This window comes from Prionailurus viverrinus, chromosome C1, assembly GCF_022837055.1.
Source record: "Prionailurus viverrinus isolate Anna chromosome C1, UM_Priviv_1.0, whole genome shotgun sequence".
NCBI classification, from domain to species: Eukaryota; Metazoa; Chordata; class Mammalia; order Carnivora; family Felidae; genus Prionailurus; species Prionailurus viverrinus.
In genome coordinates this window covers 10,182,594-10,298,295 of record NC_062568.1, presented here as the reverse complement: position 1 = coordinate 10,298,295, position 115,702 = coordinate 10,182,594, and the positions used below count along the sequence as shown (strand labels likewise).

The following is a 115,702-nucleotide window of genomic DNA, read 5'->3' as shown; positions in this document are numbered from 1 at the left end:
CAACCAACTGAGCTACCCCCTTAATTTTTTTCTTAACAGTAGTTGTCTTTAGATGGTGACATTATTTCCTTCACTGTACCCTTTGTATTTAACAGAACTGTAATTGGCAAGTATATTTTTGTTATGAGGGGAAAAACTACAAGGTTCCTATAGAACACAGTCACGTGCAGTTCCTCTGCCTCCTCAGACATGTGTAGACAATCCAGTTCTTCCATTGCTACATGACAGGAGAGCCTGCGTAGATCTGGGCGAGCATGATTGTTTTTGCCTGTAAAATGTGTAACACCCAGTGAAAGTTTCTGAAATGATTGTGCCACTTTCCTGTTAGACTTATGGGTTGAGCAGCAACTGAGAAAGAGAAGCTATGAGGTCTGCAATCCTTCCCGCACTTAAAAATGCAGTATTATGCCTATGACATTTCACACTACAACAGCAGATAGTTTCAAGTGGTATGCCCAAAACAAACATTTGTCCATTCCCAGCCCTCAGTTTCCTCATCCATAAATTGGAGACAGAACCTCAGCGGATGGCTGTGAGGACAACGTATTTGGAAACAATTTGAAACCCGCCAAGCACCCTGTGAATATTAGATGTTTATACTCAAGGTAACAGCCCAGTGATCTGAGACTATAAATTTGCCCTGGCATTAAGCTTAGTAAAACTCAAGCTGATGCCTCCAGTAGGATGAGACAGCGCTGTAAGCTCAGGTTGTAGATGATACAATTTACCATAAGGGGCCTTGTTTTAATTGTGGTGCATCCCAAACTGGTTCTGTTCTGGCTAAAACCTTGTATGTCTTTCCTGTAAATTTCCAGGACACTAACCCCTTTGTAGGTTACCCTGAAACTTTTAGGACAAGATCAAAGCCCATCTTTCTTCTTGGGTTTCTACTGACAGATCTATCTAGAACCAAGAAGGCCTGCTAGACCTGCCCAGTCTAGCAGTTGATTGGCACTGACTTCCCAGCTGTCAAACCAGTGGTCATCTTAAATTGTATTTTAGAAACAAACTTGATAGACACTTTATATTATTGACCATCCCCTCATTCTAGAAATTCTCCTTTCTTAGTTTTCCTGACTCCAGATGCCTCTGTTTAGCTCCCTGGATTTTTCTACTAGCTCTCTGTGAGAGACAATACACTGTACTGGTGAGAGTTCTATAATAACAGATGCAAACCTTGCATTTACTGCTCACTGAGACCTTGAACCAAGTACTGATTATTGATGAGCCTCCGTTCCTTATAAAATGAAGGTGACAATAATGTGTCCATCACTGGCATACCATAGGATGGTTATGCAAATTTTTTTTTTAAATTTTTTTTTTTTCAACGTTTATTTATTTTTGGGACAGAGAGAGACAGAGCATGAACGGGGGAGGGGCAGAGAGAGAGGGAGACACAGAATCGGAAACAGGCTCCAGGCTCTGAGCCATCAGCCCAGAGCCCGACGCGGGGCTCGAACTCACAGACCGCGAGATCGTGACCTGGCTGAAGTCGGACGCTTAACCGACTGTGCCACCCAGGCGCCCCATGGTTATGCAAATTTTAAGAGCAGTAGTTCATGGTAGGGTTTAGCATGTGATAAATATTAACTCTCATGGCCTCCTGTACCTCGCACACTCCCCTTTCCCTTTCTTCAGTATAGGATTCCTTCCAGAGTTATGTCTGGTGATCTTCTCCCCAAACAGTCTCATTTCCACTACTATCTAAACACAGATGGCCCCCATTCTAACCTCCAGCCCATCTCTCTCTTCTGTGCACATTTCTTACCAACTTCTGAACATCTGCACCTGGGTGGCCAACAGGCTGGCATGTCATACTCAAAAACGGAACTTTCTCCTTACCCCTAAACTCTTCCTTCATGTGTTTCCTATCCTTTTCAAAGTCACCACCATCCACCAAGTTACCCAGGCCCAAAATACTTAAATTGACCTAAACTCCTTCATTTCTCTCTTCTAACTCATTATGATTGAGGAAACTTGGGTGAATCTGCCTAGGATGCCTTATTTCTCACAGCACAAGGTTAAACCTTTGTGTCACCATGTTAAAGCAACGGAACCCTGTATCTCATGCCAGTCTACCAGGGATAAGCACCTGATCCTACCTGGATCTTGGACTTGGGACCACAGGGAACCTGAGGAGGTCCATTTTATTTAATGGTGGAAGCAGCTAAGGTACGAGTCTGGAGCCATTGGTGGCCATGTTTCCCACCATTCAGAGAAAATAATCTGCAATGAGATAAAATGATACTGACACCAAGAGAACAGATAGTGGAGAGAAACCTAGAAGCATTTAAATGGTTGTTCTCAAGCCCCAGGTGTCTCCCTCCTCTTCCTGAAATTTGGTTGTTTAACTGCATGAAGTTCAGATGGCTTAAAGCATGAACGGTAGAGGGTTACACCTGAGACTCAAGAGGTCAGTAGATGCCCTATAATGCAGGGCCCAAAACTACATCAAAGAGTTTGGACTTTATCTTCAGAACAATGAGAGGAAACTCCAAGACTTTAAGCAGAGAAATAACACGATCAATGAAGTCTTCTGGAAAGACCACTTTGAGAACATTGTGTACACGGAATTAGGAGTGTTAGAGGGCAAAACTCAAGGCAGGGAGGTCAGGTAAGAGGCTGCAATAATCCAGGGGACCAATGATAGCAGCTAAGACTAGGGCAATTGCATGTGTTTGAAGAAAAAAAGTAATAACAATAGGCCAGCATAATCAACAGGTCATATACGAGTAGCCATAAACAACTAGAAAGATACAAACGTGAGTGCAAGACCATCCATTGGATTGGCCCTTCTTGGAACTGGAAGTCGTGGGCTGTGCTGTGCCACAACTCCAAATACATTGCTTTTGGACCCTGCCGACGGCCTCTTTCAAGACCTGACCCTGGCCCCAGGTGGGTAGCAGATCATTCCAGTCTCTTTCTCCTCATTCCTCCCTCACTTGGGTTGCTGGAACCTCATAGGTTTCCAGGCCAAGTGCAAACAGAAAGTGTGGGTGAGGGTCATGAGAAGAGAAATCACAATGGCTATAGAGCCTCACTATCTCAGGCAAGACTCCTGCATCTCTGCCCAGAGCACTGGGCAGATTGCTCAGATTAGTTGAGAGGGCGATAAGAATACAGAGAGTCTGGGGTGCCTGGGTGGTGCAGTCAGTTAAGCGTCCGACTTCAGCCAGGTCACCATCTCGCGGTCCGGGAGTTCGAGCCCCGCATCAGGCTCTGGGCTGATGGCTTGGAGCCTGGAGCCTGTTTCTGATTCTGTGTCTCCCTCTCTCTCTGCCCCTCCCCCGTTCATGCTCTGTCTCTCTCTGTCCCAAAAATAAATAAAAACGTTGAAAAAAAAAATTTTAGAATACAGAGGGTCCATAACAAATTTCTTTAACTTAGTTCAAAAGAGTGTTAAAAAACAGAACTTCCTGAAGAACATTCGACTGAAACTACCATAATGATGGCCTTCTATCAACTTTAACCAGATCTGGTCACTCCCAATGAATTATGGTAACCAGGATGTTTGAGTTTCATGGGTGTGTAGAGAGAGAGAGCGAGAGAGAGAGTGAGAGAGAGAATATTTACCTTTATGATGAATGCACCTTATGAAAACTGGAAAAGTGACCTTTCTCCTAAACTATCCCCTCTGAGAACTCTCAATCCAGGAAGAATACTATTTCCTTTTCAACTTAAAAACAGGAACATATTAACTTAGGTTACGGTAGAATGTCGTGTTATGGAAAAACATCATTCTCTTCCTGTTAGTAGAGATTAGCTGTCATGAAATGCACAGGAAAAAAAATAGAACAAGGAAGTGATGTTTAAGTTATTCATTTCCACGAGTAGGCTTTTGTAACCTATGAGGCAATCGGAACTATCATCTTCTTTTTTTTTTTTTAATTTTTTTTTCAACGTTTATTTATTTTTGGGACAGAGAGAGACAGAGCATGAACGGGGGAGGGGCAGAGAGAGAGGGAGACACAGAATCGGAAACAGGCTCCAGGTTCTGAGCCATCAGCCCAGAGCCTGATGCGGGGCTCGAACTCCCGGACCGCGAGATCGTGACCTGGCTGAAGTCGGACGCCTAACCGACTGCACCACCCAGGCGCCCCAGAACTGTCATCTTCTTAACTAGAGTTGAGGACTAGAAAGGGGAACCATCCTTGGTTGGTGGAATCAGATCTCCAAGCAGGACAGTGTTGATTTCTATTCACATGATCTCATCAAGACTTGCCACAGCAGAGGTGTCTGATATATTTTTGTTGAATTTTTAAAATTTTACGTATGTTTTATTCACTCGCATATACCCAATGCCAGGCCTACAGAATGTGGTTGATAAATATTTGTTGATCGAATAACTAATCCCAACCTAAACTATGACACACTTTGTCCTCTAATTCTTCTGCTCATTGTTCCATGACTTCTCTATTTCAATGACATTCCCTTCCTTCCTTGCAATATCATTTAAGGAACAGCTCAGGGGAGCCTGGGTGGCTCAGTTGGTTAGCGTCAGACTCTTGATGTAGGCTCAGATCATGATCCCAGGGTCAGGGGACTGAGCCCTACTTCGGGCTCCATGCTGAATGTGGAGCCTGCTTGGGATCTTCTCTCTCTCTATCCCTCTCCCATGCACTCTCTCTCTCTCTCTCTCTCTCTAAAATGAATAAAATTAGAAAAGAAAAAGCTCAGTATGGCAGTTATGTGCTCAGGCTCTGGAATCAGACAAACCTATTTTCTTTTCAGTGTTTTATTTATTCTTGAGAGAGAGACAGAGGGAGGGAGACACGGAATCCAAAGCAGAGTCCAGGCTCTGAGTTGTCAGCACAGAGCTCGACGACGGGCTCAAACTCACGAGCCGTGAGATCATGACCTGAACCGAAGTTGGACGCTCAACGGACTGAGCCACCCAGGCACCCCCAAGCCTATTTTCAAAACACAGCAACTTGGTTTTCTACTGCTTACTAGATGACCAATTAGTTTCACCTGTAGTCTCAGTTGGCACAGTGGTAAAAGACAATCGTACCTAAACCGGAGCGCTATTATTATGAGGTTTAAATCACACAACACCAAAAAGTATGGACACACTAGTTGCTAGGTGCTAACCACCCAGTAATGTTGACATTATATGGTTTTTTAAACTGCAACCCCATTCAAACTCTGTATTTTTCCGGATATTAAGATGCCCACCCCCCCCACACACACACAAATAGCCAAACAATCAGTAGTTTCCAACCTGGGTTTTGCAAACCCTCAGAGCTTCTGTAACTGTTTAATGTCAATTTCATTTTGCTAAAAATACAGCCACTTCGGGAAGGAGGGAGATGCTGAGAAGGTCACTTCTTTTCCACTTAGAGCAGATTCACTTGGATCTCTTCTGGAAGTCAGAGTTCTTTGAAGATTGAAAAAAACCTCCCCTGCTAAACTACAAGTTTGCAACCATTATCTCATACCACCTTGCTTCTCCTCCTCTGTTTTAGTATGGCTATGAAGAGAGCTGGGTCTATCCCTTGTCAGTAACTGGCTGGGTTATCCTGGGCAAATCCCTTAATTTCTCTGCTCTCAGCTCCCCATTCCATGAAACATGGGGTTAAGAAAGACAATGCTTACGGTTGGTGTTTTCATGTCAACTTCAGTTCCAGAAATCAACAAAACTCATAGAGAAGCATTGTTTTGAATAGCTCGATAAATGAAAACTTTCTCACCATTTAATTCCAGTAATCATTTGGCTACAATAACCTGGGGCATAATATATACACAAAGGAACGTGCTGAATACTGAATGAGTGATCTAATAGTTGCTTAAAATGGTGAGAGGCTGTTACACCAACTGAGCCCTGGTGGGGCCATGCTTTGCTGCAGTGTGTCGTGCTAGGCTACGACGGCTGTTTTCTACTAGCTGAGGGCCTGGGAAGGTGACAAAAACTCGACTCAGTACAGCTGATTAGGAGGACTTGTAGTAGCTGATTAGGACTACTTGATTAGCAGGAGTCTGGAGGCCTTGCGCTTCTCATTTACGAGGAAACTGTGAATTCAACTAATCAACCAATCCTACCATTTATTTTATCTTATTTAAATTTTTAATGTTTACTTATTTTTGAGAGAGAGAGAGAGAGCGCGCGAGCGCGCGTGAGCACAGGCGGGGGAGGGGCAGAGAGACAGGGAGTCAACAGAATCCGAAGCAGGCTCCAGGCTCCGCCCTGTCAGCACAGAGCCCAACGCGGGGCTCGAACCCACAGACCGCGAGATCTAGCCCGTACTTATTTTCAACCTTGTGCCTGGCAGAAGCCTTTTCATAAATAGCCAATGACAGAATGCTCTAATGCTCAGAGACCATGTCTTCGTTTACTTTGGTCATCAACACCAGGGCAAAGCAAGCACTCAGCAATCCTTTGTTCTATGTGACATTCATTTACTGAAGGGTTGGCTCTTCTCTCTAGGTTTGAGACAAAACTGTATTTGAAGCTGCTCCACTCTGCCAGCTGGGTGACATTGGGCCTGGATTTCCTTGAAATTCTTGAAAATGCTTCCCTTGAAAAGCTAATGCTTCTTTCACAGGATTGCTCTAGGATGCGTGAAGGGCTCCCCACAACGTCGGAGAGTGTTCTCATAGTATCCCCACTAGCACCGGGGGGAAGGTTCAGGGAAGAAGTCTAAATGAGAAGAAAGTGATTCCTCAACTAGGAGAAAAACAAAAACAAAAAACCCAAACCAGCAAGTTTTGTATTCATAAAGTCACAAACAACTCTGCACTACTTTGTAGTATTTGTTTCTTACCCAACTTTCCAGTAAAATGTTGATGGAGGAAGGGTCATGGTGGGGATGGCGAGTCAACTTTGTTGATTTGTCCTGTTGCAGATCTGTTCTAGCAATGACTGGACAGCCACTTGCCACTTGGAGTTGTCCCACTACACATTAACTAATATTTATAAAGAAAAGGGAGGGAGGGAGAGGGGGGTGGGTGATGGGCATTGAGGAGGGCACCTGTTGAGATGAGCACTGGGTGTTGTATGGAAACCAATTTGGCAATACATTTCATATAAATTTCAGATCCTCACAAGGATTAGGCAATTATTGAGAACCTATCCATTTAATGCATCGAACTGAAACCCTTCAGCGGCAAGTTTCAGCGGCAAGACTTGAACCCTAAACACAGCCTTGGAAGGATCTGGCCTTTGGCTGCCATTTTTGCCTCATTCCACCCTAATCTCCCTGTTACCTGAGCTTCCACTATATTAGTTTTGAGTTTCAGCTCCAGGACCTTTGCACATGCTTCTTCGCCTGGACGACCCCCTCAGTTAACTAGATCCACCTTTATAGCTCCAGTCAAGGTCACTTGTTCAGTGACTTCCCTGACCTCCAGTCTAAGTCCTAGAACCTTCCTTCAGTCATTCGCAGTAGGGTTTCACTTTGCAGTTGTACACTCAATTGTGTGGTTATTTTGCTTAATGTTTGTCTCTGCCCATAATCCATGCTCTCTGAGAGCAGAATGAATGCGCGACTGGGTTACCAGGTGTATACGCAGGGACACAATGGTTCCTGGCATGTGGTAGATATTCAGTCAATATCTGTTGAATAAATGATTAAGCGAAAGGTTTCCAGGACTAGTGTAGAGATCTGAGTACCCAAGTGAGGAGACCAAATCCCTGTTCCCTTCTCCCCGCCCCCCCCCCTTTCCTCGGGGCTTATGGGGGTGGTGGAGGGGATACAGACCAGTAAACACAAGAGTACCCTGCGACCACAGAAGCTACGTCCCGCACCTTCTTCCTTGAACCAACACTTCCCCAGCCTCAGAGAGTTCGGAGGAAGGGGTGGGTTTAAGGGCGGATGCTGAAGGTGATCGATCAGCCGAACAATAGATCCCGGTGGAGATCCCAGGTCCTCCGCAAGGCTGCCGGAGCCCACGCTGCCGAGCTCCGATGGGCGGCCAGCTGACCCCTCTGGCCACCCCTAGTGCCCAAAGCGGCGCGCTGTCCCCAGCGCCGCTGCGCGCCAGCCAATGCGCCCCGGGCGCGCCAGCTGCACTGGGGCCCGGGCGCGCGCGATTGGCAGCCCCCAGCCTCAGCCCTCGCGCCCCACCCCCGGACGAAGTTCTGCCCACGCCTGCTCCGCGGCCTCCGCCCGTCCCCCTCTTTCCGCCCCCGGGGGTGTCCGGCGCGGGGCCCGGATCCGGCCGCACGCTCCTCCCACGCGCCGCGGAGCCACCAGGTTCGAAGCGCCCGCGGTCGGCGCAGTCCCCTCCCGCGCGGGACCATGAAGGTCGAGTTTGCGCCGCTGAACATCCCGCTGGCGCGGCGGCTGCAGACGGCCGCGGTGCTGCAGTGGGTCCTGTCCTTCCTCCTGCTCGGTAAGGACCCCGCGCGCCCCCGGCCGCGCGAGACCCAGGCCAGACGCCGCAGTGCGGGGGGCTCCGTTTCCTCCCTCGCTGCCAGTCCTTGGCCAAGGACGGAGCTGAGATTGCAGCCCTTCTTCCGCCTGAGCCAGAGCAAACAGGTCAAGGAGGGAGTTCGAGCTAACTTGGGACTCTCCTTTTTAGTTTCTCTCCCCGTGTGAACCTCGTAGCGAACGAACGACTATTTGCCAACTGTTTTAACCTGTGCTTTTTTTGTCTTTTTGATTGAGGCGTAGCTTACCTACCATAAAAGGCAAAGATGATAGGCATACAGATGAATTTTGGCAAATGGACATACCCAAATATAACCAGGACCCAATCCAGCCATGGAACATTGCACTGTAGCCCCTCAGAAGTTGCTCAACTCTTTTCTGGAACTGTCGATTCGTAAAAGGAAAACCAGTGCCCGATTATTTACAGCCTGATTCCTTCCTCTTCCCACCCTCGTGACCAACTGCCTTGTTGACTTTTCTGTGTTTAAGGTCATCCGGGTGCAGAAAGGCACCTTTCTACTAGATAGACTGGGTTGAGTTGGGTTGGGTGGCTTTTGTATGTAAATAACTCGACCCAAGGGGTTCTAGTGGGTTCCCAAGTTGATCCCATCTGGAAAGGGCACGTGAGGCAGTCGCTAGATAGAGCAGGGTGGCTTACCTGAGCCCCTTTTTCTCCCCTGGATGTTTGTCCAGCGATTGGAGTAGATGGGGGCTGGTATGAGAGGAGGGAGGAATTATGGAGAACGTGCGCTCTTCTGAAGGCTAACGTCACTTGTGTGCTGTAAGGAGCTGACAGGCTGTACGTTGAGGCCGCAGTACGATCAGTAATAATAAGCCCACTGCACTGTTGACGTCTACACTTTTGAAATGGTTTCACAGTTTTGAATGCCTAGCTCAGTGGTTCTCGACCCTGGTTGCACCCGAGAAACACTGGAAGAGCTTGTAAAAAAAAAAAAACCGCAGACACCCAGGCTCTATCCCCAGAACGTCTTAATTCATTTGTTACAGAACGGAGCCCACGCGGCAGTATGTGTGTGTCTCTGTAAATATGTAACCGTGTGTGCGCATATACGCACACAGATGCTCCACGTGACTCTGCTGTACAGCTAGGGTTTCCTGAAAAAGGAACTTCAAAACATTAGCTCATGAAGTCCTCGCAGGCCAAACGGAGACAGGGGTGGTAGCATGATACTCCATTTTGCGCTGAACCATCGAGGTAACAACAAACACATTAGGGCATAGTACGTTCCAGATCCCGTTCTAAGCACCCTACACTATTAACCGTTCGGCCTTCACCACGACCCTGTGAGGTAAAGGACTGTTCATTTCTGCCCTCGTTGGACAGATGAGGAAACGAAGAGGTGAAGTAAATTGTTCAAGGTCACGCACAGTGGGAGGTGGAGGAGCTGGATGGAAACCTAAGTGTTCTACCCAGAGTCCCTGCCTTAACCACTCTGCTGCCCACATGTATGGCTTGAACTTGGAGACGATCTTCCCTGCTGGTCAGTCAGCTCCTCTCTGGTAGCCCGTTGTCCTTTTCTCGTGTTTGTCATTGCTCGTGTCTGTGTATGTCTGCGGTTACTCGAGAAAGGTCCGCATTGTCATCCTTGTCCACCGGCTCAGTGCGGGAGCACTCAGCACGTGCTGAGCCCACGGAAGGCATGAAACAAATACTTGTTGAATGACTGTCTCACTCTGTCACCCAGAAGGGAAGCTATCCGCCCCATGGGTCGCTAGTTGTATTAACCCATGTCACCCTCACAGCAGCCCTGCGAGGTAGGAGCTACCCCTGCACTCATCTTACAGAGGAAGGAGCTCAGAGGTGAAGTTGCTCAAGGTCACATGGCTCCACATAGCGGGCGGAGCCACAGGTGTTAAATGTGCGTGGACTAGTGACTTAGGCATGACCAATGATTCCTAATCTGAGTCGGACTGGACTGACTTGCAGACCATTTAAATGTCTGCATAGACAGACCATAAAAAGTCATTGCGCGCATTTGACTTCTGTGTTATGTATTTTGATAATTTTATTTGGAAAAATTTCAAACATACAAAAAATAGAAGTGTGTGAACTCTCATTTACCCATTACCTGGATTTATGATTATTTTGACAATTTGCTGTATTCGTTTCGTCAATTGTTTTGCAAAAACGTTTTAAGACAAAGCACGTTGTTACATTTTAATCCTAAATATTTTAGTACGGAGATATAGAATTAAGTATCTTTTTTACATAATCAGAGTACATACGTGGCATAATAATTGTTTAAAATCATTTAAAAATTTTTTCAGTTTATTTATTTATTTTGAGAGAGACAGAAACAGGATGAGTAGGGGAGGGGCAGAGAGAGAGGGAGAGAGAGAGAACCCTGAGCAGGCTCCACACTGCCAGTGCAGAGCCCGATGAGGGGCTTGAACTCATGAACCGTGAGATCGTGACTTGAGGCGAAACTGAGAGATGCTTAACCGACTGAGTCACCCAGGCAATCCTGCTTAAAATCATTTAAACTAAGTTCATATTTTCTGAACTGTGTCAAAAATACACTTTGGTGATATATCTGAACAAGGTTCTCAACAAGACCTTTGTATTGCATTTGGTTTTGCTTTTTGTTTTTTTATTTTTTTTTCTTTAATGTTTATTTATTTTTGAGAGAGAGAGAGAGTGTGAGTAGGGGAGGGTCAGACAGAGGGAGACACAGACCGCAAAGAGGGCTCCAGGCTCCGATCTGTCAGCACAGAGCCTGATGCGGGGCCTGAACCCACGAACTGCAAGACCGTGACCTGAGCCGAAGTTGAACGCTTAACTGGCTGAGCCACCCAGATGCTCCTGCATTTGGTTTTTACATGTCGTTTAATTTAGAACAGTGTTCCCTATTTGTTTTCTTGTCGTGAAGCACTAAGGAAACCAGGTTATCTGTCCTGCAAGATGTAGCCCTGACTGCTTTTTTGTGGTGGTAACTTGTTCCTCAGTCTCCTATATTTCTTCGACAGTGAGAGTTAGAGCTAAAGCTTGATTAGATGTAGATGAAACCTTTGTGTCAAGGCCTCTTCCCAGGTACTGCTCTGTGCTTCACATTCCGTCAGGATGCACAGAATGTCTAGTTGTCCCATTAGTTGTGTCTAAGAGTGGTCAGTGGGTCCAAATAGGAAGTCATCTGAGGGCTGACCGGTCATTGACATGTGCAAATGAAAGTTCTCTGTTGATCATTGCCATGCCACCTAGTGACATAAGTCTCCATTAATGATGCTCGCTTGAATGAACTGTTCTATGGGGGACTGCAAAATGGCGGTGTTTTTATTCTGTCATTTATTCATCATAGCTAGAATTCATGCAACGAATAATTTCACCCCATCAGCTAGGGCTGTTTGACTACCCTACAATTCAATTCTTACTGGAAAAGGTAGGGTAAGAGCTTACTTATTTCCTTCCATTTAATTGTCAATTTTGAAGTAAGGAGTTGATGTTGTAGGTACTTTCAGTGTTGGCGAGAGTTTTTTTTTTTTTAACGTTTTATTTAGTTTTGAGAGACAGAGACAGAGCGTGAGTGGGGGAGGAACAGAGAGAGAGGGAGACACAGAATCTGAAGCAGACTCCAGGCTCTGAGCTGTTAGCACAAAGCCCGACGCGGGGCTTGAACCTATGGACCAGATCATGACCTGAGCCGAAGATGGATGCTTAATCGACTGAATCACCCAGGCACCCCAACAAGAGGGTTTTTATTAGGTATATCTTCAGCTCTCTAAATCAAAGTCTTGGAAGGCATTTTTCTTTCCAGGAAATGAGTTTAAGCTATTAGCCCTTGAAATATGAAATCATGAAATCAAACATCTTTTCCTTGAGATAAATGTTAAACACCTGTCATCCAATCTTACAACATTGTATTAGGTTTTGGTGTATGACATAATGATTTGATGCATGTATACATTGCAAAATGATTACCGTAATAAGTTTAGTTAACATCTGTCACCACCCATAGTTACAAATAATTTTCCTTGTGATGAGAACCTTTAAGACTTACCCTCTTAGCAGCTTTCAAATACAATACAATATTGTTGATTCTAGTCACCAGGCTGTGCATTACATCCCCCGGATTTATTTATCTTCTAACTGGAAGTTTGTATCTTTTGACCCCCTTTGTTCATTTTGCCCACCCCTCCACCCCCCTGCCTCTGGCAACCGCCAATCTGTTCTCTGTACCTATGAATTAGGTGCTTTTGGTTTGTTTTCTTTTTAAGATACACACACAAGTGAGGTCATATAGTATTGATCTTTCTGTCACTTAGTCCACATAGCATAATACCCTCAAGGTCCATCACAATGGCAGTATTTCCTTCTTCTTTTTTTAATTTTTAAAGTTTACTTATTTATTTTGAGAGAGAGAGGGAGAGAGTGAGCAGAGGAGGGGCAGAGGAGGGACCGAGGGGGACAGCGGATCTGAAGTGGGCTCCATGACAACAGCAGAGAGAAACCTGATGTGGGGCTTGAACTCATGAACTGTGAGATCATGACCTGAGCCGAAGTCGGACACTTAACTGACTGAGCCACCCAGGCTCCCCTCATTTGTCTATCTTCATGCCAGTACAATGCTGTTGTGATTACTGTGGCTTTATAATACTTTGTGGAGTCTGATCTCGTTAGCCCTGAAACCTTGGTCCTTTTTTGAAAGAGTTGTTTTGATTATCATAGATTCTTTGTGTTTCCATATGCACCTGAGAATCAGCTTGTCAGTTTCCACACACACACACACACACACACACACACACACACACACACACACCTTCTGCGATTTTCATTGGGATTGATTTTTGATTGAGATTAGTCTATAGGTTAATTTGGAGAGAATTGATATCTCAAAAGTATTGAGTCCTCCACTGTGTGATATTATTTATATCAGAAGTTTTTAAACTTTAGACCGTATTTTTTGAATATTTATTTATTTTGAGAGGAAGAGAGAGAGAGAGAGAGAGAGAGAGAGAGAGCATGAGCGGAAGAGGGACAGAGAGAGAGAGAGGGAATTCCAAGCAGGCTCCTTGCTGTCAGCATGAAGCCTGACGTGGGGCTTAATCCCATAAACTGCAAGATCCTGACCTGAGCAGAAATCAAGAGTCAGACACTCAACCAACTGAGCCACCCAGGTGCCCCTAAACTTTAGAGCATATTTAAGATTCCCTTGGGCATTTTTGTTAAAATGCAGATTACTCAGAGACTTTGATTCTGTAGGTCTCAGGAAGGGCCATTCACTTTTTAAAACTTTGTATTTTGAGGTAATTCCAGAAATAATAATTCTAGAAAATAAAAATTCTAGAAAGTTATAAAAATTCCAATATTCCTTTATCCCATTCCCCAATGTAACATTTTACCATGTTTTTTTCTTTCTCTGTCCCTATCTCTCTTTCTACACACACACACACACACACACACACACACACACACACACACACACACACACATACACAGACACAGTTATTATTTTTTTTAACTATTTAAGGGTAAGCTACAGATATGCTTTCTCTTTATCCTTGAGTCCTTTAGTGTACATTTTCTAAAACCAAAGACATTCTCTTACATAACCGCAGTACAATTATCCAAATGAGAAGAATTAACAGTGATGCAGTTCAATGATCTAATCCATACATAGACGCTATTCACCTTCCAGTAGCTGCCCCACAAATGTCCTTTATAGCAAAGGAACCCACATGTTGTATTTAGTTATGCCTCTCTTTTCTTACAGTTTTCAGTTTGTGGCTATGCAAAGTAGTTCTGTTTATTTTGTCCTTTAGCTTGTAAACATTTCAGAAATATTAAGAACATGGGACTAATTGTACCTGGATCCTTGTAATTTATTTGCCTTTATTAAATGAAGAAGTAGGTCCAATAATGAATGAATTTACTTAGAAATTTTTTTTAACGTTTATTCAGTTTTGAGAGGCAGAAACAGAGTGTGAGCTGGGGAGGGGCAGAGAGAGAGGGAGACACAGAATCCGAAGCAGGTTCCAGGCTCCGAGCTGTCAGCACGGGGCCCAATGCGGGGCTTGAACTCACGGACTGCGAGATTGTGACCTGAGCCAAAGTCGGCCGCTTAACCGACTGAGCCACCCAGGCGCCCCTGAATTTGCTTTTAAATAAGAAAAATGCAGTTTCCTCTCCATAAAACTTTTTAAAAGCATTGGGGAGCGGACCCACATTCGAGGAATACTGAGCTGCAAAATTCTGCAGAGGGGTCTGAGATTTGTCTTTTAGTATCACCCTAAGAAACTCTGGGGGGTAAGTGCTCTTAAAATAGGAATTTTAAAAATCAGAAGAATGTTATGCTTCCATTCTTATAATCAACAGATGACTCTGATTGTGTTTTGAAATACAATGCCTCGGGAACAGGAAAAGAAAAGAATGTGCCCGCTGGACTCTGAATTCCATTTTCGTTCCCCATCCTCTGTTACATGGTTAAAATAAGTATGGAAACAATTTCCATAGGGGAAAAATGAAAACTTCTTGGATACAAATAGGAAGGCTACATATACAAATTAAATATTTTCAATTATTTCTTAATACTGGTCACTATTAAAACCCAAGTAAACCAACCTCAATAGTTTTTGTAATATTTTTCTGATGCTGTTTGCTCATGGAAATTTAATAGAATCATGTTCACGATGAGACTATTGTTACTTAAGTAGATTTGTTCTTCAGTTTTGTGTAGTTTTTTTTTTCTTTTCTTTCTAGTGGAGCCGTTTTATTTCTTTTTTTTTCTTTTAACTTTTTTTAATGTTTATTCATTTTTGAAAGAGACAGAGCACAAGCAGGGGTGGGGCGGAGAGAGAGGGCGGGACACAGAATCTGAAGCAGGCCCCAGGCTCTGAGCCGTCAGCACAGAGCCCGACGTGGGGCTCGAACTCACGGACCGCGAGATCGTGACCTGAGCTGAAGTCGGATGCTCAACCGACTGAGCCACCCAGGCGCCCCTATATTTCTTTTTTTTAAAAAAAACTGGGGCGCCTGGGTGGCGCAGTCGGTTAAGCGTCCGACTTCAGCCAGGTCACGATCTCGCAGTCCGTGAGTTCGAGCCCCGCGTCGGGCTCTGGGCTGATGGCTCAGAGCCTGGAGGCTATTTCTGATTCTGTGTCTCCCGCTCTCTCTGCCCCTCCCCCGTTCATGCTCTGTCTCTCTCTGTCCCAAAAATAAATAAAAAACGTTGAAAAAAAAAATTAAAAAAAAAAAAATAATCTTTTGGGGCGCCTGGGTGGCTCAGTTGGTTGAGGGTCCGACTCTTGATTTCAGCTCAGGTCATGATCCCAGGGTTGTGGGATCGAGTCCCGTGTCGGGCTCCGTGCCGAGCATGGAGCCTGTTTGAGATTCTCTGTTAACATTTTGGCATATTTTCTCTTGCTGTTTACCTTTTTTAGATTTATTTTTACTGAAGTAATATATGCGCTGGAGAACAAATCAACTAGCATTTTGGATTGAGCCCTGTGACATTGGTGTTTCCGAAGGTCCCAAGCGGTCAGTGGTGGCTGATAGCATTTGTTGAGTGTTTCCTATACACCATCACTATTCTTTACGCTTTTCGTGGTATCTGTATGTTTCATTAACCAGTTATTTTTCCATGTTACAAATATTACTTTCTTAAATGTTGAAAAACTGATAAAGTTAAACCTAGAATGTAAAGGAAGTTATGTACGTCAGGTCTTTGAAGAAGTGCCTATAGACAAAGCACGTTTTTAGGATTCACTGATTTATCAAATTCGGCTACCACTGTTGGAGCATTGGCCCTGGATGAGACATTGTACAGTGCCCTTGTTCAGCACCATTTCACTGATGGAGGCACAGGTGAGCCCACTGGAGTCAGAAATGGGGGGGGGGGGCAGGGATGGCAGAGGAAGATCATTGCTAAATGCTGCAGAGAAGGCAGCCTTTTGTAACATTGATATTTTCTAAACAGCCCTCGGTAATTATCTTCTAGAATGTCCCAAAGTCTGGAATTGCCTAATTATGTTCTTACGATTGGAGTCAGGTTCAGCATTTTTGGCAAAAAGTCGGCAAAGGTGATGGGGTGTATTTCCCATCAGATCCCATCAAGAGGCATCATGTCATTTTGTCCCTTTATCGGTGATGCTGAATTTAATGACCACGCTACACATTTTGACTGAGTCTTATTTGTTTCTGATGTTTAGCCCTCTTGAAGCGGGTAGGACATTGCAGCCCTCTTCACGGGAGCCAAAAGGTGGAAACAACCCAGATGTTGAATGATGAATGTTTTCTTTTCCTTTTTCTTTTACATTTACTACAAATGAGATTTTGTTTTCATTTAGACTGCAATGTACCATTGTATCCGATATATCTATCTTGATTTCGTTTCTTTTCTTTCCTTTTTTTTAGGAAGTGAAAAAATTTATTTATTTATTTTTTAAAAATTTATATCCAAGTTAGTTAGTGTACCGTGCAGTAATGATTTCAGGAGTAGAATCCAGTGATGTAGCCCCTACATATAACACCCAGTGCTCATCCCAACAAGTGTCTTCCTTAATGCTCCTTGCCCATTTAGCCCACCCCCCGACCCACAGCCCCTTCAGCAACCCTTAGTTTGTTCTCTTAAGAGTCTCTTATGTTTTGTCCCCCTCCCTGTTTTTATATTATTTTTGCTTCCCTTCCCTTATGTTCATCTGTTTTGTCTCTTAAAGTCCTCATACGAGCGAAGCCATATGATACTTGTCTTTCTCTGACTAATTTCGCTTAGCATAGTACCCTCCAGTTCCATTCATGTACTTGCACATGGCAAGATTTCATTCTTTTTGATTGCAGAGTAATACTCCATTGTGTATATATATATATATATCACATGTTCTTTATCCATTCATCCATTGATGGCCATTGGGCTCTTTCCATACTTTGGTTATTGTCGATAGTGCTGCTATAATAAACGTTGGACTGCATGTGCTCCTTTGAAACAGCACACCTGTATTCCTTGGATAAATGCCTAGTAGTACAATTGCTGGGTCGTAGGGTAGTTCTATTTTTAACTTTTTGAGGAACCTCCATCCTGTTTTCCATAGTGGCTGTACCAGTTTGCATTCCCACCAACAACGCAAAAGTGATCCTCTTTCTCTGCATCCTCGCCAACATCTGTTGTCTGAGTTGTTAATTTTAGCCCTTGAATGATGAATGTTGAACAGATGAATGGATAAACGAATTATGATATATCCCTATATATGGGAATATTATTCAGTCCTAAAAAGGAATGAAGTCCTGATACATGTTTCAGGATGGACGAGCCTCGAAAACTTGATGTTAAGTGAAAGTCTACAGAAGGTTACATATTGGATCATTCCATTTTTATGAAATATCCTGAGTAGGTAAATCCACAGAAATAGAATGTACATTGGTGGTTGCCAGGGGCAGAGGAGAAGGAAATGGGGAATAACTGCCTAATGGGTTCAGGGTTTTATTTTCGGGTGATCTAAGTATTTTGCAACTCAGTGGAATTGGTAGTTGCGCAACATCGTGAATGTGCTGAGTGTCCCTGGATTAATTTCCTTAAAGTGGTTGATTTATATTAATGTGAATTTCACCTTGGGAAAAAAAGTGAAGGGGGGGAAGCTTCCTAATGATGTAGAGGAAGTAGAATCTATGGGAATGAAATCATAAGAGAGTACGAACGACAGAGGCTGGCTTGTACAGCCTGCACCCCCCAGTCAAAGCAACTGAAGTTCAGGCCTCCGTGCAACTTGGAATGTGGATCAAGGCAGTTTTAAGAGATGTCAACCTCAGTTTTGAGAACTGCACCATGGGTTGGAGTAGACTTTTGTATCTTTTCTCTTTGACCTCCAATTCGGAAGAGTCATGTTACGTTGGATCGCTTAATGAGATAAAAATAGAAAATAGAGGTGATCCAGTCACCTAGTTTTCTTAGTGTTTTCTTCTTTCAGTCCAATTTAGGATCACGGGATTTAAAAAGCTATTTTGGTGCTATATTTGTGATACGAAATATTAAAGAATGTGTGCCATGTGTGGAGTGGGGGGGGGGGTGTTAAATTAGGACAGCTCCTTTGGATCGTAAGCTCTCAAAGTATATCAAGTGACAAAGGCGTTTCTGCTCAGTGGTGTAGTGTTTTACTAATTGTCCTATGGAAGTAAATTAAAATGTGGGGAAATGTGATGCCGGATTATGTGTATAGAGAAAATTTGTTAGAAGCCCACATTTTCAAAATGAGAAGAATGATTGACGTAGTATTGACATTCAATGGAATGTTCATCAGTTCTCAAAAATACCATTTATGAAGGTTTTAAGGCCACATCGGTGTTATAAAACAGCTAATGTGAGATAATCATAAGCGATAAAATACAAAAATAAAAAAAAAATGTGATCAGCCATGTTTAGGAAACATAACCTGTTCATAGGAACAGAAAAGGCCACAAGGAAAAATTTGAACAGTACTTGTTGTGGAGTGACAGGAACATGAGCAATATTTTATCTGCTTTTATTTTTTGTGTTCTCCAAGCGTGTAATAGTGAACACAGTTACCCTAACAATGGCTCCCATTGTCAAGTGCTTGCTTGGTGCCAGGCACGGTGGCCTCTCTGCATCTCCTTCCCCACGGTCCGTGGAGGCAGGTGCTGGTATCAGCCCATCTCACAGGTAAAGGAATTGAGGCTCAAGGAGCTAAAGAACTTTGCCCCCTGTTCGGCAGCTAGTCGGTGGCAGATTCCAACATAAGCAGTCAGATTCCAGATCTGTGTCTTAACCATCGTACGTGCAGAACATCTAGTGGCTGTTAAAGACATATGCAATATGTATTCAATTAGTGCGTATGTGGTTGGGTTAGTGAAACACTGAATTGATGGCCGGGGGATTTTATTTCTGGACCTGCTCTTGACTCCCTCTGTGGTTCAAATTGAGTCAGTATGCTTTTGGTCTCAGTCTCTCCATCATTATAGTAAGGAAAACAGAACCTCCCATTTACCTGATTTTTTATGCCTATGAGCCTGCTTATCCGCTTGTAATAAGTCCTTGTAAGTTTATGGTGCCATTGCCATAAGCTAAGAATAGTTTGGTTTTGTTAAAAAAGAAAAAAGTGGGTGGGTTTAAAAATTTAGGCAGATCCAGGTTCAAATCCTTTGGACCCTCAAAATCCCTGAGCCTCAGTTTCCACAACTGCAAACTGGGTACAGTAATGTGTACCTGGAGGGTCGTGAGGAGGAGAAAATGACACTGCCTGTGGGAGATGGTCACCCCTCATGAACTGTTCTCTCCCCTGTCTGTCTTAGCTCACCTGATCTCCCATAGAGTACAGAGTAATGAGATCTACCTAAGTTTTCTTGTACACTTTTTTTTTTTTTTTTTACACATTTTAGTAAAATAAAGAGAAGATTAACCAACAGTGGTAAATTGTCAGCACTCAGACCTGGGTAGAGGCAAGCAGGTGAAGCAAGATGAAATGATCCTGGTAGGAGTGAGAGCAAAGGACACCCTTTTGGCTGTGCCCCCGGAGTCATGGAAACTTCGCTGGCTGTTCCAAAATGCGACAAAACACCCCACGGAGGGTTAGAGGGCACATCCTTCCTTAACTCTTCATGCACCTTTTCGTAAATAAACCTTACCCTGGAGAAAGCAGGTCAGTTCTCTTACTGGGGTCCATTTAGCGTAAATCTATGCTGGGATATGTATGGATTTATATATCTCCAGAAATATAAATACTTGTTCTGTTTTTAGCCAAAACAGACAAACAAACAAGACAAATTGTATCTAGCCAACTGTCATAGTTCAAGGTGCTGTTAATCCGATCATGATCGTTTGGGAACAAAACTGTAGCAAAGCTGATAGAGAGTAGACAGGAGTTTGGGGGACTGAAGCCGGCTCTAGAACAGAGAGTATAGCACATAACAGAAATCAAGAGGCAAGGACACTTCCTAAAGTAGTGGTAGTTGCTGGCATTTATTGTGTCGAGCTTTATGACTTTATGCTCCTCTCTTTCTATTTCTATGTATTTCTCTCTCTATAAATATTTTTTTAGCATGATAGCACGCACATAAAATGTCTGTCTTAGCTTAATGTATTACTTTAAGGCAAACGGTCTTGTCACTACTACTTAGGTCGAGTTTTGTCTGTCCTTGCTTCACATACTTTGAAGCTGTGTCATGAGGTGTGTAAACCATTTGGGTTTTGCTTTGTCGTTGTGAAATGTCGCAAGTAGTGATAGGTAAAGGAAGATGTCAGGAGTTCCTCCTATACTACCTCTGACTCTCGCAACAGAGTTCCTGAAAACAGAGTTTGTCGCTGGAATGTTCTCTCTTTGTGGGCACATAAATAATGGCTGCTTAAGCAAGGTAGACATCTGTAGTAGGGAACTCTTCTGCATCCTTTCAGCCCTGATTCCTCCGTATATCGTGCCAGGGAGGTGGTGTAGACCATGGACTTTGAGAGTGGACTGTGAATTAATTAATTAATTAATTTAATGTGTATTTTTGGAGCGAGAGAGAGACTGCGAGTGGGGAAGGGGCAGAGAGAGAGGGAGACACAGAATCCGAAGCAGGCTCCAGGCTCTGAGCGGTCAGCACAGAGCCCGATGTGGGGCTTGAACTCACGGACCATGAGATCATGACCAGAGCTGAATCCAGGTGCGCAATCCACTGAGCCACTCAGGTGCCCCGAGAGTGGGCTATGAACTTAGATCAACCGCCTCCATTCTGTGGGACTTGGGCAATTCATTTAACCTCATCTGCTGTCTTGTTATATTACCTCACTTGAACTGAGGCTCAGGTTTTGTTTTTTGTTTTTGTCTTTTTAGAGAGAGAGTGCGCGTGAGCAGGGGAAAGGGGCAGAGCCCGACGTAGGGCTCGATCCCATGATTCTGGGATCATGACCTGAGCCGAAATCAAGGGTTGGATGCTCAACTGACTGAGCCATGTAGGCGCCCCGAAATGAGGCTCAGTTTAACACACTTTGTGTGTATTCAATTCCCCTGCCATGGGCCGATGGTGATATAGTACAGTGAGCAGATGCTAACTGACCCTGACTCCTGAGGTCTTTCCCTTTCTTACAGCACAGGTGTGCATTGGGATCATTGTGATACTGATCATACACAACTATTGGTTCCTCTATGTCCCTTATATGACATGGCTTTACTTTGACTGGCGTACCCCAGAGCAGGGGGGCAGGAGATCCAACTGGGTCAGAAGCTGGACCGTGTGGAGGTATTTTAAGGACTATTTTCCAATTCATGTGAGTAGAATTGTTTTGTGTAGTACTATTTTGAGTTGGGAGAAGAATGGAAATTTGTTTTTATCACACACAGTTTAAGCTTTTCCCTTTTCAGAGGGAGAAAGCCAGCAGATCAGCCCAGACTAAACGGGATCTAGAAGGCTGTGTGTGAGGGGCCCTGGGCTTAGGAAATAGTTTAAAAATTGGGAAACATCACTAACCCAGAGAACTACATGAGTCATGTTCTCTATTTCCTTTTGACAGAGGAACTAATCATGAGGGGGTTTCTTTGTTTCTTATTGGAAACTGATCAGGGAACTTTTTTTTTTTTTTTTTTTTAACCTCAATACATACTGTAGCTCATCAAAACTTGGGATTTGGATCCAAGTCACAACTACATATTTGGGTTTCATCCCCATGGAGTGCTCGTTGCTGGAGCCTTTGGAAATTTTTGTACGAATTATTCGGACTTCGAACAGCTGTTTCCTGGATTCACTGCGTATCTCCACGTGCTCCCATTTTGGTTCCGGTGTCCTCTCTTTCGAGAATATCTGATGAGTAGTGGTAAGTGAAGGCAGATCACTATTTCTACCATGTTCTAGGGAGGCAGGACCACACAGAATGTTCCCTCCCAAACACAGGTTTACAGTTTTGTAGTAAAACCCTTCGCTTTTTTCCCTTTCTGACACTTCACATGCTGCTTGGATGATTCTTGCCTCTGCCACTGGACTGAAAGTCCCAGGAAGACACAGACTGTGTCTTTTTTAACACACCTAGTGTCTAGCCTTGTGCCTGGGATATAGGAAAGTTCAATAGATGTTAATTCAATGAATAAATCGATGAGTGCATTTGGTGTATTGAGATGTGGAAGAAAGAATCTCGGGTCAAACAAGTGATAGACAGTGCCTTTGGAGAGGCACTTTGCATGTTTTTATAAACATTAGAGATGGAAAATGTGCTCCAATCTGTCTTGAAGCAATGGCGGTATGTAAACTAAGCATACTTAATCTGCCTTTTTCTTCCCGGATTAAATATCATTTGGCTCAGAAATGAGTTCATTCTACTCTGCTACTCTGAACTACTGGAAAACTCTTTGGTTAATGAAACCATAATTCTACCAACTCCAAGAATAAAATTTAACTGGAATGCTGGAGACACTATATTAATGTGCACAGAGGCTAAGCTTGTGTTTACAGCTCTCACTGTAATTTGAGGGGTTCAGTTTGTTTGGTTTTCTGACTGGACCGGCTTATTGACTCCACATGAACTGCAGTAACTCACAAAGCGCTTTATATTTATGGTTGCTGTGTAGGTTAACTTTACTGTCTTGCGTTTCTTAGATATAAAGGAAAGCGGATAGTCTCTATGTGAACACTTACAATTTCAGGATCAGTAAGTGGCATATTCAGAGACAGAATTTTCCAGGGTCTTCCAGGTTTTCATTACTTCCTATTAATTTCTCAAGTCTCTGTTGTCATTATATACCTGATAGGAAATCACTAAGCACCGGAGGATCAGGATCCCTGGCTGGGTTTTTGGGTTCTGTCTACGGACCTTCACCCGCAAAGCCCTGGGCTCTCTGTTCAGTCTGGGCTGCCACTGTATCTGGCCTCTAGAGGGCGCACCAAACCTCCAAACTACCACAGAGGCAAAAAAAAAAAAAAAAAAAAAAAAAATCCCATCACTTCCCTGTTTTGGAGACACTGATTGGGTTCGTTTTATAAAAGGAAAAAAAATTAAAGGGAAATTTTTTGAATTGCAAAAAAAAAAAAAAGCACAGAAATGTATTTACAGTACACAGTTGTGGTTCCAAGCCACAAGTGCGTTTGAGTGGCATAACTGAGAGCAGGTGTGGCAATTCATGGCCCGAGAGATGTAGATACACCCCTCTCCGTGGCCATGGCAGATACATATAATCAACCTGAGAGTCTTTCTCCAAGTAGTGCCCTCACACTCGCTGCCATTTACTCGAGCCGGCATTTGAGATTAAACTTGTCTGTTCACTCAGGCTTATGACATTATGAGATCTTTTCCTTTTTCCTATGACCTGAGATCTCCTAAAGGCTAAATAAAAATATCCACACTTGAAGCTCTAGGGTGTCCTTGTCTTAAAGTTTAGAGAGTTCTTGATTTTTCCTGGAACCGGCTTCCTAGGACAGCCCCTTCTACTCTGTGCCTGCCTTGGCAGCCGTCCGTCTGGGCATGAGAGACAGACGGACATGTGTACTGAACCCCCGGTAATAAAGAACCAGTAGGGTTTCAGAGGTCCTTTGCTGACCAGTGCCTGTTTTGCTCTTACCCAATAGATTTCTGTTGCTGTAAGTCCCTGTAGGTCCCGCCTCCAAACCATTCCTCTTGGTCCATTTTCATGAATCTGTACTCACCAGGTGTCAGGCGGGACACATTCCGTGTTTCAAGACTCCTGTTCCTTCCTGTGTACCGAGTAAGGCTGGGCAGGTAGCAGAGATCAGCTCACAACAGCCTTATATACTACACAGAGGAGGTCAGTAGGAAAAGCAACCGATAGATTCACCGAGACTTATTGATTGCTGCGGGCTCGTGAAGGTAGCAAGCAATGTATATGTCATCATATCATCAGCCTCTAGCGCAGTGTCTGCCTTGTAGCAGGTGCTCAGTACGTGTTCTGAATGAAGGAATGACTGATGTGTCGACATGATTGCTAAGAAGGGGGAATATATATGGGAGGAGCCTATACTTTTGACTTGGGTGACAGAGTAGATGATGGCCCCATTCCCCCTGAGAGGAAATGTTGCCAGAAGGACAACCTTGAGGAAGAATACAGCGCACTGGGTTTGGCAACATGGAACCCGAGGTGTCTTTGAGTTGTCAAGGTAGAAATGTCCACTGGGCCATTGGAAGTGTGGGTGTAGGGCCTCAGGAGGAAGATGTCCCAGGAGAGAACGTTTGGGAGAACTCAGCAATTGTAAGTGGTAGTTGAATCCATGTGTGTAGATAACGTTAAAAGGTGTTAGAAACGAGGAAGGAGCCTGTCATAGACCAACCTGCTGTAACGAAATACCATAGACTGGGTGGCTGAAATAATAGACGTTTATTGTTCACTGTTCTGGAGGCTGGATGTCCAAGATCAAGGCACTGGCAGATCCAGTGTCTGGTGAGAGCCCCATTGCTGGCTTGCACACAGCCAGCCATCTTGTTATGTCTTCACATAACATAACCCCTCTCTCTTCCTCTTTTGATAAGAACACCGATCTCATCTTGGGGCTGCATTCTCATGACCTCATTCTTTTTTTCTTTCCAGAGGTCCTACTTCTTAATACCATTCTATTGGGGATTAGGGTTTATAGAAATTTTGGAGGGATACAAATATTCAGGTCTTAGAGCCCTAAGACATAGCAGCAGTTACAGAGATCCTGTGAAGGGAGCCTAGAAAGGGACACCGAGATGTGCCCGGAGGAGAGTCGGTATCTGGAAATCTAAAAGGCCCGGAAGCTATGCCTCCAGTCTCCACTTAGGGCACCTGGGGCACAATGGCCGTGCCTTGAACTCAGAGGAAGTTCAAACCCATTGAGGCTCAGGGTTCTTTGCCCTCTAACCCACCACTCTCTGCTTCTCTCTTTTTTTAATCTTTATTGATTTATTTATTTTGAGAGAGAGAGAGCAAGCAAGCACAGGTGGGGGAGGGGCAGAGAGGGAGAGAGAGAGTCCCAAGCAGGCTCTATGCTCAGCACAGAGCCCGGTACGGGACTCCATCCGACAACCGTGAGATCACGATCTGAGCCGAAATCAAGAGTCGGACGCTTGCTTAACTGACTGAGCCACCCAGGCTCCTGCCTCTTCTCTTAAGAAAGTGGTTGGTCACTCAGAATCCTGCATTATTCTATATTCCCCCAGTAATAGGAGCTCACAGAAAAATAAGCATATAATTTTCCTTTGAGAGATGAGGTGTGTTGTGTCTTAATAAAACGTGTCCGACATATTCTTTTATGACCAAAAACAACGGATGAAGCCAAGAATGGGAGGAAACAATAAGACATTAAAAAGGAATTATCTCTGAAATACAGGTCATGAATGGCTTGTGTTTTCCTCTTTTTTCTTTTCCTGTAAGAGTTCATGATGTTTTCCTCCAAGAGGACATAGTACATTCGAAATCTGAAAAGGAATCTTTAAAGTTATTTTTATGTGGGAAAGCCTGGTACAAAGACCGAACAATTACATCACGGTCTTAAGTAAACATTTTACCAAAGTCAGACTAGGCATTTTGGAACCATGTAAAGATCTGGTTATTTGTTAAACGTCTGAACTTTTAAAACCATTTACAATATAAACGTAGGTTTGGGAAACAAGAATCCATGTAGAATATCTGACAACAGGCCCTTGTGTGTTCAGAAGATCTGTTGCAGCCTCTTGAAAAGGATATGCTTTTTGGTTCTGAGCCAGGATTCAGCAGGCTACTGATCAAGGCCACCAAATACAGCCATGCAGGTTGTGACTGAACAATTGCAGGGGGCCCTTTTACTTATAATGCAGTATGAATAGAGTCCATAGATACAATTGAGCAGTGCACAACCTATCCAAATAAGCGGTAGATTTAACAAGTGACATCTTAAAAAATTTCTTTGGATAAAATTTTAATGTTTATTTGTTTTTGAGAGACAGTGTGAGTGGGCGAGGGGCAGAGAGAGAGGGAGACACAGAATCCGAAGCAGGCTCCGGGCTCCGAGCTGTCGGCACAGAGGCCGACACGGGGCTCGAACCCACAAATGGTGAGACCATGACCTGAGCCGAATCGGACACCTAACTGACTGAGCCACCCAGGCGTCCCAATAACAAGTGACATTTTAAAGATGCAGCCCATCAGCTGCCAAAACGTTAGATATAATTAATGGAATACGTTACCAAAGATCTGGCTGTGTCAAAATTATAAACTACAAGTTGTTCCATATGTTAGCAGGGTAGGGAATTTTGTTAAGTGTTCGCAGATGCCACAGAGTATTATGATAAAAATGCTGTAATTTTTTTGTAATTTTTTTTTTCAACGTTTATTTATTTTTGGGACAGAGAGAGACAGGGCATGAACGGGGGAGGGGCAGAGAGAGAGGGAGACACAGAATCGGAAACAGGCTCCAGGCTCTGAGCCATCCGCCCAGAGCCTGACGCGGGGCTCGAACTCCCGGACCGCGAGATCGTGACCTGGCTGAAGTCGGACGCTCAACCGGCTGCGCCACCCAGGTGCCCCAATGCTGTAATTTTTAAAACACAATAAGTACTTAACCTTTTTGTTTTATTCACGAAGGACCAGTCTCAGTTTCTAAGAAGAGTGTGTCCCATGTGCTGAGCAAGGAGGGAGGTGGAAACATTTCAGTCATAGTTCTCGGGGGCGCGGAAGAATCGCTGGATGCCCATCCTGGAAAATTCACTCTGTTCATCCGCCAGCGGAAAGGATTTGTTAAAATCGCTTTGACCCATGGGTAAGTAGTTTCTCATTTCAGGTACCTGGGTCAGAGAAGTTAAGACATTATTTAAAAAAAAAAAAATTTTTTTTAACGTTTATTAATTTTGGAGAAACAGACATGGTGTGAGTGGGGGAGGGGCAGAGAGAGAGAGAGAGGGTGACACAGAATCCGAAGCAGGCTCCAGCTCTGATCTGTCAGCGCAAAGCCCGACGTGGGGCTCGAACTCACGAACTGTGAGATCATGACCTGAGCCGAAGTCGGACGCTCAACCGACTGAGCCACCCAGGCGCCCCTAGAAATTAAGACGTTATTAAATGAACACAGAGAAATAAAGTATTGTTTCTTGTCCTTAAAGGCAGACCTCCTCTTAGTTGACCTGACACTAAAAGTAAATGTTGGTGTTCATGGGGACTGGAATCCGACCTTCCCAGTAAGGTAGTTCAGTGTCACGGCATCCAGCACCTACACTCACCTTGCAAAGCAAAGCAAACAAGAAAGGTACAAAATTGTATATTCGCAGTACAGATTTCCAGTCAAATGAACAAATGAACCATGGCCCAAACTATAGGTGGGAAAGAAGTTTCCCGGAGCTTTGATTGGCTCTCGAATAAACTTCCATAAATTGCTAGGCTGCTGAAGTCCCTTCTCAAACGATTTCAAGTAGAAGTTTCATGGTGTGGAACATGAAATTAGCAGGATAGGGAGGCAGAGGAACATTGAAAAAATTGTCAGGAATAGGTTGCAAAAGCCAGCTGGACAGAATAAAATACTTAAATCCCTTCCATTGAAAATCTGTACTCTTCCCCTTTGTTATTTGTAGCGCCTCCTTGGTCCCAGTGTTTTCTTTTGGAGAAAATGAGCTGTTCAAACAAGTTAACAACCCTGAAGGCTCGTGGCTTCGAACCGTGCAAGAGAGGCTACAGAAGATCATGGGGTTTGCTTTGCCTCTTTTCCATGCCAGAGGGATTTTTCAATACAATTTTGGCCTGATGCCATACAGGAAACCGATCCACACTGTTGGTATGTACCTCAAGGACCAAACGCTTGTTAGAATAAGTAAAAGGATTACCTAACTTTGAGCCATGTTACTGTTATTGATTGTGGTGTTAGTGCGAGAGAAGTGGCTTCAAGTAAGAACTTCCTAAAATAAGAATCCTATAGATGTTATTTGAGCTTTATTTATGATACATCTTTAGCTAAGAAATGACTATTTTTCACTTGGGAATTGAATACTTTCAAGAATACTGCTATTGAACTACAGGGAGAATCCAATTTAGACATAGAGTTTCTTCCTTTTTTCCTTTTTTTTTTTTTTTAATTTTTATTTATTTATTTTTAAGAGGGAGAGAGTGAGCAGGCTAGGGGCAGAGAGAGGGAGAGAGAGAATCCCAAGCAGGCTTTGTATTGTCAGTGCACAGCCCGATGCGGGGCTCAAACCTATGAACTGCAAGATCGTGACCTGAGCCGAAATCAAGAGCCGGATGCTTAACTGCCTGAGCCACCCAGGCTCCCCTAGACATAAAATTTCTAGTACTGTATATGAATCCACTTCTCTGTTCGAGCAGATCGTAACGTAGCAGTCCTTTGATGAATGCATTACATCACAGTCTATTAATGTATGCAGATTTCTGTGTAATGAATATCCTCATCATATTCAGTTCACATAGGCATCAGTCTGTAGCAAAAACGATTTTGGGAGGCCACTCACTGTACCTGTATGTATTCTAATATAGACTGATCTTATTTTTAAAAAGTTGCATATTGGGCAGACTTGAGATGGGGGAGGAGGGTGACAGACCATGTTGACAGAAGGACTGAGGAGCAGAGTAATTAGCTCTTCACATCGAAAGTGACCTGGACCGCCCAGCAGGAGAAAGGGCAGAGCCAGACCCTCGTAGCACAATTAACCAAACTATATATACTTCATCTGAAACTGGAAGTAATAGTTTCACCAGAGACAGTCCATTAAATGCCATTCAAAATGTTTTTAGGTCTGTTTCCTTAGAACAGGATTTTACTGCTTTCAGTTTCTGAGAGCATTGCATTTCACGTGCAGTCACATGACACTATTTTTAACTGTGTATTTAACTCACATGGAATGTTAGCAGACTGTTGATTAGTTACTGTAATGGTAACACAGAGATAAGTTTGCCGTTGTGTTTTTCCAAGAGAAGCTGGTTACATTTCTTTGGCTATATATATAAATATATATAAATAGGTTGCAAAATATATATATATATATATAAATATATATTTCGCAACCTATATATATATATATATATATATATATTGCAACCTATATATATATAAATATATATAGATATATTTATATATATATATTTAAGCAGGTAATCAACATGTTTCAGAGCATGATTTTTCTATGTCCTGATACTGGTTTTGGTCCCTTATGTGCAAAGTACTATAGTTGGCATTTGGGGGGATATAAGGAAAATTGAAAGACATTATTTTTAGGAACTGAAGTTTAAGTGTAACTCATACACGTGTGAAATAGGTTGCCAATGTTGAAAGCCAAGTGTATTTTGTTGGATTAAGTGATTACAGTTATCACCCAGTGGGGTTAAACTTTAGTTTTAAGTGGTTATCACTTGACACAGCCTAGTTTTAACTCTGCTGACAAATAATTATTTGGGTCAGGGGTCAGATAGAAATGACCAGATCTGAATTCGTTGTTGAGACTAGCAAACAGAGCTCTGGTTTTTCGCTCATGCCTGTCTAATGTGCTTCTCTTTAACATTTAGAATAAGGGAAATTTGCTTCAGTCCATCCTTTCTGCTTACCTCCCAAACAATTATATCGGAAATACCACGTCTTATCTCTGGCATCTTCAGTGTCCTGCCAGTATTTGAAACCTTTTTAAAAAGCAAGCTGAGAATATGAACATTTACATAACACCTCAGCCGCCACGAGATTCATTTTATCATCAGCCAGATGACTGAGGCCAGCCTGATTTGAGTGAACCAGACCCGCACAGACCATGTGCATTTAAGGACTTTTATTTGAAATAACCCAAGTAAGGATAGAATATGGACCATTCCTTAGACAAAAGCAGAGCTATGTATCAACCCAATGCAATGTGATATTGCAACAGAGACCTAAGTTGCTGTGTTCATTTCCGTTTTAAAATTTTTTTTTTTCAACGTTTATTTATTTTTGGGACAGAGAGAGACAGAGCATGAACGGGGGAGGGGTAGAGAGAGAGGGAGACACAGAATCGGAAACAGGCTCCAGGCTCTGAGCCATCAGCCCAGAGCCTGACGCGGGGCTCGAACCCACGGACCGCGAGATCGTGACCTGGCTGAGGTCGGACGCTTAACCGACTGCGCCACCCAGGCGCCCCTTCATTTCCGTTTTAAATTAATGCACTTCAAACCCAGAGTTGTTTCTTTGCTGACTCCCTGACAGAGCCCAGGCAGGTCAGGTAGCATCCAGACCAGCAACTTATTTTGTGATCTGTCTGCTCCCCTTCTACTTAATTAAGAGTTTATATTTAAAAAAATAAAATAAATGGGGCACCTGGGTGGCTCAGTCGGTTAAGCATTTGACTTTGGCTCAGGTCGTGATCTCACCATTCGTGGGTTCAAGCCCCACATTGGGCTCTGTGCTGGCAGCTCAGAGCCTGGAGCCTGCTTCGGATTCTGTGTCTCCCTCTCTCTCTGCCCCTGTCCTGCTCACGTGCGCTCTCTCTCCCTCTCAAAACTAAACAAACGTTTAAAAAAAAAGTGATTAAAATAAAAGAGTTTGTGAACTTAACTCTACCTTGCATCGTAAAGACTCAGCAAATATTAGTTCAGTTCATCCTCAATCATCACTTCATCTTTAATTCTCTCACTGACAGCTGTCTGGAGATGCTCAGATTATCCATCCTACACATGTGCACGCATCTGTGGGACTTCACTTCCTCATCGACGTTAGAGCATTCATTTCAGCGTTAACGATTCTCTAATACTAGCGAGAATTACTAACACTGCAAGGCTGTGTCTGTTAATATCCTACTAATTAAATCCTTTTAGAAGAAATACGTTCTCATTAAACCCAAAGTGCCATCATCAGGTCACAGTTACCCTCCGTGTATTTCTTACACCAAACCTTGCTAAACCACCAGGTTTCTCTGTGTCCTCCATCAAAACCCTCTTTCCTCTTTGCTGAGGGTCATTCAATGCTTACGATAGGGCAGTTGGTGGTGGAATGAGTGAAATAGGTGATGAGGATTAAGGAGTTTACTTGCTGCGATGAGCACCGGGTGATATATCGAAGTGTTGAATCACTATATTGTACACCCGAAACTAATATTACGCTGTAGGTTAACTAATATTATAGTGTAGGTTACACGGGACTAGAATTAAAATGAAAAAAAGTAATATAAGAAGCTACCATAGGGGCGCCTGGGTGGCTTGGTCGGTTAAGCGTCCAGCTTCGGCTCAGGTCATGATCTCGCGGTCCGTGAGTTCGAGCCCCGCGTCGGGCTCTGTGCGGACCGCTCAGAGCCTGGAGCCTGTTTTGAATTCTGTGTCTCCCTCTCTCTCTGCCCCTGCCCTGTTCATGCTCTGTCTCTCTCTCTCTCTCTCAAAAATAAATAAACGTTAAAAAAAAATTTTTTTTAAAAAGAAGCTACCATATATTTCCTGTATACATTTCAAAAATTGTTTATAATTTACGTATTTTATGTTATTGTTGGTTTATCAAAATACAATAAAGCGTTCACAAAATCGTGATTCGTTACATAAATAATGGAGAGAAACTGATTTAACTATCGCGTGCATCATAATAATCAGGAGGGATAATTGAAAGAAGTTTAGAGTAAACACAAGTAAACAATGTGTAAAGGAGTGCAGTTCCTGGGAATTGTCTCTTTCCACAGTATAGAGCTCCAGGAGGCCCGCCGGGATTTTGTCTTACTGCTCCCTGCTGTATTCCCAGGGCCCACAGAGTAGGAGCTCAAGACCCCTTTGTAAAGAAATCATTCTTCAGTTATGCCTGTCTGATGATACTTCTTAAGTTTTTAAATACCTAACACGTAGACATTAAAAATTTTAAGGCAGGCTACTATTAAATTCACGTTGTAGAGCCCGTGCGCGTAGTATGATGGGAAGTTGCATGTTTGGGCAAGAAAGCAAGAGACAAGGGAGGCTTGCCGTTTAAAGGGGGAAATCTCATGTACCGTTGTATGTGTTGATTTTAATTTCTGTAAGTTTATGTTGAAAAATTTCACAGGTTCAGAAAAGTTTCATGAGCAGTAAAATGAACTCCTGTGTGCCTTTCTCCCACACTTGTAACATTTTGCTACAGTGTTTCTCCCGCTAGTGGTCTAATACAGCACTGAACTTTCTGATAGGAGCTGAAATCATGACATCTGCTTCTGTGTGTCTCTTAAGAGCAAGATGATTCTCTTCTCTGATGTCAGTGCAATTTAGGAAATTGAACGTTGATCAAGGACCGTTAACCAGTGTACAGCCTATATTTCAAATTTCACCAATGGCCACAATCGTTGCCTTGTTAGCTGTGCTTTTTGGGGAATGGGGTGGGTCACGTGTCTTTCCCCCCAAACAGAATCATACGTCGCATTGAATTTTCGCATCTCTTTAGCCTGCTTTAGGCTGGGATCATTTTTCAACTTGCCTTTGTCTTTATGACAGGAGCGATTTGGGGGAGTATAGGCCAGTGGTTTCTAGAATGTTCCTCACTGTGGGTTGGTATGGTCCGTCGTGGTTATATTCCAGTTACGCGTCTGTGGCAAGAATTCCACAGGAATGCTGGTGCGTCTTCCTCAGGACCTCGTGTATCAGGAAGCTGTTGATGTCAGTTTGTCCCACTGTTGGTGATACTCACTTTGATCACTTGAGTGGGGTGTTTGCCAGGTTTCTCTACCATAAAGATAAATTACAGAGATTTGTCTACAGAAACCTTTATATGTTTACGTACGTAGATATATCATGTATCTTAGATTTATATTTACAAATACAAAGACTTTTTCCTTTTCATTAACAAGTAACCTGGGGATAGTGTTACTTAGACACTGTAATTGTCCTGTTCATCAGACTTACTTGGTGGCTTTACTATCCATTGATAATTCTTGCCTGAATCAATTATTGCAATCATGATTGCAGACTGGTGATTTTCCAGCTCTAGCATTCCTTCTATATTAATTAGTTGGCATTTACCATAAGGAAAAGTCCTCCTTCCTCCCAGTGTTAGATTATTTGAATTCTGGATACCCAGAGAGGCTTATCAGCTGTGTTTGCATGGGTCATGGGAAAGGCTCCCTTCCCATCTTGTCCAGCCCCATAACTTCCCCTGACTTTCTAGTTCACCCATTCCTCAGCCTAAATTTTATTATGGATGTGATAGAAGTGTTTGTTTCACTTTTTTAAAATTCATTAATTTTTAAATTTGCATCCAAGTTAGTATATAGTGCAACAATGATTTCAGGAGTACATTCCTTAATGCCCCTTACCCATTTAGCCCATCCCTCCTCCCACAACCCTTTCAGCAACCCTCTGTTTGTTCTCTATATTTAAGAGTCTCTTATGTTTTGTCCCCCTCCCTGGTTTTAAATTATGTTTGCTTCCCTTCCCTTATGTTCATCTGCTTAGTATCTTCAAGTCCTCATATGAGGACTTTGAAGTCATATGATTTTTGTCTCTCTCTGACTGACCAACTTCACTTCGCATAATACCCTCTAGTTCCATCCACATAGTTGCAAAAGGCAGGATTTCATTCTTTTTGATTGCCGAGTAATACTCCATTGTGTGTGTGTGTGTGTGTGTGTGTGTGTGTGTGTGTGTGTGTGTGTGTATACACCACATCCTCTTTATCCATTCATCCGTCGATGGACATTTGGGCTCTTTCCATACTTTGGCTATTGTCGTTTGCGCTGCTACAAACATTGGGGTGCATGTGCCCCTTTGAAACAGCACACCTGTATCCCTTGGATAAATACCTAGCAGAGTGCAATTGCTGGGTCATAGGGTAGTTCTATTTTTAATTTTTTGAGGAGCCTCCATAATGTTTTCCAGAGTGGCTGCACCAGTTTGCATTCCCACTAGCAGTGCAAGAGGGTTCCTCTTTCTCCACATCCTCGCCAACGTCTGTCGTTGCCTGAGTTGTTAACGTTAGCCGTTTTGACAGGTGTGAGGTGGTATCTCATTGTGGTTTTGATTTCTATTTCCCTGGTGATGAGTGATGTTGAGCATGTTTTCGTGTGTCTATTCACATCTGGATGTCTTCTTTGGAGAAGTGCCTATTCGTGTCTTTTGCCCATTTCTTCACCGGATTGTTTGTTTTATAGGTGTTGTGTTTGATAAGTTCTTTATAGATTTTGAATAGTGACCCTTTATCTGATACGTCATTTGCAAATATCTTCTATTCTGTCGGTTGCCTTTTAGTTTTGCTGGTTGTTTCCTTAGCTGTGCAGAAGCTTTTTATTTTGATGAGGTCCCAATACTTCATTTTTGCTTGCTTCCCTTGCCTCCAGAGATGATTTGAGTGAAAAGTTGCTGTGGCTGAGGTCAAAGGGGTTTTTACCTGCTTTCTCCTCTAGGATTTTGATGGCTTCCTGTTTTACGTTTGAGTCTTTCATCCATTTTGAGTTTATTTTTGTGTATGATGTAAGAAAGTGGTCGGGTTCATTTTTCTGCATGTCACTGTCCAGTTTTCCCAGCACCAGTTGCTGAAGAGAGTGTCTTTATTCCATTGGATATTCTTTCCTGCTTTGTCAAAGATTAGTTGGCCATACGTTCGTGGGTCCATTTCTGGGTTTTCTATTCTGTTCCATTGATCCGAGTGTCTGTTTTGGTACCAGTACCATACTGTCTTGGTGATTACAGCTTTGAGGTATAGCTTGAAGTCTGGGGTTGTGATGCCTCCTGCTTTGGTTTTCTTTTTCAAGATTGCTTTGGCTATTCGGGGTCTTTTCTGGTTCCATACAAATTTTAGGATTGTTTGTTCTAGCTCTTTGGAGAATGCTGGTGCTATTTTGATAGGGATTGCTGTTTCACTTTTATATTTATGGCAAAATGAAAAAAATATAATCACTGCCATTAAGAAATTGCTTCTTTCCATTGTGGGCCCAGTGTGATGGCAGGCCCCAGCCACACAAAGAAATCAAAATGGACATTAAGAAGCCATTTGTCGTGCCTCAGCCACATGTACAGAAGCAAGTGATACGGTCTTGGGGTCTGATTCAGAGGGACTTAGGTGGTTTCATTTGTCTTCCCTGAGCCTCAGATTTTACGACTCTAAAGAGGAAACTGTTACAATTGTCCTGTCTTCTCCAAGGGTTATTCTGTGGATCAGATGACATTGTACGTGAGAAAGCACTTTGTGCACCCCCAGAATAGGAGAGTAGGGGCTGATGTACAGCCCGGGGGGCTTCCTGACCAGACTGTTGAGCGCTCTTAAACGTGTTTCCATCTCTCTGTGTAAGTGTCCTTGCCGAAGTGTTCGTCGAAATCAAATCATGAGGAAATTGACAAATTCAGATGGGACATTCGGATTGTGTTAAACAACTGGCCTAGACTCTTCAAAAATATTAATTTCCTGAAAGACCAAAAAGAGAGAGTACTCAAAGACACAGCAGCTGTCATGGATGGTTGTGGGGGGTAGGGGGTGGCAATCAGCTGTAAGGATATCATGGAGACAGTTCATCAAGTTTGAATGTGAACTAAGTACAAAATAATTGTGTAGAGGTTAGATGCCTTGGGTATGAGAATGGTGTATTTAAAAAGGACAGCGTTCTTGGGGCGCCTGGGTGGCCCAGTCAGTTAAGCGTCCGACTTCGGCCCAGGTCATCGTCTCACGGTTCGTGAGTTCGAGCTCCGCGTCAGGCTCTGTGCTGACAGCTCAGAGACTGGAGTCTGCTTCGGATTCTTTGTCTCTTCTCTCTCTCTGCCCCTCCCTAGCTTATGCTTGCTCTCTGTGTCAAAAATAAATAAACTTAAAAATAAAATAAAATAAAATAAAATAAAATAAAATGGACAGTGTTCTTGAGGCGCCTGGGTGGTTGAGTCTGTGAAACGTCTGGCTCTTGATTTCAGCTCAGGTTATGATCTCACGGTTTGTGGGATCGAGCCCTGCATCAGGCTGTGTGCTGACAGCACAGAGCCTTTTTGGGATTCTCTGTCTCCCTCTTTCTTTCTACCCTTCCCGCTCACTCTCTCCCTCACTCTCAAAAATAAATAATAAACATTAAAAAAGAAGGACAGTGTTGTTGTACTTAAGAACCACAAGCCAAAATGTTTAGGGACGATAATACAATCGGACCATTGATGTCTACAACTTACTTTCAAAATGGGTCTACAATAATAAAAACAATACACGTGTATATCTGCGCATGCACACGTGGGTACCCGCGCTTGTGCGCAAAATGTTCAAAGCTGATGAGTCTAGAAGAGTACTCAGGTGTTTATTGTATCATTCTTGCTATAGATGCGGAAAGGAATGTACTTTAATAAAATGAAACTGGTTTGAACCCACTTGACAAAAGTAGTGCATTATGTTTCATGTCATGATTATATCCTGATGAGGAAAAAAAAAAAAAGCACATAAGGGATTCTCTGAAATACAAAGAAAGGAAGGGGAGCCTAATTTAAATTTAAATGTCAAGCAGGGGTTTAAAGAGATAATGTTAAGGGGATTAGTGTGGTGCCCAGTGTAACACAGTAAGTGTTTAATGAATGTTCTTGAGTGTGTGTGTGTGTGTGTGTGTGTGTGTATGGAAGCACACACACACACACACACACACACACGCATGCTCTTTCCTCACGTCAGGCATATTATTTGAGCCTCCACCATAAGCCAGAGTTTCAATAAACCCAGGTTTCGTGGGCACCCACATGTTGACCCTTTCCAACGCCCTCTGCCAACAGCCTAGCCTTTCTCTAGGGTCCAGCTGTGTAGCAGCCCGAGAAAGAGCAATTCCTGTGTGAGATCAGTCGAGAGATCAACTCTGTGGAATTTTCAGCATTCAAGAAAAACAGCAAAGATTTCTTGTGGCCAAAGACCTACTCTTGGTCTCGGTGAGAAGAAAATAATGCCCATTTCCAAACTCCTCTCCAGCTGCCTATGCAACGGCTCATGAAGCCATTCCCCATCTGAGGTCAATACGACACGACACCACAGAAACGAGGCAAGGCTACTTGCTGTGTGAGGCCGTGAGCGCGTAGCTCAGCTCGAATTGCTGGATGGGACTGGGAAATGGAACACACAAGCGGCCAGCTCTAAAAAGCACCAGAACGTGAACAGGAGCAATGATTCCCGACTCTACCACCAGGAGAGATGTTGGCTGATTTTTTCCAGGGCAAGGAGTTTCATGTCTGAGGGCAGCCATTTTTTTTCCCCTTTGTGTTGTCAAAAGAGAGTAACAGGGCAGTTTGCAGCTGACATAGGCTTAGCTTTGTTTTCTTCCTCTGAGTGATAAAAATCTCCTTTTTTGTGGAGACCGAGGATTCTGGTCTTCCGGGGCTCTGGGGACTCTTCTCAGATTTGCATGTTTTTGTTTTGTCACCTCTGTCTTTACCCCTCAAGAAGTAATTGAGAGGGGGCGCCTCAATCAGTTGAGCGTCCGACTTCAGTTCAGGTCATGATCTCGCAGTCCGCAAGTTCGAGCCCCACGTTGGGCTCTGTGCTGACGGCTCAGAGCCTGGAGCGTGTTTCGGATTCTGTGCGTGTGTCTCTCTCTCTGACCCTCCCCCATTCATGCTCTGTCTCTCTCTGTCTCAAAAATAAATAAACGTTAAAAAAATTAAAAAAAGTAATTGAGAAAGATTTCTTGCTCCCCGGTCCAATTTTGGTAATGAGGGACAGGGGCACCAGCTTTATATTTTTAATTCCTGTTTTGTTGTTTTTTTTTTTAAATATAGTTTTGAAATTTCCAGTACCTCAGTTTCCCTACGCATAAACAAGAGAAAGGCAAGGAGGAAGCTGTCCATCTCACACTTTAAAAGGGGAAAGTCTTATCATGAATTTAATATCTATGGGCATGTTTGAGCTTTCTGGAAGAGCCACCTGAAATATACAAACAACCATGAATAAGAAAAGAACAGGATTGAAATTATCTGTAGGAAAACTCGTAGGAAATAAGACTTGATTAATAATTCAGAATCTATGAGTCTTTTTTTAATGTTTGTTTATTTTTGAGAGAGAGTGGGGGAGGGACAAAAAGAGGAGAGAGAGTCCCAAGCAGGCTCCATGCTGTCAGTGTGGACCCTGACGTGGGGCTCGATCTTACAACCATGAGATCATGACCTGAGCCAAAATCTAGAGTCAGATGCTCAATCGACTGAGCCACCCAGGTGCCCAGAATTCATGAATTAAAAAAAAAAAAATTTTTTTATAAACTTTTTTTTAACATTTTTATCCATTTTTGAGAGACAGAGACAGGCTGTGAGCGGGGGAGAGGCAGAGAGAGAGAGAGGGAGACACAGAATCTGAAGCAGGCTCCGGACTCCGAGCTGTCAGCACAGAGCCTGATGCGGGGCCCGAACTCATAAACTGTGAGATCATGACTTGAGCTGAAGTCGGATGCTCAACCGACTGAGCCACCCAGGTGCCCCTAAATTTTTTTTAATGTTTATTTATTTTTGAGAGAGAGAGAGAGAGACAGAGTGCAAGCAGGGGTGGGGCAGAGAGGGAGGGCGACACAGAATCCGAAGAAGGCTCCAGGCTCTGAGCTGTCAGCGCAGAGCCTGATGTGGGGCCTGAACTCATGAACCGTGAGATCATGACCTGAGCCGACATTGGGCGCTTCACTGACTGAGCCACCCGGGTGCCTCAGAATTCATGAATTTTATTTAAAGTAATCTGGGAACAACATCTTCTTAGATCACTGTGCCTCTTTCTGAGTCCCCGGCCTTCCGACTTCCACCTCGAATAATCGTGCATACTTGACCTCTCTTGGGATTAATTTCACTTAACAGAAGCTATTTCTATAAAACTGTACATTTGCTAGTAGATTGGCAACGGCTAGTAGATTCTCAAGTCACCTGCAGATTTCTCAATTTTTTCCTGAAACAAAAAGGTCAGAGTTAGAAGGAAGTTTCAAGATCATTGAGTTCTACTTTTTTATCCCATACATGTGAAAATTCCGGCCAGGGAGGAAGTTACTCGGTAGCTCGGTGCGCTTGGTAGTCTAGTGTTTTCTGTGCAGCCCCAGCTCCTCTTCCACCCCACTACCACATTAGCCTTCTCCTCAGCCGTATTTCCAACCACAACTGACAGTAAGAGAGTTCCAGTCTGTGGAATGACAAAGGACTGATGTCTACTCTATGTAAATTTGACATCCAGGCTCTCAGAACTGTATGTGAGATTCCTGAGGCTATATCTGCTTAAAAACTTAGCAATGTAAGAATATTAATACTGCAGTAAGGTGATATGATATGTATCTACTATATATGTCTCCTTATTGCATCATTAGATAGATAGATGATAGATTGGTAGGTAGCTAGATAGCTAGATAGCTAGAGAGATAGATAAAGTGATAGAGGTATCTTCTTAATAATACATTTCGTCCTATGTGTGTGTGTATCACTACCTTCTCTGCACCTCCTTACCTCCCATACTGATTTTATTCCTTCCTTCTTTCTCTGTGACTTAACATTTGCTTGGTTTTCTCTTAACTCACCCACCACCTGTTACTGACATGGGTTTGAACCTTGGGTGTACCACGGAATGACTTAGGGTAGACCAAAGGAAACCTCCTGTGTCCCCTCTGGGTTCCTTTCTATTACCCATGGCCCCACTTGACCTCATGCCCAAGTTGCTCCTGGGTCATAAGAACCTCTTTGCCGCGGGTCACGGAACACCCTGTAGGTTTTCAACTCTTGGCATCAGTAAGCTGCATTAGGCCAGCAGGGGGAGCAGTGAGCAGCAGGGAAAGACCCAGGAAAGCAGGTGCCAAAGCCATGTGTATCTTGTAGTTTCTAAAAATCTGAGACAACTCTAGACACCTTTTGAAATATGTAGAGAAGTTGACAGGTTAAAAAAATAATTAGTTCATTTTTAATTACAGGTGAAACAACTGCATTCTCATTGTAGAAAATTCCTTTCAAGTGAAAACTACCCCATCTCTACCTTCTTCCCAGTCTCTCTTTCTAGACTCTTTTAAAGTTTATTTTTATTTATTGTGAGAGAGAGAGAGAGAGAGAGAATACGAGAGAGAGAGAGAGAGAGAGAGAGAGAGAGAGAGAGAATACTAGAGAGGGAGAGAGAGAATCCCAAGCGGTGCTTGAACCCACAAACTGAATTCATGACCTGAGCCAAAAATCAAGAGTCAGACACTTAACCAACTGAGCCACCAGGCACCCCTCGATTTTTTAATACACTAAAGCTTATAATACACCTAGAAATGTAAATGTTTTTTCATAAATGGGATCATACTGTATTATTTTACAATTCTTTTCCCACTTCATACGTTTTAGACCTCAGTGTGTGTGTGTGCGCGTGTGTGTGTGTGCGTGTGCATACACATATAATTTCATTTTGTTTAAAGATTGCTGCCTAGGATTCTGTTGAGGGACTGTTCTGTGGCTTATTTAATAATTTTTCTACTGAGACTTCGGGTTGGTTTTGTTTTCTACTCTTAACAAACAGTGAGAGTCTTGTGATGATGGGTGTTTTCTAGTACAGATTCTTGGCTCTGAAGATATACATTCTTCAGATTTTTTAGGATGACATTAAAAAGAGAGTAAAGAGCGGATGCCTCATGACTCAAGACTTCACCATCGGTCACAATAGGGTCCTGTGGCCTGGCTGTCAGCTGTACCAGAGGGAGAATGCTAGTGACATACACACACAGCTATGTCCTCTTACTTCACAGCTGTGGTCAGCACAGTGGCTCATTTGACTCAGAGTCAAAGCCACCAGGGTACCTAACACTCCAGCAATCGCTGAGAAGGAAAGTTCTTTATTTGTCATCGAATAGGATGGTGTGACCACTGTAGGCAGCCAGTAAAATGAACAAGCGATTGGAGTGAGCACGCCTGACAGATTCTGATTGGCAGATCTTTCCAGAGCCATCCTTTAGAGGCAGCGGTTTGTGACGGAGTGGTTTTGGTCTCTCTTGTCTGATACGTTCTCTGTTTTTGTAGTTGGCCGTCCAATCCCCGTTCATCAGACTCTGCACCCAACCACGGAACAGATTGAGGAGTTACATCACACCTATATGGAGGAGCTAAAGAAATTATTTGAGGCGCACAAGAGGAAGTATGGTATTCCAGAGCACGAAACTCTCACTTTTAAATAACTGTACGCTTAGAAGGCACACCAGAGGATGCGAGAACATCCCATGGGAGAATACATATTTTAAATAAGGATGTTCTTCTTTGACTATGGAGTCCAATGTGCAACTGGAAAATATTATTTATGGTGACAGATGTTGGTGAGTGTCCATGGGCAATAAAAATACAGCAGGTGACCCACCAGGAGAAGGGTGGAGAAGACTATAACCCTTCTAATCATCCTCCTCGTTTAGGAAGGGCCAGTCATTTTGCAGGTGAAGAAAAGGTTTAGAATTATTCGTGTGCTCAAGAAAAAAATACGACAGCTTCAAAAAACAATTAGACCCTTTTACTAAACATCACAATAATTTAAGGTAGTGTTTTCACTAAGTATGACAGCTGTTGTTTACCACAGCTGGAGCAGTTAGGAGACCATGTGTGAAATAATTTTCCATACAGAGCTAGAGGAGATCTTTTTTTTTTTTTTTTCTGCTCGAACAGACCATTTTTGGGTGAATAATGTTGCTTTTCAGGCTTAGATAATTTGATCCCTTTAGGTCATGTCAACCAACCCGTTCTTATACAATAGTGCAGAATTTTTATGCGGTGGGTGAGAGCGTGTCTCTTCATTTCTATTCATGCTTGGAAACATTCATGCTTGTCGTTTGCTTCGAAGCATGTGCATTTGCGGTGGACAAGGAGGTCTTTTGGGACACATGCTTTACAGAACATTGAAATTCCGAAAGGTTTTCGTGGTCGTAGAAATGATCTGAATTTTCTTCCCAAATAGCCTCTTTGAGGAAGACCAGCTATGAAAGAAAGCGCCCTCTCTGGTTGTCGTGTGTCCAGTTACAACCGTCTGGTCCGGAAGAGAGGCAACCCTGTGCCTCCTGTTCACTGATACCTCCCTAGTGCCTGGGCCGGGCACAAAATAAGTACTTGTTTAGTGAATATATTTACGGATGAGCCCACAAAGGTGAAGAGTTTTTACAGCTGCACCGTAGGATGAACCTATTTTAAGAAAAGACCCAGTTTCAGAAGGAGAGAATGTGCGGGGTCTGATTGTCTCGTGCCAGTAACGGAAGAGACCGCAGGCTGGTTTATAAGATGCAAGTGAAAAGGAGGTTTCTGATCATTAGGCACTAAAAGTTAAGTAAAGGATTCGGTAAATAAATGAGAAGAATGTCTAGTTTCCAAATGATCTCCGTTGCTATATGTTGCTTCTTTACCCCTTGTGCTCTGGGTATTTGGGGGCAACTTTTTGGAGTTGTTCTAACTTACTAGTAATATATCTTCAGGCCTCTAATTTTTCAAACATGAAGCCTGGGCTGGAGCCTGGACTGAGGTCAGCATCAGCCAAACAAAATCATGCTGGGTAATGTCTTGACTAGGAAAGCATTTCACACAGGAAAAAATGAACATGCCTCTGGCTTCATACTGGTTGAACAATCCAGGAGTCCACTGACCCATGGCCTTGAACTTAGATCAATTTTTTGTCAAAGCAGGGAATAGGGCACAACCTATTTTTAACAGATGCACAAAACTCGACTATAAATCCTTTTTGGTATTACTCGACACCAACAAAGTATAAAAGGAGCACCATTTACAGAAAATGACACCCCAGCTGGTCATGGGTCGGTCTTTCAGAATGCCACGACGACTAGAGACCTTTATTATAAAGTCTGTGAATTTCATCCCTTTAGAGAAGTTCATTAAAGTCTCTGTGATTTCACAAAACTATGACTTTTAATCTCATACTTGGTCCTGGGAGGCCAAGCTGACCCTGACATCAGCTGGATCATCTAATAAAGCAAAGTTAAAGCCCATAGGTAGTGAAGCAAAGGCACTGAAAAATGAGCAAAGTTCCCCTCTGACGAATTTGCTAGAATTTTGCCATTTCAAAACCCTAGGCATCAGCAAACTTCCATTCTGGCGTCCGTAAAATCTTATTTTTAGATACATTTTAGGAGTTTTATCTCTTTCTTCCTTTCTTTCTTTCTTTCTTTCTTTCTTTCTTTCCTTCCTTCCTTCCTTCCTTCCTTCCTTCCTTCCTTCCTTCTTTCTCTAGAGGTCATAATCTAGCCAGAAGTCCGTTCATAAACCCAAAGCATAGTTGTAAGCCCCATATAGTCCTACAGATTGCAAGTGAAGGTTTGGACACGAACTTTTGCTACAGCACAATTGTGGGCTATATCTTGTACTCCCTAATATGGTTTGACACAGAGTGCCTCTATTTTAAAGATTCTCGTCTACTCTGCAACTGTACCTAATGTTTAAACAGCAAAGCAAAAAATAACAACAACAAAGATAACCCCAGGACCCAGTAAGAGAAACTGACCTAATTGCCTTGAGAAAATGTACGTTTGTGCTATTTGACTTAGACATTTCTTTGTCCTGTTTCTCTTGCACACTGGGCACCAGCTGAATCATTTGCTTTGTCTTACGGTTAGAACTGTTGAAATTATCTAGATCTGGTTAAGTCTGTTATGCTCACATTGAAGATTACAGCTCCAGTGCTTAGAAAGGCCAGCCAGTTTTGCTGTGTCCCAAGGGGAACCAGGACAAGGGAGGCTACATGATTTATGAAAACCCTTCACTAGAACCCTGGAAACAATCAAAGTATATATACTTCAGGGATGAAGGGTGAGCCTTTATTGTACGCATAGCATTTTTAAAAAATACTTTTTAACGTTTATTCATTTTTGAGAGACAGAAAGAGTGCAATCAGGGGAGGGGCAGAGAGAGAGGGAGACACAGAATGGGAAGCAGGCTCCAGGCTCCGAGCTGTCAGCACAGAGCCCCACGTGGGGCTTGAACTCAGGAACTGTGAGATCATGACCTGAGCTGAAGTCAGACGCTTACCCGACTGAGTTGCCCAGGTGCCCCATATGCATAGCGTTAAAAGCAGAAGCCCTGTTTTCAGTAGAAGGTACGCTTTGGTCACGGGAAATACAGGAAGATGTAACCTCACATCTCTTCCAAACTACCTCACCCACGATACAAATGGCCAAAGTACATGATAAATCTGAAAACAAGTTTGGGGTCTATTTACTCTGTCTCCTTTTCCTTTGACAGGAAACAGTATTGATGGGATTTGTTGATTGTTTTTGTTTTTGTTTTTTTCCCCAGTAGCCCAAGGATAAGCCAGTTCTTAAACTGTATTTGTATATATATTTTTTTAAGCTAAGCGATAAGATGTCTATTTCTGGGGCTGGGAGAGTTACCTCAAATAGAATTTGTGTATCTTATGAAAGGAAAAAAACAAGGCAACTTCTACATAGCCAATCACTCGGTCCAGTCTCTCTGGGCTGGCAAATACAGAAGCAGTTTTTTATATTTAAAAAAAACCAAGGGATTTGTCTAAAACCTTATATTTCAGTAATGTTCATTAATCCCTCCCAGACACCCATTGCTTAGTGCCTTAATACCGCATATGAAGGAGAAGGTCTGTCCCAAACCCTAGTTTACTCATGGAATGATGGGGTCCTCAGTAGCAGAGTCTGTGTCCTGTGAGTGTCGTGATCCTGGCACCCACAGAGCAGGCTGGCCACACTTTCTCGAATGCTTGTGGTGCCACCTATGTCATAGGAGCCAGGCTTTGGAGCTAGAAGGGGCTTTGCAGTCTGCGGGTTATTCCTTCTACAGATGAAGCAGCTGAACCCCAGTGGCTTCGTGCATGTTGGAACCATGTTCGTGTTACTCTTCTCTGGTGGAACGGGAGGTAGCACTCGTCCGTCATTGTTGATGAATAAACCCGTGCACCCTCTTGTAGAACAGAGGTGTCAAAACATAGAGTTGGGATGAAAAATACTCGTAAAGCAAGGGATTTAGCCACTCCGAAGCGAGCTCTGTCTTATTGGGACCTAGAGCATGTTTCTTTTGTGAGACCGGCACACCGCATTGTTGATTTTTCCCTTTCTGCGAGAGCTATTTTGGTGATGTGCTCTGGGTGACATCCAAGTTTTCAACGACAAGCTGAGCCACAAGAGCCTTCGGTAGTGAGCAGCAGGCTAAGGCAAGGGGCTTTATGCCCAGGATGAGTGACAGACCCCACGAAGGATCCTCTCTCTTGGTCATGTTGTGACCGTTAAGACAGGTCGGAGCAGAAGTGGAAGAGGACTGTGGTCACCTCAGTGACAGCCTCAGAGCCCCAAGCCCGTTCTGGCTGTGGCTTCATCCAGCTGGGTTGTTAGAGCTGCCTTTTTTCTTTCTTTCTTTCTTTCTTTTTCTTTCTTTCTTTCTTTCTTTCTTTCTTTCTTTCTTTCTTTCTTCTTTCCTTCTTTCTTTCTTTCTTTCTTTCTTTCTTTCTTTCTTTCTTTCTTTCTTTTAAGGCTCTTAGATTCTGATTAAGAATTTTCTTAGGCCCTCTTGAGAATAAAGATAAATCTGACCGTCTTGTATTCCCAAGGGCTGTACAATTCTCCCCCTGTCTATTTCTAGACCAACGTGGAGCTTCCTGGTCGGGTTCCATCTGTCCAGTCTGGGGAATGGTCACGTGGAAACAACCAGCAAACACAACTGTGCTATTCTTTTTTACCTTCCAGACTTCGATTTCAAATAACCCTTTAGCCCCTGGGTCTCCACTAACTGGCGGGGTGACCTGGGCCCCTTCCTTCCTGTTAGGAGTGAATGATCTCCAAGGCTCCCTCTGGCTCTGTCTCTATGGTGGGTGTCTGCCTGTTCTGTCATGGTAATGACATCTGGTGGGAGGTGCAGACTTATCTGTAGACTTCTTTTTCCTCTGCCATCGTCACTCTGGACATGCAGAGAGTTCAAATGACGGTCTCCTTTCGTAGTATACGTAAAACATAAATTGCTACGGAAGTTTCTCCAGCATCACAGTGACCTTCAGTCATGGTGTTTCCACAAAACAGTTGAGTTCTCTAAATAAAAATCGGAGACATTTTTCTAAGAGATTTCCTCCTTTACACACTTCAAAACTGTGAAATAACAGTTTATTCCGTGTTAAAATCTTTATAGGAGATGGTGGGCTTTTAGATTTTCTACACCGTACGTGTTTGCTGTGTGCTTTTTAAAAGCTCTTGGTTGATAAAGTTGTGACCAATAAATGTGTTTTATGCCCAAGTTGTAAATGTGTGGGTGTGGTGTTTTATCTGAGTAGAATGGATTCTCTTTCTACGCCTTGCCAACGCTGAATTCACTTGGACTTGAGGACGGATACAGGCAAGGGAACTGCAGCAGAATCGTGAGCATTGCAGATTCTCATACTGAAGAGCCCGGCCTTTTAGATGCCCTGCATGAGAGACAAGACAAAACAGAAGGCAGGGGCAGAGCTGAACGAAAAGCACAGATGTGCCGGATGAAATAAGAGCAGAGAACAGGAAGAGGAAACAAGACAGGAAGCTGCCGTGGTCAAAATAAGAGTGAAACGTGTTAGTTACAGAAATGTTCAAAAACTCGTAGAAAAATTGGTAGATTCCAAATCAAAGGAATCATTGCTATGGGTACGGGGTTTCTTTTTGGGTGATGAAATGTTTTAAAATTCGACTATGGTGATGGCCACACAACTCTGCAGATACACTAAAAACTCCTACACGCCTCTCTTCAAGTGGGTGGATTTTACGATATGTGAGTTATACCTCAATAAAGCTCTTTTATACACTCGAGTCGGTCATCCGCTTGGCAAAATAAGGGAAGAAGCAAAAAACTAAATTCCTTTTTTTGTGTGTGTCAGCAGTAAAATCGCCTCCCTTTGATGTCAGCATTTTGGATGACAGAGTTTTCGCCTTGATTTTTGAGACCTGGTGGTGTGTCCGGTGTTATCAAAACAGGTGTTTTCAATACTCTTAAAATATTTTATCGGATAAAGAACATGCTGGTTTATTATTGTGTAAAAACACTGCTTGACTTTAACTTTTCCCAGTATTTTATTAATACTGTGGCTAATAATAAATACTGTCATATAAAACCCATCAACATTTATTGACCACCTACAATGTACCAGATACAGAGCTAGGAGAGTTTATGTACATTAGGACATTTAACTCTTAAAATAGCCGTGTGAGATCAGTACTATTTTTATCCCATAAAAAAATTGGGGTTAAGAGGGGCTAAGAACTTTGCTTGAGGAACCCTCATGTTGGGGGTGGAGCTCAGATAGGATGCCGGGTCCTCTGGCCAGAGCCCATGCTTTGGATGTAGGGCTCAGGAGCCCTGGGGCGTCCACCATCCCCATCACTAACTTGTGTGACTTTGGGTAAGTGACCTTATACTCTTCACCTATGGAATGAAAAGGTGGGACATGATTACTAAGATTCTTGGTGGGTCCCTCTACCGGCGATTCTTTTTGCAAGCCGTCTACATTTCTGAATGCCGCGCCCCCACACCCCCACCACAATCCACCCACACATAGACCCAATAGACACAGGGGCCATTCTCAGCACTGAAACAGTCGTGAGCACCAATTGTGAGATGGCAAAATGTTGTGGCCGCCATTAGCAGGGCAGAGTAAGAAAGTTTCATTAAGTGGACCAATATTTGTGGTCCAAGTTAAACATTAAAATGTTATATTAAGAACACCTATTTAGCTGAAAGGCTTGATTTTTTTCTTTTTTTTTTTTTTTGGTAGCTGTGACTGCATGGGGCACTAGTTGGGGGAAAGGTCGTTTCTCCCAACCATGTATTTTTTTAGGTTCATTTTATTTCTCACATGTGTATATGTATATGTGTGTTTGCAGGCACCTTTTAAAATTTTTCGTCATGAAATTGCCACGTGTTCCAAATTTAAGAAGAAATGTCTCCGGTTTGATGTCTCCTTCCCTGCCTTCTCCAGTCCATCAGCAACATCTTTAAAAACTCTAGAGAGAAAGGCAATTTGATCTTTAGTTTGGCCTGGCATTGACATTTTGTGTGTGATGCTAAAATAATGGGAGGCTGTCATCTATCTTATATTGGTTGACTCTATAAGAGTGGGATCATATGATTTGTCATCTCAAATTCACTTAATTTTAAAATAACATTGAATTCCTAAACATAGAATGTTAAGTCATATTAAATAATTTTAGTGGGATTTGCAGAAGGGTTTATATATTACGTACATAAATAGAGACATTGATGGGGAGATACATAGTCATTACTGTTATTGAAATAATACCCAAATCAAGGGAGATTGAAATCACAGGGAATAAAAGCAAATGTGATTCATTTGGGAACTGGCTATACTTTTACGGACGAGTTTGGTTTATATTTTGAATAGTAGGTAGGTGATTGAACTCAGTGCCATCATTATGACAAATAAACGCAGGAGACGGGACACACGTTTCTGTAGCAAGCCGCCTACCGTGTCAAACTGAGACACGAGCATAGCCAGGCCTTCAAAGCAGTTCCAAAGGAAGCAGAGGGCAAAGTTAAATTGCAAGAAGCAACTAAGGACCTCTTGCTGTCTGTCAGAGGTAAGGTCAAGGACAACAGTAGTAGGGAAACGTTGAAAAGGAAGGGAGGACGCTGGGAGGAGGAACAGCCCCAGGGAAGAGACAGACGTCTTACCATCATGCGCTTCCCGTTAAGGGAACGTTCACATTCTACTCCACGGGATGTCCCTGTCCCAGAGGGTCTTCTTCTCAGTAACAGATGACAGGAACGCATCTGGTGCTGCCGAAGAGAGGTGTTATCTCGGAAATGGTATTCCTTGGGAGGAAGGTCACGTCCCCTCGTTGGCCCCTGGCTGGTGATGTGAAGGACTGATTCCTGCGTGAACAGCCCACACGTTCTTAGCCCTACCTGGCCACTATGATTAGGACCTTTGCTATTGCCTGATTACTGTCATGACTCCACTCTGACCTAGTCAGCTAGACAGTTGCAGATCTTAGCTGAAAATCATGGGAGACCCTGAAAGCCCTCTCTGTCCCCATCGCTGTGCCAAGTTGACAGATGATACGATAGCAATGACTCCAAAGATCAAATAGGCAAATGAAAACAGAATGGTAAAGTCGCGTTTGTTCAAATCTCCACAGGCATTGGGATCTTTACAACTGTCTGTTTCCACTATTACTGTTGAGAGTTCCGTGAACCAAACCATCAGGATGATTTGGCCACAGAGCTGAGTTTAGATGTTTAGATGACAGAGTCTATGCAAAGCAGCGTGCCCTACTGGTCAATTGTGGCCAGAGAAAATGCTTTTCATAAGGAACTGTTGACATTGAACTTTTGAATCGCTCTGAAGCTGTTACCACATCCTTTTGGCCTGGCTCTACTGCAGGGTTTATTTCCTTTTCCACATCTTGATAGGCTTAGAAACCGCCCCGGGGCCATTATTTCAAAGGAGAAATTTCTCTTCCATCCTGCCCGTGATTTCGCTTTGCTCTGGGCTCTAGTTTTTGTGAAGCCGGGATGCAGTGGCTTCAGTCTGATCCTCTATCTGGGGTATGTAATGTGTTTTCTGCTAATTCACAGAGTTCCATCAGGGATAGTCTCTGCCAGGATTATTTGGCAAGAGTCCACTGAAGAATTACTTTCAGCTTTGTTTGTGGTTACTAGATTCCATTGGAATTTCCTGCATTTCCCAGCGATTCAAAGATTCTCATGGAGGGGTGGAGGCTGGGGCTGCAAGGTGTGTTTCTGCCAGTAAATGCAAGAAGCCCGGGTGCTGCGTGGAGGTAGAGGTTCAGGGCCCGGTTCTTCTGAACATCTTCCCAGTTAATTGGACGATCTTGACCAAGCACTGACTTGGTGAAAAGCACCAAGGCGCGGGACCCGTGTGCTCCCCTCTCTGGGCCCATAATTAGAGAGCTATCTCATTGGAGAGAGAGGGAAGCAAGTGTCTCCAGAGCAGCACCAGTCCGGAGCTTTGGCCCCGGACTTGCCTGGCTTTAGCAGTGAAAGCTCCCGTCCTCGGAAGCCCCCCTCAGTCACAGGCAAAGTGGGACACCGTGGGCGGGAAGGCAGAATACTTCATGGCCCTGGTGTTGAGGGCACAGCTAGCCGTTCTGTCCACCTTTGGGAGGGACAACAGGGAGGCATTTTATTTAAAAAATGCTCCAGGGCCACCTGGGGCTCAGTCAGTTAAGCGTCTGACTTCGACTCGGGTCGTGATCTCATGGTTCGTGAGTTCGAGCCTCACATCGGGCTCTCTGCTGTCAGTACAGAGCCTGCTTTGGATCCTTTGTCCCCGCTCTCTCTCTCTGCCCTTCCCCCACTCTCTCTTTCTCTCTCAAAAATAAACATTTAAAAAAATGTTTTAAATGCTTCAGAGATTAGCTTTTAAACTAATTTTTGGAAAATGAATCTCCAATTTAGCTGTGTATCCTATGATACTCTGAAATTTCTCAGTCTCTGTATGTTCAATGTGAATGATGGTCTTAAAGGTTCTGGAAGGTCTCCGTACCTTTGAGTGGGATTTTGTTGTGAGTTCTTCTTAATGCACTGTCTTGTTTGAGTGGCCTCAAAACTAACGACAGTGAATATTCCCGAAGAGCCTGGGTCCTGTGGAGAGTGTTATGTGTATATGTGACTGTGACTGTCTTTTCTGGGCTTCAGTTTCTCTTTCTTCAAGGAGAAATTATTTTCTTCTATAATTGATTTCTAAAATACTTTTAATGAAGGGGTGCTTAGAGACTGGAACTTTTGGAACTGAAGTTATACTTAGAAATCTGAAATGTTATAAGGGAAGGGAAGCAAAAATAATATAAAAACAGGGAGGGGAACAAAACAGAAGAGACTCTTCAATTTAGAGAACAAACAGAGGGTTGCTGGAGGGGTTGTGAGAGGGGGGGATGGGCTAAATGGGGAAGGGGCGTTAAGGAATCTACTCCTGAAATCATTGTTGCACTATATGCTAACTAACTTTGATGTAAATTAGTAAATAAAGGGGCGCCTGGGTGGCGCAGTCGGTTAAGCGTCCGACTTCGGCCAGGTCACGATCTCGCGGTCCGGGAGTTCGAGCCCCGCGTCGGGCTCTGGGCTGATGGCTCAGAGCCTGGAGCCTGTTTCCGATTCTGTGTCTCCCTCTCTCTCTGCCCCTCCCCTGTTCATGCTCTGTCTCTCTCTGTCCCAAAAATAAATAAAAAACGTTGAAAAAAAAAATTAAAAAAAAAATCAGTAAATAAATAATTTAAAAAAAAGAAATCTGAAATGTCAGGAAATACCCTAAACTTTACATAAACTTTACTGTAGGTTTTTTTTTTTTTACTTTTCATCATTCTTTATTTTTTTTCAATATATGAAGTTTATTGTCAAATTGGTTTCCATTTTACTGTAGGTTTTTACTTTGTTTTTTCTGCCCTTTACTTGTTAAATATATGTTTTATATATAAACAATAACGTAATAATTAACATAATACTTATATTAGTATAAATATATAAACATAGCTATATAAATAATATAATTATTAATAACTATATATATATTCAAATCTTATTTTTTATGCCTTATTCCCAAAAGAACCATATGTGGAATAGCTCTCTGAGAGATTTGAGACTCTTAATTGTCACATGAAACTTAATAAAAATGAGAACTGAATGTAAGAATATAAAATTTTGAGTATTCACTTACAATAATAAAATTATCTCTCCTACACAGAAGTTCCACCGAGTGGTAGAAACTAGCAATCGTTGATACTTTCACATCTTTGCCACCGTTAAATGAGCACATTGAATCTTAAGACACAGGTTTTAAACTTGTTTTTTTACCCTCCCCACCCCAAGACCCTTGGCAGGTTTAACTTAGACTGAAGTTGAACTCCCCTCAATTGGAGTCTGGGGTTACATGACCACGATCAAATTGCTAAAGAAAACAGAAAGTTTCCCATGACAAGCATCTAACTTATTCTTTCCACAGTGACCATTCTTGAGACTAGGTTTAGAAAACCTCGAGACTGCTTGAAATCAATTCCTACTCCAGAGACTCGAGAAAGCCTTAGCTCGTCCACCAATATAGCCAATAATATAGCAAATAGAAATGTCAACCTCATGCTTGTTTTATTGTGGAGGCAAAAAACATCACACCTCCAGATACCACAGGCATGTTTAGGGCAGGAAGAAGAAGAAAGGTGTCCATTTTCTTCCTTTACTTTGCTAGAAATCTTGCTGTCTTTCCCAGGATCCCTCTTGCAAACCTTACTTGACATCTCATTGGTCGAAACTGGGTCCCATGGGTCACCCCCAGGTACAGATATGGCTGGGAAAATGACTATTGACTTCCCATTCTCTCCAGCATTGTCTCTCAGTGGACTTTTTCGGGAAAGATTAGGATAGTAAATAGCTTAGTCAATAACTACTCAACTCCGTCGCGGTTGTGCAAAAGTAGCCGTAGATAATTATAAATGAGTGAATGTGGCAGTGCTCCGATGAAACTTTATTATGGACGTGGAGTTTCAAATTTCGTGTACTTTTCATGAAACCTTCTTTTGATCTTTCTTGAGCCATTCGAAGGTGTGAAAATCATTTTTAGTTCGCAGGCTATATAAAAACAGGAGGCCGACCTGACTTGATTTGCGGACCCCAGGGGAGGGTGAGAACAGTTTGTGGGGGACACCGTATAGCTGCTGCAAATAGGCTCCGTACCTTGAATATAGAATATAGGAAAGTGATGACAAGCTCAACCTATCAAGCCTACCTTAATTTTCCTGATGTCAGCAAGCAAATTCTGCTTCCGAATCATGGTCTTTGTCATGAACACATTAAAGTCTACCAGATGCCTTTAACTCAGAAAGTCTGTATCGCTGATATTCTAGGTCAGGAGATCTTTATATATGTTTACATATTTTGTTTTAAATTGCCCTATAGTGACTGCAAAACTGGATCAGACCTACAGAGAAAACTCTAGAACGCAGTGTAGAACTGGAACCAGATAATTATTAACACTGTAGCCCAGACATTTGCATAATTGCTCAAAGGTCTGTTTGTATGAGCTTCATGAAAATTCAGAAATAATGCTACCCTAGATAGTGGTTAAAACACAAGAATGGTATATTAGATATGTTGATCTAATGATTATTCTTTTTGAAACTATTTATAACATGTTACCTGTTCGTTCCCTTAGAAACTCTCTGTCCTCTTTTGAACTTTACAGCTAATTTTATAATAGTGTTGTGTGTATGTATTTGTATGTAAGTATAAAAGTATTATATATGTACATATGTAGACATATATACATATGATATAACCTAGGCATGATATGTTATATATACTACATGTAATATATGCATATAATTATACATATATAATATGTACATACATATACATAATAAGCAGCACTCTCTCCCTCCCTCATAAAAGAAATTTGAGTCACATAGCTGAAGGGTCTAGGGATTCAGGCGTGGATCCAGATGCTCACGTGATATCATCAGAACTCAGTCTGTCTCCATCTATCTTCTCTCCCTTGTGTTGACTTCTCTGTCAGACTCCCTTCATGGTCATAAGACAGGCACCAACAACAGCAGGCACACATCCTACAAGATCAGCACTCCCAAAGGAGAAAGAACTCTTTTTCCTAGAACTGGGTCTCAGTTGAACTGATTTGGCTCATGTGTCCATCCCTGAACGCATCATTGTGGTCAAGGGTGGGGGGGATATACTGACTTGCCTGGGCTCTGTGGTTGAGTGTCCCTTCCCTAGAGATGGGGACATTGTGGGGCTGGCTGGATTTCTAAACCACGTGGACAGGGAATAAAGGAAAGTGGGTCCCCAAAGGAAATCAGGGTGAATAGATTCTGGAAAGGCAAAAATAAGGGTCCACTATGGTGACATTAACATTTGATATTTAGGGGTGCCTTGGTGGTTCAGTCGCTTGAGCGTCCGACTTAGGCTCAGGTCATGATCTCATGGTTCATGAGTTCGAGCCCTGTGTTGGGCTCACTGATGTCAGCACGGAGCCCACTTGGATCCTCTGTCCCGCTCTCTCTCTTCCTGCCCCACCCCCCTCACGCTCTCTCTGTCTCTCTCTCAGAAATAAATAAACATTAAACAATTTTTTGACTTTTAACAAAGGAATTGGGAAGAGAATACGGAGACTTCCAGAAAATGAATGAGGAATGGGAAAAACCATAGGAATGTGAGGAAAATGTTTTATAGGAAACTGGGCGCGGTCAGTGGTTCATCATCTTGGCAATGTATCAGAGAAATCTAGGTAGTTAAAAAACAAACAAAAGATTTCTGTAACTTACCCCAGACTGACCGAAGCAGAATCTGGGAAGGTGGGGTCCGGGACTCTGTATCTTTTTAAATCTCCACAGGCAATAGATGTGCAGCTTATTCATAGACTTGTTTCGGGCACTACTGAATAGGGTCGTAGAGTATGGGCTAAGCTGCTGTAACAGAGAGACCGCATACTACAGACGCCTGAAGACATTAATCTCTTTCTCATGTAATAGCTTGAAGGTGAACAGTCCAGGATGGTGGGTGGGTTTATTCAAAAACAAAGTTCCGGGGTGCCTGGGTGGCTCAGTCAGTTAAGCGACCAACTCTTGGTTTCAGCTCAGGTCATGATCTCATGGTTTCGTGAGTTCGAGCCCCGAATGGGCTCCGAGCTGGCAGCACGGAGCCTGCTTGGGATTCTCTCTCTCCCTCTCTCCCTGCCCCTCCCCTACTCATGCTGTTTCTGTCTCTCTCAAAATAAATAAATAAACTTAATTTAAAAAAATTAAAAAAAAAAACCAACAAAGTGCCTTCCATTTGTTTCTCCACCGTCCCCTCGGGTGTTGTCCTTGTCTGTACAGTTGACACTGGCTGCCACCCCGTTCACATTCTAGCCCACGGGGAAAACAGAGAGAGGGCGGAGAAGTGCCAGGTTGTCAAGGCCAAGGTTCAGAAGTGCACACATCACTGCCACTTTCATGATATTGGTCTGAACTTAGTCCACATCGCACAGCAAGAGCAAGGGAAGCTGGAAAGTATAGTTTTTCTCTTGCTTGAGATATAAATATGTATTTTTTTTCTTGTTTTCAAAAACAGACCCTCACATATATACATAAGTAGACAGGTGGATGTCTGCCCAGCTAAAATTGGACCCCTAAAAATTAAACATTTATTACTTTCAGTTAAACGTGACAAATTGAATGGCATGAGTCTTTATTGTTTTTCATGAAACTCCTCAAGTGAAAATAAAAATGGTAAAAAAAAAAAAATGTCAAAGAGAGCAGGGGAGGGGTAAGAGGAGAAAGTGATGTCAAAATTATTTCGCAAGATGGAAAACAGATGGGCAAGTGGTAAGTGACTCGCCAGAACAGAAAAGGCAGAAACTTAATGCCAGAGAGAGTCGGGGGGAAGAGTCCTGTAAAAAGCAGGCGATTCCCATTGCAGGATCTCTGGAAGGCCAACCCATTGAGGGCACCAACTATTTGAAGTTGGGTGTGGAGGGGATCAAAACCAAAGAGGATCGTCACAAATCTCCTTAAGGAGAAGACTCACAGATTCCCTACCCTAAAGCCAGCAGCTCTTGCCCCTACCCGAGCAGAGCACAAGAGTTTTGCTCTTGGAAATTCTAGAGAAATTCTACACTCTGGGAATACCAGGCTCAGTAGAGAGAGATGGGTGGTGAGGTGCCTTTAAAGCTGATTGAGAGTCTCCATTTTGAATGGTAATTCCCATCCCCCTCTTCCCACACTAGGTTCCCACTATCCTCAGCACCAACTTCCTATCATCCCAATAGGAGAATAGATAATTCCTCTGTGGGGAAACCCACGAACCCAAGAGAGAGGACCCACAGATTCCAATTTATGTGGGTCTCCATCTGCCACAATCTACTGAAGTCCACCAACTATAAATAAATAAACTATTTACACAGGGCTGCTGGTCAGCATTTTGGTGTCCGTAAGGAAAATTCAAGAATCATCAGACATTTCAAGAATGCCTTCAATGGGAAATAGAACAAATAAGGAACATGAGAGAGAGGGAAACTTCAGAAAATTTACCTTTAGAGAGACAAGAGAAGAGTTTACAACAATAAAACAAGAACAGAACACTACATAAAGAAGCACATTTTAGAATGGAGAAAGTGACATAACTATAGAGAATAATGGGGGGAGGGGAGGACAAAAATAGGTGTGGGAATGTAAGAGGGAGCCAAATCCTCATACTGCTTAGAAGAGAGCCAGCAGATGAAGTCTCATTTTTAAAAAGCCAAGAAATAGCAATTTAAGCATGTAATTTAGAATGTAGGTATAAACAGGGGCCCCTGGGTGGCTCCGTTGGTTAAGTGTCTGACTTCTGTTCAGGTCACGATCTCATGGTTCATGGGTTTGAGCCCTGGATCAGGTTCTCTGCTGTCAGCTCAGAGCCCACTTTGGAACCTCTGTCTCCCTCTCTCTCTGCCCCTTGCATGCTATCTCTCTCTCAAAAATAAATAAACATTAAAAAAAGAAAGAATGTAGATATACATACATAAAGGAGGGGCACTTGGGTGTCTCAGTTGGTTAAGCATCCGACTTTTGATCTCAGCTTAGGTCTTGATCTCAGGGTCATGAGTTGAAGCCCCGTGTTGGGCTCCATGCTGGGCATGAAGCCTACTTAAAAAAAAAAATACATAAAGGAAAGGGCAAGTGAGTTGAAAATTATCAACTCTGGAAGTGGGGAGGGGAGGCAGGGGCTGCTGCTTTTCATTATAAGCCAATACTTGGCTTGCTGATTTGATTTGCTAATCCATGCATATAGCAGAAAAATACATTCTCAGACTTTTATTAGTTTTCATATCATTCTAAAATATTTCTCATATACCTTAATTAAGAATGTTATTACTTCATATTGTCGAGACTACTTCTTCGCAAGAGGTGCACAAGATGTGTAAGAAGACTCTACGTGAAGTAATTAGTGAGAAGAGATATAGACGGACCAGGGGGAAGAGGCAGTTTATGAGGGAACTCACAGACTTAAGACATGAAGGCATTTGGAAGAGTCCAGAAACTTTCAGGAGGGAAAGTGAGAACTTCTATTTTAAGAAATCTGAGCAAACCATTATAGACCAAGCTGCCAAATATCTACAGAGAGTTGGCAGATGTTGTAGAACGCACAGATGCTCTGTTTTTAAAAATAATTTTGTTCGTATGTTTTAATAACCGGAAGTCATTTTGTTTGGATGATATTGGGAAATGAAGGCTTGTATTTCCCTTTAAGTTCTCACCAGAAGTGCTTTGCAGAGCAGTAAGTCAGACACTACAAATTGGCTTCTCAAAACCCCGCCTCCCTGACTGGCATCCCACTCAACAGGTCAGATACTTGCTTTCTCAATCTTACTCTAAGCTAAGAGTGCCCACGTGTTCCAGTTGTGGCCAATGAAATATGAGGGAGTTTGGTTAGGGGCTTCTGGGGAGTTCTTTTCTTCCTGATAAGGAGTTGGTGCACTGAGGGAGATTCTGCATGATACCTTTGGACGATGTGACGATGTCATTTTGGAGCTCTCTGTGGCCATCTTGAAACCACAAGGGCAAGGCCAAAGGAATCTCCCAAGACACCAATCCAAAGCTCTGGCATCAACAAATGTTAAACCAACAGCAGTAACTGTCTAACTCAAGTCTTCCTGTTATGCAAGCACAAAAAAGCCAAGGTGCATTTGTTATGCAAGAACGAAAAAGCCAAGTTTTCTGTTTTGTGCCACCAAAAGCATTCCTATTTTCATCATGGGTCCAAAATATGTCATTGTATTGTTTTTATAAATAGTGTAATGTCCGTGATTAGGCAGTGTCCCCTGTAGTCATTGAGTGAAAGAAGGTAAAATGATTTACTCACATCAATATGATCATTCCATTCCATTTGTACACTTGTATGAAAGTTTAAACAGCTTCTCAAGACATGTGCCTTGACATACAGATACTGTAGGTGTGACGACATATTGACCCCCTCATCCCTGGGGGTTGCTTGGAGAGGCCTGGGGTGGTAGGAGAGGCTAGTACTATGAGGGTCCCTGGGGCAGCGAGAACTCCTTCTAGGCTGCCTTATCCATTTACCCTCAATGCACTTGTCAAATATAATCCTTAACCCTGAGTGCCATCGAGTGTAATGGGTCAGGAAACCATACTCTACAACTTGTGCGTAGCACTTGTGTGTCCTGTCTCTCTTGGTCTTTGCAGGAGTGTTGTGCAGTTATTCTTAATCTCGTCCTCCAAAAGTAGAAGTTGAGTCCTTCCATAACTTCGACACTTTAGGATTTAAAAAAGTCAGACATTGTACCACTACACAAAGAACTGTACCCTACACAATTTGATTTTTAAATTTTAATCACCCATGCTGGGTTGAGCCATTTTCACCTTTATCTGTTGGTTCCCGTGACAGATGATCAGGAAGCGTTTGCTGAGTACCTCCCATGTACATAAAGGCCTCAAAGAGGACCACGTTGACTGAAATTCCCTGAAAAACAAGCCAACAATAGGCAAAGATGAGAAAAGGGTTAAGCCTATTAGGTTTGCCTCTCAATTCTTACCACATTGGACCTGTCCACAGGGCGTGATATTCTGTTGGTTTCCGTGGATAAAAGTTGCTTTAAACAGTGAAAGAGAGTAAAGTACAGAGGTGATGTATGGCCAGAAAGATGTGATACTCCCCTCCAGGTCTTTTAGCATTGGCCCCCCCAAAGGACTATCATTATACGGGAAATAAAGTTTACTTGTTGACTTCAGTCCCAATTAAAAAAAAAAAAAAAGATAGTAGAGTGTTCCAATTCCCACAGCCATTTGGTAGCTGAGTCAGAATTTGGAACTAGGTCTCCACTCACTCTATGCTGCAGAGAGGAGGCATACTTATCCCCAGGTCTCCAATCTTATTTTATACTTCCCTCCAGAACTACCAGACAATAATGAACTTTGACTGCTGAGACGGGGTGGTGGGAGGAGGGAGCATGTAAAGTGGGGTGATGTGTTGGAAGGATGGCTTGGCAACCACAGAACTGAAAGCTCAGAGAATGAGGGTGGTGCAGCCGACTCAAATCTCTTTATCTGTGGTCTGTGGAGATGTGACGAGATTGGAGAAGCCAGAACAGAAGACAGGGGCCACATTGTTCTGCTGGACTGAGGCCTCATGTCCTTCCTTGCCATTTGTTTCTTTGGCCTCCTGAACTCCAGGAGATGGCATTGTCCTTGTTCCCTGTGCCAGCCGCTTATGTGGAGAAAGAGGGGAAGAGTCTGTGTGGGAGCAGGCTGGGCTCCGTCCAAGCCTGTGTGGCATTTCTGTTTGTGTCTTTAACTGCTGGGGCTGTTTAAGTATTTCAGCGCTGGGGGGCCACTGCTGGTCAGACGTTTTATTTCCGCTTGTGAACCAAGATGGTGGGGCTCTGATAGGGAATTAGAGGTGTGCCGGGGGATTAGAAGGCCAGTCCAAGCTTCTCTTTATACACGTGAGAAAAATGAAGCCCTAAGGGGCCAAATGAATTTCCCCAAATCTCTAAACTACTTAATGACAGAGGCCAGAAATTCTCCCTGCTTGGGAGACTGCTACGTCCTGGGTCTGTGCCCCTGGCCAGCTTGACTTCTCCAAGCTGCAGTTTTCACATCTCTAGATATTATAAAAGAATATTTTCTATAGGTACAGGAGATGTAGGTAAGATCATGCATATAAAGAGCATACTGGAGGGGACCTGGGTGTCTGTCGGTTAAATGTTTGCCTCTTGATTTTGGCTCAGGTCATGATCTCATGGTTTGTGAGGTGGAGCCCCCGTTGCTTACGATTCTCTCTCACCCTCTCTCTCTATGCCCCTCCCCTGCTAGCGCATGCTGGTTTTTTTTTCTCTCTTAGAAATAAACTTAAGGGGCACCTGAGTGGCTCAGTCGGTTAAGCATCAGACTTCAGCTCAGATCATGATCTCCCAGTTTACGAGTTCAAACCCTGCATTGGGCTCTGTGCTGACGGCTCAGAGCCTGGAGCCTGCTTTGGGTTCTGTCTCCCTCTCTCTGCCCCTCCCCTGCTCACACTCTGTCTCTCTGTCTCTCAAAAATAAAATAAACATTAGAACAAACAAACAAACAAAGGAGCGTGCTGGAAATGTTAGCTGTACATAAGTACTGCTTCCTAGCCTGTCTCTCTCCATTCAGTTCTGCACATCTTTACTGTGCTAATCTAACTGTGGGAATCACAATAAAAAGCATCCCATTTGTGGGGCACCTGGGTGGCTTAGTCGGTTAGCGTCCGACTTTGGCTCAGGTCATGAGTTCGAGTGGCTCAGGTCGTGGGTTCGAGTCCCGCGTCGGGCTGAAGAACCTGGAGCCTGCTTCGGATTCTGTGTCTCCCTCTCTCTCTGCCCCTCCTCCACTCATGCTCTGTCTCTCAAAAATAAGTAACATTTAAAAAAATTGTTTTTAAAAATCATCCCATTTGCCAAAACTCATGGAACTTTACACCTAAAAAGTGTGATGTTTGCTACATCTAAATTATAACTTAATAAACTGAAGGGTTTTTTTTAAGGCATTTATTCCATTTCAAGCTATCAAGTCTCATTAAACTCATATAACACTGCCGTTTGAAAAGCCCCTACACAATTACAGCGGCCGACTTAAACTATGAAGCCTAAAGGTATCAATTTAGAGGGAACGGAATTTAAGTACTTTAATCTTACTCTACGTATAGACACAACTGAGGTCAACGTGGGTGCGGTTAGATATATTTGCCCTGAGGATTGGTGAAGTATTCTAAAAGTCTCAGCAGCCAGTTAAGAAAATGTGTCCCGTGGTGAGAGATCGTTTGTTTGGGTGATTTTAAGGAAACTGCTGATTTTCCTTTGCAGTTCATGTTTGTTAATAAATAGAAAACTTGTATTTGAAGGCTTGAACAATTTCCATGCACTCCAGAAGTTCTTCCTCTGAAGCTCTGTGAGGTCAGCATATATTTTCTTGCTTTTCTTTCTCCCAAGCAGACGTGACTTCACTCCTCTGGGACCTCATGACGTACGGTAGCCTCTAACGGTGTCACCAAGATCTACTCTACATCGTACTTCCTTGTGGTTCTGTCTTATTTCCTCGTTTGGGTTTTTAGCTTTTTGAGGTCAGGGCTATGTCTGAATAATACTGCATTCCTCATGGTGCCTGGGATAGTGCTGAATGAATGAAAAAAAATCAATCACTGTTGACTGCTAAGACAGAATTAAGAAGCAATACATTGTTTGAGAGATAACTGAATAAATGGGGAAAAATCAACAAACAAAATGGTGTTTCATTATTGTTAACTGGTAGAGGCAGAATTAAGAAGCAATATATTGTTTCAGAGGGAACTATAGGTCCTTGATTTAGTAAATAGACAATCTTCCATTAACATATCCATTATTTTTAAGTGAATGCTCTGACTGAACCTAGTATTAGGACATCGGGGCTGTAATCCCAGATCTGTGATTAGCCAACTGTGGGAACTTGGCCAAGTTACTTGAGCCTCTGAATATCAGTTTCCTCCTCCATACAATGAAGGGATTGAAGTCATTATTAGATCATTACCAAAGTGCCTTCCAGTTTTAGCGTCCACCAAGTGTGGGTCTCTCTGTGTCCATCTCAATGTCTTGGGCACAGTGGGCCCTCAGGAAATCCTGCGACAGAATTGAAGCAGTTCGTTAAGACGTTTGACGTTAGCATTGTTTATTTTGCAAACTCTTCATCAATAGGATAACCTGGATCTCAACAGTATACTTAATTTGGAGGCCTTATCACTTTTACATCTCTCAAACCTGTTCCACGAATTACGGTTTTGTTTTGTTTTTAGATAAAAGGGACATTTAGAGATTATTTTGGCCAAGGATTCTGAATCTGGGTCATCTTAAACCCAAGGGCGTTAAGGGCTTTATGTATCCCTAAATTGTAGCCCTTGGAATTTTTATTTTTTTCATCAAGTCTGTGTGAGAGCTGTACTCATGTGCATGCTAGCGTGCACACACACACACACACACACACACCTAGACTATAAAGCTCTAGAAGGAGAGCACCTCATTGTGTCTTGCTCACCAATGCATCCCAGTGTCCACAGAATGGGGCCTGGCATTCAGTAGTTGCTCAATAAACATTTGTTGACTGAATAAATGTGCAAGCCAAAAACAAGCGGATTATTTTGGAACCAATCGCAATTCAATATCCCAAAACTCAAACTCAAAATTCTTTCTTTTTAATTTTTATTTTTGATTTACTTATTTTTTTTTTTTTAGACAGAAAGAGAGCACGAGTGGGGAAGAGGGGGCAGATTGAGAGAATCTTAAGCAGACTTCATGCTCAGCTTGGAGCCCAGTGCGGGGTTCAATCCCACGACCCTGGGATCGTGACCTGAGCTGAAATCGGGAGATGGACACTCAACCAATGGCGCCCGTCAGGGCCCTCCCCCAATTCCAAAATTCTTGAAAAATATGTAATTTCTGAAGAATCCAACAAAAGAGAGTGGGATATATCCCAGATACATATTAAACTTCCTAAAAACCCTCTTTACCACTCCATCTCTCTCACATTTCATACAAGGCCAGGGGTCTTGAACTTCCTTTTCTCTTTCTTCCCCAAAGTCTGACCGGCTCCCTCATCTTCCTTATTTATTCTCTCCCCCTTCTACCTCCTGACCTTTCCTTTAAAAAAAAAATCTGAATATAATTCTCACACAATAAAATTCACTATTTTATTTTATTTTTTTTAATGTGTATTTATTTTGGAGAGACAGAGACAGAGTGCAAGCAGGGAAGTGTCCGAGAGAGGGGGAGACACAGAATCTGAAGCAGGCTCCAGGCTCTGAGCTGTCAGCACAGAGCCTGACGTGGGGCTCGAACCCACGAACCACGAGATCATGACCTGACCCAAAGTCGGATGGTTAACCGACTGAGCCACCGAGGTGCCCCAAAATTCACTATTTTAAAGGGTACAATTCCAGGGGGAGGGTTGTGTATTAACAAGCCTATACAATCATCTCCACTGATTCCAGAATATTTTCATCACTCCATAAAGAAACTAGAACCCACTAGCCGTCATTCCCCATTATCCCTTCCCTCGCCCCTGGCAACCACTAATCTTTTGACTCTCTCTGAATTTGTACCTTTTGGACATTCTACACAAATAGATTCATACGATATGTGGCCTTTTGTGTCTGGCTTCTTTCACTCAGCATAATGTCTTCAAGGTTCATACATATTGTAGTATAATGTATTGACCTCATTCATTTTTTATAGCTGAATAATATTCCATTGTATGGATTTACCACATTTTGTTTATCTATTCATGCGATGATGGCCGTTTGGGTTTTCCTCTTCTTGGTTATTACAAATGATGTTGCTGTGAATATTCATGCACAAGCTTTTCTGTGAATAACTTTTTCTGCGTTTTCGATTTTCTTAGGTATATACCTAAGAGTGGAGTTGTTGGTCATAAGATAACTCCATGTTTAACTTCTTTTTTTTTTTTATTAAAATTTTTTTTTTCAACGTTTATTTATTTTTGGGACAGAGAGAGACAGAGCATGAATGGGGGAGGGGCAGAGAGAGAGGGAGACACAGAATTGGAAACAGGCTCCAGGCTCCGAGCCATCAGCCCAGAGCCTGACGCGGGGCTCGAACTCACGGACCGCGAGATCGTGACCTGGCTGAAGTCGGACGCTTAACCGACTGCGCCACCCAGGCGCCCCTTCCATGTTTAACTTCTTGAGGAATTTCCAAATTGTTCTCCACAGCCACTGAAACGCGTTTGCATTTTCACCACCCGTGTATAAGCCTTCCCATTTCTCTACAAGTCAAAACCACGATGAGATACCACCTCACACCTGTCAGAATGGCTACAATGAACAACACGAGAAATAACAGGTGTTGGGGGGGGATGCGGAGAAGGGGGAACCCTCTCGCACTGTTGGTGGGAATGCAGACTGGCACAGCCGCTCTGGAAAACAGTATGGACGTTCCTCAGAAAGTTAAAAATAGAACTACCCTACGACCCAGCAATTGCACTACTAGGTATTTACCCAAAGGAGACAACAATACATATTTGAAGGGGTGCATGCACCCCGATGTTCATAGCAGCATTGGCAACAATAACCAAATTATAGAAAGAGCCTAAGGGACCATCGAGTGATGATGGGTAAAGAAGATGTGATATTCATATACAATGGAGTATTCCACAGCCATCAAAAAGAATGAGATTTTGCCATTTGCAACAATGTGGGTGGAGCTAGCATATATTATGCTAAGTGAAATGAGTCAGTCAGAGAAAGACAGATACCATGTAAACCATATGTGGTGGAATTTAAGAAACAAAACAGATGAACATATGGGGGGAGGAAAAAAAGAGAGGGAAACAAACCGGAAGAGTCTCTTAGCAACAGAGAACAAACTGAGGGTTGATAGAGGGATGGGGTGGGGGATGGGATGGACGGTGATGGGTGCTAATAAGGACACTTGTTATGATAGGCACTAGGTGTTGTACGAAAATGATGAATCACTGAATTCCACTCCTGAAGCCAACATTGAACTGTACGTTAACTAACTATAATTTAAATGCAAATTTGAAAAGAATGCATACATACATACGTACATACTTTTTTTTTTTAAGAAGTCTTCAATTTCTCCACATCTGTGCCAACAATTGCTCTTGTCCATCTTTTTTTGTCTTTTAATCAAGGCCATTCTAGTGGGTGAGAATGTGATTTGCATTCCTTGTTGCATTCACAACAACACTGTGACGCTGATTTGCATTTCCTTAACGCCTAATGATATGAAGCGTCTGGTCGTGAGCGAATTGGCAATTTGTATACCTTTGTTAGGGATATTTCTAGTCTGGTCTTTTGCCCATTTTTAAATAGGGTTATTTGCCTCTTTATTGTTAAATTGTGGGTTCTTCATATATTCTAGATACAAGTCCCTTGTCAGATATATGATTTGTAAACATTTTCTCTCATTCTGTAGGGGTTTGTTTCATTGCCTTTATCTTTTTCTTTTCTTTTCTTTTTTCTCTCTCTCTCTCTTTTTTTTTTTTTTTTTTTTTTTTGGTTATATTAGAGAGAGAGAGTGCAAGCAGGGGGGGAGGGCAGAGGGACAAAGGGAGAGAGAGAGAGAATCCCAAGCAGGCTCCATGACCAGCATGGAGGCCCACGTGGGGCTCAATCCCATGACCCTGGGATCACGACCTGAGCCAAAATCAAGAGCTGGACACTCAATCGACTGAGCCACCCAGATGCCCCTTTTTTGCGCTTTCTTGACAATGTCCTCAGAAGCAAAAAAAAAAAAAAAAGTTTGTAATTTTGGTGAAGTACGTTTTATTTAGCCAGACCTATTCTTGCTTACCTTCTACATTAGCACTCTGATCCTTAGGTGAATCAGCCTAGCCTCTCTTGTTTCTTCCAGTCCTCCCTCCTACACATTACACTGATCTGTATAATAAAGGCCCCATGGGGAGTAAAACAAATTCAGTGTCGTCTTTAGAGTGTGAAATGCGGAGGAATGTCTGTGACCTCCTATTTTGTGATAGTATCATCCCTTTTGTATATTCAAAAATATGTAAGCACAGGGGCACTGGTGGGGCTCAGTCAGTTAAGTGTCCAACATCAACTCAGGTCATGGTCTTACAGTCCGTGAGTTCGAGCCCCGCGTCAGGCTCTGTGCTGACAGCTCAGAGCCTGGAGCCTGTTTCGGATTCTGTGCCTCCCTCTCTCTCTGCCCCTCCCCCGCTGCACTGCGTGTGTGTGTGTGTGTGTGTGTGTGTGTGTGTGTGTGAAAAATAAATAAACATTTAAAAAATTTAAAAAAAAATGTAAGCACAATGTGTACTTTCCTGAGGGTATGGCCTATAGATTTATTTTATCAGATTTTCGAAGCTAACTTTATTTTTATTTTTATTTTTTTTAATTTTTTTTTTTCAACGTTTATTTATTTTTGGGACAGAGAGAGACAGAGCATGAACGGGGGAGGGGCAGAGAGAGAGGGAGACACAGAATCGGAAACAGGCTCCAGGCTCTGAGCCATCAGCCCAGAGCCTGACGCGGGGCTCGAACTCACGGACCGTGAGATCGTGACCTGGCTGAAGTCGGACGCTTAACCGACTGCGCCACCCAGGCGCCCCTCGAAGCTAACTTTAATGCCAATAATATTTTTGTAAATATTCGTTTACTTTCATTCTCTTGTTTTACAGTAAAATAAGACTTAGAGCCATTGAGTGATGTGGCCAAAGCCACACAGCTTATTAGTGACAGTTTTACAGCCATTCAGGTTCCCCTATCTCCCTTCCCTTCCCTCATCAATGCGGTCCAAGGGTATCATGCTGCTTCTAGAATTTCCATATCGCAGGGAGATTCCCCGAGGAGCAGCATATTAATCCAGCACCAACATTTTATCAAATATTTATTCTTCAGAGACTGAGGCCAGGCAAGATTGACTTGGAAGGGTGTGTGGGAGCTGGGGAACAGGACAGGTCTAGGTGGTGTGGAAAAGCGTCCATCCTGAGGCCTCCCTAAGAAGGTCAGTGGGTTAAGTGTCGAACTTCCGCTCAAGTCATGATCTCGCGGTTTGTGAGTTTGCACCCCACGTCGGGCTCTGTGCTGACGTCTCAGAGCCTGGAGCCCGCTTCGGATTCTGTGTCTCCCTCTCTCTCGGCCCTTCTCCTGATCATGCTCTGTCTCTGTCTCTCAAAAATAAACATTAAAAAAAAAATTGAAAAAAAAAAAAAAAGAAGGTTGTGTGCCTAGATGGAGCTCAAACCAGAAAGTCACAGAATGAAAAAGGTGGGGAGAGAAGGCGAAAGTAAGACCCATCACCACTTGGCCTGGGCTCTGCTGAAAACAAATTGAAGACTGAAGTCTCGAAAGTGCTGAGAAATTGGCACTACTTAGCCAGGTGGGAGGATACGAAAGATTGTATAATTGATAACCCTGATGGCCCCTTCTCCCACCTAGACAATTACAAAACTTTCTTTGAATGCTACATTGGGGGTAAAAAAAAAAAAAAAAGAGGTAACTTTAGAAACTGTCTGGTTGATTTCTCACTTTTGGACTTTTTTTTTTTTTTTGGCCATCTGGAAAGAAGTTTCTAAACGCTTAGTATGGCATCAATATTAGTACTTTGGCTAAAAGTTTAGCTTAGAGTAGTGTAGTTCGTGATATTGTTATCAACACGAATTTTCTGGCATTAGTAACAGGACTGTGTTTATATAAAATGTCAATATAAGTGGAACCTGGGTAAAAGGGATGCCGGAATTCTCTACTTTTTTGGTAACTTTCCTGTAAGTTTGAAATCATCTCAAAACAAAAAGTTAAAAGAGAAAAAAATTGGCTTGATTTTTGTTAGTGTTTTGGTTTTTTTTGTTGTTGTTGTTTTGTGGTTTTTTTTTGCCTTTCCAGAGATTTCTATTTTAGCAAAAGATTCTTTATGGGATCATAATGCAAAATATTAACTAATAGCCACACATAGCAAATCTCATTAAACTTTGGTATTTATTTTATTTTATATTTTGAGCAGGTGGTACATTTGTAGCTTTCAAAAATTGTAAATGGTTGAGAACATGCCGTGGAAACTCTGTCTCCACCGTCAGCCACCCACCTGGTCCCTCTCCTCACGAGCAGTGTTGTGTGCCCTTCTGAGAGATTTTATATATATATATATATATATATATATATATATATATATCAGGGTTTTCCAGAGAAACAGAGCCCATAGGATATGGAGTAGACGCCCCTCCCCGATCCTCAGGGTATGTGCTCCAAGACCTGCAGTAGATATCAGGAAGCACATATAGTACCCAACCCTATACACACGGCATGTTCTTTCCTATACATACATACAGATGATAAAGTTCAACTTATAACTCGGGCATAGTGAGAGATTAGCAGCACAACTAATAATAAAATAGAGCAATTATAACACTATAGTGTAAATAAAGTTATGCGATTATGGTCCGTCTCCCTCTCCAAATGTCTTATTGTACTGTACTCACCCTTCTTGCGATGATATGAGATGATAAAATGCCTACCGGGTAAGATAAAGTGAGGCGAATGATATAGACACTTTGATGTACTTAGCATTAGGCGACTATTGGCGTTCTGCCAATGTATTTTTCTGGAGCACTTCCTCAAGGACTTAATATCTACCTGACCTTTCTGTCCCTTCCAGATCACTTCCTCGATTGACTTCTGGGAACTTGCCGAAAGTAGAAGTGACAACCCAAACACCCATCACTTAACTGAGAGAGTGTTTTACTTTGATTAATATATATGTATATTTGTGTTATAAGCGCAGGTATCTCCCCCAACCAGGCCCTGAAAATACATATTCTAGGACTTTCCTTACCTACTATAGCTTCTCCTGTGCCAGAGATCCTCTTGTTCTTCTAAAAATCATTTTGTAGGGGCGCCTGGGTGGCTCAGTCAGTTGAGCGTCTGACTTCAGCTCAGGTCATGATCTCATGGTTCGTGGGTTCGAGCCCCGCGTCCGGCTCTGTGCTGACGGCTCGGAGCCTGGAACCTGCTTCGGATTCTGTGTCTCCCTCTCTGTCTCTGCTCCTCCCCTCCCCTCTCAAAAATAAATAAACGTTAAAAAAAATTTTTTATATCATTTTTTAGGGAGAGAGGGGAGCAGGGCGAGTAAGTGAATGAATGAATGAATGAATGAGTAAATAAATATCATTTTGTCAGTGATCCACTTTTTCCCACACATGTTATCCTTCTCTGTTTGCTGACTTCTGAACCCCCTTGAGTGGTTCATTTCCAGAATTATCTGTTACTTTCTTGTGTGGCATTTTTTAGTTTCTATTTATTTCTTAACATAATACTCTTCCTCCAGACCATGACCAGGAAAGCTTTTTTGTTTTTTTTCTCAATCAGTAGGGCGTGGATGATAGATCCTCTAGTGGAAAGCTCTACCCACCACTTTTTTTACGGAACTGTCCCCCATTGCAATGCAGAAGTGGCTTGAATCATTTCCTTTTAACTTTTTTTTTTTTCAATGAGGAACAGTTCCTTCTTGTTCTTTGCACATCATGTTCTTTAATACAGGAAGGCTGCCTCCACAAGTGGGCCGGTGTGCCCACTGGTCAGTCACACCATCTGTCGCTGCTTTGTCGTGTCAATTGCCAGTGACGAAGCCTTGGGAGGAGTCTGCTATTGGCTGAACGTGAGATGACCGGACCAGTCTGGAATTCATGCCTTTGTTTAAAAAAAAAAAAATTTTTTTAACGTTATTATTGAGAGACAGAGAGAGACAGAGCATGAGTGGGGAAGGGGCAGAGAGAGGCGGAAACACAGAATCCGAAGCAGACTGCAGGCTCTGACCCATCAGCACAGAACCTGATGCGGGGCTTGAACTCACGAACCGCGAGATCATGACCTGAGCCGAGGTCTGACGCTCAACCAACTGAGCCAGCCAGGCGCCCCTGGAAATTATGGCTTTGTGACTTGAGGTGCAGGGACAAGCTGGCATGGGGACGGGGCAGAAATGGGTCAGAGTGTTATCACGGAACAGAGTGTTGAGGGGAAAGTCTATTTCTCTTTATTGGTTGAGGTTATTCGGCATTCACCATCTCTTTGAACGAGCAAATGCCACCTTGCGCATGCTAGAAAATATGAAACAAAGCTGTAAACAGGAAGAAAGTTGTGGCTTCCCGTTTTGCATCTTCTTGTCATAGCTGTTTACCTAGTGTGTTTAATTCACCGTGACAGAGTCCAAGATTTTTCTGTCTAGTTGTAGCAACACTCGTAGACCGTCTCTCCAGAGATCGCTGATGTTCTTCTCTTCAATCCTCACTCACAGCACCCTCGCTTAGTAGGCAACTAAAGAATGTGCGACTTTGGCCCAGATGGAAATCGTTGGGTTCAGAGAAGCCATGGGATTCACTGAAGATTGGTGTTAGTTTCCCAGAGCTACCGTAAGAAAGTACCACAAATTGGGCGGCTTCAAACAACAGATTTTATGGTGTCACAGTTCTGGAGCTTAGAAGTCCAAAATCAAGGTGTTGGCTCATGCTTTCTCGGAAACCTGTAGGGGAGAATCCTTCTTGCCTTTTCCCGCTTCTGTTGGTGGCCAGCAATCCTCAGTGACATGTGGTGACACCAGTCTGCTCTCTGCCTCTATCATCACATGGTCTTCTCCCTCTATGTCTCTGTCTAAATTTTCTTCTTCTTATAAGGACACCAGTCCTATTTATTGGATTAGGGACCACCCTAATGACCTTGTCTTAACGTGGGTACATCTGCGAAGGCCGTATTTCCAAAATCATCACCCTCACAGTTACTGGAGTTAGGGTTTCACAATATTTTGGTGGGGGGTGAGGAGAAGACGTAAATTAACCCCTAACGGCTGGGTAGGAAATCTGGTGCAACATTGGGAAAATAGTGGCTGCCAAACCACTGTTTCTTTTCTTTTCTTTTTTTTTTTTAATTATTTTCAATGTTTATTTATTTTTGAGAGAGAGACAGACAGACAGACAGAACGTGAGCAGGGGAGGAACAGAGAGAGAGCGAGACACAGAATCCACAAAAGGCTCCAGGCTCTGAGCCAACAGCACAGAGCCAGACGAGGGGCTCGAACCCACCAACCACGAGATCATGACCTGAGCTGCAGTCGGACATTTAACCAACTGAGCCTCCCAGGTGCCCCGCCAAACTACTGTTTCTTGAATTAGTCCATACACATGTGTCCTGGGCTACTTGTTAAAATGAACTTTCTCATTCAGAAGGTCTGAGGTGGGGTCCTGAGAACAAGCATTTCTGATATTCTATGACAATGCCAATGCTGGTCCAAGAGCACATCTGGGAATAGTGAGAATCTAGTCCCATCCTGCCCACCACGCAGCCACTCTCCACACGTAGTATTTAAATTCAAAGTTGAATGAATATTGGGGCGCCTGGGTGGCTCAATCCGTTAAGCGACCAGCTCAGGTCGTGATCTCATGGTTTGTAGTTTGAGCCCCACGTTGGGATCTGTGCTAACAGCTCAGAGCCTAGAACCCATTTCGGATTCTATGTCTCCCTCTCTCTCTGCCCGCCCCCCACCCCCGCCCCTGTTCATGCACTGGATGGTGCAGATAGAGAACATTTCCACCATCACAGAAAGTTCAAGTGCATAGTGCTACTTTAGACTGGTGGTTCTCCAAATTACCACCTGGGAACTTGTTACAAATGCAAATTCCCAGGTCCCATCCCAGAGCTACTGAATTGGAAAATCAGGAATTGGAGCCCAGCAGGACGTGTGAAGAAGCCCTCAAAGTGACTCTACACGTACATCTTTTTTTTTTTTTTTTTTTTTGGTGATTTCTTTGTTTATATGGACATAATAAGGATCTAAAACACCTGACCATGACTGTAAAAAGGTCAGTTAATCAGGTTATCAAGGGACATAATTACCCTCTCTTTTTTATTTTTTTAATTTTTTTTTCAACGTTTATTCATTTTTGGGACAGAGAGAGACAGAGCATGAACGGGGGAGGGGCAGAGAGAGAGGGAGACACAGAATCGGAAACAGGCTCCAGGCTCCGAGCCATCAGCCCAGAGCCCGACCGGGGGCTCGAACTCACGGACCGCGAGATCGTGACCTGGCTGAAGTCGGACGCTTAACCGACTGCGCCACCCAGGTGCCCCTCTTATTTTTTTTTTTAATGTTTACTTGTTTTGAGAAGGGGGGAGAGAGAGAGAGAGAGAGAGGGAGAAAAGAACCCAAGCAGACTCCACACTCTCAGTACAGAGCCCCACTCGGGGGCAATTACCCTTTTCTAATATCAGCTGTGAAGAAATAGAATCATTGGCCCTGTTTTGGCCCAACCTGCCCCCATCAGAGCTTGAGACAAGGACTTACATGTAGATAGTTTATTTGGGGATGTGACCCCAGGGAACAGAGCGTAAAGAAGATGAAAGTTAATGCAAGCCTGCATCATTGGGCTGTCTACACCCTTTGCACAGTTTAGACTGTGCACCCTTTGCAGTTTAGACTGTGTGCTTTTTTAAATGTTTTAATGTTTATTTATTTTTGAGAGAGAGAAAGAGAGAGACAGAGCATGAGCAGGGGAGGGGCAGAGAGAGAGAGGGAGACGCAGAATCCGAAGCAGGCTCCAGGCTCCAAGCTGTCAGCACAGAGCCTGACGAGGGGCTGGAACTCACAGACCTGGAGATCGTGACCTGAGCTGAAGTGGGATGCTTAACAGACCAAGCCGCCCAGGCGCCCCTGGACTGTGTATTTTAACCTTGAGTCTCTGACACAATGGTTTGCTGTATGATCCAATCAATGGCATCAACATGTACACAATCAGGAGAGCTGAGCTGATGGTGCAGTATTTATAGGGGTTAATCATTACGATACAGGGTGTTAGTCAATAGCCCCTTGCAGTGTAGACTCTGAAAGCAGTGGTTGGTGGCTGGCTCCCAGCTTCCAAACAAACATGCTACTTCCTTTTGTCTTTCCAGCCTCAGATTTTCTTGCTTCTCTTGCTTATATATATGTGTGTGTGTGTGTGTGTATTTATTTATTTTGAGAGAGAGAGACAGAGAGAGGGAGAGAGAGAATCCCAGGCAGGCTCCCCACTGCCCGTGTGAAGCCCGATGCGGGGCTGGGACTCACGAACCAGGAGATCATGACCTGAGCCGAGACCAAGAGTCAGACGTTCAACTGCCTGAGCCCCCCACGTGCCCCTCTGCCCTGCTCTTACACCCATACCGTGGGGCATGCACCTGGTGTCCCTTTTGCTCACCCGCTAAGTACTGGATCATAGAGGAAACTTCCAGGAGCTTCTCTTTCTCCATTTGCAAACTGAAGACCAGAATATCTTCTTCCCAGGCCTCTGTAACAATCGAGACCATACACGGGAAAGGTCTTTATCCAGGAGCTACCGACCACACACTAAAGTTTCATGAATATTCACTCTCGACTCTGGATTCTTCTATTTCTTTCCCTTTTTGTCTTTTCTCACCCCTCCTTTTTTTTCTGTCTCTCTCCTTTTTTCCCTCCACCCCTTTCCCCATGTCCCCCATTTCAGTTTTCCTTCTGACTGGCCTCTCCCATGGGCTACATGGCAGACTTCCCTTCACATCACTTGTGAAACACAGGGGTAGATTCCCGATCAGAAAGGATGGTGGGACGGAACAGGACCCCGCTTGGCCATTTTATCGACAAAGCCTAAGAGGAAGTAAGAATGAGGGCTATTCAAAAATATATAAGCGACTGGGGCACCTGAGTGGCTCAGTCGGTTGAGCATCTGACTTCAACTCGGGTCATGATCTCACGGTTCGAGAGTTTGCGCCTCACTTCGGGCTTGCTGCTGTCCGCCTGGCAACGCAGAGCCCGCTTCTGAGCCTCTGTCCCCCCCTCTCTGCCCCTCACCTGCCTGCACTCTCCCCAAAATAAATAAATAGAAATAGAACCGTGTGGTAACTTCGATACATCCAGTTCAGAAAAATCTGCTTTCCTGGCTCAGATGATCCTCTAATGTGGGCACCTGCTGCACGTTCAAGGGCAGGTCAGCGGGCAGAAGGCCAGGGGTAGCAAACGAGTGGTCTCCATCTAACACTGTCCCACCCACCAGTTCTGCAGTCACAAGGGTTTCAAATGGAAGCTTTCTCATATAAATCCCAATTGTTAGTGTCTCTTTTATTTATTTATTTATTTATTTTTTTCCAGCGTTTATTTATTTTTGGGACAGAGAGAGACAGAGCATGAACGGGGGAGGGGCAGAGAGAGAGGGAGACACAGAATCGGAAACAGGCTCCAGGCTCCGAGCCATCAGCCCAGAGCCCGACGCGGGGCTCGAACTCACGGACCGCGAGATCGTGACCTGGCTGAAGTCGGACGCTTAACCGACTGCGCCACCCAGGCGCCCCTAGTGTCTCTTTTAAAATGAGAAAATGTGCATTGAGGAGGGCACTGGTGGGGAGGAGCACTGGGCATTGTAGGAAAGCCAATTTGACAATACGCGATATTCATTTAAAAGAAGAAGAAGAAGAAGAAATCTGGCAATACCAGGCCCACATTCTTGCATGACAATGGTCGTCGAGAGGTGGGTACCTGCTAGAAAGGGCACCATGGTCTCTGCTTTACCCCAAGCCCTGCTACTCCTGGTGTAAACACTTGGCTGGTGTCACTCATTTGTGTCACCTGTCTGGTCCTTTGAAAGCATTTGGGTTCAGAAGATCCGTGTTCTGCTCTCCCTAAAGGCTGTCCTGTAGGACGATGAAGGTAGGGGGTGCAGAGGAGAGATAGGGCAAGAAAGAAGACAGTCTAGGCTCCTTTGTAATCGTGGTAAAATACACATGACACAAACATTATTTCACCACTTTTAAGCGTACGATCCAGTGGCATCGATGACATTCACAGTGTTATGCAACCGTCACCACTACTGACTTTCAAACCATTTTACTGCCCCAAACAGACATTCCATGCCCATTAAGAGGAGGTGCCCTGGGGCGCCTGGGTGGCGCAGTCGGTTAAGCGTCCGACTTCAGCCAGGTCACGATCTCGCGGTCCGTGAGTTCGAGCCCCGCGTCGGGCTCTGGGCTGATGGCTCGGAGCCTGGAGCCTGTTTCCGATTCTGTGTCTCCCTCTCTCTCTGCCCCTCCCCCGTTCATGCTCTGTCTCTCTCTGTCCCAAAAATAAATAAACGTTGAAAAAAAAAATTTTTTTTAAATAAAAAAAAAGAGGAGGTGCCCATTTCTCCCCTTCCCTCAGCTTCTCATAACGTCTGGTCTATGAATCTGCCTATCCTAGGTACCTCATGTTAGTGTAATTGCACGATATCTGTCCTTTTCGGTCTGGCTTATTTCACTTGGCGTAATGTTTTCGACGTTTCTGCACGTGTAGCGCGGGCCCATATTTCATTCCTTTTTACGGCTAACTAAAACGCCATCCTACGATGTAGCACATTTGTTTTTCCATTCATCTGTTAGTTGCCACCGGTCGTTTCCACCTTCTGGCTATTTGTGACTAGTGCGGCTGTGAATACGAGTGTACAGATATCTGTTCAAGGCTCTTTCAACTCCTTGGGATATACATCTGTTTATAGACTTGTGGGTTACATGGTCATTCTAAGTTTAGTGCCTTTAAAAAAATTTTTTTAATGTTTACTTATTTTTGAAAGACAGAGAGAGACAGAGCGTGAGCGGGGAAGGGGTAGAGGGGTGACACAGGATCGGAAGCAGGTTCCAGGCTCTGAGCTGTCAGCACAGAGCCCAACGTGGGGCTCGAACTCACGAACCGCGAGATCATGACCTGAACTGAAGTGGGATGCTTAACCAACTGAACCACCCAGGTGGCCCTTTAATGTTTTTTGGTTGTTTGTTTGTTTGGGTTTTTTGTTTTGTTTTGTTTTTTTTCAGAGAGAGAGCATGAGCAGGAGCAGGGGAGGGGGGAGACAGAGACAGATGGGGGCAGAGGTCTGAAGCAGGCTCTGTGCTGACAGTAGGGAGCCTGATGTGGGGTTCAAACTCATGAACCTTGAGATCATGACCTGAGCTGAAGTCAGATGCTTAACCATCTGAACCACCCAGGCGCCCCCTAAGTTTAGCTTTTTAAGGAACCAGACACTATTTTCATTGGTGGCCACATTATTTTACGTGCCCACCCCTAAACTTTAAACAACAAATCACTTCCAACTGGAAGAGAGTCAAGTTTATTTCATTGTTCTTTCCCATTTTTCTTAAGAAGTACACAGGGTGCCCGAGTGGCTCAATCAGTTGAGTGTCCGACTTCGGCTCAAGTCAGGATCTTGCGGTTCGTGGGTTTGAGCCCCGCGGCAGGCTCTGTGCTAACAACTCAGAGCTTGGAGCCTGCTTCGGATTCTGTGTGTCTCTCTCTCTCTGCCCCTCCCCCACCCACGCTCTGTCAAAAATGAATAAACGTTAAAAACTTTTTTGAAAAGAAAAAAAGAAGTACGTGTCAACTGTTGGCTTTTCGAAAGACCGCCAGAGAGACCTGTTGACCAAGCAAAGCAATTTTATTAAGGCTATTTGGGAAAGACCTATTACTGTATCTTTAAAAGTTTTAGCAGATGGGCGCCTCGGTGGCTCAGTCAGTTAAGCGTCCAACTTGGGCTCAGGTCACGATCTTGCCATTCACGAGTTCAAGCCCCACGTCAGGCTCTGTGCTAATAGCTCAGAGCTTGGAGCCTGCTTCAGCTTCTGTCTCTGTCTCTGTCTCTGTGTCTCTCTCTCTCTGCCCCTCCCCTACTCATGCTCTGTCTCTCTCTCAAAAATTAATAAACATAAAAAACTTTACACGAGGGTCTTGAAGCCAGTCTTCCTAAATAAGCTGTTGGTTTTTCTAAGTCAGCTCTTCTACTTAGCTTATAGTCTGATCTTCTAGAAACAAGTATTTATTTACTGGATCAAGTAGATAAAAGTTTTGCTTCTTTTTCAGAATAAGCCCCATCCCAGAAGTGTCTACCAGCTACAGGAAATTCTGTTGGTCTCCATCCTCACAGGTAAGGAGGGAAGAATCTCTCCTTTAATATCACAGATTCATGGAGTGAAAGCCACAATAGGAAAAGGAACGATGGGAAAGGCCACCGGTGACATGGTGGGGTTGGGTCGTCAGATGGGAATCGTGGCCCTTCCAGCCAATTCTCTAAACCGGGATCGACGTGAATTTCTAGACTCTTTACTTGAATCCTAATTTGTGAATAATTTGTCTTAATATTATATAAAGTATTTGCCCAGCACGTGTCTCCCAATGTTCTCAGTCTCGTCAGCCACGGAGGTAACAGGTCTCACTTCCCTCCCTCGGTCAGACAACTCACACACACACACACACACACACACACACGGTGTCCCTCTCCTGCCCACATCCTCCTAATCTCCACTTAGTCAAAAACTAACAAAGAGCAATGAGAAAAACTAGGGCAGCTTCACAAGACTCTGCATTGTTTTGAGAAACAGGGGGGAAAAAAGCACATTTGTTCACTTTAATCCAATGTGGAGTTGCAGAACTTGGTTTCTCAATCCTTACAGTATGTTTTATGCGCTAAAATCCCTACATCTTAAAATTACAAAATCCGAATTCCAGAACAGCTTGTTGACAAAGGGCCACAATGATGTGCGGGCTTCTGTGTTACACGTGACTTCAAAGTTCTCAACAACCGGTTGAAACAACCAGTGAAAAGCCAAAGAAAATGGACTATTCATCAAGAATTCCTCTTGGGAGAGCGCTGTGTTTATTGGAAAGAAATATTTTGATAGGCACCCTGGGCTGGGAGGGTGGGATCCCAAGAACACTGTTAAATAGCAATAATGACATTAGTCAACTGCTCTTCGCGGAGACTGAATTCTGGTAACAGGAGGCCAGTTGTGCAGCCGAGCCGTGAATTGGTCTTGTGTGTGTCTGTTTGGGAGTAGAAGCAGGGGAGAAGGCAGAACGTCTCTGCAGAATCGGAAGAAGACCAGGCAAGGCTGGGCCTTGCTGGGGGAAGGAGAGGGAGAACAATTCTCAGCCACGGTTCGTCAAAGAGCAGGTAGAAATGAACCGGCTAATATTTGATGTCAGGTACAGGACTGTAAATTCTAGGCCAAGGCTTCTCACCCCTCCGCACTACCGACATTTCAGGCCAGCGTGCTTCTTCATGGAGGGGGCTGTCCTCTGCACTGTAGTAGGCCTTAGCAGCGTCCCTGGCCACCAACGGCTAGGTGCCAGTAGTATCCTCCCCCTTCTATCAGCTGTGATAACCAAAAATGTCCCCGGTCATCGCCAAATGTCCCCCTGGACAGCAAAATCACGACCGGTCGGGAAGCACTGTGTTACATCTTTAGCAAAGTCTACTTTGCTCCTGGGGGACGAAAGGCCAACGAGATGAATGTTCTTCTAAGAGGAAACGGGAAGGTTTGATGGGCTTACTTCACCAGGATGCCTTATTCCTGTACTCACATTGAGCCGCGCAGCCTGCACACCCTCTAGTTTCTAATCAACAGCCTGACACATGATGCGAAGCCAGATGAAACAGAATTAGATCTTGTGAGGGTTCCTAATTCCTCCGTGCCTCGTGTTAACTTTGAGCATTTCTTTATTATGACATTTTACCTTATTCTTTAACACCTGCGTGTATCTGTTTCCTTTGTAGCCTGCAGGCTCTTTTGTTATCACCACTGCCCAACACGGTGTCTAAAATACCCTAGGGGCACCTGGGTGGCTCAGTTGGGTAAGCCTCCGACTTCGGCTCAGGTCGTGATCTCACAGTTTGTGAGTTCGAGTCCCGTGTCGTTCTCTGTGCTGACGGCTCGGAGCCTGGAGTCTGCTTCCGACTCTGTGTCTCCCTCTCTCTCTGCTCTTTCCACGCTCATGCTCTGTCTCTCTGTCTCTTAAAAATAAATAAACATTAAATTTTTTTTTAACAATTAAATATCCCAGAGGGTAAAGCCACCAACTGGCCAAGTAAGGCCTGTGGCTATGTCTTAGTTAGCTCTTTTAAACATTGAGGATGTTCACATTAAAATAGAGATGTACGATTTTTCTGGCAGAATCCTAAGGTGGTTCAGCAGTAGACTAGCATGGCTACATTACCAGGAATCCGTAATTCCTGGAACTGAAAATCAGCTTCCTCTTTCGAAGTACACACTTAGCAGTTTCCATCCTTATGGGATTGCTCCCGCCCCTTCTCTTGTCTCTGATACAGGCCTGGCCCCTGAAGGTATGAGAATTTTCAACCACTACTATAAGTGCCCCCAAGAGGCTGACAATAACTGGTCTTCGATTTTTACATCAGGTGCCCTAATATTGCACGGTGAGGAAGGGAAGAAACAAAGACCGCCATATAGCAGTTTGAAACAAAGCTGAATTCATTGGCTTGCCTGACCCAGGAGAACTGCATCACCCAAGTGCAAAATCAGCAGGTCTTTCTGAACAAAATGGAAAGGGCTAGCTATGTGGCGAAAAGAAAGTACATCAGATGTGTACTGAGTATAAGTCTGACGGCTCCTGAGACAGGCCGTAAATTCCTCTTCGCAATTGGTCATTGCCCAGAAGCAGGACGAAAGTTCTGGAAGAGACCATAACGGACTGTGTGGGGTGCAGCTTAGCGTAGGGCCACGTAAATCTCCATGTGCGTGCTGAAGGCCGGTAGAAAATTGTTCAACAACGGTGAATAACAAGAACTGTCATCTGGTTATTTGAATGACCGAGACAGGTCTCCCAGGGTCTCATTTGACCTTCAACTCTGGTGCTTTCTTTCTGAATCACTAAGAACATCTTAGTGCTGTTAGGTAGGCCATTCAGTGCCCTGGAGTGGGGCTCCTTGAGGCCTGTCGCACATTCTTTCTGCACCTCTAGTGAATTTCCCTGGCCCTTGAACGTCCCCAGCACAACACGAGTGCATTGTGCACAATGCACAGCTCCCAGCTCCACGGGGAAATTAGGCCAGGCTGGATATTTCCTGAAACAGGACTTTCATTTTCTCTAGCCAATGTGATAAATCAGTCAATCTCATGCCCAGGGATTTTGGACATTAAAATAACTTACTGTTCTATCAGTGGACCTGCTTTTAGGCACAGACATCAAAACAAGCTTCGTTCTCCTTGATCAGTAGTTGACGGGCTGATTACTAACCATTCGACATTTTATTTTTATTTTTTTATTTTTTACCATTCGACATTTTAAAAGTGAATTCTCAAGGCATGGTAGATAGATAGAAATACTAACCAGTCAGCATATTTACAAAGTACTTGCCTCACATGAATCTAGTAATGTGACAGTCTTACTGATTTGGTTTAATAGATTATTAGAACAGCTTTTCCTGGAGAAAAATAAAAAAAGGAACCTCTCTAAGATGTGATACTTATGATAGCAGTAGAGGAAATGAAATTTGATATGTTTGGATAGTTTATAGCTTCTAGCGGCTTAAGGTCACTTTAAAACTAAATGTTTTAAAATTTCTGTTCTTAATATCACTCTCCTTTAAGTTTTCTTTATTGTGGTAAAATATACATAACCTAAAAATTTTCCATTTTTACTATTAAAAAATTTGTTTTATTTTGAGAAAGAGAGAGAGAGAGAGAGGGAGCACGAGTGGGGGAGGAGCAGAGAGAGAGGGAGAGAGAATCCCAAGCAGACTCTGCTGTCAGCACAGAGCCCGACACAGGGCTCGAACCCACGAACCGTGAAATCACGACCTGAGCCAAAACAAGAGCCAGATGCTTAACCAACTGAGCCACCCAGGTGCCCTATTTTTACTATTTTTAAGTGTGCAGTTCAGTGGCCTAATTTATTTCTTTTTAAAGCTGCTATTTTGCTAATAAAAATTTTTGGAGGACAAATTCATCTGGGTCTAGTTTCACATATATACACGGGGACCCAATCTACACCAACAAAAACCCTCTGTCCAATTCTTTCCCCCCTCAAAGCCTCTGCTATTAAAGAGGTAAGGCCATGGCTAAGTACAGATTCCACTATTTGTAAGCGACAGAACTTCAGTTATGCTTCTTTTTTCCAATCCAAAATGGGGTGGTTAGATTCTGTAGAAAGAATAAGATAGTATACTGAGATTTGATGAGATGAAAATGCTAAGCTCAAGTGAAGAAAGCCAACAGGTTTTCAACTTGGTTGATTCATTTCAATATATTTATCTTATTTGTATGCTCTCCGACAATCATAAAAAATGAAAAATAGGGGCACCTGGGAGGCTCAATCAGTTAAGTGTTCAACTTCAGCTCAGGTCATGATCTTGCAGTTCGTGAGTTCAAGCCCCACGTTGGGTTCCATGCTGACAGTGCAATGCTTGCTTGGGATTCTCTCTCTCCCTCTCTCTCTGGCCCTCCCCTGCTTGTGCTTGATCTCTCTCTTTCTCTCAGATAGATAAATAAACTTAAAAAAAAACACACAGGAAAAAAATGAAAAATAAAACATGCAAAGCAACAGTAAAATTTGAGTGAAGTATTTTTATTTCCTTAAAAATGATTACTCTTTTAAAAATATAAGCAGAGGGGCGCCTGGGTGGCGCAGTCGGTTAAGCGTCCGACTTCAGCCAGGTCACGATCTCGCGGTCCGTGAGTTCGAGCCCCGCGTCGGGCTCTGGGCTGATGGCTCAGAGCCTGGAGCCTGTTTCCGATTCTGTGTCTCCCTCTCTCTCTGCCCCTCGCCCGTTCATGCTCTGTCTCTCTCTGTCCCAAAAATAAATAAACGTTGAAAAAAAAATTAAAAAAAAATATAAGCAGAAATAGGAGCACTTGGCTGGCTCAGTAGAGCGTGGAACTCTTGATCTCAGGGTCATGAGTTCTAGCCCCACGTTGGGGAAAAGTGTACTTTATACACACACACACACACACACACACACACACACATATGAATAAGCACAGAAATAAGATTGAATGCATATTTTGAACTTTTTTGTCTTCACATAAAGCAAAGAAAATATTTGCTCCAAAGGTAGGCATTACATAGGCCAGATATTCCCGAATAGTAACATAAAGAACACTGGGGTAAGGGGTTGTTGACTGACCCCACTGTCAATCGTCACAAAGCTCCAAACCAAACCCCCTCCCTGGAAATTCCCAGTATACGTCAAGGAAGTCCCGTAATAAAAGAGAAACAGGGCTCCTGGATGGCTCAGTCAGTTATGCATCAGACTTCAGCTCAGGTCAGGATCTCGTGGTTCATGAGTTCGAGCCCTGCCTCAGGCTCTGTGCTGACAGCTCGGAGCCTGGAACCTGCTTTGGATTCTGTATCTCCCTCTCTCTCTGCCCCTCCCCTGCTCATGCTCTGACTCTCTCTGTCTTTCAATAATAAATAAATGTTAAAAAAAAAAAAAGAAAATAAGGTGTCTTTTTAGAGGACACAAATAATAACAAATAAATAAAAGGCATCAAACATGTAAAAAAAAAAATAAAATAAAAAAAAATAAAAGAGAAACCTTTCCAATTATCTCAGTGGGAGGGCTGCTATGGCATTCGCTCTGGGTCTATAAAATATTTCGCTTCACTTCAGTGCCGTCTCTTCATGGTCCTCGAAATTCATCTTCATCAATATAGGATTATTTTTTATGATGCTGCAATCATTCAGCTCATTCGCCTTCCTGGGCGGTACCATTTTACAAATTAGGGAACTGGAGCCATTAAAAGGATAGAAGAATTCCTGTCACTACACAAAGTATCATTCCCTAACAAAAGCCTTTATTTTCGTCTCATATTTCGGTGACCTTTTTCTTCAAGGAAAGACATCAGGTTTAAATTGATTGTACCCAGGGTATTATTGATCCGAGCCCTTTGCCTGCAATCCCAGGAGCTGCCACCAGGTGGTGGTGAGCCAATTTGGATGCAGCGGCTCTTCCCCGGGAAGTTTGAGGGGCTGACAAAAGCTCAGAAGAGTTTTTTACTTCAAAGGAAAAAAAAAAATAGGAGAGGAGAAGAGAGGAGAGGAAGAGAAGAGAAAGAAGAGAAGAGAAGAGATCAACCCACAACAAAAAATGTCAGGACATCATCATAAATTCACAAAATGCATCTATTGAGAAGTGTTTAATAAACAGAGGTGCTAGGGGCCAACTTCCTCCTCCCTTCCCTCCCTCCCCTCCCCACCCCGTCTGGCAGCTTCAGTGGACAGCTTCCAGCACACTGACAGTCCCCCACCTCTGGGACAGGGACACCCTCTGCTTTGCGGTCAGGAGTTTGTGTCTAGGGCAAAAGGGTTTTGCTGTCAGTTCTGTTTCTGCGCTCAGAGAGGCCTAGAAGACTCAGGAGCTTAACCACAGGGGCAGCCCTTAACCAAGGAGGGAAAGGAGCCAGTGGATAAACTGCACCCAACCTCCCCTGTCCGTGTGGCCCTTTCTGAGGAGCTTCCGTGTGCCTCCTCAGAGGGTCCCCTTGGAAACCGAGCCCCAGACATCCCCAGGGGAAAACTGCTTCACATGCCATGTATTGATTGGCCTTTCTCTCTTTCCTGCTCCCTCACTGGTACTTACTGAGATCACCTCCCCAAGGAAGTACTTGCCCTAAGTTGTCCCAGGGTCTGCTTTGAGGCAACCTACACTAGGAACTAGTACAACGTAACCCTGGTAGCTTTTCAGTCTCATTAGATACTGTGTTAATATTAGAACCCAAGCCCTGGAAGTCAGACCCTGATTGGTTTGCACAGACACACCCGAACTTGTCTTGTTTTTGACCCTGCTAGCTCGAAGTCTGGCGAACCCACAAGTACACAAGCTAACATCCAAACCTTATTGACTTGCTAATTGAGCTTCGCCTCTGTGTCCGTTTAGTTTAAGCTGTTGGATTTCTTGGAAACCCCTCTCTTACTAGGTCTCATTATGGCTAAAAACAAGAAAAAAGAAAGTAAATTGCACACATCACACAGTGGCCATTGTACTATCCTATGTTAAGAATATAGCTTTTTACCTATAATTTTACCTTTTAACCTACCGGGCTTTGTTTGTTTGTTTGTTTTTCCTTTTAAATAAACTTTATTTTTTATTACTCCACACTGTCGGCGTGGAGCCTGATTCAGGCGGGGCTTAAACCCATGAGCCATGAGATCATGACCTGAGCCCAAACCAAGAATCAGATGCTCAACCGACTGAGCCGTCCAGCCCCCTAAATAAACTTTATTTTTAGAGCACGTCCAGGTTGACAGCAAAATTGAGCAGTTCCCACATACTGCCTTTCCCCGCCGCCTTAGGCATGGCCTCCCCCACTATCAATGCCCCCACTCGCAGTACTGGTTTTATTTTATTTTATTTTTTATGTTTATTTATTTATTTTGAGAGAGACGGATGGAGACTGAGCAGGGGAGGGGCAGAGAGAGAGGGAGGGAGAGAATCCCAAGCAGGTTCTGCACTGTCAGCATGGAGCCTGACTCGGGGCTTGAACTCAAGAACTGCAAGATCATGACCTGAGCCGAAACTAAGAGTTGGATGCTTAACCAACTGAGCCACCCATCTGGATCTATCAGTACCATTTTTATTTTTATTTTTTTAACGTTTATTTATTTTTGAGACAGAGAGAGACAGCATGAACAGGGGAGGGGCAGAGAGAGAGGGAGACACAGAATCTGAAACAGGCTGTAGGCTCTGAGTGGTCAGCACAGAGCCCGACACGGGGCTCGAACTCACGGACGGTGAGATCATGACCTGAGCCACAGCTGGACGCTTAACCAACCAAGCCACCCAGGCACCCCAATCAGTACCGTTTTTAAATTAGATATTTTGGGTCTCGTTGAAACTTAAAAAAAATTTAACATCGTACGGATTTAAAAAGTCATAACATGGAGATTCACTAACACTGCCAACCCTTTGATCTTTTTCTTCATGTTTTTCCATTCTCAGCCCACACTCTTCTCACAAAGGCCGACAGAAAGATCCACAAGGCTCTATGCACCGGGGCTCAGAAGTACCGGGGGTCTTTTCCCAAGCAGAGAGTGGGGGAGGGTTGATCTTCATCAAGTCTAAGACGTATGAAAGGGACACGTTTCTGGGTTGGTAAAGACAAATCGTCTAACAGCAAAATTAAAGGAAAAATTAAAGTTTTAACCACTTCTCGGCGAAGCCATGTTAACAACCGATGTGGCAACTTGCTCCAAATAGTAGTTCCTGTGTGAAAGTCAGAGAAGTTACAGGAAACACAGAGAGATGAACAGCATTTGAATGTATTTATTAAGTGGTTTAAGGGCTCCTGAGCTTCTGGTCCTAAGAATCAGGCCTGCAGCTGCTGCTTTTGTTAATGCCACCATTTTATACCGCCGTGAGCATTTGCTGGTTACCTCCTGGACGCAAGGCCCCGGCCCACACACACTTCAGAGAGGGGGTGTCCATATTTCTTCAGCGACCCATTTGTGCAAGGCGCCTCCTGGATGTTATCACGGTTTCTCATTTTGTTCTCAAGAATCAGAGAAGGAGGACATCCCCCGTTTTATGACTGAGGAAAGCAAGGTTCCGGAAACTTGCCTAAAATCACGACTTTAACTTACACAGGCGGAATTTGAACCTAGATCCATTTGATCCCAAATGGGATCTTTTTTTTTTTTTAATTCTTATTATTATTCCAGTTCACCACACCACCTCTGTAGCAAAGAGATAGCTTCGCCACCGTGCGTTTCTGGATAGGATCATATGTCTCCTATTTACTTAAGGAAATGTTTATGGGGCGGGGGCGGGGCGCCTGGCTGTCTCAGTGGGTAGAGCAAGCGACTCTGGATGTTTGGATCGTGAGTTCAAGCCCCAGGTTGGGTGCGGAGCCTACTTAAAGGAGTCTTTATTGGGCTCTCCCCTCCCACCTGTCCTACCCCCCTGCTACGGGCACTGCAAGGACAGTATCACGGGCCACATGCCCGCCTATTGACACCCGAAGTGTCTCTAGTTTGAACTGAATGGGCTGTAAAATACGCACAGGCTTTTGAAAAGGCGCTAAGAAACAGATAACGGTTCATTAGTACAGTTTGTATGTCGATCACGTGTTGAAATAACATGGCTATACCAGGTAAAATAAAAATAGTAATGAGAACTGATTCCATCTCTTTCTTCTTGCTTGTTGAATGTGGCTGCTAGAGACTTTGAATTACCCGTGTGGTTCACATTCTGTTTCTAAAGGACGGCTCCGCGGCCCAGGCTGTACTGCGATCTCTTCCTTTGTCGCTTTCTTCAGAGATTAAGTTGCTATTACTGGGAGTTTAAGAGGGATTTGTGGAAGGAGGGCTGACAGCTTCTCTGCGGGCCTGGGTGGGACCCTAATGCCCCAGACTTAACTTGGCTAATCTGCTTTAGCTGGAGTTTAGTGTCCTCGGTCATTAACAGAGTTAAGCCCTTTAGTGAACTCTGGCCTTCAAAAACAGTACCTGCCTTTTTGGATTATCTCTCATAGAATTTTAAAAAGGACGGGGGTGAAATAGTCAAGGAACAAAACAGAGCTATTCTCCCTCTGTTTTGTCGCACGATGGCCCAAGTTTGAGGTTTCCAAATTTGTCCTGAGTTTACCTGAGCGGCGAGCTGAGGGCCCTCTCCATGTTTGCTTCCGTGTGTAACGAAAATGCCTATAATGACTGTCTGCAGGCCTCTTTTCATGCCACAGCTGAAGGGGATGGAAAAATACATTTGGCTTGGAGAGGCGAAGAGACGAAAAGAAACCCTACAGGGAATATCACATTACCCCCTCCAGCTGGGAAAAAGTCGCTGGCCCAAGATGGGATTTCAGCCCCGTGGTTAAGTAAGCAAACAATCTAACCATGTCATAGAAGAAGAAGAATACGAAAGGGAAGAGATAAATCCAGGTCAACTGCCCACATTCAGCAGCTGGAGACACAGAGGCCCAGGGAGGCTGGGCTGGTTGAGATCACTTAACATCACCACAGGGTCCGTCCTACAACTGCACGTGGGAGGGGTGGGACGGAACGTCACTGGTCATCCAGTTCAGGGCCCTCCAACTACTGGGTACATTAGAATCACCTGAAGACTGCTGACAGTCCCGATGCACAAGACCCCCGCCCCCAACCGATTCAGTCAATAGTTGGAGTTTCCCAGGTGATTGCAATACGCAGCCAAGTTTGAGAACCATTGATCAGTTTACCCCGATGTCGCAGATACTCAGACCTAGAAAGGACCAGGGAACTTAGCTCAAGTGCCAAGAGTTCACAAGTGGCTGAGCTGGACGAGCCCCTTCTCTTCTGCCTCTTGACTTAGCACTTTGCTTTGCTCTTCCTGAATTCCCAGGCCACTGTTCTGACATCCCCTCTTTGCCTTCTTCTGAAATGTCCTTTTTCCGGATCTCTGCAGGGCTGTCTCCTTGTTTGAACGTCCCCTTCCATGCAGCACTTCCTGAGAGATACCTGCCTGACCGCCTGCGCCCCCTCCCCCCATGTCACCATCACATCACATCACATCAATTTTTCTTCCGGGAATCTTCTGGAAGATTCCAGCTCCTGTAATTGTCCCTGGCCCACTGAAGGGGATCAGTGTGTAGGTATTTGTAGACTGAGGGAATGGTGAGCAGATTCTTAACAGTGACACTCTCCTGGAGATTGTCTTCTAGGGGTATAATACCAGGGGAAATATACTTCCTATTATGTACATTGGAGAAAATATTACTTAATTTTGAGAAACATATTTTCCAGTTCAACTCTTCCAAATCACATCTGTTCCATCATGTGAGGCTCATCTGGGTGGACAATTTGAAAATACATCAGCTCTAAGATAGACTCCTAGGCTATTTAAAGGGACATTTTACCCACGATCCAAAAATGGACTTTGATTAGATAATGGCGCGTGATTGGAATAAGAGTATCACATGACTGAGTGGAAACATTTGCTCCCAATGAAGATCAGATTGTAGTTGCACTACTTGCAACTGAGAGGATTAACGATATGGCTTTCCAGGTGGATAATACTCCACACGTAAAATAATGCAGGTGGCAGGCTACGAGATCATGGCGTTTTCAACACATTTGCGAGTCCCCATATTCTTGGATTCTATAAAATGGTATACAGTGACCCTGTAAATACTCAGAGGTCAAAGTTGATTCTCAAATGCATTAAGGGAAAGCTGCCATTTCCCACTGGAATCAGCACTCACTTTGGCGCTTACACTTGAAGCATTTAAAGCCTGGTTTCTCAAAAGCTCCCAGAGAGGCAGCAAGGCTTGAAAACTAGTTACACATGCAAAAAGTCAGGCTCTGGACCCCAGCCCCACAGAAGCTGAACCTGCATTTTAACCGGGTTCCCTGGAGATTCATATGCATGCATATAAACACACCCCCAGAGGTTGAGAAAAAAATCAGTGTAGAATCAGACCCTAGACCAGTGGTTCTCACCTGGGAGTGAGGAGTGGGGTGCAGCTTTCCTCCCCGAGGGACATTTGGTGAAGACTAGAGACATTTTTGATGGTCACATCTGGGGACAGTGAGGAGGCAGGGATGTTACTGGCATCCAGCGGGGAGAGGCTGGGAAGGCTGCTCAACACCCTTAGAATTCACAGGACAGCCCTCCACGCTGAGAAAGAATGATCCAGCACCAAAAGGCAATAGTGCTGAGGTGGAGAAAATGCTCCAGACCAACAGACGCTAGAGTTCAAAATGGTAACATTATCATGTGTAATAAAGCCAACCGTAGCTTAAACACATTGGTCAACTGGAACTCACCACAGACTCCACATATCAGAAACTTGGAAGATGAAATTATTTAAAAATCAATAACTCGATGCTTATGCACATAACAGATTAGTGGCCAAAACAAATGAACAAAATCACAATCTATTGCATCAGAAGCCAAGGGTTTAATGGGAAAGATATTTCAAAGTGAGCTAAACCCATCGTCATCAGCCTGACCATTTTCGTCTCATTTCTGCTCCTTGTTCTAATCACCAGTTTGCTTCCTGCTTCCTCCAAATACTCCGTGCTCTCAGGTATTGGTTCTTCTGCCGGGAAGCCTCTCTCCCCTCTCATCCGTCCACCATATTACTCCCCCTCCTAACCCTAGGGTGTCATTGGGCCCTGCCTTCCTCAGGGCTCCCCCTCTCACCCCAGATCTCACAGCCCATCTCCCAGCCTCCAGGTTCTCCATCCCCCCCGGTGCACACTCGTTCTAGAGTGTCTGTGTTTGGCTGCATCTACCCCACTTTACTGGTGTCTGAGTCCCACCCCCAGAGATTTTTTCTGTTCGATGCTCTGGGTGTGGCCTGGGCATTGGTAATTTCCAAGCTCCTCAGCCAGCGTTGAGAACCGCTGCTGTCAGATACGGGTCAATCTCCTTAACTCAGGGGGGCATCTGAGGCCATCCTACCCAGCTTCGTTTTCAGGCTTATCACCCCTCCTCAGCATCTTGACCTCTATTCAACTTTCTATCCATATTCCCCGATATGCCATGCACTTTTTTTAAGACAAAACGTAGCAGTCTATTCGCACAAAGTTTGGAAAAGATGGCAAACGATGAAGATGAAATTGACTTACCTCTAATTTCAGAACTAAGAAGTAATCAGTGTCATATTTTTGTATTTCTCACCAGTATTGCCACGGGCATAGTCACACATAAGGCCAACCCTGTCCTGCACCTGGGCCTTGATTTGTACAGATCCCTTTGCCTGGAAGGCCCTCCCTCCCCTCTCATACCTTAGCCTCCCAGCAAACTACTAAAAATCCCACAGTGCCCATCACATACAAGTGCTTCTCTTTCACAAAGTCTTTCCTGACCAGTCTCAGCCAGACGGAACGTCTTGTCTCCTATCCGCGTTCCCACAGCACACTGTACCTATTCTTCCAGTCTGGCACTGATCACCTGCGGGGTGGGGGCTGGGTCATCGTCTGCTGCTCACTTTCCCCATCGACACTGTGAGAACTTGAATGTAGGACGTCAGGGCTTTCTCTTGGGTATCACTTTTGCTTGTTTGTAATTTCATCTCTGACGCATAGCACAGAGGAAGAGGGGCTTCCTAAATGTTTATTGAATTGATGAATCTGCTTCCATAATTGAATCAGAATATATATATGTGTATATATCCCTTGGTGGAACCATTCTGGACGGAAGCCTTTTACAGACTGGTGAGGACCTGATTCTGTTTTCGTTTAAAGATGTGGCTTCATTCCTTTATACGCTTAACACTATTCACTGTTCTTTGCCGCTGGGTGACTAAACAACTGTGCCATTTTCACTGAAGTCAGAAGGGTGGAGAACAACCATATGAGTTTTTCTCTTTTATTCCTGTTCTGTAGAATTGGGCTATGTGGGGGAGGGGTGGATGGAGGCAAGTTGGCACAAAAGAGGCTGCTTTGACCTTTAACAACAAGGAGAACACGTGGCCGTGGTCTTCCCAAGCCCCAAAGGCGACATTTGAACGGATAATGTTTAACACATGTACACGGTTTTACCTGAGAGTGATACTGGACTGTGCTTTAATTTTAGATGCTCCAAAATTCACAGCAGGAACACTGAGGAGGAGAGCTAGGAAGACACAGGAGCTTTAATATTAATAGTTACTTTGGTCAAGAAAACTACAGCTGCATTCATTTCCCCATGTCTTTTTTTTTTTTAACTTTTTTAACGTTTTTTATTTTATTTTTGAGAGACAGAGAGAGACAGAGTGCGAGCAGAGAAGGGGCAGAGAGAGAGAGGTAGACACAATCCGAAGCGGGCTCCAGGCTCTGAGCTGTTGGCACAGGGCCTGACGCGGGACTCGAACTCACAAACCGAGAGCTCAGGACCTGAGCCGAAGTCGGATGCTCAACTAATTTCCCATTTCTTATCTGGAGCATGAGGATGCTGAATAGTGATAGCAAAAATCAGCAATTCTACATTTAAGATATTTAATATTTTAAGTAAGATATTTAATCTACCAAAATTATATTCTTTTTTTTTAAATGTTTATTTATTTTTGAGACAGAGAGCACAAGCAGAGGCAGAGAGAGAGGGAGACATAGAATCTGAAGCAGGCTCCAGGCTCTGAGCTGTCAGCACAAAGCCTGACGCGGGGCTCGAACTCACGAACCGTGAGATCGTGACCTGAGCTGAAGTCAATGCTTAACCGACTAAGCCACCCAGGCGCCCCTCCTTTTTTTTTTTTTTTAAAGGAAATGGTAAAATGCCAGGGAAGTAAAACAGGTAACTGAGAGCTTCAGAAGAGAAAAACAAACGCTGAATTCTGAGCAAGGCAATGTCCTTATATGAACTCATTATCGTTATTGACAAGATTGTAAGACTGCCCTCTAAACCCTTCCTACCGGCTACGATTCCATCTTATCCTACAAACCCTTCACTCATCACACTGGTACTGCTCTCCATTGTGCACTAACAATTCGTTGGCTCCTGGGGGACTCAGATTTAACAAAAAAACAATGAGCCATTTCAATTACATTTCAACAGAAATGGGACATTGCTGTTTGTTTCTCCCTCCCAGCCAAACTCCAAGGGGCAGCTTGAGGATGGGATTGAATTCGGGCTAAAGCTGATTTCGTTGTCCTAGTTGGCCAGGCCTTTTGATTCTGTGCTAGGTGAGGGCTTTCCCTGGGCCAACGTTGCTTCTGGAACTTTTTAGGAACGCAGTTTGGAGGCAGACTCCTTCAGCATGACCCTGAGTAAGCAATTTCACTTATCTGAGCCGCTTATCAGCTGTTTTGGTTTTTTGTTTTTTCCCAATAAGACAAGATATAATAATACAAGTACAAGCCCATTCCCAAGGATATTTTGAGATTAAATGAGGTATTTCATAAAACATTTAACCCACTGTTGACACACAGTATGGTCTCAATAAATGATAGCCATTATGATAGTTCAGCATCACATGCATCATAATATGTTTGTAAAAGTCCTGGGTATCCTGAGTCAGGTCCGAATCTTTCCAGAGTTCATCGGATCCCCAGAAGCTTGCCCACAGTAGACCTGGTTGACCTTCCTCATGTCAGAACTTGGGGCTCTAGAGAAACTTCCCAACAGGAAACAAACGAATACAGAGATCTTTCATCCGATCTCTGGAACCTGCCTGGTGCCGACACAGCTTGCCCGCCCTGTGAGGAAAAAGAAACACATTTTGGCATTTGCACGCACACCAGCATCATGATGGACGTGAGGCCCCACGTCCACCAGCTCGCGGAAAACCTTGAATCCTATTTATAATCCCGTTACGTCTGCGAGTCCCAAACTGGCCTCTGAATGTGTGCCCACGAGCCGGTGGCCGTTGCCGTAGGGTACCTGCTCTGTGCCTCTTCTCCAGCCTCTCGGTGCCGGCTGCCCAAGGAAGGGCAGAAAAGAGCCTTGGCCTTCTGCTCTGACTCCTACAGTGGTCCAGGGTCGTGCAGACGTGGGAATAGTGGCCCTCTCCCCAGCACCGGGTCACTCCCCGCCACCCGTGATCCAAAGCAGTCCAGCCCGTGCTCAGAATCTCCAAAAAGGTGTCTCGTGAAAGTTATTTCACTTCTCTGAGGGACATAGTTCATCTGTCCCTGGCTGTCCCTTCTCTGACGGGGGAGGCCTCAGCCCCAGGCCAGGAGGCTGGGAGGGAAGCGGGGTCACATCTGGTGCCTTTTGCCATTATTCTTGCCATCCCCTCTTTCTTGTGCCCCGATTCCTCATCCCCCAGACACAGTCCTGAAACGGGTGCGTGCAAGGTGGACGAGGGACTCGGCCCCTTCACTCCACAGCGGGCGCCCAACCCTTCTGGACAGCCAGGACCCTTCGGCAGCCTGGAGAAGCCTCTGGACAACTTGTCGGAAAGATATGTTTTGATGCATAGAATAAAATACAGAAGATCACCAAAGAAAGCCTCTCTAGGAACATAGCTATGAATATATTTTAAAAAGAAATACACATAACCTTTGAAAAAAAAATTTTTTTTAATGTCTATGTATTTTTGAGAGAGAGGGAGGCACAGAATCCCAAGCAGGCTCCACGCTGTCAGTGCAGAGCCGGACTCGGGGCTCGAACTCAGGAACCGTGAGCCAAAATCGAGTAGGAGGCTTTACTGACTGCGCCAGCCAGGTGCCCTCGAAGCCGACAATTCTGGAGGTTCTCGGGGGAGTGTGAGCAAAAGATGTGAATTATTCTCGATGTCCTCTCTTTCCTTCCTTTCTGCTAAATATCCCAGACTGATGTGTGGCAGGGGCCTGGGGAAGGGTCGGAGTGACTGTTTGCAGCAAAGTCACGTAATAGAGAAGGGCGCTGTCCCCTGATACCAGACTGGTGGGGGCACAGCAGCTGGGGAGGCTGCCGCGGGTGGGGGTGAGGGTGCGGGCCGGCTGAAGCGATCTTACAAAAGTCATCGACCATCTTCAGATGCCATGAGGAGAGAAAGAGAGAAATTTCTTTCTTTCTTTTTTTTTAATTTTATTTTTTATTTTTTAAAATTTACATCCAAATTAGTTAGCATCTAGTGCAACGCTGATTTCAGGAGTAGATTCCTGAGTGCCCCTTGCCCATTTAACCCATCCCCCCTCCCACACCCCCTCCTGTAACCCTCAGTTTGTGCTCCATATGTATGAGTCTCTTCTGTTTTGTCCCCCTCCCTGTTTTTATATTATTTTTGTTTCCTTTCCCTTATGTTCATCTGTTTTGTCTCTTAAAGTCCTCATAGGCGTGAAGTCATATGATTTTTGTCTTTCTCTGACTGACTCATTTCCCTTAGCATAATACCCTCCAGTTCCATCCACGTAGTTGCAAATGGCAAAATTTCATTCTTTTTGATTGCCGAGTAATACTCCATTGTATATACATCCCACATCTTCTTGATCCATTCATCCATCGATGGACATTTGGGCTCTTTCCATACTTTGGCTATTGTTGCTACTGCTGCTAGAAACATGGGGGTGCATGTGTCCCTTCGAAACAGCACAGCTGTATCCCGTGGATAAGTGCCCAGTAGTGCAATTGCTGGGTCGCAGGGTAGTTCTATTTTTAGTTTTTTGAGGAACCTCCATACTGTTTTCCAGAGTGGCTGCACCAGCTTGCATTCCCAGAGTGGAATTTATTTCTGTTCTAGAGTCTAGAAGTCCAAGATCGAAGAGCATGAGAGATTTGCTTCTGGGCACAGGGGATATAAATACTTAGGAAAACCTGGAAATGCCGGGGGAGCAGTCATCGGGGGATGATTTGTCCCCAATTTTTTATCTGTCCACAGATAAACAGGAGTTCCTATCAGCATAGAAGGGGAGCCCCAATACATGAACAGAGCCTGTAGCCATAGGTGATGGGATTATAGATGGTTTATATTTTCTTCTCGTAAGTTATCCTACTGGCAGTTAAATTTTCTACATGGATACTTATCCATTTGTAATAATACAGAGAAAGTAATAAAGGTTACTTTTTAAATGTTATGCAAAATGTCTATGTTTCTTTTTTACCAATGAAAGGCAGAATGGAGTAATAGAATGAGGCCAAGTAACAAAATTTAATGTTTATTTATTTTTGAAAGAGAGAGAGAGAGAGAGAGCAGGGGAGGGGCAGAGAGAGACACACACACACACACACACACACACACACACACAGAATCCGAAGCAGGCTCCAGGCTCTGAGCTGTCAGCACAGAGCCCGACGCGGGGCTCGAACTGATGAACCATGAGCTCGTGACCTGAGTTGAAACCAAGACTCAGACGTTTAAGCGACTGAGCCACCTAGGCGCCCCCAAGTAACAAAATTTAAAATCTAAGTTTCTTGGTCCAAGTATAATTTGCTCTGGCACCTTGGGCAAATCACTTACAGTAAAATGAAGTTTGTTAGGGCTCCCGTGACAAAACACCACAGACCGGGTGACTTAAACAACAAAAACTTACTTGTGTTCTGGAGTCTAGAAGTCCAAGATCAAAGCGTTGGCAGTTTTGGTTTCTCCCGAGGCCTCTCTCACTGGCTTGCAGATGGCCACCTTCTCCTCGTGTCCTCACACGGCCTTTTCCCTGTGTAAGCATCCCCGGTGTCTCTTCCCCTCCTGTGTGTTGTGTGCGTCCCCATTTCCTCTTCTTTTTTTTTTTTTTTTTTTAAATTTTTTTTTTTCCAACGTTTATTTATTTTTGGGACAGAGAGCGACAGAGCATGAACGGGGGAGGGGAGAGAGAGAGGGAGACACAGAATCGGAAACAGGCTCCAGGCTCCGGGCCATCAGCCCAGAGCCCGACGCGGGGCTCGAACTCACGGACCGCGAGATCGTGACCTGGCTGAAGTCGGACGCTCAACCGACTGCGCCACCCAGGCGCCCCCCCATTTCCTCTTCTTACAAGGACACTAGTCAGGTTGGATTAAGGTCCACCCCAATGACCTCATTTTGCCTTAGTTACCTCTTTAAAGGCCCTGTCTTTTTAAAATTTTTTTAAATGTTGATTTATTTTTGAGCGAGAGATAGAGAGAGAGAGAATGCGAGTAGGGGAGGGGCAGAGAGAGAGGGAGACACAGAATCGAAGAAGGCTCCAGGCCCTGAGCTGTCAACACAGAGCCCGATGACTTGTGAACCGTGAGATCATGACCTGAGCCGATGTCTGACGCTTAACCAACTGAGCTACCCAGGGGCCCCAGTTTATTCATTTATTTTGAGAGAGAGAGAGAGAGAGAGAGAGAGAGAGCGCAGGGGAGGGGCAGACAGCAAGGGAGGGAGGGAGAATCCCAAGCAGGCTCTGCACAGCCAGCACAGAGTCTGACGTGGGGCTCGAACTCATGAACCAGGAAATCGTGACCTGAGCAGAAACCAAGAGTCAGATGCTTAATCGACTGAGCCATGCAGGCACCTTAGGAGATCTTCTTAAAGCGGTAAGCAATCTGGTTAAGATTCCTTCAGGAGGACTTTGGCGTTCTTTGGTCTTTATGCTGAGCATCAGTGGCAAGAAACTATTATACCAAAATACACTCCAAGCCTAGAAATTTTCCAGTGGGATATAATATCTCAAAACGAGAACCAGGAATGATGCTTATGTCATCACACCAGTGATTGCTATTGCAGAAGATACGACAGCGTGATTTGAAGAAATGCTGACCTGCTACCGGGAAGAAAGTTGCGATTTCAGCATCGTCGGTTTATTTAGGGACACGTTCCCCAAGCTGGCAGCTTCACACCTGTCTATTAGCCCTGTTTCCCGCATAGTTCCACTTTGATGTCCAGTCGTGATAATGGAAATTTCTTTCAATGCTATTGTATTAATATTTCCTAACTCAGTTGACTTACACGGTCTACAGTAAACCTTGACAGCAGATGAGAAATGTATTGGCTTTTTGGCCAATATGCTGAGCTTTTAAGTAATGCTTCTTGGAAAGTTATGTGCTCTGAGCTCTGTTTATAGTTATGGAGACAGATTTTCCCCATTCAGTTATTCCTTTGTCTCTTTACATTTGTTCTCTTTCTCTCTCTCTCTCTTTTTCTTATGTTTATTTTTGATACAGAGAGAGAGACACACACAGAGCATGAGCAGGGGAGGGGCAGAGAGAGAGGGAGACACAGAATCCGAAGCGGGCTCCAGGCTCTGAGCTGTCAGCACAAAGCCCGATGCAGGGCTCGAACCCACGAACCGTGAGATCACGACCTGAGCCGAAGTCTGATGCTTAACCTAACTGACTGAGCCACCCAGGCACCCCTTAAGTTTGTTTATTTATTTCGAGAGAGTGTATGCATGCAAGCAGGGGGAGGGGCCGAGGGGTGGAGAGAGAGAGAGAGAGAGAGAGAGAGAGAGAGAGAGAGACTCCGAAGCAAGCTCCACTCTCAGCACAGAGCCCAACACAGGGCTCCATCCCACAAATCCTGAGATCATGACCTGAGCCAAAATCAAGAGGTGGGTGCTTAACCAACCGACTGAGCCACCCAGGCACCCTGTCTGTGGTCTTTCTATCACAAAAAGAGGCAGATTCTTTTCCCTACTGAAACTAGTTTTCTAAAGAATACTAATCAGGGCGCCTGGGTGGCTCAGTCGGTTAGGCGTCTACTTCGGCTCAGGTCATGGTCTCACGATTCAGGTTCTAGCCCCACATCGGGCTCTGGGCTGACAGTGCGGAGCCTGCTTGGGATTCTCTCTCTCCTTCTCTCTCTGTCCCTCCCCCACTTGTGCTCTCTCTCTCTCTCTGTCTTTCTCAAAAAATAAACATTTAAAAAAAATAAAAGAAAAAAGAAAAACCATCCCTCTACCATTTGAGCCCCACCCTATACATAGCCCTCCTTGATAGCCCCCTTCTGAGACACTAGGTATTCTGTTAAGGTGGTGTTTTTCTTTTCTATGGTAAATCGAATAAAATTAGCTTTGGAGGAGTTGACAGGCAACAGGACGGAAAAACGATATTCATGGAATATTGGGGTCGGTGCTCATCATGTGTCAAACTGTTACGTGTTACAATCTACTTCCTCTGCTAATTTGTGTAGAACACACATAAGTCAGTGTTTGGTTATGCTGTGTCTTGGGCTAGGAGAGATGTAACAAGTCTTATTTCTTGTTATTTATTTTCAACACCAAGATTCATGATAAATAGCAGTGCATACTTGAATCCTTCTTTACTATGCAAGGGGCAAAACATGGCCAGACTTCAAGGCCTTTAGCAAGCTTCTCCACGTGCATCTCATGTCCCCTCCAAATGTTGTGTGAGCAGATGAAAGATGAAAACGATTTATGGCCTTTATTGGCTGAATTACCAGTGGGAAGCGCATAGAAGAGAATCCAGACTTGAGCTGCCTTAGTGATAACCCAGAACCACGGAGATAATGGACTCCTTTACCGGTGATGTCATCTGGGGTGACAAAGTCTAAGAGCAATACTGGTAAACTGAAACAGATCCAGAGAAGAGCAAATTGAAAAGTGAGAACACTTGAAATCGTGTCACGTGATGGAGACGCTTCATGTGGATGAGAAGAGACTCTGAGGAGATAGGACAGCTGTCTTTCAATACTTGTAGGGCTGTCGCCAAGAAGAAGGACTCAAATTTGTCTGCAAAGTTCCACAGGGAAGAGCCAGAGGCCATGGGGACAAGTTACAGGGAAGCAAATTCTGATTCAAAACAAAAGAGCATTCTGGAGTCACCAGAAAGATGTCCAAACAAGGATGAATGGACCCTGGTTGAAGAAATCGGGCCGTTATTCCCAATCACTTACTTAGTATCTGTCCCTGACTTTCCTCCTTTCTAACCATGCCTCACTTTTATTTGGAAGTGAACAGGTGACCCAGTTCTAACATAACAGACCTCAGAGAAAGTCCTGCTGGGGCATTTGGGTGAGATTTGATAAGAAGGAAGAGGTATGGCTGTGTTTACCTCCCCCCTTTATTCTGCCCTGAATGCAGATGTGATGCTAAGAACTGCAGACGCCATCTTGAAACCACAAGGAAAAGGCCAAGAGAGTCAGGGAGAATCGGTCAGATGTCACTGAGCTGCTAAACCAAAGCCAGCAACTGCTTACTTTCAGATACTTGCTGTATAAGAAAAATGTGCCCTTATTTGTTTAAGCCACAGCAGTAGGTTTCCTGTTATTTGTAGCCAAATGTGTTCCTAACTAACCTAGGAACAAGGGAGGCAAATAGCAGTGGAAGCAGATGAGCTCTAGAATTTCTCCAACCTTGAGATTTTTTTTAGTCCATAAGCTAATGCAATATTCTCAAATTATTCTATATTTAACCAGTAAGTACCCTGCTGAGTACTCACTATATACATGGAGGTGGGTTAAGAGCACTAAAACACTCCCTTACATACGTATATTACCAAAACATCTAACTTTGTGCCAAGAGTTCAAGAGTCCATTGGAACCTCTCAACAACGCCGTTGTCAGAAAAGATGCTTTTATTTGTGAATGAGTTTTATGCAGCAATTCGAATACAATTTTGTAACTAACATCCTTTTATACCCAGATCCATATTTGTTCCAAAGGCTCACTGCTCATGGCATACCAGGGCTTATGTTCCCTGGTCCGGGACCAGTGAAGAGGATTTTGGGGATTTCCAATAGACCCCCACACAGTTAGGTCAACCCATCTCTCTCTCTCACCGGGAGGGAAAGAGAATGCCACACGGAAGCTACTGGGAAGGATGTCCTGGGAAAATGGGGCCCTAAGCCGGGGGACACCTGTGGTCATTGCCCTGCTTTGGTGCATGAGGAAGACGTCCAAGTAGGCGAGTCTCAACCTCAGCGCTTTAGATGGAAACAGCCCCCCTGCCCTCAAATGAGTGGCTGCCTCTGAGGATTGTCTCCATTTCTGTTCGGTTAGACTCGTACAATCCTGGTCAGCTGGAGATCAAGAACCAACCCTCAGGTTGAGAGGGCTGCAGTGTAACCTCGGTGGACACCCGCCCAGGAGCCCCGGTTTGCCATAGCACCTCCACGAGATGGTAAAAACACCTGAGCAGGGACGCCAGGGTGAGCAGTGGAACCAGAAAGGGAGCAAGTCTGATAGAATGGAACCAGGGCGAAAGTCATTGTTGACCACAAGGGCAGGTGGGTACCAGCCTGGTGTCTTGGTAGTGTCCAAGGGCAACAACACCAAAGGAAGATGGGTGACGAGAAGGGACAGTTAGCCTGAGGAGGCTGACTTGCTTTGCCAAGAGCAGTGGCTTCCCCGGCAATTTGGAGGAGGGACAGGAACCACATCCCTCTAAGCGATGGGAGAAATCCACTGGAAGCATAGCTGGGTCTGGTTCACATTCCAGGGACTCTTGCTGTGGGCTTGAGCTGGAGAAAGCTGCCTTTGCAGGGCAGATCTGAGATTCTCAGCAGCAGCATCAACACCAGTGCGTCCTCAGGAATTAGGACACTGCCGATCGGGCCATTCAATAAATACTTTTCAGACTCTGAACTGCCATCCACGACTGAGTCATGAAATAAACCTAGTGGGTCTCTGACAGCATTTTACAAATGAGAAATGGGATAAAATAAAACAGGGTAGAAAGCAAATATCAGAGTGCTTTGTTCGCCTATAGTAGAGGTAACGTGAAACTTTCGTGTGTGTGTATGAGACAGCCTTTGATGCAAAATACGTTTTCTCACCATGGGTGAGGGTCAAAAATGTTGGAAAGCCACCGATTAAGAGACTCACTGCCTAAATACTTAATTTGAATACTATAGTCTTCAGGACATTGTGTATCCTGTTTCATTTTTATGATTAAACTAACAGGAAGCAAAGTGACTCAGGGCATCGACCAATATTAATTAAACAAATGTGTCCTGATTTTGGAATGACATGTTCTGGTTTCCTATTGCTCTTTGGCTCACACAAGTGTTCATACTTTATTCAGTGAGAGAATTGTTTGTTCTTTTGCTGCTCTTCTTTCCTACTTTGTCATTGATAGTCATTTATTTTCTGGAACATTCTTTAGCTCCATTTCCATAGTTTTGATCATTGGTTCCAACATTCCTCCTTTTAACCTGATACAAATGCCCTGTTTTTGTTTGTTTTGTTTTTACTTTGTTTGGTTTTTAATTTTTTAAAGTTTATTTACTTTGGGAGAGAGAAGCGTGAGCAGCGGACGCTTTGTTTTGTTTTTAATTGGACCATCTCTTTTCTTGAAATGTCCAAGAGCCATGGTAGTGTCCCTCTTCTCTTTTTCACCTGAGCAGGGTAAGGACCTTGCCTTATTCCCCGTGGTTTTACGAAGTGCTTGTTGAAGATATCAAGCGAGAACGGTTTCCAAAACCCATTGACAGATGCCGGTTCTAGAAGGGAAAGATTCTGAAGAAAAGGAGAAGGAGGTGTTCTGATTGAATACATGTTGTTTCTAGAGAATTATCGCATGCATTGAAATGATTAGAGTGCCCTTACAATATAGAGTCATGCTACAAAACAAAGAGGTCTCAAGGATCCTCCTGGCTGACCCGTCTCTGATTTGGAAGCAGCACTGGGCACCCCTGGCTGGGTAATGCCACCAATGCCAACATAGTCTGAGGTCTTTTAAAACTTGCTGTGACCTATAGATGGGGCTGATAAGAACTGAAGTTATTTCTGATATATATATATCAGATAATATATATATTTAAAAAAATGAGCATTGAACTGCAAGCTTTCATTGGACCCCAAGTCTGTCTGGGCTCCAACCTTCTGGTTGTGTCAGACTCCCAACCCCAGTAAGACTTTCGTCTGCTGCTTTGGCTTCCACTGTGGACAGAAGGTTTCTCCCCCCCCCCCCCAAATTCATATGTTGAAACCTAATCCCCAGTGTGATGGCATTTGGAGATGGGCCTTCAGGAGGTGATTAGGACATAAGGCTAGAGCCCTCATGAAAGGGATTACCATTAAAGGAGACCCTGGAGAGCTCCTTCAGTCCTTGAGCCATATGAGGACACGATAAGGAGACAGCCATCTGTGAATCAGGAAGTGAGTCCCCACCTGACAGCAAATCTACCAGCACGTTGATCTTGGACTTCCAGCCTCCAGAACTGTGAGAAATAAATTTCTGTTGTTTATAAGCCGCCCAGTCTGTGGCATTCTGTTACACCAGCCTGAACGGAATAAGACAGCCCTCATCCCTGAGTTTGAGCTTATTTTGCTCTAACCCTGCTCTGACCCTCTGTCGTTCTCATGCCTTTAGCTCTGTCTTCTTCCACGGATTGTGCGAGGTCCCCATCTCTGTCACCTTTTATGTAAGTCTTGTCTATACCATGCTCCCCGCCCCTGGAGCCCCTGGGATTTTGTCTTTTGCTTTATTTCCCTTTAATCTGGCCCATCATTGAGATGATCTTGTCAGTAACTTGCCTTCTTTGCTCCCCATCGTTATCATCACTAGCAAATGAATATTTAGCATTATGATGCAAGGACACCCCGGTAATAGCAATTGCAATGTTGGTTATTAATGTTCTGTCAGTCACCCTTTTTACTTTAAGCTGGTTTGGGATTTTTTTGAAAAAATTTTTTTTAATGTTTTACTTATTTATTTTTGAGAGACAGTGTATGTGTGCAAGCAGGGAGGAGCAGAGAGAGGGGGAGACAGAGAATCTGAAGCAGGCTCCCCGGTTTCCAGGCCGTCAGCACAGAGCTCGATGTGGGGCTCGAACTCACAAACCGTGAGATCACGACCTGAGCCGAAGTCGGATGCTTAACCGATGCACCACCCAGGCACCCCAGTTTGGGATTTTTTTTTTCTGACATTTGTAACCATAAGAACCTTGACTGATAACATATTAATTTCTAGTGTGCCAACAACTAGCTGTGGAACATGGGATTTAATCTTTCTGGTCCTTGGTTTCTTAATCTGAAGAGTGAGGGGGTTGGGTATTAGATTGTGTTAAAAATTTTCCTCTGTATCCAAAATTCTCTGAGCATACTTTTTACCAGAGTTGAAAAGAGGGAAAGCAGTCAGAAGACTAAAAGTCCAGAACCAGAGGGGCGTTTGGGTGGCTCTGTCGGTTGAGCGTCCAACTTTGGCTCAGGTCAGGATCTCACAGTTTGTGAGTTCGAGCCCCACATTGGGCTCACTACTGTCAGCTTGGAGCCTGAAGCCTGCTTTGGATTCTGTGTCTCCCTCTCTCTGCCCCTTTCCTGCTCATGCTCTGTCTCTCTCTCTCTCTCTCTCTCTCTCAAAAATAAGTAAATATTAAAAAAAAAAAAAAAGGCCAGAAACAGAGACCATCAAAAAGATACAAATACACAGAATGGGAAACATTTTTTGCAGATTACATAGCCAATAAAGGACCTTTATCTAGAACATGTAAAGAGCTCTTACAACTTAAGAATTAAAAGGTAAACAACCCAATTAAAAAACTGGCAAAGGATCTGAATAGACATTTCTCCAAACAAGACATACAAATGGTCAAGAAGCACATGAAAAGATTCTCGACATTATCAGCCATCGAGGAAGTTCAAATCAAAACCATAATAAGACACCAGTTCACAGCAATTAGGATGGCTAGAATCAAAAAGACAGATAATAACAAGGGTTGACAAGAATGTGGAGGCAATTGGTGGCCTCGGGTACCACCGATGGGGATGTAAAATAGTGCAGCTTTTATGAAAAGTAATCTGTCGCTTCCTCAAAAGCTTAAACATAGATTTATTATATGATCCATCAGTTCCACTCCTACGTATATATACTCAAGAGAAGTGAACACATATGTCCACAGAAGAATATGTACACAAATGTTAACAGCGGGGCACCTGGGTGGCTCAGTCGATTGGGCATCTGACTTCGGCTCAGGTCATGATCTCGCGGTTCAGGAGTTCGAGCCCCACGTCGGGCTCTGTGCTGACAGCTCAGAGCCTGGAGCCTGCTTCGGGTTCTGTGTATGTGTCTCTCTCTCTGCCCCTCCCCCACTCACGCTCTCTCTCTCTCTCTCTCTCTCTCTGTCTCAAAAATAAACATTAAAAAAAGTTTTTTAAAAAGTTCTTAACAGCATTATTCATAGTAACTCAAAGGTGGAAATAATCCAAATGCTATCTACCTATCTAGGGAAACTGTAGTGTATTCATATAATGGAATATTATTCAGCTATAAAAAAGAAATGAAGACAGATACATGCAACAACATGGACGAATCTTGAAAATATTATGCTAAGTGAAATAAGGCAAAAACAAAAGGACAAATAGGGTCTGATTCCATTCATAGGAAATATCCAGAAGAGGCAAATCCTTATATTAGTAGGGGCCGGGGACTTGGCATGAGTCAATCAGGTACCTCACTCCCCGATGTCACATCCTTGTGACACCCCCAGAATACACTTTCATGTTCTGTCCCCATGGGTTTGCATCTTGGTTGTCTATGATTGGCTGTCACAGAGCTGCACCCCCTTTTGTTCCTTGCTTAGATTATTTTTTCTCAGTTTGTTCATGTAGTGTCCTCAACAACCAGAGCTTTCTGTGTGTAACCAAGAATGCCAACCCGTGAGCCTCAGAGAGAACAGCTAGACATACTCAGGGGCTTATGCTTCAAGAAGGCACCCCTCAAGGCTACATTTCCTTAACTTTTCTAGGCAGCGTGAGCTCTGAGTAGCTATTTTTAGGAATTACAATTCATACCCCATAGGTATCTGAGGCTTACAAGCATTATTTCATGGAATCTTTACAATAATTAAAAACAATTTTTTTTAACATTTATTTATTTTTGAGAGAGAGACAGAGTGTGAGCTGGGGCAGATAGAGGGAGACACAGAATCTGAAGCAGACTCCAGGCTCTGAGCTGTCAGCACAGCTGACAGCTGTCGTGGTTGAACCCACGAACCAAGATCCTGACTTGAGCGGAAGTCGGACGCTTAACCAACGAAGCCACCCAGGCGCTCCTAGAATAATCTTATTGGTATTATTTTTCTTGTTCTATAGATCAGAATTAAGGCTCAGAGAGTTGAAGTCCCTGCCCAAGATGACCTCACCAGGGTATTTTAGAGCAGTGGACTGGCCGTGGCCAGGGCACTGAATCCTGTTCCAACCAGGGATATGCATGTGAGCTTTGTAAATACGTGTAAGGCGGATAGCAATTCAAAAAAATATGTTTACCTATCATTTCATATCCTATAAACTGTATTTCCTCATTGGCTTAAAAATTAAATTAGTTAGGGGCACTTGGGTGGCTCAGCCAGTTATGCATCAGACTTCAGCTCAGGTCAGGATCTCGAGGTTCAGGAGTTCCAGCCCTGTGTCAGGCTCTGTGCCGACAGCTCGGAGCCTGGAGCCTGCTTCGGATTCTGTGTCTCCCTCTCTCTCTGCCCCTCCCCGACTCATGCTTTGTCTGTCTCTCAAAAATAAATAAACCCTAAAAAAAATTTCTGAAAAACTAAACTAGTTAACACAATTTATTCCAAATTAATGAGGTCTACCATATTTTGCTTTCAAAGTCAGTCTTACAGAATTCTGCTTTTATTCTATCTCCTGTTGAGTAAAAAAGAAAGCTCCTATTTTCCCCCTAAAAAAAGGCACCTGAAATTAGCTTTAGAAGTATTTCCGTACAACTGATATTTGAGCGTATGTTGTCCTTTTGTTCTCTGAGGTCCATGGTTCTATTTGATGTGTTACATTTTCAAATAGAGACAAGGGAGTTTCCTCGTGAATATTTCCTAACAGGGACATGATTCGGACGGAAATGGGACAAAAAGTGGCCAGTCCTCAGTTAGGACCGCCCTTTCTCTTTGTTCAGGCCCCGGGCCATTCCCCTCATCATTGTAAGTAGGACAGTGGGTGCCTTAGCCTGTCTCCTCATTCAAGCAGAATTGTGAGAACAGAACTTCTGCCTTTGACTGGGAACGCGGTGCCTGGACACCGTGTGCTCAGTGCTCAGACTGTGCACATTTCCATTTGTTGTCCGTGGAAGTTTCTGCCAAGTCTTTAACACTTGCAGCCAATTAAAAACAATTTCCTAATGTTCGCAACTTCTATCTGCAATAACTTAATTTATCATGGGTCTCTTCTGACAAGTAATAGAATCAAGGCCAAAGGCTGCCTTCACATCTGAAAAGGAGAGTTTCTAAGCCCCTCACTGTGGACCACTCTGTCCGCCTCTCACGGCTCAGCAAATAGCCAGAAAGCTGGGTCTGGGCCTCGATCAGAGGATTTTTCCGGTTAGTTACAGTCCCTCCTCCTTTTCTGAGTATAGCTTGTCTGTCTTAGAGCGGAGAATGTGTGGATTCAGCACAAGGTTCCCCTGGAGATATGTAAATGCAAAAAAAGAATGACTATTTGGATGGAACATGTCAAGCCAATGGAGATGGCGTGAGGAGGCTTGAAGGATTAGCACCGATGGAGACGTGTAGAGTCTGAGGAGGGGCAGGAAAGCAGATTCCCCGGGGTAGCTGCGTTTCTCTTCTCTTAAAATCTGTGGCTCTTCCAAAAAAGATTTCTCAATAACGGGTAAGAATCCCAAAATGTGAAAAATGTGAATCCATGGCAAAAAGTGCTGTGTCACATTCCGGAAACTCTCCTTTTTCTTTTTCTTTCCAGAGTAAAGCGTCCTCCCTCTCCTCCCCGGACCCCTCCCCTCTCCTTCCACTTCCCCCTCCCCTTCCTCCTCCTCCTCCTTCTTTTTAAATAAAATGTTATTTCAAGGGGCGCCTGGGTGGCTCAGTCAGTGAAGTGTCCGACTTTGGCTCAGGTCATGTGGGTTCGAGCCCCGCGTCGGGCTCTGTGCTGATGGCTCAGAGCCCGGAGCCTGCTTCCGATTCTGTGTCTCCCTCTCTCTCTGCCCCTCCCCCCCACTCATACTCTGTCTCTCTCTCTCTCTCTCAAAAATAGGTAAACATTAAAAATAATAAATAAATAAATAAAATGTTATTTCTGGATATGGTCAACATTCGTGAGGTATCGAAAGGAACACTATGAAATAGGATGTTAATAGGATGTTAACTAGATTTATTGTGATGACCACTTAGGATATCAAATCATTATGTTGTACACCTGAAACTAATATAAACTTGTAGGTCAATTAAACTTTGACGAAATAAAATCTTACTGAGAGTAAGATGCTAAAATAGGTTTCTTAAAGCGTATATTACCAACATATTATTTTTAAAAATCTGCCTTTGGCTTCAATTCCACCTCTGAAGTAAGTTTTTATCACTAGCTCCCTCCTACATTTTCCGATCCACGTAGGATTCTGCACAGAAGGATTGTGTTTATGATCCATAGATCAAAAGACACGCTCCATCCCTGCTTGGGTTAGACACGGTAAGATAAAATCTCATTCAGGGTATTTCCTGTTCTAAATTGTGGGGCACAAGCCAGTCAGCGATTTGGCCATCAGCATCTGGACGGAGCTCATCTCTGGTCCACAACTGTAACTCTATGGTTAGTGTATTAGTCAGCTTGGGTTGCCATAACAAAATAGCACAGGCTGGGTGGCTTAAACAGCATTTCTTTCTTCTTTTTTTTTAAGGTGCTGGCAGAGTTGGTTTCTAATGAGGCCTCTGATCCTGGCTTGTAGATTTCTGCCTTCTCATTGTGGCCTTTTCCCTATGTGAGGGCAGAGAGAGAGAGAGAGAGAGAGCTCTCTGATGTCTCTTCCGTTTCCTATAAGGGTGCCATTCTCATCAGATTAGGGCCCTACCCTGATGACCTCATTTAACCTTCATTGCTTCCTTAAAGGCTCCATCTCCAAATACAGTCACATTGGAGGTCAGGGCTTCAACATATGGAATTTTGGGGGAACCCAGTTCAGTCCACAACAGTTAGCAATGGTGATAATAACAGCTACTGTTTATTTAAGTACCTGTGTTGGGTGATGTTCAGCTTGCTCTGTGCGTATCACTTACAGTTCTCAAAATAACTCCACGAGGTGGTCATTGTTACTCGCAGGGTGAAACTCAAAATACTTAACAATCAATACGGTTTGAGTGACGACCCATCAGAATGAAGACCGACTATAAACAACCATCTCAGTGCATGAAGGCTGAGGAGGAGCCCCACCAAATTCCACCGCTCAGGTGAAAAGGGGGAGATTTGGAGCGGTTAGGTGAATTCTAGACAGGCTTACACAGCTGGCGAATGGTGGATCAGGGAACAGAAGCACCTCTGTCTGACCCGACATCATTTTGTGTCTCTGCCATTTTGGTCAGAGCTGTCTGCATGGGGGTGTCCACATTTCTCCACCTCAGTGAGCCTTTGAGTGTGTTCCATCCTACCCACAACTGACTTACAGAGTCTGCTTGGGGAAGAGGCCGGCTTGGTATCGAGGTCCACTGGCCTTGCCGGTGCCTTTGAGAGCCAACACAGACCTTGGTGCCGGGGTCTTTCTCACTGTCCGCTCTGGCTCACGTCTGACAGTATTGCAGGGTTCTGAATCTGGTCTTGGCATTGGGTCCCAGCTACCTTTCCCAAAAGATATACCTGGGTCTTAGAGACCCTTTGCTTCCTTCAGTGAACTTGACCTCCACTGGTTTTCTAGATCAGGTGTGTGCTACTCCTGCTCACTCGTGGTACAGCTCACACGTTTATCTGATGCTATCTTGAGTCTTGGACGTCAGCCTGCTGACCCATCATGAAGTACCAAACACCAAATACAGTGCTTTCTGAGCGCTCCACATCCAGACTACATCTGGTCTTGGAGTTACTTCCCAATAACCTCTTCTTCCTACTCTACGTGCTCCTCGTGTCCTCTCCTTCCTTTGTTTTCTTCTTGCTTTCACGTTCCCGTTTTCCCCTTTCTTCTTTTTCCTGTTCTCTCTCTGATTCAGGGCTGTGTTAGCATGTCCTCGAAGAGAGCAGCCTTCACTGTTGACATTTATGGCCTAAGAACGTTTCTGTCTCCTGGGCCGTCAGGGGCTCAATGTATCGGTGGGACAGCGTATGAAACTCTCCATCCATCAGTGAGCGCTAGCTGCAGGCAACCTGGAACTGGTCCCGGCTCAAGGCACTTTCATTAAAGATTAAAAAGCAGCCTTACTTATCCCAACCTCTTCCACCCTTCCCCCAGGGTCACCTTGTCCAGAGGAGAAAGGAAATGTTTTGTTATCGGTGAATTTGCTATCACATTTAGACTTCACCTGGATGCGCCCTCCATTTCTTCAACACAGTCTCACCGTGCGTCGTATCTTTGGTCCCATATCCTGCTGTGCTCACTGTTACTAGAATCAATATTTGTAGTACAAGCAGAACTTTGCTTGGAGGACAAATCCAAAGGATAATTAGGGCTCTGACCAATGGAAAAACCTTTTTTTTTTTAATGTGCCCTTTGTTTGACATGGACTAAATGTTGTGTTTTCTTTTCTGGGCTTTGTGTAACGCACAAATTTCAGGCACTCCTTGACAAGATCTTGTAATGATAAACTTCCTCTTGACGACAATACCGGAGAGACTTCCCCTCCCTAAATATCCCTCCGTGACTCCGGTGCTTTCTGCCTAAGGGTGAGGTCCCAGCCACTTGCCTTTTTGTACCAGGAATGAAATGACCATGGAAACATCAGCTTTGCCATGTGGGAAAATTGCCTAGGGACAGGAAGGTGTGACCTTCACCTGCCAAAACACCCACAGTGAGGTATGGTGCTGCATGATCGGACTGAGAGTCGCCCTGGGCAAGGGTGACTTTCCCACACTGGCACTGCCGTCCTCGACACCTAGGCATTAAGAGACGTCTAGAAAAGGCAGTGTAGGTACGGAATCAGATACCTCAGAAGGGGGTCCCGGCTGCCCAAGAGCTGATGTTCATTCCTTGGTCACTCAACAAATATTCACTGAGTATCGCCTCCGTGCTGGAGCCTCTCCTGGGTGTGAGAGTCCAGCAGTAGGGGAAAGAGGCCTGGGCATAGGCTACAGGGACCTGAGCCCTCCCCCCACTCCCCTGTGCCCAGGAGATGGCCTTTGGCTCCTTGCTGTGCTTGTCATCCAGGGCACTGACAGGCAGTGGCCATGAGCTGCTGAGCTGTGAGACGTAGCCCTGTTCCTTCAATGCCCACTCATCAGGCCCTGGGGAACTTCCTGAAATACTGCAGGTGAACTGCTTTTGAAAGCTACTCTAATGTGTCAAAAGCCTTGTTATTTTCTGGTTGGAAAAGTTTTCTCAAAGGTTTAGTTATTTATTTAGAAAAAAAAATGTTCATGTTTGTTTATTTTTGAGAGAGAGCAGGGGAGGGGAATAGAGAGAGGGAGAAACAGAATCCGAAGCAGGCTCCACGCTCCGAGCTGTCAGCACAGAGCCTGCTGTGGGGCTCGAACCCATGAGCCTTGAGATCATGACCTGAGCCGAAGTCACTTAACCAACTAAGCCACCCAGGCGACCCTCAAAGATTTATTAAAACAGGAACATGACAAGCAGTTCCATACTTAACATTAAGCCTGGGGTCCATACTTCAATCATTTTCAAGAAGCCTCAATCTTGTTAGGATAGATTCCTGTGACAGTGGCTAAAGGCTCTGAACGCTCAGCAAGTAAATGCGGATGACGTTTGCTCAAGTTAATGCTACCTTGAAAGTCTAAGATCCTCCCCGTCTTTCCCCTAAACCCCCTCCTCCCCCAAAATAATCTTTCTAGAAGCTTATCTTCTTTGGCTCCAGGAGGCAAAGTTTCCAGGTGAAGTCTTTCTTTCTTTTGAACTTAGTGCCATCTACCTTCTGCAAAGAATCGTCCGAATATTGCTTTTGAAAGGAATTATTTGAAAGTTCTAAAAGCTAGCAGTTTTTGGCCTTTAAGAAAACACACACACACACACACGCACACACACACACACACACACACTTTTCTAGTCATTCAAGGACCGACTGTCTGCCTATTTATCACTGCCATTTATTTGCTTTAAAATACTTTTAATGCTGGGCACCCGGGTGGCTCAGTAGGTGAAGCGTCTGACTCTTGATTTCTGCTCAGGTCATGATCTCACGGTTCTTGAGTTCAAGCCCCACCTCCGGCTCCGTGCTGGCAGTGCAGAGCCTGCTTGGGATTCTCTCTTGCCCTTACTCTCTCTGCCCCTCCCCCACTCGTGCTGTTTCTGTCTCTTTCAAAATAAATAAACTTTTTAAAAAAAAGTTTAAAAATGAATAAACAAAATAATCGTAATTCCTAAAGACAAGAAGACTTAGGCCGAGAAACAGGATGTTTAATGACTTACTTTAATTCTGGTGACTAAAACACCGTACTTCCCGTTTCTGAGTAGCACTTAGAAATGTGATTCCTCCAGGGGCGCCTGGAGGGGCTCAGTCGGTTAAGGGTCCGACTTCAGCTCAGGTCATGGTCTCACTGTCCGTGAGTTTGAGCCCCACGTTGGGCTCTCTGCTGACGGCTCAGAGCCTGGAGCCTGCTTCGGATTCTGTATCTCCCTCTCTCTGTGCCCTTCCCCTGATTGTACTCTGTCTCTCTCTCTCAAAAATAAAGAAGAAAAGAAAAGAAAAGAAAAGAAAAGAAAAGAAAAAAGAAAAGAAAAGAAAAGAAAAAGAAACGTAATTCCTCTTTTTCTTTTATATTATTCCAATTTTCTAGACAATATTCAAAGACTGAGGGTGGATCGATATTCTGTTGGGTCCCATGAAAATCCCAGCCCATCTACTGCCCAGCAAATCCTTGAGAGTTGATGCACTGGGAGGTGATTCAACATGTTGACAGGGGATTTAGTGTTCCATCTGCCTCCATTTGCAACTGGCTCACCGGGAACTGTGGGACTCACAGCAAGCCTAGAGGTCGGTCCAGGGTGTAGCTCACTGGAGTCCCTCATTACTTGATGTGTTTGCTCTTTCCAGAACTGATCTACCACTTGGTTGAAGAATACATCAGCAGGAAGGCACTGATTCTATAGTGGGAATCTCTCAGAGGTGTACAAATGCGTTCAGTCCGAACCCCAATCCCCGGAGCTACCCAGGTGTGAGGTGGGATTTGGATGTTAGGGAGCATGGGCCCATGGCCTAATGAAGCATGCTGGCATTCATTCTAGATTCAAGGGCTCACCAAAGCTTTTCATCTTCAATCGTGGTAAGCACCTTAGAGGAAGCCCTGATACCATGTTCTGGAAATGAAAGCTATGCACACTGCCAGTATATCTCTGAGTAATTCCTTTTTGAAGTTATTGGCAAATTGCTGTCCATAGAAAAATTCTTTTCTACCACACGATTCAGAGTTTCCCATTCTTTTTTTTTTTTTTCAATGTTTATTTATTTTTGAAAGAGGGAGAGACAGAACGTGAGCAGGGGAATGGCAGAGAGAGAGGGAGACACAGAATCTGAAGCAGGCTCCAGGCCCCATGCTGTCCGCACAGAGCCCGATGCGGGGATCAAACTCATGAACCACAAAATCATGACCTGAGCCAAAGTTGGACGCTTGACCGACTGAGCCACCCAGGTGCCCCTCGGGTTTCCCATTTCTAAAGTCACATAATCATACTGTACCTTCAAGTGATTTAAGGATTAATTTATTAAAATGTTACTTCATTTTTTTGCCTGACAACGCAAATGTAATTTTGGAAACCATATTGCTATATCAGATGATTGCATTCTTAATCGGAAGGACATTTCTTATAGGTCTTACAGGTTATTATTACCTGTTTGGAATTTTGTGATTCCTTTCTTGGGGTTTTTGTTATATTCACAAAAAGAAACTAGTAATTTTCATCGCTTAAGGAAGGCTTAAGAAGTTTAAGTTGAGATAATAAATATTTTCTTAAATGTTGTCTCTTTCAGGGTACAGTAAGCTGATTACAAGGGATCTGACTTGTCAATTTGTCCTTCCACTGTTTTCTTAGTCCTGGTGAGAGTTTGTGTGTGTGTGTGTGTGTGTGTGTGTGTGTGTGTGTGTTGGTGGGGGTGGGGGTCAGGGGGAAGTTATAAGAGAGGTACAAGCGAGCAGGTCAAGTACAAGTCAGTGTGCAGGCAGTCAACTCCAGTTGTTTAGACTTAGCTGCATGACCCTGACCCTTAACTCACGCAGTGGGCTGATCTTGCTTGACATGTGGCTTTTATCTTTCTGAAAGAAGGCATATCACATAGACAAACATTCATTGTACCCTTTGCTGTATGAAAGTCATGTACTAAAGGAGCTCTTTAGGGGAGTACAAAGGAATATAAGGCACAGGCTTTGCTCTCTTCAAGCTTTTGACTCAACTGGAGTGAAGTTAAACACCAATAAAGACAGCAGTGAAAATATCGCCCGAAGTAGTTGCGGGGGATAAAAGTGAGGCTGGGACGTGCCCCCCCAGAACTCCTCCTAAGGCTCCCTACATGCCCTCCAATGAATGGGAATAAAATAGCTAAGTTAGTTCCAATGCACAAAAGGCCTCTTCTCCCCAGTGCAAGGCTTGTCCCATCGTCAGTGCTTGGGTTCCCAAACCTAAGTGAGGGTTGCCTCACCCGCCTCCTTACCCCGGACCGGAAGGCTGGACACATGAAGCCACTTCAGGGTCCATGTCCCAGCCTGTTGCAGGAAAAGGAGTTGGACCAGGGTCCACAGGGATGGCCTGCTTCAAAGACAAGGGACAGGAAGAGTTTTGTTCACCACTCTATCTCCCCGGCCAGGCTTAGAACAGGGGCTCCCCAGACTACTGGGTGAGTGAATAATCAAACGGTACATTATGAACTGATAGATTCTTATTCTTCATCAAGGGAAACGTGGCATTGTTGTTTCTTAGGCCAAACATAAATGATTACACATACATTCCTGCTGCATTTAAATCATAGTCACTCAAAAATTAACTTTAATTTTAGTAAACATTTTCCCCTTAAGCCATAACAAATTCTTCCTTTTAAAAATAGATTTTTCTAGGGGTGCCTGGGTGGCTTAGTCAGTTAAGCGTACAACTTCAGCTCGGGTCATGATCTCTCAGCTCGTGACTTCAAGCTCCGTGACGGGCTCTGTGCTGACAGCTCGCAGCCTGGAGCCTGCTTCGGATTCTGTGTCTCCCTCTCTCTCTGCCCCTAACCCACTCGCATTCTGTCTCCGTCTCTCTCAAAAATAAACAAACATGAAAAAAAATTTTTTTTAAATAGATTTTCTAGAACCCTAGGAGGTTAATGTACCTATTGCACATTAACCGAGGAGCCAAAAAAAAAAAAAAAAAGATTATCTTTGGATAAATTATTTTCTTTTACCTGAGAAAACAATTAAGTATTTCTAATGGAATGTTTATAATGTGGAGTACAAAGCACTATGACTTTAACAGGCAACTAGGAAATTTAAACCAGTAAGAAACTCGGTAGCATTATACATGTGCTAAGAGAAATGCTTTCTGATATTTTCATTTAATTGTTTTTATTCTGAGAATTGCCCAACTGTCAGTGATCTTTACCGTGTATCATGAGAGTAAATTGATTTCCTGAAACTGCTCTTTAGAAATGATGATAACAAAGCAGTCATTAGCATGTTGTACCTAGCTGTTTACTTCACTCTAGGCATGACTGCCCGTTTTGACGGAAAGGCTTAGAAAGAGAAACAGAGAAATTCAATTTTTTATTAAGACCATTTGTGTTAGAAATGATGGCTTCTTCTCAAGGCTGTTTTCTGATTGACTGGATGTGCATATCCATCAGCCCACTTTTTTTATGTATATTATTTCTAATCTGTTTTCTAAAATAGAATATAATCGGGGTGTCTGGGTGGCTCAGTCAGTTGGGCCTCTGACTCTGGCTCAGGTCATGATCTCGTGGTCTGTGAGTTCGAGCCCCACATTGGGCTCTGTGCTGACAGCTCAGAGCCTGGAGTCTGCTTCGGATTCTGTGTTTCCTCTCTCTGCCCCTCCGTCTCTCATGCTCGTGTGCTCTCTCTCTCTCTCTCTCTCTCAAAAATAAACATTAAAAAAAATAGAATAGAATATCTTAAGACTATAGGGGCACCTGGGTGGCTCAGTCGGTTAAGCATCCGACATCACCTCAGGTCATGATCTTACTGTTGGTGAGTTCGAGCCCCACATTTGGCTTTGCACTAAAGATGCGAAGCCTGCTTAGGATTCTCTCTCCTTCTCTCTCTGCCCCTCCCCAACTTGTGCTCTCTCGTTCAAAGTGAATAAATAAACTTAAAAAAAAAAAAGACTATGGAAAGAATTATACTAACTACAAAAATGCAGGTAAGTGAACTAAAAGTTAAATTATCCTATCCCCAAAGGTAAATCATTAAGACCTTGATATACGTATCCCTTCTAGTCTTTTTCCCAAGCATAACAAAAATCATGCTCTTTAAAAACAACATAATTCCTCTTTCATTTAACATTTTTCCATGTTGATTTTGTCTAGAATAAATGTATCACTGTAAATTATTCTACAACACTCAGGTTATGGGCTATAGTTTAACCTTTGAGGTGAACACAGGCAGGAAAATGTTTTGGACACAGTAACGTAAAACACATAAGGGCAGAAGTAATACTCATTTTTCCTAACCTAAGAATGGTGCATTTTTTTCAGACCCTGTGGTATAGTTTGGATAAAACTGAATGAATGAATTAAAAATAACAACGTTCCTTGTTTTAGGGCTTCCTTTCTCTCCCCTAATGGAGTTAGGGTACAAGTGACTTTTCATAGGAGGGTTGATTTTATATATTTAGTTTTCTGGCACTCACAATGCCTTATTTTTTTTTTTCAATGTTTATTTATTTTTGAGAGATAGAGACAGAGCATGAGCAAGGGAGGGGCAGAGAGAGAGGGAGACACAGAATCCGAAGCAGGCTCCAGGGTCTGAGGCGTCCGCATAGAGCCTGACATGGGGCTCGAACTCATGAATGGTGAGATCATGACCTGAGCTGAAGTTGGACACCCAACCGACTGAGCCACCCAGGTGCCCCAACACAATGCCTCATTTTTAAATATAAAGGATGATATTACTCTTAATGATTCTTCTTAGGAAAGAAAGCACTTCTTCTCAGTCCTTCACCTCCAATTGAACAGGAAATGTCTCCATTCTTGTTAGGTCATTTCTTTTGAGTTTGCTTTTGCCTGATCCTAACATAGTGGAGTAAACGGACAATTTACTGAGTGTGGCCAGAAAGGAATAACATGCTTTGACATTCAAAGTTAGTGTTTTTGGGGGTGCTTGGGGGGGCTCAGTAGGTTAAGTGTCCAACTTCGGCTCAGGTCATGATCTCACAGTTCATGAGTTCGAGCCCTGGGTCGAGCTCTGTGCGGACAGCTCAGAGCCTGAAGCCTGCTTCGGATTCTGTGTCTCCCTCTCTCTCTGCACTGCACCCCCCCCCCACCCCCCACCCCGGCTCATGCTCTGTCTCTCAAAACTGAATAAAAATTAAAAAATAAATTAAAAAAAAGATTCTCTCTCTCTGTCTCTTTCTCTCTCCCCCTCTGTTCCTCTCCCCCACTCCTATTCTCTCTCTCAAAAATAAAAATAAATAAATAAATAAATAAATAAATAAATAAATAAAGTTTGTGTTTTTGAAGACAGAGAATCCAATGGAACGCCTTGAGAGACACACACCAAACAATAACTCCTGGGATATCGTTCTAGAATAACTCTGCCACGTTAACTACGGGAGTGCCCTCCCTGGCTGGTGCGTCTGAGGCAATGTCAAGCCTCTGATCAGCTGGTAGCTGTAACAATGCTCAGTGCCAGACGGATTAGAAGCGGTTGAAAGAGCTGAGATTAGGGGCGCCTGGGTGGCTCAGTCGGTTAAGCGTCCGACTTCAGCCAGGTCACGATCTCGCGGTCCGGGAGTTCAAGCCCCGTGTCGGGCTCTGGGCTGACGGCTCAGAGCCTGGAGCCTGTTTCCGATTCTGTGTCTCCCTCTCTCTCTGCCCCTCCCCCGTTCATGCTCTGTCACTCTCTGCCTCAAAAATAAATAAACGTTAAAAAAAATTAAAAAAAAAAGAAAGAGCTGAGATTGTATTCGTATTTTGAGATCAATGAGTGCAAACTCGTAAGTGTGGCAAGAAGCAGGACCCACAGCCACTGGTTCTTCTTCAAAGCACTGTCTGCCGGTGGATCCCTTCCCTGTGCTGTTTCTCCTTGTCCCCTTTCCAGGCCACCTCAGCAGACATGTGGGTGACAATCTGTGAGGGCTGGGG

At 44.0% G+C, this 115,702-nt stretch overlaps 1 protein-coding gene across 6 annotated transcripts; it reads left to right on the top strand.

Annotated features, from left to right (window-relative positions):
• Positions 1 to 8,198: 8,198 nt before the first annotated feature.
• On the top strand, positions 8,199 to 76,566 carry MOGAT1 (monoacylglycerol O-acyltransferase 1). Of its 6 annotated transcripts, none has more exons than XR_007155252.1 (7): positions 8,199 to 8,331; positions 21,399 to 21,577; positions 21,916 to 22,120; positions 26,832 to 27,006; positions 27,812 to 28,011; positions 41,094 to 41,383; positions 42,013 to 46,307. XR_007155252.1 is itself a non-coding variant. In XM_047873886.1 (7 exons), exons 3-7 carry the CDS (start codon positions 21,467 to 21,469, stop codon positions 41,246 to 41,248), a joined length of 846 nt encoding a protein of 281 aa, XP_047729842.1. In that variant the 5' UTR covers positions 8,223 to 8,331; positions 19,711 to 19,970; positions 21,404 to 21,466; the 3' UTR covers positions 41,249 to 46,307. The 6 variants fall into 6 exon arrangements, 5 of the variants coding, with proteins under 5 accessions (XP_047729840.1, XP_047729838.1, XP_047729839.1 ...); XM_047873886.1 differs by adding an exon at positions 19,711 to 19,970 and having other exon boundaries at positions 8,223 to 8,331; positions 21,404 to 21,577; positions 41,094 to 46,307; XM_047873884.1 differs by lacking the exons at positions 41,094 to 41,383; positions 42,013 to 46,307 and adding an exon at positions 76,417 to 76,566.
• The last annotated feature ends 39,136 nt before the right edge of the window (positions 76,567 to 115,702 follow it).

Excerpts from the sequence above, each read along its gene's own strand:
- MOGAT1 (XM_047873882.1), top strand. The coding sequence starts at position 8,238 with ATGAAGGTCGAGTTTGCGCCGCTGAACATCCCGCTGGCGCGGCGGCTG. Across the intron at positions 22,121-26,831 it reads AGAATATCTGATGAGTAGTG|GACCAGTCTCAGTTTCTAAG; the intron begins GTAAGTGAAGGC and ends TTATTCACGAAG. Across the intron at positions 27,007-27,811 it reads AAAATCGCTTTGACCCATGG|CGCCTCCTTGGTCCCAGTGT; the intron begins GTAAGTAGTTTC and ends TGTTATTTGTAG.